Below are 114,460 nucleotides of genomic sequence, written 5' to 3' on the forward strand. Positions count from 1 at the left end.
ACCTTTCCGAGCTCCTCGGGCCTGTCTCCCCCTCCCTCCCCAAGGCCACGCCATGGGCTGAATATTTAGGGGTTTAAGCCAGAAGGGTGGATGGGAAGGGGTCATTCCCGAACATTGGAAATTCTCCTATTGGTGCCTTTGTTCCCTAAGTCCCCGGCCTCATGGCCCAGGCAGACACACACACACCACAGACCACAAATTCTGGACTCAAAATGTCAGTTATAAAGATTTTATTCACTCCCTATTATTCCTCTCACCCCAGCCACTGCCCCCACCCACCGCCAGCCTTAGCTAGCTTCTGGTGTCACTGACTGGTAGAGATTGGGAGGTGGGGGGGGGGGTCCCAAGAACTCGTCCCCTCCCCCAACTAAGCCTAGCCCAAGAGAACGGGAGAAGGGCGGAGGGTCACAAGTTAGAAAATAATAATAAATTAATCTAGGCTGGAAGGAAGGAAGAAGGGAATGGGAAGGGAAATCAGCTTTGACTGGGTCCAGATGCCCTTTGGGTGAGTGTCGAGGGCTGGGAAAGGGAGGAGGACTGGGCCAAAACTCACATGCTGAGCTACACTGGGCTGGGAGTAATGTGGGGTGACTAAAGGGGGAAGGGAGGGGAGGGGAGCAGGAAGCCAAGACCCTCTTCCAGTCCTATCCCAACTCAGACCAACCCCCCCCCCCCATTCACACCTACACATCCCTGAACAGCAGGCACTGGAGAAGAGGGGACCTATGGGGGGATTATTCCTGCAGGTTCAGTAGGGGGACTTTTCCAGACCCAGGGGGGACCGGGTGGCAGAGTGGAGGGGAGCTGTCCTCATGGCCCAGAGGGATGGGAGCCCCAAATCTCTCCCTCTCCTTTATCACTGAGGCTTCTGTGGGCTGTTTGCAGAAAGGGACAACTCCAGCTCCAGGGATTTACAGAGCCGTAAGGTCCATTCCCACCTTTATGGGCAAGGAGCCAGCTTCCCGAGACTCCACAGTGACAGATACCATGGGGGCAGGAGCCGGAGCCAAGGGCCACTCCAGCTCGTCCAGGTAATTCTTCTCCCCAGAGATGCTCAGGGGCTGTGTGTGGGGGGAGGGGTAGGAAAGAAAGACAACAGAATCCTCAGGCTGGGGAGGAGACCAAGTGGCCTCAGGAGATGATGAACTCCCCCCTCCTCAGAGAGCAGAGACGCCCCCCTGCCATGGAGCTTACACTGGGGAGGGGGCTGTTCTCAACTTTCTCAGAGGGAACTTCTAAATCGGGAATCCTAGGGTTCAAGGGGAGAAGAGGAGAAACCCAGGTTGGGGGGGAAAGAATGGGAGAAAAATCCTGGGCATGAGAAAAACCATGATTGGGCTCTTTGGGAGGAGAGAGGAGTACCAGGAAGCCCACTTGGTATCTCCCCTCCCCCTCCCCCCCAAGCCCACATACCTGGTTCCGGATATGCTGGTCCGGTGCAGTCACAAGACTGGCACAGCTGAGCCACAGCATGACAAGCACCGAGAAGAGCAGGCAGGAGGCCAGGATCCACTTGGGCAGTCCAGAGCGCCTGTACCCCAGCCCCCCAAAGATGGCACTGACTCATTCAAGGCTGTGAGCAGAGGGAAGGCCTGGCCCTTTTCTGACAGATCAACAACAAGCTGAGGGTCTGGCATGGCTCGGTCCCCTTAGTGGACTGGGGGGCCCAAGGGTGACTCCTTTGAGCAAAGTATTGATCAAGGTATTTGAATAAAATAGTCTATAAACTTGGGGAAGAGATAACTGTTACTTAAGGGAGAAAGCCTGAAATAAGTCAGTCCCCAATTAATCATGGGGAATATGTGAAGGCAGGTCACAGACCACATCTAAGGAGAGAGTGGGGGCAACATTATAACTCACTTTCCCCCCAACTCCGAGTGACCAGAAGAGCCCTATTTTTTAGATAAGAGATGAGGATCAGAGACGTCAAATTATTTGTCCAAAGTCAGAGATAGAAAATGACAGAGCCAGGATTTGAACCCAGAGCTCTTGGCTTTTTTGAGCTATAACCATGACTGAGGAAGGGGCCTCTGAGGACATCTAGCTCAAGCCCCTTGTTCTGATAGGTGAGTAAACTGAAGCCCAGGAAGAAGGGTCTCCCCCTAAAGCCCTGTACCCACTTAGACATGCAGCCCAGGAAGTTGTGTTCTGGCTGCGGGCCGGCGGAGGTCTCCTGGGACACCTTGTCTTTAATCTTCACTTTTTTCTCTTTAAGACCTAGGACAGCAAAAAGGGTGAGTGCGACTGGAGTCCTGTCTGATGCTCAATCCCATGTGGAGGCTCGGGTTCTAGAACCCAAAGCCTTAGACTCTGGGTGACGAGGCTGGAGGTTCTGGGAAGCGGGACCGGCAGAGCAGGGGCTGCGAGCAAGCAACTGTCCGGACAACGGCTGGATCCCACAGCCTCTCCTCCTTTGCTCTCGGAGGATTGTTGTTTGTCCTTCCTTCCGAGGAGGATCGTGACATCAGGGAGTGATGTCATGACATGCAAGGGACCTGGATTTAAGGGAGGGCTCTGGGAGGGACGAGAGAGAGCCCGGGGAGAGCTGCCCCTGTTTCTCACCTGAATGGAGCTCCTCGGCCCCCTCGGCGTGCTTTTGAGTTCCTTCGGACAAGGGCGCTTCCATCTCAGGCTGTGACTAGCCGGGAGGGAAAAGATGGGCCGGGAATACTAGTCAGAGGGCCGCAGCAGAGCGGGCCTGGGGCTCTAAACGTACCCTCCCATGAACCGGCTGAACACATCCCCAGCCTCCCAGTGAGATCTCTCCCCAAATCACAGGATCCGAGTCAAGAGGGACATTAAAGAGTGGCTAAGCCTGAAACCCCCTTCTCCATCATTCCCACGGGTTTGTCCAGCCATTGTTTGGATACCTCTGAGGATGGGGAGCTCACCACCTATTTTCTCTCCACTCTCACCTGGAAAACTACCATCTTCCCATTATCTGCCTGTAGGTAATAGGTCCATGTAGAAGAGATGAAGCTTTGGGCTGAGCTGATCAATTTATTACACAGATTGGATAAGACCTCCATCACTGAAATGGTGTCAGGTGGAGGTACTGGTCTCTGTCCCTAAATTGTGGGGAGGGAAGGAGGAAAAGGAGACAAAAACCACCAGATCATCACGGTGGCAATTATGCAAGCACCTAAGTAGGACAGGCTTTTTAGAGGAGGAGCTGAGCTGGGCCTTCAGGACATGTAAGATATATAGAGACAGCTATAGACATCTAGATCCTCTCTCTCTCTCTCTCTCTCTGTCTCTCTCTCTCTCCTTCTCTCTCTGTCTCTCTCTCTCTCTGTCTCTCTCTCTCTCACTGTCTCTCTCTCTGTCTCTCTCTCTCTCTCTGTCTCTCTCTCTCTCTCTGTCTCTCTCTCTCTCTCTCTTTGTTTTTCTCTCTCTCTCTGTCTCTCTCTCTCTCTCTCTCTCTCTCTCTCTCTCTCTCTCTCTCTCTCTCTCTCTCTCTCTGTGTGTGTGTGTGTGTGTGTCCCTTTTCCCTTTTCCTTGCCACATATACGGCAAAGAAAAGGGAGAAAATCTTTTTCCTTGGGGGCCAGAGAGGAGCCCCGCGGGGCTGAAACGCCTCCTGAAGTCCGGGAGGAGCCACCGAGAGTGAGCAGGACAGGGCTTGCGACAAGCTTGTGAGCAGCCCCTTTGGTTGGGACGGGAGGCAGGGAGGTCGATTGGAAGCCTGTCACCATAGCGCAGGCCAGAGCTGCGGAGGTCTGGAATAAAGCAGGAATCAGGGGATAAAGCGGGGAATCGAACCTGGGGGGAAGGCAGAAGAAACCCTCCTGCCCGGACTGACTGAAAACTGAAGGGAAGATGGGAGTCAGCTGTTAGAAGCCCAAAGCAAAGCTGGAGAGCCATCCCTCTACAACGCCAGCCATGAAAGCGCTAAGGCTTCCTGTCCCCAGCCCATTTCACAGACGGGGACACTGAGGACAGGGCAGGAGTGGCTTGGCCATTTAGTGGCAGATTCGGACTTCCAGCTGACTCTGCGGTCCCCTCCCCCGGACTCAGGGGCCGGTCTTCCCACCTTGTGGTACTCAGGTGGAGGAGACGGCGAAGGTGTCGGCAGCGGGGGGAATGAAGGCCTCGGGGAGCCGGGCATCTGCCTCAAGCATCCTTCAGTGCACGCCAGCTGCTCGGGAGCCCGGTCATAGGCCTGCAGACAGGCTTCGGGAGTGAACGGGGACGAGTCTCAGTGGCTGCTCAGTCTGCGCCTCCCAGCCTCCCTCCCCGGCCTGGCGCTCCCCGAGAGCGGGAGCTCCCTGGCGGGCTCCCCGGGACTGGAGGGAACTCGGGGCGCCTCTCTCCCACGCCCCTCCTTTGTTCCAGAACCGCGGCGGTCAGAGAGGACTCGAGCTGCCCGAGGGCGCCCATCCCACAGGTAGTGACCTCCCTCCGCCCCGCCCCCCCCCGCCGCAGTCGGGCCGGGAGGCTTCCGCTCCTTTCCTTCCCCGCTCCGGGCACCCCCTCCCCCGGTCTTCATCACCTGCTTTGCACTCGGCCAGGGTGACGTTGGCCTCGGTGCTGCCCGTCACAAAGCGGCAGATGGCGAAGAGGCGGCAGCCCCGGGCGCAGGCGTTCTGCAGCTCCTCCTTTGGGCGACAAGAAGGGTGAAAGGGGCGCCCGAGCCCGCCATGGCCGCGGGGGCCCGGATGGGCCCCGGACCAGCGCTGCCCCCCCCCGCCCGGCTCCGCCCCGCCCTGGGGCCTGACCTCCCACCGCAAACGCGGAGCTGGGGGGATGGGGGAAGGGGACGCGCTCCCGCCCGAGCCGTCAGGGCCTGCAATGGGGCGCGCGGCCGGGGGTGGGGGTGGGGGCCCTTGTCCTTACCCAGCCCCGCGCCTCTCACCTGCACCGCCGCCCCCGCGCGAGGAGTCCAGAGGCTGCACTGCAGCTGGCACGAGCTGGTGGGGCCCAGCTGCTGCGCGAACGGGTCCCCACCGGCGGCCGTGGCCATCGGCAGCAGCCCGGGGTGCAGCAGCAGGAGCAGCAGCAGGACCTCAGCGCCAGCCATGGCGAGCGCGGGGATCGGGGTCCGGGGGCGCGTGGGGTCTGACCGGAGACAGAACCAGCAGCTCAGTGAGGGGCGCGCGGGGGGCTGGGGTGTGACGTCATCGTCCCTGAGCAAGGGAGCCTGGGAGACAGTGGGGGGGGGGGGGATGGGGAGAGATGGAGAACAGGAACCGGGAGGTAAAGAATTTGGAGGAAACGATGAGGCTAGAAAGGAGTTTAGGAGCCCTTCTTGGGCCGCGGGCGTGCCATTTGTGCTCCTTTGGCTTCACTGGTCCCTGCCTGGCTCCCGCATGTGAAGCCGGCGGTTTCCATAGCTGCCTCCAGAAGAACAGCGAAACTCTAGGAGAAAAGGGAGAGGACCAGGGCCCGAGGACGTCTCTTGGCTGTGCCTTGAACCCCCAAGTCAGATGAATGGGTGGGGTAACATGACAAATTGAGAGCAGGGAGAAAGAGGAGCAAGGGACAGGGACATTTCTCCCCAAAGGGATTCTTCTTTTACTGCCACCACTACACCCAACGGTATCTGTACCTTGCAATTTGTCCTGAACTGGCCCTGGACGCTAGGAAGCGGACCGTCTTCCCCGTCCCTAGGACTGAAGAGCCCTTCCCAAAGGAAGCTCCCTTCACGCCTCCTTCCCTCCCTCGGGAAAGAGAAACTCCCGGGCGGTGTAGGGCCGTCTGACATGAGAGCCCCAGAACCGGACTAGGTGGTCCCAAGGTCAGGGCAGAGCTGGACAGAGGCTTTCCAGCCCTTTTCTGAGCTGTTCCCCGGAGCCAAAGGGATTCTCCAGTCAGCCACGTGCGCAGGTGCTGCCCCTTGATCTTGGGGGCAAGACTTCTGACTCTATACTCTAAAAGATGACCAGGTCAGAGGCCTCCAGAGATCCCTCCGCAAGAGGAAAAAGAGAGGAGCAGAGAAAGGGGGGTGGGGGAGAAAAGGGGCAGGCTTCAAGCGGGAGCCCGGGTGTACTACCCCCTCCCCCAGCCCAGCTCCCGCCTTTCATCTCCCCCCGCCCAGTCCCCAGATGGCTTAATCAGCCGCGGCTGTGTCGGGCGCAGCTGGAATGTAACCTGCAAGCCCGCACATCTGGCTTTGGTCTCCTGTCTAGCCCCAAAGCGGCGGGGAGCGGGATCAGGAGCTATATGGCCCTCGGCCTCCCCAGGGCTCGCGGCCTCCCCCTGTTCTTCTCATCATCAGCTCGGAGACCGTGGAGCAACTAAGAACTGGAGGAGCGCCCCCAAACAGCGCTCCCTTTCAGACACCCCCTCCCAGTCCCGGTGATTGGAGTACAGCGTCTGGAGAAGGCATTGAAGAAGCGTTCCCCATGTTGCCCGCCTCAGTTTCTCTGGTTCCCGGACTGGTCAAATGTGGATCGAAAAGTGGGTGGGGAGCAGCGAAAGGGGCCCTAAATTCCGTGGTCCTGGGCTCAGGTGAGCTCTCCTTTCCCCCTGGCAGCCGCAGCAGCTGCCTCCCCTCCGGCCAGCAACCGTCTCCCTTTCCCAAATCATCGCTCCCCAACCCCCACCCCACCCCGAGAGCTAGTCCAGGTGAGGGGGGCAGGGGAGCGCTGCGCGGCCTCGGGGTCGGATTTCAGGAAATCCGCCGACATTCCTCAGGGGCTTAAGAGGGAAAGTTTCTTCTGCGCCGCCCCTTACCCCCCTCCCACTTCCTACCCCCAGGGGCGCCTCGCCCGTTTCTGAGCTGAAGCAGGGTTGGGGGCCACTAGGTCCTTCGGGAGAAGAGGAACCTATCAGCTTTGCGCAAAGACCGTTCCCCGACGGCTCCGGAACTCCAGAACCCAGGCTGTTTTTGGGTCCCTGGCCACTGGGCTCTTTCCGGGGTTATAACCTCGGGGTCGTGCTTCTAGGGGGATATCCGAGGACACGGTTGCACGTGTCCCTGGGGCTGCGTCGGGACGACACAGTCAAGCCATCCGAGAAAAGCCTGGGTGTCTCCTTCCCACCCCTTCCCACCCCGGCCCTAGCCTAAAGTTGATGTCACCCTCTGGGAGAGCAGACTCCAGGATCTGGACAAGACACTCTTTGTCCAGCGTCAGCGTCCGGCCTCCCTCACTCCCTCTCCTCCGGGCTAGAGCGCTGATACCCGGGGGCAGGGGGTGGAGGCCGGGGCCCTAACACCAGAGCGGCGCCACTGACCCACCCCTTGGGCAATCGGCTTAAGGAGTGAAAGGGAATCGTGAGGTCTGAGAGGAGGTAGTGGGCGGGGAGGGCTGGAGGGGAAGCATGGCGGGAGCAGAGACCGCCTGAAGTACTCTTCCACCTCACCTGCCCACTTAGAGCTCCTCTTCTCTCCCGAACTCTAGATGGGGCGAAAGCCCGGGGTGAAGCGAGAGGAACTCAACCTCTACCCCCCCGTGCGGGGCCTCCAACAGTTTTGCGCCTCCCAAACGCACGTAGTCTCCCAACACGTCCCCCCATCCTCCGGCCTCCTGCTTGCACCCTCCTCCACCGCTGGGCCCCCTAGGGCTCTCTCGATCAGCAAGAATAGCTAAAGAACCCAACTCTCTCGGGAACCTAACCTCGGTCCTAATCCCGTAATGGGAAGAGCCTCCACACGAAAGAGCTCATGGCTCCGCGGTATCCGCCGGGTCTAGGAGTCGATTTAAAGGCTAAAGGAGCCTGCCGGGACTTTTCCAAAGAGAGAAGGTGAAGCTGGTGCCCTGCGAGCTGTCCCTGGCCAGCCCTGGAGCGCTGGGCCTTCCCCGGCGCAGAAAAACAAGAATCTCTTAGGGCCAGAGACCTTTCGGTCTAACCACCGGCCTAACTGCCCGGAGGGAGGGGAAACTGGCTTAGGGTCACTGGAACGCGTCTGACTAGCCTCAGGCCTAGCCTCTTTCTCAACCGGCTCAGGGGAATCAAGGAGTTTGCGCTTTTGGAAGACCTAGGACCCTGGCAAAAGGGAGCTGGGCGTTCTGGCCCTTTCCCGAAATCCCGCTGGATCCTGGCTCCTCGGACCAAAGTCTGGAGCTAGATATGACCCCTCTCGGGGGCAAGGCTGGCGAGAAATGGGGAGGGCCTCTGGGTAGGAGACGGGGGAGGCGAATTCCTCCTAACCGGGGCCCAGGCTTCGAGGACTTGGGTCAATATTTGAGGAATTTCTTCCACTCCCTGGGTTCAGTGAGGAGGGAGGAGTTAAACTACAGGCTCGGAGGACGAAATCCCCCACCCACACACACCCCCAGCCCCAGACTGTTCTGGGTCACTAGAGACCTGGCCGAGGACAATCCAGAGCACAACGAAAAGTCATTAACTGCGGCGGGTAGGGGTAAGCCCGCTTTGGGTGAAGAAAAGCAGCAAGACCCTCGTTATTGGGGGCGGGGATTGGCTAAGAGTAATTATCGACTGCTTTATCTAGATGAGTTTAAGTCGTGGGGGAGAGGATTGTTGTTCTTTGGATTCAGAATCTACTCTTCCTGCCTCCATCTGGGGTTTTCTTGGCAAAGATTATTGGAGTGGTTTGCCATTCCCATCTACAATTCCTTTTACAGATAGGGAAACTGAGGGAAACAGGAATAAGTAACTTGGCCAGCTAGTAAGTGTCTGAGTCAAATTCCAATCCAGGTCTGAGCTCCAAGCCCGATGCTCTATTCACTGAGACATCCAGCTCATCTTCAGGAAGATGAAAAACATTTCAGAAACCTTGGTAGTATGTAGCTATCAGATCCTAGAACAAGGCACTGGGTGGATAGAGGGATGCTAGAGTACTTATTACCTAGTGCTGCAGGGGTTTAGCACAGCAAGTAGAAGCCGAGGTGAGAAGAGGCAGGAAAAACTCTTGTTGCCCAGACTGTTTGGGGAAAATTAATGCCTATTTTAAGATACTGAAAAACGGGTTTGCAGAGAGAGGCCTCCAAATTTGAGCTAGTCACCTTCTCTGAGCCTCCTTTTCCTCATCAATCCGTGAATATTTATTATGCACCTACTTACTATGTGCCAAGCACTGTAATGGTAGGTGGGTATACAAAAAAAGAAAGAAAGGAAAGGGAGGAAGGAAGGAAGGAAGGAAGGAAGGAAGGAAGGAAGGAAGGAAGGAAGGAAGGAAGGAAGGAAGGAAGGAAGGAAGGAAGGAAGGAAGAAGGAAGGAAGGAAAAAGGAAGGAAGGGAGGGAAGAAGGAAGAAGGAAGGAAAGGAGGGAGGAAGGGAGAGAAGGAGGGAGGGAGGGAGGGAAGGAGGGAGGAAGGGAAGGAAGGAGGGAGGAAGGGAAAGAAAGAAAGAAATTAAACCTTTCCTGCCCTCAAGATATAAAATGAGAGGATTAGGCTTAAGTGACCCTTAAGGTATCTGCCAGTATATTATCCTATAAAGTTTGAGGCTTATGAACACACAGTCACTAATCCAGCTTCTTCATACCTATAGTGTGATTAATAAATGTATACATTTTAGATGATACATTAAACGTTATCGAATGGTACTCCTTAAAATATTATTTCTCAACAGAGTAGGGAGGACTTTGTGAACATAGAATGTTGAATCCACTTAGGCTCTCAAAATTTGAAATGTCAGACCTGGAAGAGTCTGCTGAACAAATCGTCAAAGTTGGAAGGGGCTGTAAAATAACAGAATGGCAGACCTAACAGGAACTTGAAGAGCACAGACTGTCAGAGCCAGAAGGGGCTTTAGAACACAGAGTGTCAGAGCCTGGAGGACCCTTAGACTACAGAATATCACAACGGGGAAGACCTTGGGAAGTCATTCAATTCAACCCCTTCATTGTATAGAGTACAGTTATCTCAAGCATTTATTAAATGCATTTTCCAGGGTTCAGGGATCACTCCAGTGACCACTTTTGGATGAAATCTAGCCCTCCCTCGCAGTTGTTGATGCCCTCCCCCTTCACTTATCCTGTATTTCTCCTCAGTAGAATGTAAGCTCCTTAATGACAAGGATCTCTTTGGATTTCGTCTTTATATCTTCAGAATCTGTACAAAGTGGTCATTTAATAAATATTTGTTGAAATGAGTGACTTCTTCTTCTTTTCCAGCTTCACTTGCTTTCAAGTTGGGGGGAAGAGGAAGAAACTCATTTTTCTCCTTCCCTTCTCCCTTTCCTGGGATGATCCCGGACCCAAGGAATTTCCCTGATTCCGGTAGAGGGTGCTGTGTTCGTCCCAGTTTGCTGGTGGTCACCGCTGGATGCTGCTGGCAGAGGGATTCACGGAAATCTCGATTTGAGTCGTGGCTCTGCCTTTGATTCAGTGTGACCTCCGGAATACCACTTTTTTCCCTTTAGATCTCAGTTTCCTTCTCTGTAAAATGAAGGAGTTTTTTCTCCCAGATCGCTCCCAGCTTTAGGAATCCAGAGGCAGGGTATTCTCCCCCAAGCTCTGGCCGCGGTTCCTAAACCGAAGCGCTCCTAACCCTCGAACCTGTCGGTCTCCTTCTATATTCCCCCCACCCCCACCCCAGCTTTCGCCTCCTCTGGGACCCCCGGCCGCCTCCATCTTCCGGCTCTTTCACAAGACACGGCTGCAGGGCAAGGTGCCCACGAGTCTTCACGTCAGCACCGCTGACCGGCCGGGACTAACGCGCCCACAGTGCTCCGATCCCGATCCACGAGGCTGGGAGGAAAAGAGGGGGAAGCTTCAGGGTCTGAGCCGGGGAAATGGGGAAAATCTCCAACTGCTGCACCGTGCAGCCGCTTGGCTGGTGGCTGACCGCACTCCGGTCTCCGGCTCCCCGGCTGCATTTAGCTCCCTGCGAACTGAGGAGAAGGAAGGGCTCGAAAGCAAATCTCTCTTCTCCACACCCCCATTCCCACCTGCGCGACCAGTCGGTTTTAAGACTAACTCTGGCTCTGGGTTGTGGCAGGGGGCAGGTGCCCCAAAAGCGCACTCACCAGTCTGCTTGCTCTCCCTCGCTTCCTCTCTCCCTCCCATCCTCCACACCCGGCTGGCTGGGGGTGCGCTCCAGGCGGGGCCCAGCTAGGACCCAGCCCGGGGGGCCGGGGCCGGGAGCAGCCACGTCAAGCGGAGGGAAGCAAGCCTGGGTCGAGAACCTTTCCGGGGAACGGGCTGGATGCAACGGGCGTGTATTCCAGGGGAAGGCGTGGGCAGGCAGCCTTTGCGCCAAGCCTCCCCCGCCCCCCCAACACACACACCCCGGAATGGGAGTAACTGGGCAATTTGAGGGGAAGAACCCAGATGGATCTGTGTCACCATCGCCCCTCGGGGTCATGGCTCCCTGGACCTATGGACAGAGCTGGAGGGGGTGTTATTAAATGGGCTGCAGGAACCCAACTTAAGGCAAGGAGCGGCTGGGAAATCCCCCTCCCCCTTAATGTTTGTTTATTGCAGAGAATTTTGCGTCTGAGCCCGCGTCCCAAGGGCCTGAGGACAAGCTGGGGTGTGGTGCGTGCGTGACAAAGGAGAGAATGGGGGGACTTGGACTCTGAGGAAGAGACCTCGGGCGGAGAGTAAAATCGGGCGGAGGTGGGGGCGGGGAGAAAATAAAAACGAAAACTTTAAAAAATTTTAAGTGAGGGAAAGAAAAACGTTGCTTTGGGCTGGCGGTGCTACCTGCAGTTAGGGTGTGGATGCACCTCCTGACTATTACTCACCTGCGCGCCACCCCCGGTCCGGGCCCTTACCCGGCCCGGCCCTCGAGAACCTTGCTGAGTGGATTTTTCCGAGTGGGGAGAAAGGAGAGCCAGAGTCCAAGCACTGACAGAGAAGAGAGAGAGAAAGAGAGAGGGGAGAAGCTCGGCCCAGATGACATCCTTCCTGCAGGAAACCCCCCCTCCACCCTCATTCCTTGGGCGGGCCCGGGGGGGGGTGTATTGGAGGGTGTGTTTCGGGTCCCCTCCCTGGGGCAGTCCGACCTTGGAGCCTCTAGCTGAGCCGTCTTTCGTCCCCGGCTTGCGTCACGTCGGGGCCGCTTGGGCTGAGGTAACAGGAGAAGGAGCCGCTCAGCTAATGTCACTAAGTGGGTTTGAACTTTTCTCCCTCCCTCTTTTCTTTCCTGAGTTTTGTATCTTTTTCTCTTTCTCCCCCCCCTTTCCAATGAACAGCCTCCCCCCCCCCCATCAGAGCAAGGCGCAGGGGGGAGGGAGGGCGCAGGGGGAGGCTGGGTTGGGGGTTGGGGGGAGGCTGAGGAAGGGGAGGAAGAGAGAAAGGAGGAGGAAAGCGGGAGGGGGCAGTGGAGAGAGGGGGACAGTGAGAGGAGTCTGGAGTCCCAGCAGTGGAGGGCTTGTTAATTTCAGGCCCCCCCGGGGGCGGGGCAGGGCGGGGCCAGAGGAGCATTAGCAGCTTGTCAATTTCGGTTGCTCAGACTTGCCCCGGACTCTCCGAAACTTGTTGCGGCTCCGCGCGCCCGTCTCCTTCTCCCCTGGCCACTCGCCGCCTCCCGCTCCCCCGCTCCCTGCTCCCGACTCCCGGCGGACCTGCTTTTCCCCCGAGCTCCGGGGCCGCCGGATGCTGCGGGCTCCGGGCGGAGGCTGGAGGCAGGGCGCTGCCCTCCCCACGGCGCGGACCATGCTAGCCTTGGCGCTGCTCGCCTTCGGAGCGCTGCGAGCCGGATCTGGAAGCTGTGAGTACCTACCCCAAACCGTCCCTTACCCCAGGCACTCACACTCCCCAGCTCCCGGAGGCGCTGGGGGATGCTCCAGACCAGGCTGGAGTCCAGCTCTCTCCCCTCCGTCCCCCTCCCGGCCTGCGGCACCTGGCTGGCCCGGGAACAAAGAAAGGGGCCCCGGGGAGCCCCCGCTGGGCCCCGGGGCGAGGGGGGGAGGAGGAGGAGGCGCCAGCCCGGGGCGAGGCGGGATGGGCAGGCCCGGAGCGCAGCGCGCCTCGGGCGGGCTCCGGGGGTCGGCTTCTGGCTAGGGTGGGAGGTTGCGCTTAGCCGGGTACCGGCCGGGCACGGCCCTGGGCCTGGGCGCACGAGATAAGAGCCTGTCCCCCGGCATTCTCTCTCTCCGCGGGTCCGCACCACCTGCAAGGCGCGCTAGACTCGGGGAGCACGGGCCGGGCGGGGCCAGGGGTCCCGAATAGGAGAGGGGCAGCGCCTGTGGCCCCTGGGTCTTCACCTGGCCCGGTTTAACTAAGGGGGCGAGTCACCCCGGACTCCGAGAAGCGGGCCTCTTCCCTGGGCAGTCCGCCTTCCCCCGCAAATCACCCCCCTCTTTTCAGCTCGGGGGCAGCCTTGGAGCCTTCCGGGGCTCCCTCTGCTGCTCGCCGCGGGAGTAAGGGGTATTTGAGCACATCGCATCACCCCTCTTTGTAGCCTAGGGTCGCGTTCCGGCCTTGGCCCCCCGGAGCCGGCCCAGACCCTGCATCGCCCCGCCTCGTTGCCTCTCCTTTCCTGGGCTCCGAGTATACCAGCACCTTAGGTCTCCGACACCCATACGGGAGGGATCGGATCGAGTCCTGGGTCTCCCGATCTAGAAGCAAGGAGTGGAAGGGTGGGGGAAGGGGACCCAGAAGTGAACCGCGCCATGTACCGAGAGACTGGAAAGGGGGGGGGGGCGGAGGGAGGGGAGAAGTAAGGTGATGCTCAGCCTGGCCTGCCCCCTCCCGGGCTGATGGGATGAGCTAGGGGAAGGGGTGAGAGGGACAGTGCCGGGGGTCTCTCTGGGTTCCAACTCTTACTCCGCCCGGCTCCGGCCGGGATCCCCGGGGATGAGACTCCCAAGATTGGGGCTGCTTCCCCCCTTTCCTCCTCCGTGCCCCTTTCCCAGGCCGGTCCGTTTTACCGCCCAGACTGGTATTGTCTTGAGCCAGCATTACCCACCCTCCTCCTTTCCTTCATCTTGGGGCTGGAGCAGCTCTGAGAGCGGAGCTTTGGAAAAGTGCCCCGCGAACCTGTGAGACCGAGTCTGGGGCTGGATGGGTACGTGGACCCCGCTCAGTCTCACCTCGGCAAAGGCATCTCTGTCCAGCTTCACAAATGAATATATACACAAACACTCATCCGCACTCACACAAACACAGCCACACCGACTCACATCCCCTCAGTCACACAGTCACCTAATCACATTCAAACACAAACTGCATTTGGCTCCTCCACACTCTGGGGCCAACATAAACTTATACACACACTCCCACAAAATCCTATTCAGATTCAAGCCTTCAGATCAACACACAAACTTGGACGCACAAATTCAGACACATGCAGGCTTGCAAATCGAGACAAAAAAAAACAAAAACAAAATCCATCCCCTCTCTTATAAACACTCTCCATCACCACAAATCTGTTTCCCAGCAGCACCCTGAAGGGCATCAGATATTCATTCATACCCTTCAAAACCTTCTTCACCCCCTGGTCACCCCCCACCGTGGACTTGGCTTGTTCTCAGTGCCCTCCCCCATGGCACTGGTCTACTCTGGGCAGGGTCTCAGTGGGAAGCTGGGAGAAGAATCTGGGGTGGGGGGGGAGGGAGAGGTCGGGGTAGCTCGGCTCCAGTATGGGTCAAAGAAGAAGTAAATGGTGCAGGCAGGAGTGGGGAGGGGGAAGCTTGGCTAGGGTTGGGGCCTCCAGAGAAATCCCCCATAATGCAAGGGACAGTTCAGCCTACCTTTGTTCCCTTCCTTTGTGGAGGACCAGAGGGAGGAGGAGGAGGGGAGTGTGTGTCTGCGCAGAGGGGGTTGTTGTGTGTTTCTTTCTTTAAGAAAAAAAATTAAATAAAAGATCCTCACACCTCTACAATGTGTTTCGACTTTATGATGTGACTTAGCACCTGATCAGCAATCTGGTTTTATAGTCCAGTCGTAAAGTGTCCAGCAGGTATGGACCCAAATTCTGAGCTTGCCCCGTCTGTCCTGGGCCTCGCCAGCCCCCCTCCACCCGCCTCCCTGGCCCCTTCCGCTCCAATCTGAAAACTTCACACTTTTCCCTTTTAAAACACATGTTCTTCCTTTTTAATAACGGGCCAGGCTGTGGATCGGAAAAACATTGTTAAAGTCGCTGGCCCCGGGAGCCAGCAGTCTGCACAGCTCCCTTGCTCCCTCGCTTGCTCAGCTCAGCTCCCATCACTCTGGGTGGAAGGCTGGGGCGGGTGGAGGAGGGGGGAGATGGAGAGAGAGGAGCCCAAGCCCGAGAGGAGGGGAGCTCCCTGCCAAGAGAGGGGGGGCTGCCTCAGCCCCTGGGCCAGAACAGGGCAGAGGGAGGCCGAAGGAGTCATGGGTCCCGCTTCTGGCGGCCTTGAGTTCAGCCAGGTCGGGCAGGCAGTGCCGTGGGCTCTATAAATTTGTGGTTCCCCACCCCACCCCCGGGCTCTCGGCCACCCAGCCTCGTGGAATGTCTCAGCCGCCTCCTTTCCACGTCGGGAAATATAGTTTTTATGCATTGTTTATGCTCGATCTTCCGTTTGTTCTTTCTGGGGGCTGCTCTCTCCCCATTCTCTTCTGCCCCTCTTCCAGCAGCAGGCCAGAGGCCAGCCTGGCCGCTCCCCTTTTGAGGGACCCCCAAGCCAGTGCCGGAAGGGGGTGTGGGACTAGGGAGGGCCCAGGAAGCACTGGGCCTGAAGCCCTCCTTCCTCCCACCAGCTGAAGGAAAACAAGAGACACCCCCCCTTCCTCAGCGGGCTGCTGGCTGGCACTGCCCGCCGGTGCCCACAGATCCACAAGGGGCAGCCAAGACCCCCGACGGCAGCTGTGGCATCTGGGAGAGGCGCCACTCTGGGGTTGGGATAAGACAGAGGAGAGGAGCCAAAGCGGTGCTGGGGAGTGGGCAGGACTAGAGTTAGGGAGGGCTTTGGCACAAATAGGGCCAGAGACACCCCCCCATACACACACACACCTCCCACCAAGAGGGTCTGGACCCCCCAGACAGCCCCCTCTAGTCTGCCTCCAGAAGGCCTCCCTTCTGCACAGGGATGCTCCCTGGGTCCCCTTGACCCTGAGTGGGCCAGGGCAAGAGGGGTCCCCAGGCCATCCCCCTGGGGTGCCCCCGCCCCTGCCCGGGAGGCAGGAAGCGGTGGGTGGGCTGGGCAGAGGCGCCGGCAGGCGGGAGGGCGCGGGGGCTTCCGCGTCAGAGTTTCATGCTGAAGGAATTCCGAATTAGCGAGGAGGCCGGCTCTCTTGGTAACGCTTCTCTCACTGTGACCTCCAAACCAGATTACTGGGGCGGGCTTGGCTGCACACGGCTTCCCAACATGTTTTTCTGTTGCTCTGTCAGAAACCTCCTGTGCAAGCTGCCCCCGGGGTCACAGGGCCCGTAACTGGGAAGCGCACTAGGGCCTCCGGGGCCCGGGGGGGGGGGGCGGCTGCCCGGGGCCCAGGAAGTGAAGCCCCTTGGGAAGGGCCGGCGGCCGGGGGATCCTGCCCTCACTGGCCCTCCTCTCCCCCTGCCCCTCCTCTGCTGCAGCCGCCAGCACATCCATCCGTCGCACCGCTCGCAGGGATGGCTCAGGCTTCAGGCACTCCCTGGACAGAGCCCCAAATTAAATTTATATCTCACGCTCCAAGTAGACAAAGCCCACTGCCAAATCTGCCCATAGAAATCCCAGCCATCTCAGATGTTTTCGGCCGGAGGACTGGAAGGGAGGAGGCGGCCGCATCAGCTGGCTCGTCCCCAGTCCACCCCCTTCCCCAGCCGAGGGAGGATAGGGAAGAGCACAGGATTACTGCCCCCACCCCCCACCAGGAGAATAAACAGGAGGCACTGAGCGAGTGCTTGCTGGGAGAGAGCCCAGTGGCTGGAGCCTGCGGGACGAAGGAAAGAAACCAAATAGAGCTAAGACAGGGTCCCTGCCTGTCCTCATGGAGCGCTCAGTCTAGTGGGCTGCAGGCGCCCCGTGCACATAAGAAAACCGTCCGAGAGGAGGAAATAAGTCAGTTATAAATGAGAACTGAGCAGGGCAAGATTGCATGTGACCCATACAGGTGACTGTAATGCACAATATTAAATAAAACCGTCAAGGAGGCAGAAAATAAGTCAGTTATAAATGAGAACTGAGCAGGGCAAGAAGAGAAGGCTTCCTAAGGAAAAGACTTGAGTTTTAGAGACTGGGTCAGTTCATTGAGTCTGTCTTGCCCCAGAGCATCTGGAAATTAGACTGCTCCTGGGGGTGGGAGGTGTCAGCGCATGAGAGAACCTGCTGGGGTGGAGGGCAGGTGGACGAGGAGAAAACATCCAGCCAGCTAAAGCGTGCTGACCCAAGCTGAGCTGTTAGGGTGGACAAAGGAGGAGCTGGCGGGCGGCGGGGTCCCACTGGGCTGGTGTGTTCCAGGTATATCCCAAGTAGAGACAGAAATGACTGGAGTCAATCAGTCTGTTAGAGATCAACCAGTCCAATGTGCACATTGGATAGATGGAAAAACTAACCCCGAGAGAGAAATGACTTATTGTTAATGGCCCAGCCTCCAGGACATGAACCCACAGCATCAAAGAATTTTGAGCTGGAGAGGACCCTAAAGATCATGCAATCCAATTGTGCAAGTAAGGAAACGGGTCCAGAGAGGAGACATGGCTTCCTCGGGATTTCACAGAAGGTGGCAGAGCTGGAACTCCTACACAAGTGTCCTGACTTCCATCCCAAAGTTCTTTGTGGTGTCCCGAACATCTTCCCCCCACCCTTCTCCCTAAAGCCTGATGAGGTCCCCAGAGGCCCCCAGCCCCCGTGCACTCCCGACAGCAGGTGCCCAGGCCCGAGCCTGATGGGCTGTTGTTTCTCTGACCCCAGACCTGGCCGTGATCGTCCCCCAGGACCCGACGCTGCTCATCGGCTCCTCCCTCCACGCCACCTGTTCAGTGAGCGTGAGCGGCAGTGACGCGCCCACGGCTGAAGGGCTCTACTGGACCCTCAACGGCCGGCGGCTGGCCCCCGAGCTCTCCCAGGTCCTCAACGCCACCACCCTGGGCCTGGCCCTGGCCAACCTCAACGGCTCCAAGCAGCAGTCAGGGGACAACCTAGTGTGCCACGCCCGGGATGGGAGCATCCTCGCGGGCTCCTGCCTCTATGTTGGCTGTATGTGCTCCACCTCTGCCTCTCCCCTAACCATCCTCACCATCATCCCTATCTCCCATTCCCTCAGAGCCAGAGGGGCTCAGAGGGATGCCCCTCAGCACCCCACTAGTCTCTCTCTTTAATTCCTCAGACCAAAGGGGCTTCCATTCCCTCAGACCCAGAGGGGCTCAGGGGACCTCAGATGCCTTTTCCTTGAGGTGGTTTGAAAGGCTCCTGGAGCCAACTTACCCAAACACCCCATTTCTGGGAGCTTCTACGACGGGCGAGGGGTGACTGGGGCCTGATGTGGCCATGCTGGGGTCATGGGGAACCCAGGGTCGGCCAACCAGAATGACATATTTCCTCTTTCTGTCCTCCCACAAGAAGGAATCAGAGCCACATTAAAGACCAGCTCACTCCCTCTTCCTCCCCTGTTCCGTGAGCACTAACACCTCTGGCCGAAGGAAATCCCTGCCCCTGTGCCTTGCTGTGAGAAAGAAAGGGCTTTGCACACTCTCTGAACCCTTAGAGAGGAGGAACCAAGTCTGGGAGGGGGAGGATATCAGTCCCTGGTGAAGTTCCTCAGAGCAGGAACAGGAGGTGCATGGGCTGATGATAAGGGGCCCAGCTGGTAGTCCTCCTCCTCCTCCTCCTCCTCCTCCTCCTCCTCCTCCTCTTCTCCTCCTCCTCCTCCTCCTCCTCCTCCTCCTCCTCCTCCTCCTCCTCCTCCTCCTCTTCCTCCTCCTTCTCCTCCTCTGCCTCTGTTTGGGCCCAGAGCCTCAGACTGGGCTTTGGTTCCCATAGCCCTGGACTAAACTCCTCGGTAACAATAGAGCAGCCCCACAGTTCCTGTCAGCCCCAGTCTACATTCACAAAGAACTTGGGCTCGTTTATATTTGACATGTCCCAGAGTCTTTCAGGGGAACGGGGGGATTTGGGCAGGACCGGACACTCGCCTCTTCCTCTCCCCTCCCAGGGAGCCAGCGCTCCAAGACCCCAGCACAGACCCCGACGCTCCGTAACCGGATCCTAGGCAGGGTCCACGGCTGCAAACACGTTTCCTCGAAATAAAGGAGGAATAAATCAGGAGGCGTCGACTCCCCCAGCCTCAGGCCCAGCTCCTTGGGGAGTCCGGTTCCGGTTTTGCCCAGGCCCCCGCCCCTCCTCTAGTCCTCTGCTCCTAACCGGAGGGCTGGACTGAGGTGGGAGTGGGGGTCTGAGCTCTGGGAGGGTCCCTCCCCACCTTGCTTACCTTCATCTCCCCATCCCCCCAGTGCCCCCTGAGAAGCCTGTTAACATCAGCTGTTGGTCTAAGAACATGAAAGATCTGACCTGCCGCTGGTTCCCAGGCACCCAGGGGGAGACCTTCCTCCATACCAACTATACCCTTAAATACAAACTTCGGTAAGTACGGGTGTGAGGGGCTTGGCGTCCCTCTAGCTCCGAAGGGCAGGGCCGGGGTGGGGAGGAAGGATGGAACCAGGGCCTTGGGGGGGGGCTGCAGAAAGAGGGCCCAGGAATTGGAACTGTGGGGTCCCCCAGGGAGGGTGGGAGAGATCTGGGATTCCCATAGCCTGAGGAGGGGCCATCCAGGAGGAAGGAGTGAGAGAGATGGGCGGCAAATCCCTGGAGGAGGGGAGCGTAGGAAGGGGCCCAGGGAAGGGATTTCCTGGCAAGGGGAAGAGAGGAAGGTGAGGGGATACCCCAGGGGGTAGGACAGCCCGGGCTCCAGGGTGTGTGTGTAGGGGGGTGTCCTTTGTCTCCCTAAACCAGGTGGTACGGGCAGGATAATACATGCCAAGAATACCACACCGTGGGGCCCTATTCCTGCCACATTCCCAAGGACCTGGCACTATTCACGCCCTATGAGATCTGGGTGGAGGCCACTAACCGCCTGGGCTCGGCCAGGTCAGAGGTGGTCACACTGGACATCCTCGATGTGGGTGAGGCTTTTTCCAGGCCCCAGCCCCCTCCAGCCCCCCGACTCTTCACTCCCCTCCTCACTCCTCTAGGACTTTCCCAGCAGGATTCCAGCCCTTCTAGGGATGGAGGTCCAGGACCAAGAGGTCTTTCCTGACCATCTGCTCGGCAGGCCCACTGGCCCACAGATCCGCTCCTTCGGCCTGGACGTCTGCTCCCCTCCTGATCCTCTGTCCCGGTCTCTCTGCCCGTCCCCCATCTGTCAGCTCCCAGCTCAGCCCTGTGTTTTTCTATTGGCTCCGTCCCCCACCTGAATCCCTCCGATTCCCACTCTCCTGCTCTCCCTGGTCCCCATCCATCTGTCTGTGCACTCCCCTAGTCCCTCAGCCTTTCTCCATCTCCACGGCTCTCTGCCTTTCTTCCCTCCCTCTCTGGGAGGCTAAGTTCTTGCTTGGCTGGAGGGGGGGGGGGGGGGGTGGGGGGCTGGGCGGGGCATCCTAGTCTCGATCCCTGTCCTGGGGCCCTGGACACCCCACGGAAAACACCTGGCTCTGGTTTGCCCTCGGGGTGGGGCCCAACTCCTTCCTCTGAAGCCCCAGGTCCCTGCCCTCCCCCTCCCCCCTCCCTCCCAGTTGGGATGGGGCTATGGCTGGGGCTGGGATTGGGCTTGGTCTCTGGGCCCCTCCCCCTCAGCCTGGGCCAGGTGTGGGGGCCCTTTGGGAGCGGGGAGGGGAAGGGGAACAGGAGCCTTCAGGTCAGGGAGGGGCCGGGGAGACCCAGCCCCGGCCCCCTCCTTGGGAAGCAGCCGGACCTGGTCTGAGGGCAGGGGGGAGGACCGGAAGGCAGGAAATAGATGATCTGTGAGCAGAATTGGTCCTAATCTAATTAGGATGTTTCTCAGCCTCCCTTTCCCCCAGGCAGCCCCCAGTCCTTAACCCTTTCAGTACTGGGGCTCCCCCCAGCATACACAAGGGAGCAGGGCTGGCGTCAGCCCAGAGCTCCTGAAAGATGTGTCTGCGGCGGGGGGAAGGGGATGGGGCGATCCCTCAGCCCGGTGCAGACTGCTGACGGGGCACCCCCACCTTGGAACCCCCTGGCTGTGTGACCCAGCCACTCTGAGATGGTTTCCTCGCCTCAAAAGAGCCAATTTGGCCCTCGACTGTCCCTTCAAAGAGCCATGGCAAAGAAAGCCTGGAGAAATCAAGCTTGGGTTTACGCCATTTCCCAAGATGGGAGCAAGGATCTCTCAATCCCCAGGCCCCAGCTCCATCCAAGCTCCCAGGAGACTAGGGTGTCTGAGGGGCAGCAAGGGCCTGACTCGTAACCCCCGGGGCCATCGAAGCCCATTGGGGTACCCCCTACAATACCCGGTCCCAGACGGTCTCTCTCCCCACGTTTTGGTCCCAGTACCATTTGTGTGCAACTGGTTAGAGCGTGGCTAGAGGGAAGATTAACTGACCCAATTCCTCACCAGTCACAACAGACCCCCCGCCAGATGTCCATGTGAGCCGAGTGGGGGGTTTGGAGGACCAACTGAGTGTCCACTGGAACTCCCCACCAGCGCTCAAAGACTTCCTTTTCCAAGCTAAGTATCAGATCCGTTACCGGGTGGAGGACAGCGTGGAGTGGAAGGTAAGATGACATTTCCCCTCTGACCTTCAACCCCATCCCTCGGGGGTCTGATTACCTTTTCCCCTCCTTCCTAGAGGAACAATCTCACTGCTTCTCCCTCCCTCTCCCTTTCCTTCTCCCTCCCTCCTTCCCTCCCCTTCCTTCTCTTTGCGGCTGTCTCTCTCTCCATCTCTCTGTCTCTGTCTAGCTCTCTCTCCTTTCATAGCAAAATATCAGAAGTGGAAGAAATCTCGTGAAAAAAAACCATAGAATTAGAGTTAGTTGGAACCTCAGAGACCATCTAATCCAACTTTCTCATTTTACAGAGGAGGAAACTGAGTACCTGAGAGACTTAGAACGTAGAAAATTGCAGAACCTGAAGAAATCTTTAAAAAAAATAGGATTGAGGGTAGGACCATTTCATCTTTGTCTCTGATTCTGCAGCCCCCACAACAGTACTGCCACATAGTAGGCACTCGATAAATGCTTCCTTATTTATGAATAAGGAAGTCGAAGGGACCTCATAACATGGAATATTAAAGTTATAAAGGGAGATAAACTGCCTACTTCAATCATTGGACCACTTAGATCAATAAACATTTACTAATTATTTACTGTATGTTCAGTACTGGGCTGGATGCTAGGGATTTAATTAAAATTTAATTTAAAAAAATGAATGAAGCAGTTTTGCCCCCCAAAAGTTTACATTTTACAGTCAGGGAAGGGAAGAGAGAGACAAAATGAATATATCTAAGTCCATATAAAATAGACACAGGACAGTAGGGGGAAGCAGGAGCAGCTGAGGGATCAGGAAAAGCTTCCTGTAGAAGGAGGCACTGAGCTGAGCTTTGAAGGGAAACAGAGCCATGGGAGTCAATGCTCGTGCATGGACACTGTCATACAGAAGGCCAGTGGGACTGAATAATGTGGGGTAGGAAAGGGCTTAATGAAGAAGATTAGAAAAGCAGGCTATAAAGGCTTTGGAAGCCAAACAGAGGAGCTCATAATTGATCCTATTTGGAAATAAAGGGAAGCCTGTCAGTAGACAAACAGAGGGGTGAAGTGGGAGCCAAAAGATGATGGAGAGGTCCAGGGATATGGGCAAAGATAAAAAGATGGGCAGATAAGCACTGGAGTTAGTTTTAGGGGATTGGCGTGGCTGGACCTGCTCTATAGAAAATCACCTTGATAGCAGTATGGAAGACAGGTGTGTGGGGAGACCAATGAGAAAGCTGTAGCAATAGCCCTAGTCAAAGGTGAGTCAAGCCCTAAAGTAAGGGTGAGCAGGGAGAAGGGGACAGGGGCAAATATGGATATATGGGACGGAGGAGGAGGAGAAATGGAGGCTGTGACTGGAGGGATGGTATGAAGAGGGATGAAAGGAGGGAGATGATAAAATCTGTTTGGGACTCGTGGTGCCGGAGATGCCGGTGGGATGCTCAGTTCAAAATGGCCAATGGATGGTTGGACTGGAGTTAGGAAAGACTAGTTAGACAGACTACAGTGAAGTGATCGTTGAATCTGTAGTAGCTGATGATAGAGAAGAAGGCACAGGGCAGAGTCTTGGGGAAGGGGCTGCACTGGGATCCGGCTCCCAGTCATCTCTTACTCCGAGCCTGAGGCAAGGGAGGAGAGGAGAGGGGATTGTGTCTAGGACAAATGAGGATGGTGACAAGATGAACGTGTTTTCTCTGTAATCCAAGGCTTTAGGATCCCCGCCGGGAAGAAGGGGGTGGGGGAGGCTTGAGAGAAGAGCAGGCTCGGGGCATCCTTCATCTGGGTGGGAGAAAGCATCATTTAGGCAGGAGTAAAGGGCTGCCCTGAGGGCTCAGTGGGGATGAGATAGCCCGACCCACTTCCATTCAGCTGCAGGTGAGTAGGAGCAGAGAAGGCAGGGATCCAGGGCAAGGCTTTGGCAGGGCATGGGCAGTGAGAGGATAAGGGGGAAGGGATTGGAGAGGAGGGGATGAAATAGCATTGATGTGTGGGGATAAGAATGAGGAAGGGAGAGGAAGTGAAAGCAGAGGTGGTGACCTCAGAAAGGATGGAGAGATTGGAGGTACTGGGAGGAGGGAAGGCGTCCCAGGGAGGTGAGATAAGGCTGTGGGCAACATAATGTAAGGAGAACTGGATGTGGAGTCAGGAAGACCCGACTTCAAATCCTACCTCAGGCATCTGTAGCTGCAAGACGGTCGACATTCCACTTAACTCCTGTTTGCCTCAGTTTCCCCATATGCAAAATGGAGATAATACTAGCATCTTCCTGTGAGGATCAAATGAGTTAATAATAATAATAATAGTTATTATTATTTACTGAGGAAATGGGGGTTAAGTGACTTGCCCAGGGTCACACAGCCAGGAAGTGTTAAGTGTCTGAGGTCGGATTTGAACTCAGGTCCTCCCGACCTCAGGGCTGGGGCTCTGTCCACTGCACCACCTGTGTGCTCCGAGTTAATGATTATAAAGCACATCGCACATAGCTTGGTGCAGTAAGCACTACTTAAAGGTTAACTATCATTATTATAATTCTTATTATGTTCAAATTAGGTATAATTCTAAAGCCTACAGCACACAGTGAGCACCATAGAAATATCAGCTACCATTATTGTTGTTATTCTGCTCAAATGAAGTGATAATGGTAAAGCGCCGGCACAGTGCCTGGTCGGTAGTAAGCCCTAGATATATATCAGTTACTTGGATTATGTCATAAGCAGCCCCTCTCTCGGTCTCAGTTTCTTCACCTGTAAATTGGAGGTGATGAATAGCCCATGGAGTTGCAGAGTCTCCAAAGAGAGAAAGTCTAACGGGATTTGCAAACTCTGAAACCCTTACGTTGCCAGTTACTCTCAGTAGTAGGCGTTTGGGATCCTGACGGTAAGGCGGTTATGAGGGATGTGAAGCCCAGTGGTCTGTGAGCGGTGCCGTGTACAAGCGTCTCTGGACAGGAGCTACCCCGGGTGGAGGTCGAGGGGCTGGGAAGGGAGGAGGCCGAGGAACCGGGAGGTTGGAGTGTTTCAGGGGATGCTGGGGGGGGAGGTGCTCAGCGTGAGAGCAGGGAGTTGGGGGGGGGGGGAACCAAGTACTGAACAGCTTGGGAAGAGAGGGAGAGAGACCCGGGGCTGGTGGGTAACTAACTGCCTCTGGAATTTCTATTAGGTGAGAAATCCTAATTAGAGGGAACTTCAAAGGAGAGTTTTGCTGAGGGATTACAGCAAGCAAAGAGACTGAAAGTGACAATGGGGAGGGAAAAAAGATTCTGACTGCTTCCCCAGGATGTGTGTGTGAGTGTGGTGTGTGTGAGTGTGAATGTGTGTGTGAGAGTGTGTGTGTGTGTGTGAATGTGAGCGTGAGAGTGTGTGTGTGTGTGAGTGTGGTGTGTGTGTGAATGTGTGTGAGTGTGTGCGTGAGAGAGTGTGTGTGTGAGTGTGTGTGAATGTGTGTGTGAGTGAGAATGTGTGTGTGTGAATGTGTGTGTGAGTGTGTGTGCATGAGAGAGAGTGTGTGTGTGCGTGAGTGTGGTGTGTGTATGAGTGTGAGTGTGAATGTGTGTGAGAGAGTGTGTGTGTGAATGTGAGTGTGTGTGAATGTGTGTGAGTGTGAATGTGAGTGTGTGTGAGTGTGAATGTGTGTGTGAATGTGTGTGAGTGTGAGTGATTGTGAGAGTGTGTGAGCGTGTGTGTGTGAGTGTGTGTGTGAGTGAGAGTGTGTGTGTGTGTGTGAATGTGTGTGAGTGTGAGTGTGTGTGAGTGAATGTGTGTGTGAGTGTGAGTGTGTGTGTGTGTGTGAATGTGTGTGTGAGTGAGTGTGTGTGTGTGTGAGAGTGTGTGTGAGTGTGTGTGTGTGTATGTGAATGCAGCAACATCAGAAACTAGGTTTCCCTGCAAGCCAGAAAATAACAGGGACAAGAGAAGGAAGTCTGAGGTGGAGAACATCTTATTAGTTAAGAAACAAGAATTCCCGGAGGCACAGTGAAAGAGCACGCTTAAGGAATAAGGGAGGGCAGTAAAGGTTGAGGCAGGGGATGGCTTAACCACCTTGACTTCCAGACGGGGAAACTGAGGCTCAGAGAGGGGGCCAGACCCTTCCAAGGGCACCGAGGTAGCGGGCAGTCACCACCTTGACTTGTGACCCTAACAAAACCCACGGACGCCACCCGTTTCCTTGTTCTTCGAGAGCCCCTCGCCCCTTTTCACCCGGGCAGGGAGTGCCTGGTTCCCTGACCATGTTTTTCTTCTCCCACCCCGGAGCAGGTGGTGGATGATGTGAGTAATCAGACTTCATGTCGCCTGGCCGGCCTGAAACCAGGCACCGTGTACTTCGTGCAGGTGCGCTGCAATCCCTTCGGCATCTACGGCTCTAAGAAGGCAGGAATTTGGAGCGAGTGGAGCCACCCCACTGCGGCCTCCACGCCCCGAAGTGGTGAGGGGACCCCCCCGCAGACCAGGCCATGGCCACGGAGCCAGGGGGCTTTAAAAAAGGGAGGGCAGAGCTCGAGCTTCGAACAGAAAATGGGAAGGCTGACGGAGTCTTAGAACCCAGGAGGTTGGGGCTGGGAGGGCCCTTAGAACCCGGGAGGTCAGAGTGAGGAGGGCCTTAGAACCCAGGATGTCAGGGCTGGGAAGCCCTTAGAACCCAGGAGGTCGGGGCTGGGAGGGCCCTTAGAACCCGGGAGGTCAGAGTGAGGAGGGCCTTAGAACCCAGGATGTCAGGGCTGGGAAGCCCTTAGAACCCAGGAGGTCGGGGCTGGGAGGGCCCTTAGAACCCGGGAGGTCAGAGCTGGGAAGCCCTTAGAACCCGGGAGGTCAGAGTGAGGAGGGCCTTAGAATAGAATGTCAGAGTTGGGGAGGATGGGGAGCCCTTAGAACCCAGACTGCCAAGAGAAGAGCCTCAGCTCTATCCTTCCTCAACACCTGGGAGGGGGACAGGAGGGAGGGAGGGATGGGAGGTGGATGCACATGGCTGCAACTTCATTTTTCTAACTCTGTTCCTGAAAGGCCCTGGCTGGGTGGGGAGTGCTGGGGAGGGGGCCTGGGGGCTGGGGCCACAGCCTTGGCCCGCCGCGTGCCCAGCACCTGCGTTTCTTGCAAAGGAGCCAGCTGGAGGCTGATTTCCCGCCGGGGAGGGAAGGCCTCGGCCTCCCTCGGCCTCCCTGCTGCAGGCAATGCCAGCACTTGTCAGCAGGTCCCCCCTGTTATTTATGACGTGAGGCTGATGTCCTTATCCGTCCGAGCGGTCCCTGGCCCCGGCTCCCACCGTAGTAACCCATGCGGCCCGGCCCAGCTCGGCTGACTCCGGTCAGGGGGAGGGGACCACCTGCCAACCACACACCGGGCCTTCGCTGCTGGGGGTTGCGGGGGCTGCTGTGAGGGGATCCAGCTGAGTTTGGAGAGCAGTTTTTTAGACCAGAGTTAGGGAAAGGGCCAGATAACTCCTCACTTCCCTAAGTCCCTGGAGATAGCCTCAAAGCCAGGCATGAAGCCACAGGGCCAGCCTGCATGTTGTTTTGGGGGTCTGCTCCCCCATGGGCCCACTCCATTCCTCTCTCAGCCCTTACTCTATCCCCCTTTTCCTTTCTCCCTCCTTTCCTCTTCCTTTGCCTCCTGTTTTTTCCATTCCTCTCTCCTGTATCTCTCTCTCTGTCCAGGATTTCATTCCATTTTTTCCTTTCAAATATCATTATTTCCTATTCCTGTTCTCTCTCTCTGCCTAATTCCATCCATTTCTTCCCCTTCTATCCTGACTCTAACATCCTACCGCTGGGGGCTGTGTCTCTTTCTCTGTGTGTGCCTGTCTGCTTTTTCTCCGGTTGTCCATCTCTGTCCATTTATCTCTGTCTTCCTCTCTCTTATCTCTCTCTGTTTCTCTCCATTTGTCAATCTCTGTCTCTCTCCCTCTGTGTGTGTGTCTCTGTCTGTCTCTCTCCCTGTGTCTCTGTTTCTGTCTCTGTCTCTCTCCCTGTCTCTGTCTCTCTCTTTCTTTCTCTCTCCATTTGTCTCTCTCTCTCTGTCTCTCTCTCCATTTATCTCTGTCTCTGTCTCTCTGTCTGTTTCTGTCTCTTTCTCCATTTGTCTCTGTCTCTCTCCCTGTGTCTCTCTCCATTTGTCTCTGTCTCTCTCTGTTTCTGTCTCTCTCCATTTGTCTCTCTCTCTCTCTCTCTGTCTCTTGTCTCTCTCTCCATTTGTCTCTGTTTCTCTCTCTCTCTCTCTCTGTCTCTCTCTCTCTCTTTCTCTCTCCATTTGTCTCTGTCTCTGTCTCTCTCTCTCTGTCTCTCTCTCTCTGTCTCTCTCCATTTGTCTCTGTTTCTCTCTCTCTCTCTCTCTGTCTCTCTCTCTCTCTTTCTCTCTCCATTTGTCTCTGTCTCTGTCTCTCTCCCTGTGTCTCTCTCTCTCTCTCTCCATTTGTCTCTGTTTCTCTTCCTTCCCCTCCTCCCCCCCTCACACACACACACCTGGGCTCAGCCCAACAGGGACTTCTGTTCTTTCTTTGTGGGAAGCTTAAGAACGAAATCCCTCCAGCTTTTCTCAAGCCCTGATGAGCCACAAAGGGGAGCTTCATCTGCCACGCCCCTTCATTCGCTCAGTGGCCGCACCCCTCGCCAGGGCTGACAGACACCCAGGAGGTCGGACCAATGGGGACCCGCGTGTCCCCGGACACATAGCCTGGCAGTCAGCATCTCTGTGCCTGGTCACGTGTGGCACCCACTGCGCCGCGGGCACGGTTTGCTGACACGATGCTCAGCTGGAGGCGGGCAGCGCCTTAGGCCCTATCTCCCCTCAGGACCCCTAGCCCCTTCTTCTCCCTTTTTGCCGTCCTGTCTCTCCCCCTCCCTCCCCGAGCCGAAGCCCAGAGCCAGGAGTCCAGCTCCCAGACAGCGCCGGCCTCCGGCCCATCCTGCCTCTGGGGCCCGGGGGTCCGGCCGCACAGAGCCCACCACAGCTCTCGCTCCGAAGCCCCGGGTAGCCCAGGACCTGCCGCCTGCTCCTAGACCTGGGACAGTCTCACAGACAGGAGGGCCGAGCTGCCGGCAGGGCTCCCCCAGAGCCCGCTGCCTGCCTCCTTCTGTGCGTGTGACGGCTCCCTCCCTCCCCCAGAGCGGCAGGGCTCCAGCGGGGCCTGCGAGCCTCGAGGGGAGCCCAGCTCCATGCCGGTGAGGCGCGAGCTAAAGCAGTTCCTGGGCTGGCTGAAGAAGCACTCCTACTGCCCCAACCTCAGCTTCCGCCTCTACGACCAGTGGCGAGCCTGGATGCAGAAATCCCACAAGACCCGCAACCAGGTAGGTGTGGCCCCTTCCCCAGAGCGCAGCCCTCCGGGTGGTCCGGGACCCCGCCCCCCCAACGGCAGAGCTGGAAGGGGCTTGGGTGATCGCCCAGCGCACTTCTCCACTTGTGACCCCTCCTCACCCAAGACATCTTTACATGACACTAGTATATAAAACAAATCAGTACATAGAACCGCAGGTATATAAAATAAAACAAAACCAGTTACTGATGCTGTATCATCACTGATAATAAACCACAATTCGTGACCTCCACACTGAGTTACGCAGCCCCCACGGGGCCACAACCCACGGGGGGCTTTGACCCGGCCCACACCCCTCCTTTCAGAAATCAGAGGTCACCAGCCTGAGGTCACACAGCAAGTCCCCGTACGACTGGGACAAGCCCTCGGGTGTCTCGAACCCCTGCTTCTCCCTGTGTACCCACCCTGAGAGCCAGGGCCTCCGAGCTCACTTTTTCTGGGCCCGGGGCCGGCTCTGAGCCCTCCTGCCTTAAGGCAGCCATTTCTGGGAGCCTGGGCCTGGGAGCAGAGCGGCCTTGGAACAGATGCCCTCAAACATCACTCATGTTCTTTCTAAGCACAGGACGAGGGGCTCCTGTCCTCGGGCAGACGGAGCGCGGCGAGAGGTAAGCAGGCTTCTGGATGGGGGAGAGGGCAGGAAGGAGAGTGGGATTCACACATGCCCCCCAAACATGGCCCTCCTCCATGGAACCCAACTTTGCCCATTCCCTCTAAGTCCTGCCGTTAATACAGCTCATCATGGCCCTGAGGCTGGTGCCTGCAGATCGGGAGGGAGTAGGGGGCCATTCTGCCCCGTTTTGCTCCTCTAGAGCTTCTTTCCCACTTTGCCTGTAGGTCCTGCCAGGAGATAAACTGTAGCGATCCTGGGTTCTGGGCCAGGAGGGCATCTGCCTTCCCTAATGCCCCCTCCAAAGAGTCTGCAAAACATGGAGGGAGGACATCTGGAGACCCCTCCCCCAAGTTCTCCCAAGCACTGGAACTGTGGGTTCATCAGGGCACAAGGTGCCCACCTAAGCCGCAGCCCCCACTCCTTGCCCAGCGACCCCTCCCTTGCCTGGGCCGGCTCCCAACACGGGCAGCCCAGGCTTCTGCGGAGCCATCAGCCTCCTCGGCTGTCTGGCAAGGAGCTGTCCTGAAGGACAGGAGCAGTGAGGGAACAGAACAAGGCAGGGCTTGGGGGAGGGGTGGGGAGAGACAAGCCCCTGCCTCTTTCGGTACCCACAGCCCCTCCTGCTTCTGCCCAATTCTCTGTCAAAAGATTCTTATAAATAAACGACTTATTTTTGGTGAAGCTGTTTGTGAGTGACAAGTGGGGGGTGGGAGAAGACGGCATCTGGGCCAGAGCTGCTCTAAAAGGAACTTGGAATGCTAAGCTCTCTGGGCCGGCACTTGTGCGGCAAGCCCCCTGAAGGCCACTTGGCTGGCCAGTGCCGGGGACCTGAACAGGACCCCAGGACCAAACTTGCTCCATTCCTTCTGGCTCTGGGAGCCTCGGGTTCTCCCCAGGTGAGGGAGCCCCCCCCCCACGCAGGTCCAGCCTTACTGCCCACCCCCCTCCCATGTCCCACCATCAGACAATGGCATCTAAAGCCCATTCCTGGGTGACTTTGGGCCGGTCAACTGTCCTGCTGAGATCTACAATTTTCCTTCACTGGGAGATGAAAGGCTTGGCCTCTGGAGCCTCCAAAGTGGAGTCTGTATTCTAAATCCACTCTCCCGCTCCTCTCTGCTGTACTTGGTGGGTAAGCTGAAGACCCCCACCAAGACTTGCAACCAAATCCCAAGGAGGAATAAAGAGGAGAGGGGGAGAAAGGAGAAGGCTTTATTGTGGCAAACAGATGGCACTGGTAGGGGCCCGGTGGGGATGTTGCCCCAAGGGCCACAAAGAGATGGCCTCCTCCCACCGCAGGGCTCGGGCCGGGGGCACTCCCAGGGGCAGGATGCCGACCAGAGGGGGTGAGCAGGCCCTCCCATCCCCCAGCCCGGTGACCCCAGAGGAGGCTGAGGGGCGCCTCTCCTTCTGGCGTTTCCCATCTCCCTCGGGGCCAAACATCACTCAGCCTCTTCCGAATCATACTTCAGGTCCTGGACAATCTCACTGATTACCTCCATGGTTTTAATTATCCTACAAGAGCGGATGGAAACTATAAATAAGATCCAGATGGATCGAATTATCCCGACCGTGCAGCTCAAGAAGGCCTGTTTATGAAACGCTCGGCCCTGGAGAAGGCGATCGAGCCCTCTGCAGGGTGGTAGTGCTAAGCAGGCCTGCCCGCCAGCCCGCCCACACCACTCTGGGGCCTCCTGCGGCCCGAGCGGGGCTCAGGGGGCACAGACGGGCCGTGGGCACGCCGAGGACGGGGCTGGCTTCCCAACTCTGTGGAGGGTGAGGGCCCTGGCCCCAGCACCCGCCCTCCCCGGGCCGAGGGCGTTGCCCAAGCGGTGCCCCGGCCCCCAGCCCACCAAGTCAGTGGCACGTGAGATGCAGGGGGGTGGGGGAGAGAAGAGCCATAGAGGAGGGGGAGCGCTGGAGGTGGAAGCCTGGGACTGGGGAAAGAGCCAGGAGGGAGACCGAGGAGAAGCGAGGGCTGGAGGCGCAGGACACGGCCACAGGGCAGACCCACAGAAAGGGAGGAAGCACCGGGTCAGAGAACCAGGGGTGAGCTGGGGAGGGCGCACCAGCCCCCGGACCCCCGAGAAGGCCGTGCGTGTGTGTGTGTGTGTGTGTGTGTGTGTGTGTGTGCGTGCATGTGCACGTATGTGTGCAAGGTGAAGCCCCGAAGGTTGGAGGGTCTGATGTGATTATGGGGGAGGTTGGGTGCATGGGTGTGTGGGGAGTGTGGACGTTGTCCAAGTTTCTTTGTGTAGGAAGAGCACGCATGAACACAAACATTTGTGTGTTTGTATCGTATGTTGTGTACGTGTTCATAAGGGAGAGATGAAGGGAGGGGAGGAGGGGAGCGCCCCTGACTTAGGGACCCTTGGGGCCTTGTGCTCCCTGGCCTGTTCAGGTTGCCCCCCACCTTCTGGCTTCCCACCTCTGGCGCAGTTCGTGGACCTCCTCTCTGGGGGCTGCAGCCTCGGGCTCCTCTTGGGCCTTCTGCCGGGCCAGCTGGAGAGCGGCTGTCTGGGGGTGGGGGGAAGAGCTCCCTGAGCCGCTGCCCAAGGACACTCTCCCCGCGCACCCCCAGCCGCCTCTCTGGCCCCTTGCCCACCCGGAGCAGTGGAGGGCCAGGAGACTGGGCCTGATTGGGCCGGAGACGGAGAAGGACTAGCTGAAGCAGGAAGGGTGGGAAGGGATGGACCCGGGGCCGGGGCTGGGGGGCCCTGAGAGAAGGCTGACCAGCTCCAGGCGCTGGTGCTCCTGGTCCTGCAGACAGGCCAGGTGCTGGGCCAGGTCAGGCCGCCCGTGGGTGTCCTGGAGCTGCTTCTGGATGGCCAGCACTTCCCGGGAGATGCTGGCGAAGGCCTTGGTCACCTCGTGGACCAGCTGCCGGTAGCGAGGGAAGTCGTAGTGGGGACCGCTGCTCAGGTAGGCCTGGTGACCCCTGCGGGGAAGCGCGAGTGGGCCGCCTCAGGGGGGGGAGCCAGCGGGCGCCCTGCCCAGCCCCTCCCCCAGGACCCCGACCCCCACTAACTGCTCCAGGAGTCCAAAGGCCTCAGAGCGCTCAGCCTGAAGGTCTTGCAGCTGCAGCAGCAGGTCCCGCACGCGGGCTTGGCTCTGTGGGAACGAGAGGAAGTAAGAGGGCTCGGAGCAGCACCAATGGGCCCATTTCACAGACGCCCTTGGGTTCTCGGGGAAAAGGGCTCGGCCTGGGGGGCTGCACACCCCCCTTCCCAAGAAGGCACCGAGGCTTGGCCGGGGCTCCAGCGGCTGCGGGACCTTGGAAAAGGGGGCGGGGCGCGCGGGGCGCCCGCGGGGCCAAGCTCAGAAATCCAGAGAGGGAGGAACTTCGGGGCCTTTACAGACCGGGCCGGAGGCTCAGATTAATAACTGGCTCCAGCTCCATCCTGTCACTGCAAGGCTCGGCGACCCCGGCACAGAGGGGGAGCTGGGAAACCCCCCAGGCAGGAAGGGGAACAGGGGACGGGGAGGAGGGAGGGCAGGTGTGGGGCCCGCAAAACGGAAGCCTGCAACTCTGCAGGCAGCGGAGGCTGAGGGGTGCCCGAGGGAAGGGGTGAGAAGGGGAGCTCGGGCGGTGGCCACTAGGGGGCGCCAGAGTGAGGGAGCGGAGGGCGGAGCTCTCAGGCAGGGGAGTACCAGAAGCAAGACGCGGGGTTGGATCTCAGGCAACGGCCACTGGGGGGCGCCGGAGCCCTGGGGTGGCCGAGAGGGCGCTCGCGCAGGGGAGCCGGGGAGGAAGAGGCCCAGGCACCCATCCCCGCACAGCGCAGGCGCCCCTCCCCCACGCCCTTCAGCGGCGGCGAATCCCCACTCCCACTACCCGTAGGCCCGCTGCCCTGCCCTCTCCTCCCCTTCTCTCCTCTTCGCCCCGGAGGCTCACCCCAGCCCGGGCCGGCTCCTCGGGCCCCGGGCTGCCCGCCCCTCCGCCTGAGGACGCTGGAGCCTCTGCCTCGGCTCTCGCTCCCGGCATCGCAGGCCCCATAGAGGCCGCGCCTCGGCTCGAACCCGCCAGACTCCGCCTGCGCCCTCTACAGGACGGGAGGACTCACGAGAGGCTAGCACTGGGAGGGCCTGAGCCGCCTGCCGGTCACCGAGGGCTCCACCCAGCCCCGCCCCCATAGATTACCTTCTCTACCCACGTGCAATTCTATCTTCACGTGCTTGTTCTCCCACGTGTAAGAGTGGTAACAAGCCAGCATTTACATTACGCTTTTAAGGTGTGCAAAGCTCTGCACATAAATTGCTTATCACAACAAGCCTGGGAGGTGGGAAGAATTATTATCCGTATTTTTCAAACAGGGAAACAGTCAAAGCTTCAATTACTTGTTCAAGGACACCCCGCTTCTGAGGGAGAATTTGAACTCGGGTCTTCACTATTCACCACAATAGGTTGCAGCCCATTCGAATGTGTTCTATCTTCTCCTGGGAGAACATTCTATTGCATATGTGTGCTTTTCTTTGTACCTCCAGATTCTAACACATAAGGGCTATTAAATAAATATTCAACTGATTAATCAAGATATCAAGATACTAGTAAATGAAAAAATTTGGAGGAAATAAGCATTTATTAAAGTGCTCACCATTTGCCTTACTAGGCATTTTGCAATTGTTTCAACTGATATAACAGCCCTATGAGGGAGGTGAGATAAAAAAAAAAAAAAGTTATGTTATTCTCATTACAATTGGAGAAACTGAGGTAGCAGAGGTTAAGTGACTTTACTCAGGGTCATACACCTAGTGTCAAATGGGATTTGAGACTAGAGATTCAACTCTCCCAGTACTCCAGCCAATCAATATTTACTGAACACCTATTATGTGCTAAGTATTTTGTATAAGAGCTGTTATCCCCTGAACTTTCTAGCTGCCTGCAATAGTAAATAGTAAATCTGAAATTCAAAGAAGGTTCTGCACATTTATATCTTCTCTTTCCCCCTGCCTCACACACAATGGTGCTTTTCCTGCTTCTTAGAACACAGTGTTTAGGCCCCTTGCTTTACAGATGAAGAAACTGAGGAACAGATTTGACAGCACCCAACACAATGATTGGGAAATGACCAAAAAAGAAAGAAAGGAAAAATACTAGAGGGGCTGAGGGCAAACAGTAATTTCACTATTTATGAACTGGTCCAGCCATCCTGAAAAGTAATTTGGAACTATACATAGGAAGTTATGAGACTGTGCTCAGTTTAAAAAAAAAAAAATATATATATATATATATATATATATATATATATATATAAAACTTTTGGACAGTACATATGCATGGGTGATTTTTTTTACATTATCCCTTGTACTCACTTCTGTTCCGATTTTTCCCTTTCCTCCCTCCACCCCCCTCCCCTAGATGGCAAGCAGTCTTATACATGTTAAATATGTTACAGTATTTCCTAGATACAAAATATATGTGCAAAACTGAACAGTTCTCTTATTGCACAGGGAGAATTGGATTCAGAAGATAAAAATAACCCGGGAAGAAAAACAAAAATGCAAACAGTTTACATTCATTTCCCAGTGTTCTTTCTTTGGGTGTTGCTGCTTCTGTCCATCATTGATCAGTTGGAACTGAATTAGATCTTCTCTTTGTCAAAGAAATCCACTTCCATCAGAATACATCCTCATACAGTATCATTGTTAAAGTAAATAAATGATCTCCTGGTTCTGCTCATTTCACTCAGCATCAGTTCATGTAAGTCTCGCCAGTCCTCTCTGTATTCATCCTGCTGGTCATTCCTTACAGAACAATAATATTCCATTACATTCATACACCACAATTTACCAACCATTCTCCAATTGATGGGCATCCATTCATTTTCCAGTTTTTAGCCACTACAAAAAGGGCTGCCACAAATATTTTGTGTGCCCACCTTTTGATCCAGTGTTACTACCAGAATTGTGCCCCAAAGAAAAGGAAGTAAATCATCTAATCATACAAAAAGATTTCAAGAAGCTTTTTTTGTGACGACAAAGAACTAGAATCCAAGGAAGTGGCTATCAATAGTGACTGACTGAACGCATTACAGTACATGACTGGGACAGAATTTTGCAGTAAGAAATTATGGAGACAATTTCAGAGAAACTTAGGAAGTTTACTTTGCAAAATAAGCAGAACCAGAAAATATACACTGATTGCAGGTATTTACAATAAACTTGAAAGCTCTGATCAATGAAATAACCCAACTACAATTCCAGAGGATTTATAATGAAATATGACGCCCACTTCCTGACCAAGAGCTAAAGGACTCAGAATGCACTTTTTTGGAGGTGGGGAATATGGTTTATACTGGAATTTGTTTTATGTTTTTATTCAATGTTTTTTACTTTTCAATGACAGGGTAGTAATAGGGTCAATTTTTATTTGAAAAAAATTTTCAATGAAAACATTTTTTAAAAGCTTGATGATTGGTTGATTGATTGCCCAAGTTCAATCATATTTTCAGCTGAGATAGGATAATGTTTCTGTCCTCACCTTGAGGAAAACAGTGGAAGAGGTAGAGATCTGTACTTGGAATTGAGAAACCAGGGGTTTTATTTCCTTGACTTAATGTGTGACCTTGAACAAGCTACTTTTCCCACTTTAAAAATCCAAATTATCCTATTCTTGCCTCCTTCACAGTAGATTAAATCAAATAAATATATATTAATCACCTACTATATACCAGACACCTTACCATGCTGCTACATACTGTGGCTACAAATAAAGGGGAGGTCCCTGTCATCAAGAAATGTACATTTTAGTGGGGGCAACATATAAATGGGTATCTCCAGATTAAAGTGAATAAAATGCAGAATGATAGTGGAATAAATAAGGATCGATGTGGGAATTGCGATACTTGGCTTCAAATTTTGGCTTTAGTATCCACCAGAGCTTTGTGACTAGAGGTAAGCCACATATAAAATGTACCTTTATAAACCTCATCTGCTCAGATCCTTACCTCAGTATAAAGATAGTGAAAGCTGAGTGATTTGCCCAAGATTAGTTATTTGAACCTGCAGAATCTGAACTTGGTTCTTTCTAATCAAACCTAGCCCTTTATTCATTAGGCCAATGGTGTCAAATTCAAAAGGGGGACTACTAAACAGTACAAAAAGTGAAGAATCGCATATTGACTTAGAAAACCACCTCCAGGAACATGGTCTTTGTTGCATTCTTATTTTTATCAAATTTCCCCCATTACACCTTCACCTGGCTTCATCTTGCACTGGGGGAGCAGTGCTGGGCCACTTATCTGACATGCCAGGCCCCGCCACCCACTCTGTAAGAGATAATGAACTCTACAGGCGCACCGGGACCCAACAGGGTCCCTAAAGATCTTGGCACCAAAGGGCTGTGCACATTTCCCTCAGTGTGAGTCAGATCAGTAGAGCTAGAAAGGACCCTCAAGGTCCCATCCAGTGCCTTCATGTCACAGAGGCGGCAGACTGGGGGAACTCCTTCCCCCATCCCTTCAGTGTGCCTGCTGTTATTTCTTTGCAGCATCACTCAGGTTCCAGGTCTGTCACTCAACATGGGACAGAGACTGGATCTCAGCCTGCAACTCTTGAGAACCCAGGTCCCTGGAAGGTTCAGCTGGAAGACACCCCGCACCCCCTTGACCTATTCCAGTGTCCCAGAAGAGGCACACCTGGAGAACAGAACTCCTGGTGCCTTAGTTGGAAGGCACTAAATTGGCCTTTTCATTTTCTAAGAATCAGAGCCTCCCCAAAGGACATGGATCCTCTCAGGGGATGACTTCTCCCCATCAAAGGCATCTTTAAAGAGGGATTCAACAAAGACCACTTACATAAACCTTATAGAAGGACTCCAAGGGTGGGCCTAATATCCAGGGCGTTTACTAACAAGCACCTTTACTTCTGGCATGCTAGGCGCTGCCACAGCCCAACTTATTCTATCTAATGCAGGGTTTGTTTTCAAGCTTAACAGCCAAGTTTTCTGAGGTTTGGGGAGATCTGAGCACACTGGTCTTATGTTGACAGCGTGGCGAGGGGCCATCCAAACCAATCCCACCCAAGAGGAATCCTAGTGTCTCCAGTCTGTTACCCAAGCTCTAAGTTAGAGCTCAAGACGGGCACTCATTCTACCAAAAAGGGTGGGAGGGAATATCTGGCCCTGTTCAGACTAGGTTGTCTCCAATGACATAATCACCAAGCCACATACAGGCCTCCATGGCGTACCTACTTTAAAGAGTTTAACTCCCTTTTGGAGTGAAGGAAACAATTTGGCCAAAGACACCAAGGGGGTCAATGATGGCACACCTGAGATTGTCATTACCTCACAGATCGCTGGTTCTTTCTTCACAAGCTGTATTCCCTTTTACAAAGTAACTCCTCCAGGTGAAACTGTGAAGTCCATTAGAGCCAGGACTGCAAGGGACCAGAGCTCTTCTGGCCACTGGGCTGTTGTGGTCTCTTTCCCAGGCACCTTCCACCCTTCCTCCCAGAAGTTCCCCACCCCATCCTCCACCAAACGCTCCCACCAATATAGAATGAGTTGCACAGACACCAGAGCTACTGCTTCTCAACTAAAAGGGGATTTTATTGATATCACAGCCCCATTAAAACCAGGAATAAGGCCTTGTTACAACAGACTACTCAAGAGCACTTCAGTCAGGGGAGCCAAACCAAAACTGGGTCCCCAGGCTGGTCTTTATTTGACCTTCTTCTTGGGGCGCAGATTATTGGTGTGGCCGCACTTCTTTTTACGGCAGTTTACAGCGCGGGGGTGCAGGCGGGCGTAACACCTACAACAAGGAGAAGGAGATTACGCCAAGGGCTCCCCACACAGGAAGCGGGATGATCCCTCCCAAGCCCTGTCAGGCCCCAGCATACTTGCGGCAGATCATCTTGTCACAGTTGTACTTCTGGGCCAGCTGGCGAAGGGAAGGCTCAATGATGCCTCCTCGAAGACGCAGCACCAAGTGCAGAGTGGACTCTGAGGACAAAAAGAAATAAATGGTCTAAGTACCAATGATAGACATAAGGTGGAAAAAATGCAATTAATCCAATGGGGGGAAGGGAGAAACATGTGCAAATAATTGTAGTCTAAATCAGGAGATTGGCTCCTGAAAGGATCCATGGCCCAGGAGCACAAAAGTAGACTGGGCCTGGATCTGGAGTACAGAAGACCCAAGTTCAGCCTCAGACACTCACTAGTTTTGAGACCCAAGAAGTCACTACATCCGCCTGTTTCAGGCTGTTCAACAGTAAATCAGGGATAATAGAATTCCCTCCCACTCCCCACCCCCATCAGGGTCACTGTGAGGCCCAAATGAGGTATTTGCAAAGTTCAGTACTTGACACATAGTACACATTTAATGTTTCCCTCCTTCCATATATTTAAGGAAAAAAGGATAAGAGATTCACTGTATATTTGAGAGGGATCTCCACTGCCCACGATAATAATAAAGATATACTATCTTTTTCAGAACGCATAATCATTGACCAAATGCCTAATACTATCAGAATTACATTAACAACCCAAATATTGGGATAAGATTTCATTATTTGATAAAAACTGCTGGGATAACTGGAAATTAGTATGGCAGAAATTAGGCAAGGACCCACACTTAACACCACATACCAAGATAAGATCAAAATGGGTCCATGACCTAGGCATAAAGAACGAGATTATAAATAAATTAGAGGAACATAGGATAGTTTACCTCTCAGACTTGTGGAGGAGAAAGAAATTTGTGACCAAAGATGAACTAGAGACCATTACCAATCACAAAATAGAAAATTTTGATTATATCAAATTAAAAAGCCTTTGTACAAACAGAACGAATGCAAACAAGATTAGTAGGGAAGTAACTAACTGGGAAAACATCTTTACAATTAAAGGTTCTGATAAAGGCCTCATTTCCAAAATATATAGAGAACTGACTCAAATTTATAAAAAATCAAGCCATTCTCCAATTGATAAATGGTCAAAGGATATGAACAGACAATTTTCAGATGAAGAAATTGAAACTATTACCACTCACATGAAAGAGTGTTCCAAATCACTATTGATCAGAGAAATGCAAATTAAGACAACTCTGAGATATCACTACACTCCTGTCAGATTGGCTAAGATGACAGGAAAAAACAATGATGAATGTTGGAGGGGATGCGGGAAAACGGGGACATTGATGCATTGTTGGTGGAGTTGTGAACGAATCCAGCCATTCTGGAGAGCGATCTGGAATTATGCCCAAAAAGTTATCAAACTGTGCATACCCTTTGATCCAACAGTGTTTCTATTGGGCTTATACCCCAAAGAGATACTAAAAAAGGGAAGGGGACCTGTATGTGCCAAAATGTTTGTAGCAGCCCTGTTTGTAGTGGCTAGAAACTGGAAAATGAATGGATGCCCATCAATTGGAGAATGGCTGGGGAAATTGTGGTATATGAATGTTATGGAATATTATTGCTCTGTAAGGAATGACCAGCAGGATGAATACAGAGAGGCTTGGAGAGACCTACATGGACTGATGCTAAGTGAGATGAGCAGAACCAGGAGATCATTATACACTTCGACAACGATATTGTATGAGGATGTATTCTGATGGAAGTGGATTTCTCTGACAAAGAGACTTAACTGAGTTTCATTGGAGAAATGATGGACAGAAACAGCTACACCCAAAGAAGGAATACTGGAAAATGAATGTGAACTATTTGCATTTTTGATTTTCTTCCCGAGTTATTTTTACCTTCTGAATCCAACTCTCCCTGTGCAACAAGAGAACTGTTTGGTTCTGCAAATATGTATTGTATCTAGGATATACTGCAACATGTTTAGCATATATAGGACTGCCTGCCATCCTGGGGGGGGGGGGAGGAGGGAGGGAGGGGGAAAAAAACGAAACATAAGTGATTGCAAGGGATAATGTCGTGTAGAAATTATCCTGGCATGGATTCTGTCAATGCGAAGTTATTATTAAATAAAATAAAATTTAAAAAAAAAAAAAAAAAAAAAAAAAAAAAAAAAAAAAAAAAAAAAAAAAAAAACAACCCAAATATTGTCCCATCCAAGTTTAAAATCTACTTGAGAATTAAATAAAGATTTCTAGAAAAATTTTTTTTTAAAAAACATACTCTTTCACAATATTTTAAGATTACTTCCCCAACTATGAAAAATGTGGCTCTTTTTATGTTTTTCTCACAATGCTCAGTCTAAGTGTTAGTGGTCCCATGCTGCTGTCTTATAATTCAAACTGTAATAAAGGACAACCTCCTTCCCCAACCACACCCCTAAGCAAAGACATAGCACAACCTTTCTGGATGTTGTAGTCGGAGAGAGTCCGGCCATCTTCTAGCTGTTTTCCAGCAAAAATCAGACGTTGTTGATCTGGAGGGATACCTAAAATTGACAGCAAAAGCATGTTGAGTAAAATGGACTGGATAGTTTAGCTCAAACTAGAGCAACTCCATTTCAAATGGCCTGTAATGGGTACAATAAGCAACAGGAAGAAGTCGGCCTAGGGACTGTCCAAGGGCCTGATCTTCTCTGGAAGCTGGACAGATAGACTCCCCTGACCCAAAAGCAGGCTCACCTTCCTTGTCCTGGATTTTGGCTTTGACATTCTCGATAGTATCACTGGGTTCGACCTCAAGAGTGATAGTCTTGCCCGTCAGGGTCTTCACAAAGATCTGCATCTCTGCAACGCTGCGCCCACTGGAAAAAAGTTTAGACAGGACTGTGAGTGTCTCATAGCAACTCCTTTTTTCTCTGCCCTGGAATTTCAGCCCCCTCCCAAGTTTCCCCAGGGACCCTACCCCAGCTTCTCTACCTTTGGTTTCCAGCAAAGTCCTGGCCTAACTTAAATCCAGCTCCAACCCCATGAACCAGACACCCCCATGGCCTAGGCCTGCCAGTCCTGGAGTGCAAGACCCACCCACCCAAATTCCTGCTTTCCCCACAGATGTTCCTCAATCTCTCACAGATGGGCCCTGACAAGGTTCTTCCGTTTATTTACATAAGTTTAAGGAAACGAACAGAATGCTATAGTGGAAACTTAAATTTGGAGTCAGACGACTTGAATCCAAATCTTGACGTGGGGCCGTTTTTCTTGGTGTGTGAGTGAGGGACTGGACAAGGTCTAGAGGCTAACTGTTCAAGTCTATTCGTCGCCAAAGCCCCTGTGCTCCCCCACCCCCAGCCGGCACTCGCTCCTCCCTTTCCCCGGGGACACAGAAGGGATTCCCAGGCAGGTGCCCCTGGGTCCTGTCATTCCACCCTTGCTCCAATCCAGCCTGGATGCACAAGCCGTCGTGTTACAGCTGGGGGCCTTTTGCTCTAACCCTTCCCCCAGGCAGGACGAGCCCAGCTTCTCCATCCCGCATTCTACCAGTGGTTCTGGAAGTGCACCAGTGACTCGTCCGTCCTGGCAGCGGGAGTCGAAGCGCGCCCGGAGAAGCTCAGGCCCGAGCGCGGAAGGGGCTGCCTGGGCAGGAAGTGATCTCTTCGTCACCGGAGGGCTCCGAGTGGACAGATGAGATCCACGGGAAGACACCCGGGCCATCGCTGTCCCAGCGCGCCTCCCCTGCCCCCGGGCGCAGAGTCGGCGCCGCCGGCCCGCCCTCAGTCCCACCAGGCCCGGCGAGGCCTGGGCCTCCCCACCCAGGCCCTGCCTCTGCGCTTTTTGGATACGGCCCAACTTCCCCGCGTCGCGCGCCCTAATCCCGGGCCTGGTTCCTAGACCTGGCTTCGTGCTCCTGGCCCCGCTGCCGACCCCGATCCCGGTTAGCAACACGCACCCGCTCGGCCGCCTCGCTGAAGAGAAAGAGGCCACCGGAAGCGGAAACGGCTCCTTCGCTGCCTTTCCACGCCTGCGCACCCAAGCCCCACCCCACCGCAGGGAGCTGCGCGTCACAATCCTGCCAGGCCCCGCCTCCTAGGCCTCATTTCCGCTCCCGCCGTGGCCATATTTGAAAAGGGTGAGAGACGTCAGCCTATGTCCTGGCGGAGAACTTCCGGCCTATTGAGCTTCGGTTACTTGGGCTGATCCTCCCAAAGCAGCGTGAGGTCATAGGATGTTAAGAGTGTAACACCGGATGAAGCCTTATGATCCCCTGGGTCCCCGCTCGTTTTGCAGATAAGAAAATTGAGGCCCAGGGACTGCATGACTTGCCCCAGGCTCCGGTATTAGATTCAAACCCGAGACCAGCGCTCTATTACAACACACTACTTCTAACGAAGGGGCCATTTACTTCGACTTCTCCTTTTACAGACGAAGCCCACGGGAGTCAGTGACTTGCCACACGAGAATCCAGACCCGGCCCCTCTGAATGCCAGTTTTAATGATCAGCGCGTGCTCCCGACTCCGAGATCGCCAATTCTTAGAAGGGGAATCCTTGGGGATTCTTCTTGCTGAGAGTGTGAACAAGCATTTTACTTGTTAAGCTACCAATAGGCACCAAGAGCCGTGTCCAGGAATACAGAGGCAAAAGTGAACTTAGACATCAGTTTACAATCTCATAGTGAGGAGAGAACGCAGAAATAGACAGGACAGTTGGAAAAGCGACATGCTAATTTATGGGAAGAGCGGGAGCTAGCTAGTAATTTTCAGGCTGAGCATTTACATCGGAGAAACAAATACAACTACTACGCGCTCGTTTTGTTGACTGAGTGGTGGAGAACTGCACCCATCCTCTGTACAGCTGATTGTTAAACTAAGTGGAGAACTGCATGCATTCTCTGTAGCGCTGATTGTTAAATACAGCATATCCCTGGAGGGGAAGCACTAGCAAGTGGGGAGCATCAAGTGTAGAAGGAAACGTACAGGCTCGGTTTAAAGAAAACTAGGGACTGCAGCCTGGTACGAGCAAGGCTTGCAAGGAATGGTAGGAGTGGGGGAGGAGATGGCAGTAGCAGTACAAAAACAGGGAGAGGGGAAATGGACTACTCACCGGCCAATTGTCAGCAAGTAAGTTCTTACCAGATAAACCAACATTGTACTAAGTCCTAAGGGGAAAGGATGTGATACAAAGAAAAAAGAATTATAATATTCAAATAATTATATATATGCAAATCAAATCAATAAGTTGTTTGTACTAGGCATTATCCTATCCAAGATATAGATGAAAACTATTTTTTCCCATTGAAAAACTTTTTAAAATTTGGTTTTTATTTGGGGGTTCTCTTCTCTCTCCCACCTTTATTTCCTCCCTCCCCATTGATAAAGAAAAACAAAGCCTCCATTATAAACATGTACCATCCAGCAAAACAAATTCCCACATTGGCCATTTCCCCCAAGATGTCTCAATATGCATTCGCTGAATCTTCCCCCTTTATCAGAAAGTGGGTAATTTGTTTCATCATACATCCTCGGAAGTAGATTATTGAATTAGAGTGCTTGTCTTTCAAAATTGCTTGTCTTTACAATTTTGTTATGGTATAAATTGTTCCCATGAAAAATAATTTTTGAGAGGGAAAGATGGGAAGGAGGAAAAGCATCGTGCATTAAGTGGGATTTCATGTTAGTGCCCCTTTGTGAGACCAGTCAGGTGGCTAGTTTGCCTAAAGTAGTGCCTGTGAAGGGTAGGAATGTCACAGGGACTGGAAAGATTAAAAAAGGACCTTCCGAATAGGGGAATGACTACATGGGAATCAACAGAGTTCATTGCAAGACATATATGCTAGTTAAATCCTAGTTTCCAGGTGGATGGCTATCATGAAACAAGGTTCGGAGCCAGCTGGAACCATGGGCTTAAGAGTTTCACTCATTCACCCACTAATCGGGGAGCTCAGCCCCAGTTTGCTAAACCTGCTCAGTCATAGTGAAGGTCCCAGCAGCCACGAAGCAGGTGGTAAGGTGCCTTTACTGGATACGCAGGCTGGGCTTAGCATGGTTTCCCTACAGACAGCTCAGCAACCTCTGTCTAAGGTAAGGAGGAAGCAATCCCATTGAATCTGTTCTTATACCCTGAACTGTGAGTCACTTAAAATTCCCCTATTCCAAGCCCATTTCCCCACCTATAAAATGAGTTGGGGTTGGACGAGACCCCTTCCAGTGCCCAGATTCTCGATTAAGGACTCCCAATCTTTCTTCCTCCATTCATTCTCTTGCATGGCTCTCACCTCCCCAAGCCGTCTTCCAAAAGCCCTGCTGTGGCCGTGTCCCTTCCCTGCTCAGGACATAATCACCAGTGGATTGGGTGGAGATCCAGACCCTGGAATGCCTTCCCTCACTACTCATTCTTCCCAGACTCCCAGCTCTGCCCCTCTCCAAGGTTCACCTGAGCTGCACCTCCAAGAGGCCTCTAGTATGCCCCAGTCCAAGGACCCCATTTATCTTGTATTCAGAGCTTGGATTTGGTCAGTCATGTGTTGCCTTTCCCACTTCCTCCTCCCTGAGTGTAAGTTCTGAGACTAGGGACTGGCTCGTGTTAGTGACCATCGGTAGTGTCTGCATCCCAGCTATGCAAGCCTAGCCAAGTCACGGCCCCTCGGGGCCCCAGGCTCCCAAGTTCCAGAAGAGGTAGAAAGATGCCTCTGCAGAGGAAGCCTGCTCCTTCAGGAGCGCCTGCAACCGGCGAAATCCCAGGCCCCAGTTCCTCTTCCTTCTCCCTATTCAGAGTCCCCATAGCGCCAGCAATTAATCCATCCCCTGGCCTCAGTTTACCTGTCCAGCCCAATCTCCCACAACATCAGAAAAAGGCCTCTCAAGGCAAAACATTGCACCGGCTGATCACAGGCCTCCTGCCCACACCCACCCACCCTGGCCTGGCCATCGGCGCCTTGGGCAGGCCATGCCAGGCAGCGACAGGGACTAAACAGGCCGTTCCTTCCACTTACCAACTCTCAGGCTCAGGAGGCCCCCCTCCGGTCTTCCATCCAGCTGATATGGCCACTGTCCCCACCGGGCCTGCCCAAAGCCCAGGAACTGCTCCTTTCCCATCTCCCAACCCCATCTGGTCCACTCTCCCTGGGCCCACATAGCAGGAAGGAGGCAGGATACACGGTTTAGACTGACCCTCATAGCAACAGAGAATTTTATTTATTTCCCCCATAGTATGTGTAAACTTAGGGTACAAAAATAGTCAATTAAACTTTTATTTTCAAAGATGTCCCTACCCACTGGGCTGAGGGCCCTGAGGAGGGGAGTGGAAGAGGAGGCAGCGACTTGGGGGTACCTTCTCCTCTCTCAGTGGGGAAACAGGTGGTGGCTGGTCTCTGCTCAAATACTGTCCGTGAAAATAAACCGCTTCCTCTGAATCTCCATCTCAAACATTAATGGTTTCAAAAAAGCCCTAAGGGTGCCAACAGAAGAAAATGCTTGATGCTTCCTGTGCTAAGTATCTGGGGGGCTGGTGGGAATACATCGAAGAGAGTCAGGGTACAAGCTGGGGGAATGTGTGGTACATGCTTGCGTGTGTGTGTGAGAGAGAGAGAGAGAGAGAGAGAGTGAGTGTGTGTGTGTGTGTCTCCTGGGGAGGAGGTTTTGTGTAAGCACAATTATAGGCCCAGGCCTGGCTCTGGGTTTTAAGAGAAACCACTTCCCTGAATCCTTGGAAATGAGTCTGAGCTGGGGCCGGAGAAGGCCAGAAGACAAGGCCGTGAGCCTTCCTCCTCACAGAGCTCAGAACAAACCCGTGGCATCCCAAGAAGTAGAGGCCCCAAAAAAGCCAGGCTTGGCGTTATAATGTGCAGAAGCTGGGGTTGGGACCCAAGGAGGAAAGGGATTTGGCAAGAAAGACACCAGCAGTAAAGCCTTAGCAACAAAAGCTGGGGAAACCCACAAAGTGGCCATCTCCCAGGGCTGGGCTGCCCCCCACCCCTGGCTTCGAACCAGGGTCAGAGCAGAATCCTTTCCGGAGCGGTCTCCCCCAGATCTGTGACCAGCCAGGACCACATTTCCAGGGTGCTGGAAGGCACTGTTCAGTGCCCTGACTCCTTGAGACCTGGGGCAGAGGGGAGGCCCTCCTACTCCTGGGCCCCCTCACCACCACCATCATCGTCATCATCATCACCTGTCAGACTTTCTCCATTCATAGCTGGGGAGTCCAGCCGACCCTGGGATAAATCTTCAAAATCGGGGCTCAGGACGGGGGAGATGATGTCTGGGCTCGTGTCACACGACCCTGTACTCTGCTCTGAGGTAGCGATGGTGGTAGCTGAGCTGGCCAGAACAGGGTCCACATCATCATCTTCCTCCTCCAGGATGGGAGACTCATGGATATCTGTTGAGGGGAGAGACATCAGACAGGGAAGTTGCAGAGAGCTGGGAACCCATTCCTCATGGAAGAACTAGAAGGAGGGGTTCGCAGCAAAACTGCCAAGGCTGAGGTGCCCCAGGAGCTCCTGGCTGAAGTCCCCCTTCCTAAAGCAGGAAAGAAGGCCCAGGCTTCACTACAGAAGCCTTCTAACTCTGGCTCAGACAGGAGGGAGATCTCAGAAAGTACCCAAAGGGGCCACCCAAGAACATTCCCACATGTGGGCCTGCTCTGAGACCTCAGAAAGAAAGAATCAATGAAGGTCTAAGAGAGGGCTGGATGATGGAAAGTCCTACAATTCTACTGTTGGAAATGACCTTTGAAGGCCTCTCTCCCCATTTTACAGATGAGGACCAAAGTACTGAGTAAGCTATGAGTAAGCTGGACTACAAAATATCAGAAGTGGTAGAGCCACAGAATTTCAGAGCAGAGAGAAAATCTAAAACATGGAATGCTAGAGTAGGGAGGGCTCTTAGAACCCAGGGTGTCAGAGCTGGGAGGGCCCTTAGAACCCAGGAGGTTAGAGTTGGGAAGGCCCTTAGAACAGAGAATGTCAGAGGGTCCTTAGAAGCCCTCTGACTTCTGGTCAGGTTTGGAGGCCAGAACTGAGATCATAAAAGGTCAGAGTTGGTGAAGCCTTAAGACACTTACGATTAAAAGCATCTGGGTATTGCTTTGACAGCTTTGTTTTTAGAGTCCTACAAAGAAAAAGAGGAAAAAAAGCAACAAGTTAATTCTCCATCAAAGTCACTCCAGCAACCCCGGGAGGACAGTCTTGGTGGCCTCCTATTTGTCCTGCCTCCACCCTCACAGGTTCCTCGGGTCCTGGCTGGGAGGTGAAGTTCCCAGAGCCAAAGTCCTCCCTCCTCTGTGGGGAGGTAGGAAGCAGAGCCAAGGTAAGACCAACCTAAGCCTGCGGAAGATGCTGTCCAAGTCCTTCTTCATCTCCATCAGCGTCCTGGTGTGGTGTGTGAAACGCTCACTCATCTGCTGCATGCGGACGTTGGAAAGGTTATTAAAATTCAAGAGCATTTCATTGGTTTTCTCAAATCGGTCCAGCCTGGAGGTAGGAAGACCAGGGAAGAAGGGAATCAGATTAGCAGGCCCTGGGTCGATGGAACAGCCTGGATATCCACAGGCAGAAGGGGTCTGGTGCTTGGAATCAGAAAGCCCCCCTTCCCATCCTACCTGGAATAGTTATTTGCTTTAGGACTCAAAGCAAGTCCCTCAAACAAGTCCCTCTGAGCCTCAGTTCCTTCATCTACAAAATGGGCAACTGTTTACATGACCCATCACCCAGGGTTATTGTAAGAATCAAATGAGAGAAATAAAATTTTTGAAGCACTATATAATATTCAATAATATTACTGTTGCTATTATAAATTGTGATTACAAGTATTATTGTTATTACACACACAAGACATAACTTGCCTATCACTCCAGATTGTACACATTTTGTTATTATTGTCCAAGAGGGACTGTTGCCCAGAATGTGTAACACTCAATTGTACTGGAGCCAAACCATTAGAAACTGTTGGTTCTCCAAGTGGTTAGAACACTAGTCCAGGAGTTAGGAAGACGGGAAGATCTGACTCTAAACTCCAAACCCAGCTTCAAACACTTACTAGCTGTGTGACCCTGAGCAAGCTGTTGGCCTTTGTCTGCCTCAGTTCCTAAAATTGTAGTACAGAGATAACGGCACTTACTTCTGGATCAATTTTTTTTCTTTTGCTGAGGCAATTGGGTCTAAGTGACTTGCCCAAGGTCGAACAGCTAAGAAGTGTTAAGTGCCCGAGACCACATTTGAACTCAGGTCCTCCTGACTTTAGGGCTGGTGCTCTATCCATTGCACCACCTAGCTGTCCCACCAATGAAATCTTATTTGTAAAATGTGCTTACCTTCCTGTAAAGCCCTTTACTCAGCTGCTCTATCCTTTCCCTCCCAGATCTACTGGCTAAAATCCTAGCCATTCCTCCCAGCTAATGTCACACCCTGTCCCTTTTCTCTACTTCCTCTCAATCAAAATAATAATATAAGTAGCTGACAAGTTTTATCAGATCTGAAGCTTACAAAATACTTCTTCATTTGGGCCTCCCAACAATCCTGTGAGGTAAATCAGGCCCAATTTACAGGGCAGGAAACTGAGAGCTGAGAGAAGTGACCTTGACTTTTCCTAGAATCTCAAAGCACAGTTCACAATTCTCCTGGGTATATAATCACTCTGCCTAACCTATGGGAGACTGATCTGAGGGCGGGTCTTTTCTCCCCTACTAACAGAAGATCTCTACTTTTATCATTTCGGGATTTGGGGTTGTTTTTGGCAAGGCAACTGGGGTAAAGGGACTCACCCACAGTCACACATCTACTAAGTGTTAAGTGCCTGAGACCAGATTTGAACTCAGGTCCTGACTTCAGGGTGGGCACTCTATCCACTGTACCATCAAGCAGCTCCCCAACCCATACTTTTATCCTCAAATCTGGACCATTCAACTGTGAGCTCCCCCTTCCTCATCTCACGTTTCCTCTATGCCCTACATACTCCCTCCATCCCATCCCTTCCTTTCTCTTCAGCAGGAGGCCACCTCAATCATCCTCATTCTTTCTCTCATCTTCAGTCTCTGGCTATTAGTTCCATCCTTTCTGTTTACAAACAGGTCCACATCTTCACCATTCAGCACAATCATCAATATCAATCATTTAGCATTTTAAAGTTTATAAATTGTTTTACAAAAGTATCTCATTTGATCATCCTCACAATAGTTGTTAGGAAGGCGCTACCATTAGCCCCATTTTACAGGTGAGTAAAGTGAGACAAAGAAGTTAAATGACTTGCCCAGGAAGTACTAGAAAAGGCATGAGTATCAGAACTGAGGGTTTTACTTAAAGAACACTTGCCAGGGAGCAGCTAGTGGGGCTTAGAGTCAGGAAAAGTTCAAATCTAGCATTGATACTCACAAGCTGTGTGATTTTGGGCAAGTCATTTAACCCTGATTGCTCCTCCCCCCAAAAAAAGACCCTAATGTTCTCTTTTCCAGTCAAATTCTTTTAAAAGTTGTACATGCTCACTGCCTCCATGTTCCCTCAATCATTCTTGCCACTTTGTAACCTGACTTCCAATCTCAATGCTCAAGTGAAAGTGATTTCTATAGAGTGAATAATGAAAAAAATTGCCCAATAGAATGGCCTTCTCCCCATCCTCAACCTTCCAGACCTCCTTGCAGCATATGCACTGCTCACCACTCTCTCTTCCTGGACATCATCTCCCTTTCTGGTCTTTTAGATGCTCCTCTCCACCAGTTCACTGCTGACCATTCTCTCTTCCTGGACATCATTTCCCTTTCTGGGTCTTTTAGATGCTCCTCTCCTCCTGTTCACTGCTGACCATTCTCTCTTCCTGGACATCATCTCCCTTTCTGAGTCTTTTAGATGCTCCTCTCCTCCTGTTCACTGCTGACCATTCTCTCTTCCTGGACATCGTCTCCCTTTCTGGGTCTTTTAGATGCTCCTCTCCACCAGTTCACTGCTGACCATTCTCTCTTCCTGGACATCATTTCCCTTTCTGGGTCTTTTAGATGCTCCTCTCCTCCTGTTCACTGCTGACCATTCTCTCTTCCTGGACATCATCTCCCTTTCTGAGTCTTTTAGATGCTCCTCTCTCCTGTTCACTGCTGACCATTCTCTCTTCCTGGACATCATCTCCCTTTCTGAGTCTTTTAGATGCTCCTCTCCTCCTGTTCACTGCTGACCATTCTCTCTTCCTGGACATCGTCTCCCTTTCTGGTCTTTTAGATGCTCCTCTCCACCAGTTCACTGCTGACCATTCTCTCTTCCTGGACATCATTTCCCTTTCTGGGTCTTTTAGATGCTCCTCTCCTCCTGTTCACTGCTGACCATTCTCTCTTCCTGGACATCATCTCCCTTTCTGAGTCTTTTAGATGCTCCTCTCCTCCTGTTCACTGCTGACCATTCTCTCTTCCTGGACATCGTCTCCCTTTCTGAGTCTTTTAGATGCTCCTCTCCTCCTGTTCACTGCTGACCATTCTCTCTTCCTGGACATCGTCTCCCTTTCTGGGTCTTTTAGATGCTCCTCTCCACCAGTTCACTGCTGACCATTCTCTCTTCCTGGACATCATTTCCCTTTCTGGGTCTTTTAGATGCTCCTCTCCTCCTGTTCACTGCTGACCATTCTCTCTTCCTGGACATCGTCTCCCTTTCTGGGTCTTTTAGATGCTCCTCTCCACCAGTTCACTGCTGACCATTCTCTCTTCCTGGACATCATCCCCCTTTTTGGGTCTTTTAGATCCTCCTCTCCTCTAGTTCACTGCTGAGCATCCTTTCTTCCTGGACATCATCTCCCTTTGTGGGAGCAAAATATTTGTTGCTTACATACATTATTGAAATAAATGTTAAATTTCAGTTAAGAGTTGATGAAAACAAAAATGCTTTTAGATGCTCCTTTCCTCTGGTTCATCTAATCTGCCATTGCTCAATCTCCCCATCTCATTTCTCTTCTCTTTTCTCTCTATACTTGACCTTATCAGCTCCAAAAGATGATGCATTCAATAAACATCTCTATGCAGAAGGCCTAGCCTGACCATCTAAACTCAGTCTCACTCCTAAACTCCACCTGGCTAAAGAGCATTTCCAACTAGATAACTTTTTGATATTTCAAATACAATGCATCTAAAACAGAAAGAAATCTTATCTCCCTTGCCCCCACCTGTGGTGATTTTCTTCTTTTAAAATATAATAGTTCTCTCTGGGAGAGAGCAGGTTTCTCAGGGGAGGTTTTCTGGAGGCAGCCTTAGTATCAGTTCAGATCAATAATTACCCCAAATGCAGCCAGGTGATAAAAGTTCAGATCTTTTATTGTGTCCTTCAATATAGCCCGGTTAGTTTTTCTTGGAGGCCTCTCTCTCTCCTTGCCTCCGAAGAGCTCTTGCAGCTTTGTCCTTTGCTTCTGCCTCTGCCTCCAGCCAGCACCAAGGTAAAAGTTGTAATGAATCTTTCTTGCCTCTGAGAGGGGGCTTCTGGCTCTCCCAGAGTGCTCTGTGTCTAGCCCAATGTGCTCCTCTCCAATCTAATTCCACTGAACTTTCCTCACTAAGTCCGCTTCTTATATATCATCTCCCAAAGGTTAACTCCTCCTTCTGGAGGCACACCTAAGGGAGGTGTGAATTCACAAAGTTACAAAGTTTGCTTTGTGAATGTCCCATACTTGTGAACTCCAATGAGTACTGGTGTGAACACAAGCATTTTATCAATTAGTTCTACTTAGTACTTTGTTTCAGGTTCTGGACCAAAACATCTCCTTGTAAGATCAGATCAGTGATACTGACCCATGCTAAATTAGATAATTATTGTGTCTATCAACTCTAATGACTTAACAGTTTGTAAAGATTCCAACACCCACCAACCTACCCTTCTTCTAAATTACCCAGTTACTACTGACAAGAACCCACCATTCTTCCAGTCACCTGGGTACCCAATCTCAACGAATTTTGAAGATAAAGTAACAGTGGAAAAGTCAAAGGTGCCCTAACTTTAGAGTTATTTATGACTTTTTCACTGTTACTACCTTCAAAATTTACTCAATTAGCAAATCTTGTCATTTCTACCACCATATCAAGTACATCTGAAATAAGCTCCTTCTCTTCACTTGTACTGTTATCCTTCAAGTTCAGACCTTCATCAACTCTCACTTGAACAAATGTAATACTGTGTTCTCTTAGTCTTATGTCCATAGATTCTTAACCTTTTCTTAGCATAATTATTTGGTGAAGCCTATGGACCCCTTTTCAAAATATTTGATGCTTACATACATTATTGAAATAAATGTTAAATTTCAGCTAAGAGTTAATGAAAACAAAAATGTAAATTTTTTTTGTACCCAAGTTCATGGATTCCCCTGCAATCTATCTATAATAATGTGAAGAATTTATTTGACTATATATGTTTGTGATGGGTTTTATTTTTCTTGCTTTTTCAATGGGGAAGGAAAAGGTGGTAAAAAGGAGAAAATTCAGAGTAGAAAATAAAACCAAACTGAATTTTTAAAAAAGTATTGACTATCTACTATTAATAGCAGACCCTATTATGTTATATATTATATATATTCTAAAAGTACTTTACGCAATAATCTTCATTGCTCCCTATTGTTATTGTTCAGTTGTGTTTGACTCTTTGTGACCCAATTATAATAATATATGTAAATGTTGTTTTCCCCATTAACATGTTAAGTTTCTTGAGGGCAGGAACTGTTTTTTCTTTTCTTTTCTTTGTATCTCTAGTGTCTGGCAAATTGACTGGCACACAGCAGGTGGGAAAAAGGGGAGAAAAGGGAATAAGCATTACATAGCATCTACAATGTGCCAGCACTGTGCTAAGTGCTTCTTACAAATATTATCTCATTTGATCCTAACAACAGCTTCCTTAGAAAGGTGAAGTTATTATCTCTTTTTCCAGTTAAGGAAACTCGGTTGAACAGAGAGTAAGTGATTTGCCCAGAATCAGTGTCTGAGGCTGGATTTGAACACAGATCTTTAGGTGCTTATTAAGTGCTTCTTGGTGGATGGATGGAGGCATGGAAGGACCAAAATGGATTGATGATTTGACTCACATGTTCTTCTGGGCCTGAATAATGGCATTTACATCCTCTGAATTCACCATGCTGAGAATCCGATTGCAGAACACCCCTGAGGCAGAATTGGGGGATTCCATCTCCTCCTCCTCCTCCTCCTCCTCCTCCTCCTCCTCCTTCTCCTCTATGGCCTGTAGACCAGCCAAAGGCAGAGGTTACTAAGACTGGCAGGGCACAGCTGCATGCTCCTTGCTCCGCATACTCACTCTTTTTCCAGGTTTTCAACCTGGAACTTTCTAGACTAGACTTCTGCTTTATTAGCAGACTGCATCTCCGAGGTTCTGGGGCTTCCCAGCAGGCTGTGGCCCTGATAGGACCAGGTGGTCCCTAATGGGGCTTTTAGTCCTGCCAGTAGGCAGGCTGCTGAGGGGACTCTGAGCAAGGTCCCTAGAAAAACTTCCTTAGGAATTAGTTTTCTCCTCTCTAAAAGAGGAGGATGGGAAGGGAGTTTGTGCTCAAAGAACCTCCAAGACATAACTAGTTCATGAGATGCTGTACCCCAAAGACACTCTTACCTGATTTTTCTAGTCTACCAGCTCAGCCATTCCCAGTTCTAATTACTGTCCCTTCCAGCTCTGCCATTCTTGTGCAAAGCTCCCTCCCAACCCGGACATACTGTGTTCTAAGAACCCCGGGGCCCGACATCCCAGAAGAGTTCTCTTTCAGTTAAGGGCCCTCTTGCCTGACCTCCCCTCAGGGCAGTCCCTTCCCCACAGCCGTCCCGTGCTCTATATCCTGAGATAGTTCGGCCTCGACAAGCTAAGCCCATATTTTAGAACTCGGGGACTCTGCAGAAGCGCGAGGATCCTCACCGGACCAAGCACTTCCCACAGCCTGGGGTTATATGTAGCCTGCCAAGGGCTGGGGCTGGGAACCATCGCCAGATGTGTCGGGACAGAGGTGCACAGCTGGACGCCCCCACCCCCCGCTGGGCCCGGGAAGGTAGCGAGCAATGTCCCCTCCCGGACCGCCTCCTGGCCCCCCAACTCCATCGCCCACTCCACGCCCACCACCCCCGGACTCAGCTGCGAAGGCGGCGGCGGCGGCGACGGCGGCGCTGGTGGCAGCAGCGGCACCTGCACATCTGGGAGCCTCGCACTTCCGGGATGGCGCTATCGCGCAATAGCCTCTGCGCGGCTCCGGTCGACGTCACAACCAGGGAGTTGGGCCCGCCGGGGGGCGGGGCCAAAAGAGGGGGGCTTAAAGGAGAAGTCGGGGTGGAGACAATGAGAGACGGGGCTTGTGGGAGGAGCTAGGGGAGGTGGCTTCAGGAAGGGGGGGCAAAGGAGGAGTCAGAGGGGAGGCGGAGCCAGGCAGGGAAAAGCAATAAAAAACAAGTGGGGGCGGGGCCTAGGGGAGGAGCGAAAGGAGGTGGGTAGGGGAGGGGCCTAGAGCTAGGGAAAAGGGAATGAAGGACCTCGTGGATGGGGTCAGGAGGTCAAAGGGCGGGGAAGTGGTTCCCTAAGGAACCTTTAACCTGTTCCTCCCGAGGCCGTTCATTGGTTCTTAGGCGGCGCGGTGAAGAGAATCCTGAGCCTGGGCTCCAGGGACCCGAGTTCAAATTTATCCTTGTAATCTTGGTCAAGTCACTTAATCTGTTTGCTTCCTTTGAGGAGTATAATTGTTCCGAGGCATAAATGAAATAATATTTACAAAGCTGAGCTACGCGCTACATGAATGCTAGTTGTTATTATTATATCATTTCCCTGTCAGGGGAGAACAGTGGGCTGGGTTTCAGCCGTCCTTAATCCTCCTCGTGTCCTGCACTCCTTTGTCAATCAATCAGTAAACCTTGAGCTCCTACTGTGTGCCGTGCTAAATGCTGAGGTTACAAAAAAGCAAAAGGCGCCCCCTGCCCTCAGGGAGTTTACAATCTAATGGGGATTGCAAATAAATATACTCCAAGGGAGCTGTCTCCGAGTTAAGTAGGCCGTAATTGCTGAGGGAAGGCAAAGGAATTAAAAGGGTTCAGGAAAGTCTTCCTATAGAAGAGGGGACGGGACTTCCGTTGAGACTTGAAGGAGGTTCATGGAAGTGCCAGGAGACCAGAAATTCCTGGAAAGGGAGCAGTCAGGTGAGACTCCCTTCTCAGAATATGTTTTTAGATAATATAAGATGACATTGAGTTGCAAAGGAAGCCAATCATATTCATGTACAATTATAAAAATGTTCAAAGTAAAAAAAATTTTTACTGATCTCTGGTTAAGAATTTCTGGACCCTGACATTTCATATTCTTAGGGGGAAGAGGGGAATAATCATTTATTAAGCTGCTATTATTTGCCAGGCACTGTGCTAAATTAAAAAAAAAATCTCCTCAGACCAAACCCAGGAAGATAGGTGTGCTAGTATTTTCATTTGACAGTTAAGGAAACTGAGATTAAATGACTTGTCCAGTAATCCATATACCTGGAAAGTGTATCTTAGACTAGATTGAAATGCAATTATTATATGGATTGGGCTACCAGCTTAAATGTCTTCTTTGTTCTAAGATCCTTCTGATATTCTGGGTTTTAAATTTTTTTTAAAGCTTTTTCTTTTCTTTTTTAATTTTTGTATTAAAGCTTTTTATTTTCAAAACATGCATGGTTAATTTTTCAATATTGACCCTGGCAAAACCTTGTGTTCCACATTTTTCCCTCCTTCCCTCCACCCCTTCCTTAGATGGCAAGTAATCCAATATATGTTAAACATGGTAAAATATGTTAAATCCAATATATGTATACATATTTATACAATTTCCTTGCTGCACAAGAAAAATCAGATCAAAAAGGGAAGACAATGAGAAAAAGTAAAATGCAAGCAAACAACAAAAAGAGTGAAAATGCTATGCTGTGATCCACACTCAGTTCCCATAGTCCTCTCTCTGGGTGTAGATTGCTCTCATCACAAGATCATTGGAACTGGCATCAATTATCTCATTGTTGAAGAAAGCCAAAGTCCATCAAAATTGATCATCATATGATCAATTCTGATGGACGTGGCCATCTTCAGCAATGAGATGAACCAAATCAGTTCCAATGGAGCAGTAATGAATTGAACCAGCTACAGGACTCTGGGAGATGACCAAGAACCATTACATAGAATTCCAAATCCCTTTATTTTTGTTCGCCTGCATTTTTTATTTTCTTCACAGACTAATAGTACACTATTTCAGAGTCCGATTCTTTTTGTACAGCAAAATAACGGTTTGGACATGTATACTTATATTGTATTTAATTTATACTTGTAACATATTTAACATGTATTGGTCAACCTACCATCTAGGGGAGGGGGTGGGGGGAAGGAGGGGAAAAATTGGAACAAAAGGTTTGGCAATTGTCAATGCTGTAAAATTACCCATGCATGTAATTTGTAAATAAAAAGCTATAATAAATTTTTTTTAAAAAATTGATCATCATATAATCTTGCTGTTGCCATGTATAATAATCATCTGGTCCTGCTCATTTCACTCAGCATCAGTTCATGTAAGCCTCTCTGGGCTTCTCTGAAATCATCCTCCTATTTGTTTCTTTTAGAATAATAATATTCCATAACATTCATATACCATAACTTATTCAGCCATTCTCCAACTGATGGACATCCACTCAGTTTCCAGTTTTTTGTCACTACCAAAAGGAAAGCTTTTTATTTTCAAAACATATGTATAATTTTCAACATTCACCTTTGCAAAACAGTATGTTCCAAATTTTTTTCTCCCTCCTTTTCCCCCACCCCTTCTCTTAGACAGCAAGTAATGTAATATATGTTAAACATATGCATATTTCCACAATTATCATGCTGCACAAGAAAAATCAGATCAAAAAAGGAAAAAAATAAGAAAAAAAGCAAGCAAACAATAACAAAAAAGGTGAAAATACTATGTTGTGATCCACACTCAGTCCCCACAGTCTCTCTCTGGGTGCAGATGGCTCTCTCTATCCCAAGTCCAGTGGAACTGACCACTTCACTGTTGAAAAGATGTTCTGGGTTTTAAGAACCACCTTAGCTGTAAGCTCTTCTGAAATTCATATCTCCTCAGCACCTCCAAAGTTATCAGTAATCTCTTCATGTTAAATCCAATGGCCTTCTCCCTTTCCTTCTCTCTTTCTCTCTGTCTCTGTCTCTCTCTGTCTCTGTCTCTGTCTCTCTCTCTCTCTCTCTCCTTCTCTCTCTCTCTGTCTCTCTGTCTCTCTCTCTCTCCCCCCTTCTCTCTCTCTCTGTCTCTGTCTCTCTGTCTCTCTTTGTCTCTCTCTGTCAGGGGTCAATCAACAACTATTTATCAAGCACTATGGTAAGGGGGGAAATGAAAACTTTTCTTTTAAGTTTGATAAAGTTAAGGGTATAAAGCAGAGATTTTTACAAATCTCAGGTAAAGTGTTATCATAACTGTTAAGGTATTGAGATTTTCAAGCCATTCTCCAATTGATAAATGGTCAAAGGATATGAACAGACAATTTTCAGAGGATGAAATTGAAACTATTACCACTCATATGAAAGAGTGTTCCAAATCATTATTGATCAGAGAAATGCAAATTAAGACAACTCTGAGATATCACTACACACCTGTCAGATTGGCTAAGATGACAGGAAAAAATAATGATGAATGTTGGAGGGGATGCGGGAAAACTGGGACACTGATGCATTGTTGGTGGAGTTGTGAACGAACCCAACCATTCTGGAGAGCAATCTGGAATTATGCCCAAAAAATTATCAAATTGTGCATACCCTTTGATCCAGCAGTGTTTCTATTGGGCTTATATCCCAAAGAAATACTAAAGAAGGGAAAGGGACCTGTATGTGCCAAAATGTTTGTAGCAGCCCTGTTTGTAGTGACTAGAAACTGGAAAATGAATGGATACCCATCAATTGGAGAATGGCTGGGTAAATTGTGGTATATGAATGTTATGGAATATTATTGTTCTGTAAGAAATGACCAGCAGGATGAATACAGAGAGGACTGGCGAGACTTACATGAACTGATGCTGAGTGAAATGAGCAGAACCAGGAGATCATTATACACTTCGACAACGATATTGTATGAGGACATATTTTGATGGAAGTGGATTTCTTTGACAAAGAGACCTAACTGAGTTTCAATTGATAAATGACCGACAAAAGTAGCTACACCCAAAGAAAGAACACTGGGAAACGAATGTGAACTATCTGCATTTTTGTTTTTCTTCCCGGGTTATTTATACCTTCTGAATCCAATTCTCCCTGTGCAACAAGAGAACTGTTCGGTTCTGCAAACATATATTGTATCTAGGATATACTGCAACATATCCAACATATAAAGGACTGCTTGCCATCTAGGGGAGGGGTGGAGGGAGGGAGGGGAAAAAATTGGAACAGAAACGAGTGCAAAGGATAATGTTGTAAAAAAAAAAAAAATTACCCTGGCATGGATTCTGTCAAGATAAAGTAATTATTAAATAAAAATTAAAAAAAAAAGGTATTGAGATTTTATGATCCTTCTTAATAATAACCCAGAGGCAGTCAGGTCTGGTAGCTAGCATTGGGCTTAAAGTTTGAGAGTGATTTCCCTTTAGAGCTAATCATATCACACACATTCCCCCAATTCAAAAAACTCCAGTGCTTTCCTATTGCCTCCAGCAGCAAACATTCAAAACCCTTCATCATCTTGCTCCCTTCTACCTTTCCAGCTTCCTTACACCTGGCTCCTGGCATGTACCCATCAATCCAGTGACTCTAGTCCCCTGCTCATTCCACTGACATGTCTGCGTGCATGTTATTTCCCCCATTAAATTAAAAATTCCTCAAGGGCACTGATTATTTTTTGCAAATTTTAATATTCCTGGTGCTTAGCAAGTTTCTGGCAGGTAGTAGGCACTTAATGTTTGTTGACTGACTGCCTGACTAAAGTCTATCTCAGATGCTGAACTTTTGGGAACAACCAGATGCCAAGTAACAGGCTCAACTTCCTTCACTGATTACTTAACTCTCCCAAGTTCACTGTGGCAAAAAAAAGAAGACAGCAAAGAAGAAGGCAGGCCTTTTTGTTTGTTTGCATTCAATTTTTCCTCAGTTACATGTAAATGGAATTTTAAAAAATTTTAATTTTTAAATTTACATTTTTTTAATTTAAATTTTTTTTAATTTTAAGCTCGATTTTTTTTGTAACTCCCCCCTCAACAAGATAAGCAATTTAATAAAGATTAAACGTGCAATCATGCAAAATATTTCCATATTAGTCATGTTGCAGAAGAACATGCAGAGCTAAAAAACAAACAATAAGAATAAAGTTTTAAAAGTATGCTTCAGGGACAGCTGGGTGGAGCCCTGAAGTCAGGAGGACCTGAGTTCAAATTTGACCTCAGACACTTAACACTTCCTAGCTATGTGATCCTAGGCAAATCACTTAACCCCAATTGCCTCAGTAGTTAAAAAAAAAAAAAAAAAAAAAAAAAAAAAAGTATGCTCCAATTTGATAGGCCTTTTAGATTGACTTTAACCAGCCAAAAAGCCTATCATTCATCAAATGGTTAGCTGTTACAAAAAGTTATAAAATATCTACACGTGCTCCAAGGTGTTTCCCTTACTGGTCATTCCAATTCTCCCAGGGACAGCTCCGTGGCATCTCATACATGGAAATGGCATCTGAGATGCCATGGCATGGACACCAGGGTATGCACCAGTATCCGGTACACCTGAATTTCCTTTGGCTCATTCTATTCAATTTCTGTGACCTACTCTTCCACTCCAGCTCAGTTACACACAGGAATGGTTATACCTCATTCTTCCCATCACCACAGTTGTTCCACTTCCACACACAAGAACTCTGAAATCACCACAGTTGTTCCACTTCCACACACAAGAACTCTGAAATTCATTTATCTGATCATAATTTTAAAAATTGCTCCATCTCTCCCTGTGCCCTATTCATTCTCACTGTGATCTCTAATCCCTCTACCCTCTATACTTTTCAGGACACCGTCTCTGTTGTCTGACTACATATACTCTCTCAATCTCAATTCCTCGGTGAATTAGTTCAAAGCTGTATCACCCGCTACTCTTACATTCCTCTCTCTTGTCTTGTCATCATTCATACTTTGTCCAGTCCCAATCCTGAACTGCTGCCCCCCACACCCACCTGCTTATATCCCACCAAATGTTTCTCTTCCTTTTCTCACACACCTCTTAACTCAGAGAAAGTCACAAGATTGCGCTGTCTGAGTCTACCATGAATTTATGTCTTCTAATCTCAACTGGGCTTACAATGAAACAAGATAATCCTTCTACTCTTCATTAACTGATTTTCTATCCCCTTTACCACAACTATTGTTCCATAACTCTTCTTTCTTTAAATCTCTGACATTACCCATTTCTGTCTCCCTCTCAGTTAAGTAAAGGAGCTGGTCTCATATTTAAATGAGTTGGCTATGAGCTCCCACTTCCCCCCTTTTCATCTTGCATTCCCCTAGCATCCTCCTCCTTAATATCTTCCCTAACTCCAAGCCTTTGATAAAGGCCCTTCTGCTTCCAAATGCCACCAACCCTACCAACATGAATTCTTTTTCCTGTTTTCTCCAGAAAATAGTTTTCCTGTCAACTCACCAATCTTCCTCTCATTTCTCTCCTCCCTTTCTCATCCAAAATCCTTGAAAAGAAGGAAATTATTTGAATAATACAGAGCTGAAATGAAAGTAAAATTCAAGTTCATCAGTTTCACAAAATGTCTCCTATGTTCATGCTTTAAATATAGATTATATTTTTCATGTTTTGTCATGGGATTCACAGGGAAGCATGAATAAATAGAGCTTTCTAGATACCTGCTTCTCTCTCAGGAGAATTTTTTTTTTCCTGGAAGAAAGCAAAATGTGCCAGAAAGCTGGCTACTCTGCTTTTCTCAAAGAGGTGATATCAGATCAGAATTAAATCTGTCTGCCCCCTAAATATTGCTCATTTGGAGAATGGTAATATTTTTAGGTTTATGTTGCTTCCATACTGCCTGGGGGAAGAATGGACACACTTTATCATATCTGTAAGGAAGACTGGGTACACATAGAAATTTACTGGAAGTTGATGGAGCACTGCCCCCAGAGTCAGGAAGCTCTGAGTTCAAATCCAACCTCAAATATTTACTAGCTTTCTAATTCTGGAGTCATTTCACTAGTACTTGCCTTAATTTCCTCATCTGTAAAATTAGAATATAATCACACCTACCTGCCAGACTTATTGTGAGGATCAAATGAAATGATAATTGTAAAGTGTTTAACATAGTGCCTAGAAAATTTGATCCTATATAAATGGTAGCTATTATCATATTATTAAAAAAGAAGGGGAGTGGGGAAGGGACAGAGCTTATACGCAAAACTTTGGTTCCTCCCTTTAAAATGCTAGTTATACACACACACACACACACACACACACACACACTCACAAATGGTGAAAAGCGTATAAAAGCATTTATCTAGGCACATAGCAAAGAATGACTAGAGAAGTTATATGGAAAAAAAATATATAAGAAAACACAGAGTAAGTGAATTGTCCCATTAGGAATTCCTCATTTTATCCAAAAAAAAAAAAATTTTCCCAAAACTCTCTAGGGAGGCAAGCAGGAAACCAGTGACATGAGCTGTTAGCTTCTTCCCATTTGTTCCACTTTACACAAATTTTTCTCTCACTCTCCGTCTCTCGGTCTCTGTCTGTCTCTGTCCCTCTTTCTCTGTCTCTCCATCTCTCTTTGTGCGTCTCTCTTTACATATGTGTGTCTTTCTCTTTGTGCATCTCTCTCTCTCTCTCTCTGTGTCTCTGTCTTTCTGTTTTGATTTCTGTCTTTGACCTTCTGTCTGTTTCTGTCGTTCTCGGTCTCTCTGTGTGTCTTTCTGTTTTGATCTGTCTCAGTCTCTTTGTCTTGATCTCTGTCTCTCTTTGTGTGTCTCTGTCTCTCTGTTTTGATCTCTGTCTTTGACCATTTCTGGATCTGTTTCTCTGTCTTGATATGTCTCTGTCTCTTTGTGTGTCTCTTTCTTGTCTCTGTTTTGATCTGTTTCTGTCTCTGTTTCTCTGTCTTGATCTCTGTGCCTGTCTATCTTTCTGTCTCTAATTCTGTCTCTCTCTCTGTCTCCCTTTTTCTCCCTAGATTCTTGTACATCTCTCAAAAAAAAAAAAAAAAAAAAGAAGGAAGAAGAATATTTATTCTCTTGCAAGCTACCCCATCAATTCTGCTCCTTGTGCAACTAGACAGCGTTGAGTGCTCCTCTCTACCAATCAGAAGTGTTATATAAAATTTCCAGACTTGAGCCCCAGGTTACATAAGTATCAAAGTCTCAGGAGAGTTTATTGCTAGTTATGTAATTACTAAGTTTTTGTCAATGCACTTGTGAATCTTTTGTATTTTCAGAATTTCTTTTTGTGTGAAGGAAATAAATAGCTGTCCTACATTTGATCTGCATCATATATGGAATACCTCTCTTTTCCTTTTTTTTTTTTTTTTTGGAGAAATCCTAGACAGGAGCCAAAACTAAACTTTAGGCAATTTGGGGGCAGGGGGAGGAGAGTAGAGAGCACAAGAACAGAAAGGTTCATAATAAGCCCAGAAAGTGTGAGAAAAAAAAAAAGTCATACCTCACTTTTAATTGGGGAGGAGGGCAAGTATTTATTATATGCCTACTATAGGCTAGACACTGTGCAAGGCAATTTTACAAATATCTTGTTTGATTCTCACAATCGCTCTGGGAGATTCCCATTTCACAGATGAGGAAACTGAGGCAATGAGCTACAGAGTGACTCAGGGTCATATAGTGAGTCTGAGACCAGATTTGGACTAAGGCGTCTTGACCCAGAGGCCCAGGGCTCCTCCAAGAGCCACCCTGGCTGTCACTCAGCTAGTAGCCCTCTTCAGCTGGGAGTTCATGTTCCTAACCTCTCTGGATCAGGTACATCCTGATTATTACTGAATGGGATAAGCTGGGGGAAGACTTCTCATAAGAAGGTGGTCTGGACTTCGGCCCCAGTTACAATTTGTTATTTGTACAGTAGCCCCAAGCCGGAGGTATTTGATTATCTTAGATAAACATACGTTTCCCTCCTGTCCACCCCCTGACCTTTTCATTAGCATTAAGTTCCTAACTTGGCAGTGAATGTGTCCTTGGCTAGTATTCTTCGTCTCTGATTAAATTAGAATGTAAATCTGGACTCCCAGCCAATGGAAAGAAGAAGGGTCAGGAAGGGGCTGGGGACTTCTGAGTTAGGGTCTATATAATCCTGTGCTTGACAGTGTGCCCTTTGCACTCCCCTACTGAGGACACCTTGTCTGTTAGGAGTTGCCCTTTCTCTCACATCATAAATCCTTTTTGCTTTTTTCCTTGAGAGTCTCTGATTTTAATTTGGCTAAGGGTCACTGCCCCACACAGCTTGTTTCTGATCTGTGTTCAGAAAAGGAAACAGAAAGACCAAAAATAAAACATGCAGAAATTAGAGGTATAGAAACTCCCCTCTCAGGCCTGCCTGAGCAAGCCTAAGCTGTTTGCCATATGTTTCTCCTGTAAGCAAACATTTTCAACTCATGTGGTTGTAGCCCATGCATGATATGAACCATCTTAATTTCTGGGATGATTCTCTCACCCTAATTTTAACTTATTCTGGTGTGCTTAAAGTTCCAAAAAAAGTAGTATTCTATGTCTTCAGAGTCCTAGGGATATAAACTTCCCTATTAAATGGAGTGCCTGCAGCTCCTGAACCTCCACCCTCACTCATGTGTTTCCTATTTACACAAAATCAATCACCAAGCTACCATTAACTCTTAAACATAAAAATTTACTAAATAATAAGATAAAAGCAATAACAAGTCTCACATTTACTCAATAATAGGCAAAAGCAAAAATATTTGTAACATATGAAACAAATAATAATAAATATGGTCCATGAACAAACCTGAGTTACTTTCTCCCACCAATGAATCCTGCCTAGGGGACAGTGGATACCCTTTATCATGTCTAAAAAGAAGATTGAACACACACAGAAATGGAAGCATCCAAGTGGTGAAATCCAGGAAAAATCACATCTGGTCTTGATGTTCTTAATCCTTTTAGGAACAATCTGTGCCATACAAATCCAGTTCTCTTCCGGGTATTCCTCTTAGCTCTTACCATCCTATTGGATAAAACTAATCTTCTGCTCTCCAACTAAGGAACTATTGACAAGCTCTTTTCACTCATAGCCACCCTTAATAGGGCGCTGTTCAGGGACATGTAATTCCCTTAAGGAAGAACACAGACAGACTCCTAGGGTCTGAAAATAGTAAGCCATGCTGCTTTGTCCCATCAACTCCAAGACTCCACTTAAAGCAAAAACACAGCTCACAGATGAACAGATGTAATCTTTACTTCTTCTGTTTCTATCTCTGGAACCAAAGAGGGCAAGAGAGGCAACAAGATGCAACACCATTGTCAGCTCTGAGTTCTATTCTTTTCTCTTATATTTAAGGAGTACTGTTCTTTACACAGTGTCAAGATTCAGCTCTCATTCCTTGGGCATTCTGCAGCTAGAATCAGTCAAGCAATTTCTCTTCCAATTAGCAAATTCCCAGCAAAGTGGTTAAAGAGGCAGCTGTCACACTTAGAAGCTTTCTATATTTTCCTAGCTTCCATTGTCTCCTCCCTGAGCTGCTACTGCCTCAAGAAAGAAACTTTCAGTGACTCAACTTTCCCATATGAGATAAAACTCAAGGAGTTCAGTTTTCTGTCAGATCAATAGTCATTATGTACTATCTCCATGTCCCCAATTAATTGATTTTTTTCTATCAGTTGCCAGCTTCAAAACTCTAAACAGGGGTCCTCAAACTTTTTAAATAGGGGGCCAGTTCACTGTCCTTCAGACTGTTGGAGGGCCAGACCATAGTAAAAACAAAAACTTTGTTTTGTGGGCCTTTAAATAAAGAAACTTTATAGCCCTGGGTGAGGGGGATAAACTCCTCAGCTGCTGCATCTGGCCTGCGGCCGTAGTTTGAGGACCCCTAAAAACTGTCTCATGTAAATGATCTAACCTGATGGACCACAATGCCCTAGAATCATCATTTCTGTCATTGTCCAACTTGCAAATATAATACACTCATTTGAGAAGTTTTTCTATCTGTTCCTCTCAATGGTGTGTCTCTCTTCCACAATTTAACTCAGAAATTGGGTTACTTTACATTCGATTGTGAGCTGCTTGAGATCAAGGATTATTTTACCTTTTTAAAAATATTTTTTTAAAATAACAGCTTTTCATTTTTCAAAAATCTTGCAAAGATTTCATTATTCACCCTTATAAAACCTTGTATTCCTTATTTTTCTCCCTCCTTCCCCTCTTCCCTTCTCCCCTAGACACCAAGTAATCCAATATGTTAAACATGTTTTTGCCTTTTTGTATACACTTAACACTTTCCCAGAACTTAGCCCAGTTAAAAAGCTTTGTTAAAGTAATAGCTTTGTTAAAAAAAAAAAAGCTTTGTAAAAAGTAAAAGCTTTGTTAAAAAACCATTTAATTTTTTTTCTCAATTATATATAAACAAAATTTAACATTTATTTTTTAAAGTTTTGAGTTCTTACTAAATATTTAATAAATGTTATTGTCAACTGATTAAAGTTTATTTGTATAATTTTTCTTACACAAATGTTACTTTTCTGCCCCTTACATGAAGGGAAGAATTCAATTCTTCCGTCCTCCCCCAACCTCACTTCCTTACTGGATCATGATCTTGTACATGTCCAAGGAGATACAGGAAAAAAGGGATAAAATAGGTGAGCTCTTTTCATTCTTATAAATCACAGAAGGGGCAGATGCCCCCTATAATTAGTAAATATCTGTCCCTTAATTCTCAATTGCCAAATATCTTGTAGGCAGCCCCAGTCACTAGGAATGATGACTCGGTGCTTTATGCCTGCATGAGAGTCCTCAGTAAAGGACTAGGGTGTATGTAGGTCTACCTCCCGGGGAAGTGTCTGCCCTCACTCTCTCTCTGACTCTCCATATCCAATCACTTGTGGAGTCCAATTTCTTCCTTCATAACATCTCTCCCGTCATTGCTGCCATTGTGAACACCCTCATCTCCTTTGTTTTCAGACATTAACCTTATGGTTACTCTCTGTATTCCAGTCCATCTTTGACTAAGCCATAAAGTGATCCTTATAGAGCACAAATCTAACCACTCCTGATTCAATAGGATGTGTCCCTCCCCTAATTATTCCACTCAGTAAAGCCCAGTGCCTCCCATCACCTTGAGGAACAAATATACTATCTCCTGATTGGCTCTTAAAGCTCTTCTTAACCTTGCTCCTTACTCCCCTTCATGATCTCTGGGATCTAGTGACACATCAGGAGTGGTGACATTGTGCTCCTAGAATAGAGTACTCCATCTCCCTCTTCCAAGCTTTTTTCACTGGTTGTCTCTCAAGCCTAGAATTCTCTCCCTCCTCATCTCTATTTCCTGACTTCCTGCAAGTCTTAGCTGAATTTGGACCTTCTACCAGAAGACTTTGCTTCTCAAGATCTTCCTTCCAAGACCATCCCTAGTTTATCCACCATATACCTTGTTTGTACATAGTTGTTTGCATGCTATCTCACTGTTTTTATAAAACTCTCTTTATTGATGGAAAAAAATGATGACTTGGTGCTTTATGCCTGCATGAGGGGCAGAGCTGCCAAGATCCTGAGAGGAAAACTGTCCTTTTAGTTTTGAGATGGAATAAACATCTAGTCTTAGGTTCTCTTTAGGAAAAAGTCCTAGAGGGGGAGAAGGAAAGAAATAAGCATTTATATAAAGGCTGTTATGTGCTAGTTATTGTGTTAAGAATTTTTTACAAATTATCTCAGAAGACTCCAAGAAAAAGCCTACATAAAGAGAAACTGGTGACTTGAGTACATCACTATTTTTGTGGGTCAGCCATTTTCAGTCATGTCCAACTCTTGGTGACCCCATTTAGGGTATTCTTGGTAAAGATACTGGAGTGCTTTATGACTTAAACATAAAGAGTGATACCATAAGCAAATTAGGAGAATAAGGAATAGTTACCTCTGTGGAAAAGGGAAGAATTTATGGCCAAAGGACTAGAGAATATTATAAAATGCAAAATAGATAATTTTGATTATATTAAACTAAAAAGTTTTTGTATGAACAAAACTAATGCAGCCAAGATTAGAAGGGAAGTAGAAAACTAGGGGGGAGATTTACATCTTAGGGTTTTGATAAGGGCCTCATTTCTAAAATATATAGAGAATTGACTCAAATGTATAAAAACACAAGCCATTCTATATCCCAAAGAAATACTAAAAAAAGAGAAAGGGACCTGTATGTGCCAAAATGTTTGTGGCAGCCCTGTTTATAGTGGCTAAAAACTGGAAAATGAATGAATGCCATCAATTGGGGAATGTTTGGGTAAATTGTGGTATATGAATGTTATGGATATTACTGTTCTGTAAGAAATGACCAGCAGGATGAATACAGAGAGGCTTGGAGAGACTTACATGAACTGATGCTAAGTGAAGTGAGCAGAACCAGGAGATTCATTATATACTTCAACAACGATATTGTATGAGGATGTATTCTGATGGAAGTGGATTTCTTCGACAAAGAGAAGATCTAACTCAGTTCCAATTGAGCAATGATGGACAGAAGCAGCTACACCCAGAGAAAGAACACTGGGAAATGAGTGTAAACTGTTTGCATTTTTGTTTTTCTTCCTGAGTTATTTTTACCTTCTGAATCCAATTCTCCCTGTGCAACAAGAGAACTGTTCAGTTCTGCACACATATGTTGTATCTAGGATATACTGTGACATATTTAACATGTATAGGACTGCTTGCCATCTGGGGGAGGGGGTGGAGGGAGGGAAGGGAAAAGTCGAAGCAGAAATGAGTGCAAGGATTAATATTGTAAAAAATTACCCAGGCATATGTTCTACCAATAAAAAGTTATTAAAAAAAAGAATACAAGCCATTCTCCAATTGATAAATAGATAAAGGATATGAACAGACAATTTTCAGATGAGAAAACTAAAGCCATTTCTAGTCTTATAAAAAACGGCTCTAAATCACTAGTGATTAGAGAAATGTGAATTAAGATAACTCTGAGGTACAGTTACACACCTGTCAAATTGGCTAAGATGATTGGAAAAAAAAATGATAAATGTTGTGGGGAATGTGGGAAAACTGGGACTGATACATTGTTGGTGGAACTGTGAATAGATCCAAATATTCTGGAGTGCAATTTGAAACTATGCTCAAAGGGCTATCAAACTGTGCATACCCTTTGATCTAGCAGTGTCCTCTATTGGGTCTGTCTCCCAAAGAGATCATAAAAAAGCAAAAAGGGCCCACATGTGCAAAAATGTTTGTGGCAGTCCTTTTTGAAGTAGCAAGGAACTAGAAACTAAATGGATGCCCATCAGTTGGAGAATGGCTGAATGAGTTATGGTATTATGAAGGTAATGGAATATTATTGTTCTATAAGAAATGATCAGCAGGATGATTTCAGAAAGGCCTGGAGAGATTTAGATGAAGTGATGCTAAGTGAAAAGAGCGAGAACCAAGAGAATATTATACACAGTAACAACAAGATTATGTGATGATGAATTCTGATCCATGTGGCTCTTTTCAATAATGAAGTAATTCAGACCAGTTCCAATAGATTTGTGAAGAAGAGAGTCATCTGCATCCAGAAAGAAGATTATGGGGACTGAATGTGGATTACAATATAGCATTTTCTTTTTCTTTTTTAATGTTTATATATTTATATTTTGGTTTTTTTAATAATAGCTTTGTATTTTCAAAATACATGCAAAGATAGTTTTCAACATTCACCCTTGCAAAACCATGTGTTGCAAATTTTTCTTCCTTCTTTCTCCTACCCCCTCCCCTAGAAAGCACGTAATTCAGTATATGTTAAACATGTACAATTCTTCTATACTTATTTCCACATTTATCATGTAAAAATCATCAGGTGAAAATGCTATGTTGTGATCCATATTCAGTCCCTATAGTCCTCTTTATGGATGCAGATGGTTCTCTTCATCATAAGTTGATTGGAATTGGCCTGAATCACCTCATTGTTGAAAAGAGCCACATCCCTCAGAATTGATTATGACATAATCTTGTTATTGCACAACATAGTATTTTCACTTTTTTTGTTGTTTGCTTGCTCTTTTTCTCATTTTTTTTCTTTTTTTGATCTGATTTTTTTTGTGTAGCATCATAAACCTGGAAATATGTATAAAAGAATTGCACATGTTTAACACATATTGGATTACTGCTTTGAGGATGGGAGGGAAGGAAGGAAGAAAAATTTGGAACACAAGATTTTGCAAGGATGAATGTTGAAAACTGTTTTTGCATTTGTTTTATAAAATAAAAAGCTATTATTTAAAAAACAAAAAAGAAAATATATAAACATTAAAAAAGAAAAAAAAGCTTTTTTTTAAAAGAGAAAAATATAAAGATACTGGAGTAATTTGCCATTTACTTTTCCAACTCATTTTACAGATGAGGAAACTGAGACAAACAGGGCTAAATGACTTTTCCAGGATCATATAGCTTAATGGATATCTGAGACTAGATTTGAACTCAGGAAGAAGAGGGAGTCTTCTTGACTCCAAGTCCAATCCTCTGTGCACTATGGCACCCTCTCTTGGCTGCAATTATAGTTTGTCACAGTTAGAAACCCCTTTGGGTACAATGGTGGGCTCTCCTGGCTTAGCTGAGCTCTCTCACTCACAGTGGGAGAGTTCATTCATTTTTGTGTATTTCCTGGCATATTCTATTCTGCATAAATGCTCGGATTTCTGTTTGCTATTGTCTCGGAGAAAAAGCTTTACTCATTATTTACTATTTGTAAATTATTTTCTGTAACTAGCATCTGGTGGGAAGTGAGTCAAGCTTCCAGATAGAACTTAGGAGCCGCCTTCCCCATTAAGGGATAGATTTAACTAGGAAAATCTGTTTGAATTTAAAAATCATTTGACCTAGACTAATCCTATTTAATGAGGAAATAGATGTCAAACCAGGTAGTATTTCCTCTCTGAGGAGAACAGAGCAAGTCAGCTTCATCTCCTGGTGGGACTCTGTATCCCTTGGAAGAGGAGGTGGGAGAAACTCTAGTGATATCCATTCAGCCTCCTAACTCCTTGCTTCCTTTAGACAGAAGCATGTGGTCACACACACATATATTTTACTTTTTTTTTTTTTCCAGAGGCAATTGGGGTTAAGTGTACTTGCCCAGGGTCACACAGACAGGTAGTGTTAAGTGTCCGAGATCAGATTTGAACTCGAGTCCTCCTGACTTCAGAGATGGGTACCCTATCCACTGCACCACCTAGCTGCCCTGAAACCATAGATTTTACATTGGCAAATTCCCAAAGAATATGGGAGGGGATAGAATTAAATCTGCAAGTAGAAAGGTGACTTGGCTAAGGAAAAATGGGCATCTTTTCCTCAGAAATGGAAGCAAGTTCAGGGAATTTGAAGTATGGAATTGAAGCAGAAGTGTGAGAGGAGGGTTTCTGTGGAAAGGAAGAGGGGGAAGGAAGCTTGAAGAAAGAAGAGGAGTTTGAGAGCTATGGGGATGTGAGGAAGAGGTGTAATGGCGTAACTTCCCTCCATCTATGGTCAGGTGTAGAAGAGTAAAGAAAGGGGAAAAGAGAGTGATAAGGCAAGGAGACAAATGACTCACAAATTCTGAGGAGGATGGGGAGATTTAGATGAAATGGTGTGAGATGAAGGGAAAACAAAAATTTGGCTCCAGCCTGAGACTGGGAGATCCCTGTGAGATCATTTAGTACAGCCCCTCAGTTCTTCCAGGGAAAGGTAGATCCTCTCAATAACAGGCACAAAGGGCTACGTTAGAGTAAGTGAGAAGCTCAGGAATCCCCAGCGGGAAAGCCCCAGAGAAACCTCCCTAGAGAAATGTTGTGCCTAGCTGCCAAGGCAGTCAGGAACTATAGGAACACAATTACGAAACACTTTCCACACAAATAAAGTCAGATTTAATCTCTTGAGAAAATATCAAGTGCTCATGGGAAGACTGAACTAATATAAGAAAAATGACAATACTATCTAAATTAATCTTCTTATTCAGTGCCATACCAAACTCCCATGAAATTACTTCACAGAGCTAGAAAAAAATAACAAAAATCATCTGGAAGAACAAAAGGTCAAGAATTTCAAGGCAAGGGGCAGATGGATAGAGCAGATGGATAGATGGTGCAGTGGATAGAGCACCAACCCTGAAATCAGGAGGGCCCGAGTTCAAATCTGGTCTAGGAGACTTAACACTTCCTGGCTGTGTGACCCTGGGCAAGCCACTTAACCTCAAATGCCTCAGCAAAAAAAAAAAAAAAAAAAAAAAAAAAAAAAAGAAAGAAAGAAAGAAAAAGAAAAAAGAAAAAGAATTTCAAGGTAATTAATGAGAAATGATGACAAAGTACCAACAATAAATAACCAGATGATAGAGATGAATGGTGGCTTGGTAACATATTGGACTTGGGTTCAAATCCAGTCTCAGACACTAGTGTGAAAAGTCATTTAACTTTCTTGTTTCGAGCAGAACCAGGAGATCATTATATACCTCAACAACGATACTGTTTGAGGATGTATTCTGATGGAAGTGGATCTCTTCGATAAAGAGAGTTAATTCAGATCAAAGATGGACAGAAACAGCTACACCCAAAGAAAGAACACTGGGAAATGAATATAAACTGCTTGCATTTTTGTTTTTCTTCCCGGGTTATTTATACCTTCTGAATCCAATTCTCCCTGTGCAACAAGAGAACTGGTCGGTTCTGCAAACATATATTGTATCTAGGATATACTGTAACCTATTCAACATGTAAAGGACTCCTTGCCATCTAGGGGAGGGGGTGGAGGGAGGGAGGGGAAAAATCAGAACAGAAACGAGTGCAAGGGATAATGCTGTAAAAAATTACCCTGGCATGGGTTCTATCAATAAAAAGTTATTTAAAAAAATAAAAATAACTTTCTTGTTTCAGTTTCCTCATCTGTAAAATGAATTAGAGAAGGAGCAAAAAGAAATACTCCAGTATCTTTACCAAGAAAACACTAAATGAGGTTGAACTGACACTGTGCTAAGTACAAGAGATAAAATTAATAAAGAGAAAGACAGCCTCTGCTTTTTAGAAGCTTACAATCAAAATTGGGATATACTACACAAAAGGAGGCAGGAATGGGGATAGGACAGGACACCAGAGGGTCTCCAGTACTGGACCATTTTGTTCTGGGCACTTGAAACCAAAGAGAGCAGAAGATGCAAAGTGGAGTACTGAAGCTCAAATACAAAAATCCTGTTTGGCTGGCTAAGAAAGGCCCATGTGGCCTATGGACCAGGAACTTCTGGCATGCCTTAACCTTCATGTTTCAGGAAAATACTTCCAACCTTTGTAGAGATTAAGACAGCAAAGCTAGTCATAAACTCTCAACCATCTTCAAAGCTTGTATAGGACTTGGATTATATTTATCAAGCATCAGATATTTGCAGTCAAGGGTATGATTCTTTTTTTATTAAAACTTTTTATCTAGAAAAATATGTATGTAATTTTTCAACACTGACCCTTGCAAAACCTTCTGTTCCAAATGATCTCTTCCTTGCCCCCCAACCCTTCTCCCAGATGGCAAGTAGTCCAATACATTAAATATGTTAAAATATATATTAAATCCAATATATCTGTACATATTTAAACAGTTATCTTGCTGCACAAGAAAAATCAAATCAAGAAGAAAGAAAAAAACTGAAAAAGAAAATAAAATGCAAGCAAATAACAGAGAGTGAGAATGTCATATTGTGGTCCACACTCAGTTCCTCTCTCTGGGTGTAGATGGCTCTCTTTGTCACTAAACAATTGGAACTGGTTTGAATCCTCTCATTGTTGAAGAGAACCACATCCATTAGAATTGATCACCACATCGTCTTGTTGCTGTGTACAATGATCTCCTGGTCCTGCTTATTTCACCTAGCATCAGTTCCTGTGAATCTCTCCAGGCCTTTTTGAAATCATCTAGTTGGTCATTTCTTACAGAACAATAATACTCCAAAACATTCATATACCACAATTTATTCAGTCATTCTCCATGATGGGCATCCACTCAGTTTCCAGTTTCTGGCCACTACAAAGACGGCTGCCCCATTTTTGCACATGTGGGTAAGGGTATGATTCTTTTTAGGGAGGATGTTTAGAAACTTTCCCTGGTTTCTTGTGGAAGCAGGAGGAGACGAATATAGCTCTACCTCAGGTCTGGGGTGGGTATGGGGGGTAACCACAGCTTAATTGAGACAGTTTAGCTTTCCCACCTCATTATACTCTTTATTACACAAAAGATACCTCTGTACAGTGAATCAAAACAAACAGTAAAATATTCCTGGGAAAGCCATGCAGGTTAGTTAGGTGACAGAATATAGAAGAAGGCAGATTCTCTGACCTAGGAGTGAGGTGAAATGTCAGCTCAATTAGGAAGAGAGTGATCTCACTGTAGTAAACTACTCAGTCTCAGGGGATGCAGGTCTAGGAGTGGAGACTTGGGTGGAGGCTTAACAGTTTGCAATCAAAAAGCATTTATTAAGTACCTACAATGTCCCGGGCAAAATTATAGGCAAAATGGTCATCTCTGCTCTCAAGGAGCTCACAGTCTAATGAGAGGGACAGCATGCAAACTACTATGTTTAAACAAGATTCTATCCATCTAAATTGAAGATAATCTTAGAGGAAAGTCACTAAGATTAAGGAAGACCAGGGAAGGCTTCTCACAGAAAGTGAGACTTTATTTTTCTCCCCTAATTTATTTAGTATTTTCTCCAATTATACATAAAAACAATTTTCTCTCAACAATTTTTCTCCCCTGATTTATTTAGTATTTTATTTTCTCCAATTATATGTAAAAACAATTTTCAACATTCATTTAAAAAATTGATTACAGATTGCAAGGGATAATGTCGTGTAAAAATTATCCTGGCATGGATTCTGTCAATACAAAGTTATTATTAAATAAAATAAAATTTAAAAAATTGATTACAAATTTGCTCTCTCCTTTCCTATCCCACTTATTAAGAAGGCAAGCAATTTTATATGTTATACATGTATAATCATGCAAAACATATTTTCATATGACACATATTGTTAAAGAAAACACATACTAAAATTAAAACTCAAGAAAAATAAAGGTAAAAGAAATATACTTCAATCTGTACTCAGATGCCATTAGTTCTTTCTCTGGATAGCATAGCTAGTTTAAGTCAGAAGGTGGTACTTTAGTTTATACTTGAAGAAGGCCAGGGAAGCCAAGAGATAGAGATGAGGTGAGGGAGATTTCCAGGTATGGGGGACAGCTAGAGAAAATGTTTAGATTTAGAGAAGGAGCATTTAGTTAAGAGAATCCTCAGGGAGGTCAGTGTGCCATCATCTTCTCCTCCCTTATGCCTATGAGAGCCTCCAGTGTCACATCCACAGTTCACACCTCACCTTTTCTTCCCCATCTCCTTCCTTTTCATCGTTGCTTCTTTCTCAGAAATCTTTCCTCCAATAAGGAGTGATGTCACCATAACACAGCATCACTAGGCTTCAGGGTACTGCTAGACAAATCTCAGGAGTGGAGACTACACTTATTTTTGAATATCCAAATTTGTCTACACAAGTCAAAATAAATGTAGCAAAGGAATGGGCTCCTCCTGAGATATGTCCTCTGATTCCTTATAAAAGGACATTCACAATCAGAGGCTCCTGATGGTCCCTAGGTTGGGGGGCTGTATCAAAGATGAGCCAGGAAAGGTCACTCCTCAGTAGACCAGCTAAAGGAGAGAAGAGGAAAAGACTCTTTTTTTGGAGACTTTTACATTGTGATATGATCAATTTCATTTTTATTTGGACTTCCCAATTTGGAGAAAGAAAGGATTTTTATTCCTTTCTTATATCCCTAGTAATAATTACTATGACTACAAATACCTGGCAAGGAGAGTATTGTATTTGCCTGGGACTGAACTTTAATTAATTTAATTTAATCAAATATCAGGCTGCTAACTCAGCTCTGCCCTCTTCCCTATAACACAGGGGACTGAATAGCAATCCTGAAAGATGGATGTGCTTCTGCCAGTTCTTTCATGAAAGGTTCATATTTTTTAAATCAGGGGTTGGCTGCCCATTCGGTGTGTTCCCTGAAGCTTTTAAGAGAAGGTCACGTCTGCTAGGAGAATAAGCCATGAGTTCTGGGACCTGATACTCAGATAATTCAGAATACGTATGTCTGTGGCATAGGGAAATGATGGCTTGGATTAAAGTCTTCTCTTTTTGGCCCTCCTATTAATTATTTTGCTGTGGCTTCAAAGCCATCCAAGGGAGTTCCACCAGATTGCTACTCTCCCAAGAACACAAATTCCCATTAGTCAGCCCTTTGCCTACTTTCCAGCCTCACACTTGGTACTGGATGGTACTTCCCAACTTTCTTGGGACTGTGTAATCAAATACAAACCAGGGTTAATATATTAGTTAATATTGGTTATGTAGCACTTAACAGTGGCCAAGAAAAGAAAGGACAAAAATCAAAGAGAGGAAAGGGCACTGTCTTTGTGAGTGTAGCCAGCATAGCCAGGAATCAGGGCTTTCCTGAGTTGACTCCTTTCATTTACAGAGTAGCAGACACATTATATTTATATAGGGTTTTTTTGGTGTGTGTATATTGTCGTAAAAACTGGTCAGACTATGTAATAGAATAAAATGTCGATATTTTAATATTTATTTAATCATTATATTAATGTTTAATGTGTCAACAACAATACTATATGATGATCAATTCTGATGGACCTGGCCATCTTCAGCAATGAGATGAACCAAATCAGTTCCAATAGAGCAGTAAAGAATTGAACCAGCTATACCCAGCGAAAGAACTCTGGGAGATGACTATGAACCACTACATAGAATTCCCAATCCCTTTATCTTTGTCTACCTGCATTTTTTATTTACTTCACAGGACCATTGTACACTATTTCAAAGTCGGATTCTTTTTATACAGCAAAATAACTGTTTGGATATGTATACTTATATTGTATTTAATTTATACTTTAACATATTTAACATGTATTGGTCAACCTGCCATCTGGGGGAGGGGGAGGAAGAAGGAGGGGAAAAGTTGGAACAAAAGGCAATTGTCAATGCTGAAAAATTATCCGTGCATATAACTTGTAAATAAAAAGCTATAATAAAAAATGTTTAATTTGTTATACAGTATTATTGTAGCTTATTGTTTATAGTATTATATTAATATTTATTAAAATTATTTAACATTTCTTTATTTTTAAACATTTAATCTTTTTCTTAATGAGGCACTAATTCTGGAAGAATGTTTCAGCTAAGGGCAGCCAATTTCTGGCTCAGGAAAGTGGAAGAAGAAGTTAATCATCTCACCCATCTTGGTCCAGTAAATGTGCCATTCTCTGGTCATAGTCATTCTCAGTCTTTTTTTTTTTTTTTTTGTTAACAGAGTTGGAACTGTTTAATGCCTGCAAAGATATGGCAAAGATCTAGCCCCTGGGCAAACTGGCAGATGCCAACGGCCCAAATGACACGTGCTCCAGTATACCCCAGGGAAACACAAACACCCCACCTGGACCCCAGCATAATATACCAGTACTTTGGATCTTGGTTGAGCATCAGGTAAGCTGCTAGGCCCCATAATTTAGAGTAGAAAATATCCTGTGAGGTGAATTTAAGGAAGGATATTTTAAGGAAGAAAGAACATTTCTTCATCAGTTTAAAGGATCCTGCTGGAATTAAGGCCTCATATGGGTAGCTGATACCCAGAATTCTTGGTGACAGAATATCTGGACCAGAAACCTCTCCAAAAGTATTAGGATATGTCCTCTGCTCATTTTCCATCGTACATTCAAGCACTAAAAGTTTTTACTAGGGACCTTGAATATAAATTTAACCTAGTGGAAATGTAATTTAACAAATCAGCAAAAAGTAAACTTGTCAGGATCTCCAAGTTGATATTTCTCTTCTCTAAAATTGTGTTCCTATCCAACCACACAACTCTTTTTAAAGCTTCTCTTGAATCTTGAAATTGGGGATCAAATTTTTTATTCAATTCTTGTATTTTCCTTATGAAAGCTTGAAATCTTTCTACTTCTTTGAATAATTATTTTTTCAAAAAAAAAAAAAAGGAAATTGTTATGCCTGGGGAAAAAAAAAAGAATAATTATTTTTTCTTAATTAAGCTTAAATTTGCTGGGTAGGTGATTTTTGATTGTAATCCTAGATCCTTTGCTTTTTGGAATATCACATGTTTCATGATCTCTGATTCTTTATGATTATAGCTATTAAGTCCTGTGTAAATGCTGACTGTGGTTCGCCAATATTTGAATTGTTTCTTTCTGGCTACTTGCAAATATTTTCCCCTTGACCTGATAGTTCTGTAATTTGGTTATAATGTTCTTTGAAGTTTTTATTTTGGAATCTTTCTCCTGAAGCAATCAGATTCCTTCAATGCCTATTTTGCCCTCTCTTCTAAAATATCAAGGCAATTGTCCTTGATAATTTCTTGAAAGATGCTGTCCAGAGCCTCCTTTTGATTATGGCTTTCAGGTAGCCCAATGATTCTGATATTGTCTCTCCTGGATCAATTCTTGAGGTCAGCTGCCCTTCAACATGGTGGTTTACATTCTCTTCCATTTATTTTCTTTTGAATTGGTTTGATTCTTGATGTCTTGTATGTCAGTAGTTTCCACTCTCCCAATTTCAACCTTCAGGTTGTTTTCTTCAGTTAGCTTTTTGTATTTCTACTTCCCAGCAGCCAACTCTACTCCTCAAGCAATTGTTTTCTTTTTCAAGCTGTTGATTCTTTTTTTTATAACTCTTTCACATCACTTTAATTCTTCTTCCCAATCTTTCTTCCACACTGTCTCATATGTTTTGTTTTGGTTTTTTTGGCTGAGCCAATTGGGATTAAGTGACTTGCCCAGGGTCACACTGCTAGGAAGTGTTAAGAGTCTGAGGTCAAATTTGAACTCAGGTCCTCCTAATTTGAGGGATGGTGCTCTATCTACTTTGCCACCTCTCTGGCCTTTTTTCTTTCTTTTAAGTTTGAGCTCTGCTCCCTAGGGTAGAATGAGTACTATCTCAGGCTCCTTGTGCAGGGGCTGCAGGCCCTGGCTGTTTGCCTGGTGCTCTGACACCTGCAGGGAATCCTTGTGTCTTGGGCTGCACTGAGAGGGTGGGGTGGGGGGCCTTCTGGAAGTCATGGGGTCTTTTGGTGCACCTAGTGCTGACCCAGGATCCAAAGTACTGTCCAGGTGGGGTGTGCTTTGCTGAGGCACATGGCAGGCCCTGGTGCCGGCATTTGCCTGCTCCAATGTACCTGCTGGTTGGTTCTAGGCTTGCTTGGGATGCTTCCTGTCCTGGACTGCGCTCTGAGTGAGACAGAGAGACCCAGTCTAAATCCTGGTTCTGAGTGACTTTTTTTTTTTTTTTTTGACTAATTTACCTCTCTTGGCCTTAGTTTCCAAATTTTGACATTTCTTTTTCAGCTCATTTTACAGATAATGAAATTGATGCATACAGTTGTTACTTGCTCAGGCCATACAGCCAGCTGGTATCTGAGACTGAATTTGAACTCAGGTCTTCCTGACTCCAGATTTAGCGCTCTAATCCATTGAACACCCTAGCTGCCCCATTTTTCTTTACTCAGAATGTCTTGCAAGGAAAAAAAAAAGATTGAGGTAACTATAAATTACAGAATAACTGCTAATCAAAATACATTCTTTCCAGTAACATGATGAAACCAAATGTCTTGATTAAACAAACAAAAATTGTTTTTATCTCCCCCTTTTTTCCTTGAGGCAATTGGGAGTTAAGTAACTTGTCAGGGTGACCCAGGCAGCAAGTGTCTAAGGATAGATTTGAAGTTATATTCATGTGATTCTATTTGCTGCACCTCTGGCTGCCCTTTATTATCATTATTATTCATTTCTTGTTACTTTTTTCTAGTATGGCTCAGATAAAAAACATTCATTTGGATCCCCTTCTTCCTTAACGTTTGCTGTCCCATGGACTAATCAAAAATCTTGATCCCAGAGAAAAGAGGCAGAAACATACTTCCTGTCTCTAGGTCAAGAGCAGGGGAATGTTGTATGTCCTTGTCAGCTGGCTTTTGCTCAAAATTCTTTCTTACAGATGAGGAGACTGATGGCAGGGTGGGGTGAGGATGGGGTGAGGATGGGGATGTGGGGGGGCGGGGAAATGGGGTAGAGGCACAGGTGCAGCTTGTTGGGAAATGATTTTGATGTTGAAAAAAAAAAGCATAAATCAACATTTCTATTGGAAGAAGAAAAACAGAAATGGTCCTTGTCCTCTTGATGCACAAACATAGATAACTTCATTACATAAATCCATCGCAACCTTGATCAATTCACTTCATTTCCCTGGGGCTGTAAAAGCAGGAGGCTGGACTAGCTGGAGTCTAAAGGTCCTTTCAGCCTCTAGTGAAAGGGGGGGAGGGGACAGGAAGGGAGGTGACCCCAGCAGGTTAAGCTTTTTCCGTTCTATTTATTCTTGTGTGTCGCTAGAACAATCTGACACTTTTATTTAAAACAAAAAAAATGATCAAAATATATGTCAAATATTTTAATACATTTCAGTGTATAGATTTAATATATGTCAGTATTAATAATTTTATGTGTATATATCACACATGTATACATGTATCATGTACACATAATTAGATATAAGAAATTAAATTGCATATTATACAAATTTTATATAGACTTATGTAATTTCATGTTGATGTCCTCGTCAGCTAAGTTTTGCCGATGAGAAAAATAAGGCACAGAGAAGGTGTCTGTCAAAATCAGGCACAGCTTTGCCTCCAAGGACCCAGAAGTCCCCGATGTTAACCACGCGGGGCCACGGTGCTCGCCTTTCTGACAGTTCAGGAGTTTCACACCGGGTCGGGGATGTGCGGGTGAATGTTTACCCCGCCGCGGGGGTGAAGGGTGGGTAGAGGGAAAGAATTGCGGTCGGACACGCCAAAGTTTGAGTTATTAACGCGTTCTCTAGCACTTTCTAGAATCTGATCAATTACCATAACAATAATTAAGTCCGACCGGAGGCTTCTGCCGGTTTCCGGGGGGTGAACGCTCTCGCAGTAATTTTAATAGCAGGATCTCCCAGCCCAGTCCTGAGAGTCCTGGTCCCGCCCTCCGGGGCCTGGCCTTGGATGTGACCTCCGTATCCGCACGTTTAGCGTCGGTCTCTTTAAGAGCTTGAAAAACCTTGGAAACCAAAGCAGGAAGGAGGCGGGTCCTCGCGTCTAGAGCGATATCCGCACCAACCAATAAGGAAAGTCTTCCTGGCCATCTTAGCCAATAAACGCCTTGGAGGGCGGGTCTAGAGCAGCTGATTCCCGAGGCCGGGCAGCAGCCGCTGCTGCTGGGTAGGGGGGTCCGGAGGACCCCGGGGGACCCGAGCTGGTGCCACGTGTCCCCGGGGGAGCCGGGTTGGGACCTCGGTAACTCCCGGGAGCCGGGTTGACGGGGGAGGCCGGGGCGGGATAGCTGCTTGAGACCGCAGTCGGTCGGGGATTGGAGACGCGGCCTGGGGACGGGGATGGCGGCCGGGGACCCCCTAGCCCCGCCGTTGGGACCCCACCTTGGCCGCGCGAAGGGGGAGTAGTCTAGATTTACCCTAGAGACGCAGGTGTGTCAGCCCTGCTTATCTAGCCCTAGGTGGACGATGGGGAAGGGTCCCAAGGACTGGGGGCTGGGGCTGACCCCTGAGGTAGGTGGGGGCGGGGGAAGGGGGGGCAGAGCCCTCTTCCTGGATAGGGGTCGTATATTTAGAGTGGGGAGAGGCCGCGGAAGTCCCCTCGTCCAAATCCCCCATTTCACAGAGGAGGAGACTGAGGCCCAAAGGCAACTCGACTTGTCCAAGGTCACTTGTGAGTGGTCTGACCGCGGCAGTGCCAGGATTGGAGCTCAGGCCCCGAACTCTACCCCCACACTAGCTGGAGGTTCTGTGGTCAGTGATCAAATCCCCTTCCTCCCCACCCCATAGAGCAGGGGTCTGGCTTGGGGCCTCTCAGCCGAAGGGAAGGGCCCAGGAGCTTCTGGAGTCCTCCCTCTGCCCCCCACCCCCACCCCCACAGCCCAGGCCGAGAGCAGTCTCATCCTGTAAATGTGGGACTTGTCAGATGTTCCACCCCGCCCAGACCCCAGGGATCCCCTCAAAAATGGCAGGGATCTTACTGACCGGCCTTCACTTGGACAAGTGAGGAAACTGGGCCCCAGGCAGGTAGAGGGGGACTTGCCCAAGTCATTACCGGCTCTCTAGCCAGGGAAGAGGCAGGGATGGAGGCGAGTTGAGGTTTTGTTTCCCGAGCCTCGCTTTGCCTGCTGAACCCTGGGCTACCCTGCTCTCTCTCTGTCCCCTCCTCCAGCCTCCAGGACCATGGCGTCCAAAGCTGCACCCGCAGACCCCGGCCCTGTTTCTCCTCCGCCTCCCGGGGCTGCCCAGCTGGATTCGGGTGAGGATTTTGAGGTCCTGGATGGAACTGAAGAGGAAGAGGAAGAAGATGATGACGACTTGAGTGAGCTGCCTCCTTTGGAGGATCTGGGAGCCACCCCAAATGAGGGGCCCACTGAGCCTCAGCCGGCCCCACCTGAAAAGGCAGGGTCTTCGAGTCCCCTCCAGGAGGAGTGGATGGATATTTTGGGTAAGAACAAGTTCTGGCTTGTGGCTCTGGGGTCTGGGCTTAGATCACTTGAACGGACATCTCTTAAGTGTTTCCGGTCAGTCAGTCAACTAGTATTTATTAAATGCCTATTGTATGCCAGGGGTATTACCAAGACAAAAATGCAATGTTCCCTGCCCTAGTAGGGGGGTTTATATTATGTGGAGGACACAGATTGAGGTATTTACTGATGGAGCCAGATACGTGTGGTCCTTTGGTTGAAGGAGGTGAGTAGAAACTGGCTAAATACAACAGTAATAAAAGCAAGAGCTTTTACGTAACACTTTACACACCTCTAATTGAGCATCCTCCATGATGCTTTATCCCTTGGGCCACCGTGGCTTGAGTGAGAGATGGTCCCTATCATCGTAGAGCTTACCACTGACGAATACAAGTTGGAATGGAGTCGGTACAGAATAGCAACTCTTAGCATTAGTTCAATGAGGGAGATTAGGAGGTGGGATTCTGTCCTTGCAGTCTCCTCAAGATCCCTGGTGCCCAGCACAGTGCCTGGCACTTTGTGGATGTTTAATAGATAATGATTTAGAATTGAGAAGACATGGGTTTAAGTCCTCACAGTACTAGTTGTGTGATCACAGGCAAATGATTCAGGCTTCCTGCCTCTCTCTCCTTCGGAATATTTTTTAATATCTTTAAGAAATATATATTTTTTCAATCAGCAAAAATCTGTCTTCATCTCCCTTCCTTCCCAGTTGAAAAAGAAAGGAAAATTAAATTTCCCTTTACAAACATGTGTTGTCGAGCAGAACAAATTTCTGCATTGGCTGTGTCCAAAAATTATGCCTCATTTGGCATTCTGCATCCTTCACCTCTATATTTGGATGTGAGGAGTAAGTTTCATCATGTCTTCTTTGGAATCTGGTTATTGGTCTGTTGATCAGAGTTCCTTAGTCTGTCAAGCTTAGTTGTTTCTCACTGGGTTGGGGATATGCAGGTGAATGTTTAACTACCTCATCTTCATTGTTGTCATTATATATATTGCATTCTGCTCACTTCCCTTTTTATCATCAATTCATGAAGGTCTTTCCAGGGTTCTTTGAAACCTTCATCTTTTCTTTCAGCCCAGTAATATTCTATTACATTTCTATACCAGGAATTATTCAAGCATTTTATAAATTAATAGGCACCCTTCCCTCTCCTCAGTTTTTATTTTTTTCCTCTGCAAAAAAAGAACTTCTGTAAATATTTTTGTATATTTCTAATTAATTTGTTTTACCTTAGGACTAATGCCTTTTCTAAATTATCCTTATTTTCTTTTTCCCTTCATGTGTATTGTATGTGCTTCTCTCCTTTAACCAGTTCAGATAAAAGTGAGATGTAATTGTCACTGGCTTCCTTAATCTCTTGCTTTCTTGTTTGTACATACTTCCACTGGCACACTTTGATCATATGTGAGATAATTTTCTCTTGACATTTCCCTTCAAATGTGCTCTTCCTCTCCCTTTCCATTCTTTGTTTAAGATCATAAGAGAACCACTCCCAGGCCTTCTGTCTAATTAGACTCCCTCTATGCTCCCAGATGATGATAGGGCTCTAAGAGGACATGTGTTTTTTATCCCCATATTAGGATGTCAGCAGTTTTTTTAGTAAAATTGTATGATTGTTTGTTTACATTTTCCTTTTTGTGTTTCTCGATGTCTGTGTTTGCACTTAAGAGTTTCTACATAGCTGTGGTCTTTTCATTAGGAATATTTAGAAGTCATTACAGAGACATTTTTTTTCTCTTAGGTTTATAGTCAATTTTTCTGGCTAAGTTATTTTTGTCTGTAAGCCCATTTCCATGGTTTTCTGGAGTATTATATTCCAAGATCTCTTTCTTTACATAGTGGTTGTTAAAGCCTATATGATGCAGTCATGTTTTGGTTCCTAAGTACTCAAATTCTTTCTTTCTGGTTTCTTGCAATATCTTGAAAATGCAATATTATGAAAGCTCTGGATTTTGACTGTAATGTTTCCAGAAATGTTCATTTTGGGGTTTCCTTCAGGAGGTGATTGGTGGATTCTTTTTCTTCCCACTTTTCCCTCTGGTTCTAAGAGATCTGGACAGTTTTCTTTTATGATTTCTTGAACTCTTTCTAGGCTCTTTTTTCATGGCTTTCAGGTAGTTCATTATCATATTTCTTAGATCAGTTTTTGAAGTCACTTGGTTTTGCTATGAGATATCTTATGGTTTTTTCTATTTCTTTTGATTTTGTTTTAATATTTCTTATTGTTTTCATGAAATTAGCTTCCATTTGGTCCATTGTAATTTTCAGGGAGTTTGTTGCCAAAGACAAGTTTTACATTTTTTGTGCCAATTTCCTAATTATCTCTCTAATTCTTTCTAATATAGCTTTCATTTCTTTTCCAACTTTTTTTCTCTATATCTCTCATTTGATTTGCAGAAGCATTTTTTTAAATGCTTCATTTTTTTTTTTTCAGAAATTCTAGTTGAATTTGTGCTTAAACTGCGTTTTCCTTTGAGGCTTTGTTTATAGATGTTTCGTAGACATGCTTTTCTGGATTTATGCTTCAGTGTCCTTGATATCATGATAGCTACCTAAGGTGGCATTCTTTTTTGTTTGCCCCTTCTTCCAACCTGCTTCCTGACTTCAGATTTGATGTTAGGGCCAAATTCTGCACAATTCTGGAAGGAAAGTCTGGTCTGGTCTTGCTGCTGCTGCATTCTTGGAGTATTGAGTGTTTGTGATTCCAGGATTTTAGGGACAGCTTAGGCTGAGGACTTATACGTTTTCAAGGCTTCCAAAATAATGTATTCTAGGGCAAAGTCTGATCACTGTCCCCTAGTCTAAATTTCCTGACTGGGTCTGAGCAGCAAGCCTGTGGGTTTGTCTCCGCTTGTAGTTCCGTTAGAGGGCTGCTGGGCTCAGTCATTGTCGGTCCAATGGACTTTGGTCTGGGTTGCCTGCCCTGGCTATTCTGGTATCGGTTTCAGAGTGGGCTGGAGGCTGGAACTGGGCCCTCATCCCTCTCCAGGGGTCAAAGTCATAGAGCTGTTGCTTGCTTCTGAACTTGCTCCTCCCTGGTACATGGCCTTGGACAAGCCCTCCCCCTAAAATGCCAGCCCTGGGTGCATTCTCTCAGTCCGGACCCAGATTCCTCACATATGAGGAGCAGAGCTGCCCAGCTGCTGGGCTCCTCTGCCAGAGCTCGGACATCTTGTCCTGGGCTATTGGGCTTTCTACAAGGCCTTTCCTGGCTGAAAACCCAATCCCCAGGGTCCTCAACGGCCTATGCCCTTCTCTGCTTGGATTGATCTGGGATGGAAAAATGGCTTGCTGTGATTTTTTTTTTTTTTTTTTTTTTTGGATTTCTCAATCCAAGGATTGATTCATCATGGCCTGCCTTCCAGGTCTGTTTGGAGAGTTGTTTGTCCTCCTCCGAGGTCTGTGTGTCATCTTTCTCTCCTGAGATCTCCTAGAGCTTAAGGTGGAACCTGAACCTGCTCTTCTCTTCAGCTCCTGTGTCCTCCTATAAATAGTCCACAGGAAATCACTTAAAGCAGGAGCTTTAAGTCTTGTGGTCTTCCTCCACCCCTGGCCCACCTCCTATTCTGGTCATGCATCTGTCTCCTCTACCTTGTATGTTGTTGGCATTTCCTTATTGGTAAAATGTGGCCTCCTACTCAAACCCCTCATGCCCTTCTCCACTGCCCTTAGGGGAACCTGCAGATTTCATTCTGTACAATATCGCCAAAAGACGCTTAATGTGGCAGAGGTGAGCTTTTGTTTGGGGGGAAAACTTGAGGTCACTGAAGTTTCTTTCTTTTTTTTTTTTTTTTTAATAACTTTTTATTGATAGAACTCATGCCAGGGTAATTTTTTACAGCATTATCCCTTGCATTTACTTCTGTTCCGATTTTTCCCCTCCCTCCCTCCACCCCCTCCCCTTCACTGAAGTTTCTTAATGGCAGATCCTCTCTCCTCCCCTCCTCCTCAGCTTTGTGCCCAGCTCATGGGGCATCTTCATTGGAAGCTCACTCTGTACGTACTAATCAACGTGCCTAGTCTGTGCAGTGGCTTCTCCTGCCTTGCAGAGTAATAGTCTCGACCTATGTGATGTTTCTCATGTGTATTGTTACACCAAACTCTTGAAAGATTTTGCATCTCATTTAGGAGACTCTGCAAAGTTCCCTGACATCCTCAAGCAGGAGGACGTTGCTATTTATATTGGGGGTTTTAGGCCTTTTTTGAGTCACAGACCCCTTTGGTGGTCAATCTGGTGAAGCCTATGGAACCTTCTCAGAATAATGCTTGTTCAATGCATAAAAATACAACAGTAGGATTTCAAAATAAATCAATTATATTGAAATATGTCATCAAAATATTTTTAAAAAAATTCATGGATTCCAGTTTAAGAATATCAAGGGAATTCCTTTTTAAATAAAACTATTTTGACTTTCTTCCAAAATAGCAAGTTTAGGATCTTTGACAAATACACATCTTGCTGCTTTATGCCTCCTTTGATATTAATAATCAGAAGTCATTGGACAAAGGTTTTTCTGTTGTGACATCTTTAAAGGAATTATATGTGATTTTTATCTATCCATAGAAGGCTCCTTGTTGGAAGAGAGTCTTTAAGTTTCCATATTGCTCTACTTTTTTGGGGGTAGGGAGTGAGAGCAGGGATTGGGTTAGACCTACAATTTCATTAATTTGGGAACTTTCAGTCAAGGTAGACTTGTATCTGCTCTTTGACCTGTAGTCCTGGGAAATTGCTTGAGGCACTTAGGTACTAAGTGATTTGTTCAGGATCCCATAATCACTATTTCCACTGTAGGATTTCTCATCTTCTTGACTCTGAGGCCTGTCCTCTGTCCATAACATCACACATGCTTCCCTTTTCTTTTTGATTGTCAATAAATCATAAACTCAGGAGAATCTCGTGTTCTCTACACCTTTTAGACAGTTCTGTGATGTTGAAGATATGATCTGCTGTAGAATATCAATTGGTGAAAACCTTTTTCCTTTTAATATCTTCATCTTCATCAATGATTCCTCTCTTTGGGAAGATGGGTCCCCAAGTAAACTTTTTTTTTTGCTGAGGTAAAAGTTGGGGTTAAGTGGGTTAAGCCCAGGTCACACAGCTAGGAAGTGTTAAGTTAAGTCTGAGGTCTGATTTGAACTCAGATCCTCCTGACTTCAGGGCTGGTGCTCTATCTATTGCACCACCTAGCTGCCCCTTTGAGTAAACTTTTTAAAGTAAAAATAAGCCTTGTGATTTCCCTCTCCCCAAACATTCATTAGTTCTCTCATTCATTAACTCTCAGCAGATTGATCCTTCAGTGTCCTCAGAGTCCTGTTGCCTCCAGCATTGACCTTGTCTCCAGGTGCTTGGCCTAGTCCAGTTGTTCTTTTGGTCTCATTTCCTCTTCACAGCTTGTGGAGTATTGTGATAGTAGGTTTTAGAAATGGCTTTCCATTTTTCATCTGTTATCCTGTTTCGTCCTTGAATGATGTAGACACGATCTCTGTCAGATGGTTCTCAAGTCAAGTTTGCTGGAACCTTTTTTTTTTTTCCTCTACTACTTTTCCATGTCTTGTGAAATAATATACTGCTTATAATTTTGTATCATCCTCCTTTTCAAGTTTTTATGAAGAAATTTACATTTTAAAACAATGTGACCCTTTCTCACATATCTATCTATCTAGCAAAGAGATCAACTTACTGCACAGGATCCTTGAGTTTCCTGTTTGTGGTGGTAACCATTTACAGTGGTTAAATTTTCTTAAGAAATGGTGATAATCTATGTCTATGTAGATTCTAACTATTTCTCTCTTTTTCCTTGTGTCAGTAACTTATTTAAATAGGTCAAGTTGAAGTTTTGTGCCATGTTTTCCTACTTTTTCCCTTTTTTCTCTTGATTTGGTACTGATTTTGATTTTTTCTCTTAACAAATCAGTGAGCTGACTCTTGAGACAGCTGATTCAGAAATGGGTTCCAGACCAGTAACTCATTATTTCCAGCCTTTTAATAATAATAATTTATAATGAATTTCATTTTTTATGATGTCATTTGTTTTTTTCCATGTCTAATGCTCCCCAATACCATTTCTGAAAAATCTGTGTGATAAGCATGAGGCTTTTGTGTAGTTTTCAGGCCTTTGGCTTGTTTATTACTCTTAAACTGTATTTTTCCAATTTATTTTTCCCTTGCCTCTCCTATGCATACCTTTGTTGCATTGATGTTGACAAATATTAAGGCACCATTGTTTTTTTAAAGATAGGCTTAGCAAGTTCTGCAAATAATTTCTCTATTACTTTATGCTTTGCACAAATATTGCTATATAAGATATAATTATCCTCATAGTGGTATTTTTGTAAATACTTATCATGAACACTGCAGAATGAAATGATCCTGGGAGATAACTATTTATTTGTCTCTTCAAAGCAAACCTATGAGCTATCCCTCCCATTTAGCTGCGACTTCCTTCTGTCTTCTGATTTTATTTATATCGAGAATGTTCAGATTAACAGGATTTACTATTCCTTGGTTCATAGATAGGGGGCCTCATGTTTATTGTAGTGTTGTCACTCAAGTAGAAGTGAATCTCTGCAGGCTGCCTACTTAAAAGATCATAAATTAGCATTTTGTTGGATTTTTATTTATTTGGTTAAACATTTCCCAATTTCATTCTAATTCTGGTTCAGGTAGGGAGTCTTGCTGAGACTTTACTCAAAGGTTATGGGGGCGGAGTGGGGGGGAACCTACTCAAGGTTTTTTCAGTTTGATAGAATCTTCCATAACTCAGACTCCACAGGCAGAGATTTTTGACCACTCAGGAAGGAGTAGAGGAAATCTGTCTGTGTTTTATTTATTTATTTATTTGTTTGTTTATGGGGGTGTGGGGGGGATGATACCTTTTTTTGCAAATTTATTATCTTCTCCCACTTGCCTTTTTCTTCATTTCAACAATTAAAAAATTAAATCTTTACAATGAATAGGCCAGCAAAATACATTCCCACATTGCCCACATCCAAAAATGTATATCTCATTCTGCATTTTTGAGTCTATCCCTTCACAGGCAGATACTAGACAATATGGGCCATCATCAGTCCTCAGGATTCATGGTTAATCAATTCTTTGACCAGAGTTCTCAGTCCTTTCTTTCCTCCCAAGATTGTTGGGATCAAATGAGATAATAATTGTAAAGTGTCTAGTATAATATATGAGCTATGTAAATAGAAAATATAGAAAATTATAAATAAAACTCAAAATATAGTTTTATTTAAAAAATAATTCCTTATAGTGGTCCTTGAACTTGGGGTCATAGGGTCCACAAAATTTCTTTTTAACATATTGATGACTATATTTCAGTATAATTAATTTATTTTGAAATCCTATTGTTTTATTTTTATGCTATTTTGTCAGCTATATAAATGTTAGTTGTTATCTTTATTATTATTTCAAACTAATTTTACTCTAAGATGTTATTCTTTTTTATTACTATCAAAGCTTTTTATTTTCAAAACATATGCATAGATAATTTTCAGTATTCACCTTTGCAAAACTTTGTGTTCCAAATTGTTTCCTTTCCTTCCCTGCACTCCCTCCCCTACACAATTAATCCAATATATATTAAACATGTATGGTTCTATACATATTTCAACATTTATCATTCTACATAAGAAAAATCAGATCAAAAAAGGGGGAAAAATGAGAAAAAATAAAATTCAAGCAAACAACAAAAAGAGTGAAAATAATATGTTGTGATCCACATTCAGTCCCCATAGTCCTCTCTGGGTATAGATGGCTCTCTCAGATCTATTGAAATTGGCCCGAATCACCTCATTGCTGAAAAGATCCACATCCATCAGAATTGATCATCACATAATCTTGTTGTTGCTACAGTATTCTCCTGATTCTACTCTCTTCACTTAACATCAGTTCATGTCAGTCTCTACAGGCTTCTCTGAAATCATAAGATATTAGTCTATAAATTATTTTCCTAATTCTGCTGAATTGACTGCATCAGTTCATAAAGCTCTTCCCAGTTTCTTTTTGTCATTTTTTGTGACACAATAAAATTTAAAAAATGTTTGCAATACAAAAATATTTTGTGCACATGGGTCCTTTTCTAAAGTTTTTCTTGAATCTTCTTTGAAATATAGGCCTCTGAGTGGCATAGTGGGGTAGAGGGCATGCAGAGTTTAGGGACTTTGGGCAGAGTTCCAAATCACTGTTCAGAAAGGCTAAAGTAGTTGACAGCTCCCCTATGGAGGGGACCTTTGTTTAAGTTCTTGTGCATACTGGCCACAAAAAATACTTGTATTCAGGTAATTAATGTAAAGCACTTTGCAGACTGAAATGCATTCCCTAAATCCAGGTGGTAGTGAGGAGGATGAGGAGGATGGTGATGATATAACACCACTTCTTGGGACATTGGGAAAAAGGAATTAAGAATTTAGTTATTGGTAGGATTACACATCTGCTATGTGCAAGGAAGGCAGCTAGGTGGTAGAATCGAGAGCCAGGCCTGGAATCAGGAAGTCCTGTGTTCAAATCCAGCTTCAGGTACTTACTAGCTGTATGATCCTGGACAAGTCACTTCACCCTGTTTGCCTCAGTTTCCCTATCTGTAAAATGAGAGAAGGAAATGGCCAACTGCTCCAGTATCTTTGCCAAGAAAATCTCAGAGGGAGTTGCAAAGTCAGGCACAGCTTGACTGAAGTTGCTCAGAAATAACTGAATGACAAAATGTGCCGGGCACAATGCCGAGTGTTGGGAGATTTGTGGGCTGAGGAGGCCTGTGGCTCGGCCTATGCCTGAGCAAGGGGACCATGGCCGCCTTGGAAGGGTGGACCTGGCAACAGAGGAAGAAGCTGCAGCTTCTGCGCATCCTGGGAAGGTCTGAGAGGGGGCCTGGACCCCACGGTAGGGCACAGCTGCGAGGCCTCGGGAGGCAGCAGTCCCCCCGCCCTTTGGCCTTGCCAGTCTTGTTTTCTGAGGGGGGAGCCACGTTTTAAGAAGGACGTTGGTGAGCTACCCAGTGTGACACAATAAAATTTAAAAAATGTTTGCAATACAAAAATATTTTGTGCACATGGGTCCTTTTCTAAAGTTTTTCTTGAATCTTCTTTGAAATATAGGCCTCTGAGTGGCATAGTGGGGTAGAGGGCATGCAGAGTTTAGGGACTTTGGGCAGAGTTCCAAATCACTGTTCAGAAAGGCTAAAGCATTCTCCAATTGATAAATGGTCAAAGGATATAAACAGACAATTTTCAGAGGATGAAATTGAAACTATTACCACTCATATGAAAGAGTGTTCCAAATCATTATTGATCAGAGAAATGCAAATTAAGACAACTCTGAATACCACTACACACCTGTCAGATTGGCTAAGATGACAGGAAAAAATAATGATGAATGTTGGAGGGGATGCGGGAAAACTGGGACACTATTGCATTGTTGGTGGAGTTGTGAACGAATCCAACCATTCTGGAGAGCAATCTGGAATTATGCCCAAAAAATTATCAAATTGTGCATACCCTTTGATCCAGCAGTGTTTCTATTGGGCTTATATCCCAAAGAAATACTAAAGAAGGAAAGGAACCTGTATGTGCCAAAATGTTTATAGCAGCCCTGTTTGTAGTGGCTAGAAACTGGAAAATGAATGGATGCCCATCAATTGGAGAATGGCTGGGTAAATTGTGGTATATGAATGTTATGGAATATTATTGTTCTGTAAGAAATGACCAGCAGGATGAATACAGAGAGGACTGGCGAGACTTACATGAACTGATGCTAAGTGAAATGAGCAGAACCAGGAGATCATTATACATTTCGACAACGATATTGTATGAGGACATATTTTGATGGAAGTGGATTTCTTTGACAAAGAGATCTGAGTTTCAATTGATAAATGACGGACAAAAGCAGCTACACCCAAAGAAAGAACACTGGGAAACGAATGTGAATTATCTGCATTTTTGTTTTTCTTCCCGAGTTATTTATACCTTCTGAATCCAATTCTCCCTATGCAACAAGAGAACTGTTCGGTTCTGCAAACATATATTGTATCTAGGATATACTGCAACATATCCAACATATAAAGGACTGCTTGCCATCTAGGGGAGGGGGTGGAGGGAGGGAGGGAAAAAAAATTGGAACAGAAACGAGTGTCAATATAAAGTAATTTTTAAATAAAAATTAAAAAAAAAAAAAAGAAAGGCTAAAGTAGTTGACAGCTCCCCTATGGAGGGGACCTTTGTTTAAGTTCTTATGCATACTGGCCACAAAAAATACTTGTATTCAGGTAATTAATGTAAAGCACTTTGCAGACTGAAATGCATTCCCTAAATCCAGGTGGTAGTGAGGAGGATGAGGAGGATGGTGATGATATAACACCACTTCTTGGGACATTGGGAAAAAGGAATTAAGAATTTAGTTATTGGTAGGATTACACATCTGCTATGTGCAAGGAAGGCAGCTAGGTGGTAGAATCGAGAGCCAGGCCTGGAATCAGGAAGTCCTGTGTTCAAATCCAGCTTCAGGTACTTACTAGCTGTATGATCCTGGACAAGTCACTTCACCCTGTTTGCCTCAGTTTCCCTATCTGTAAAATGAGAGAAGGAAATGGCCAACTGCTCCAGTATCTTTGCCAAGAAAATCTCAGAGGGAGTTGCAAAGTCAGGCACAGCTTGACTGAAGTTGCTCAGAAATAACTGAATGACAAAATGTGCCGGGCACAATGCCGAGTGTTGGGAGATTTGTGGGCTGAGGAGGCCTGTGGCTCGGCCTATGCCTGAGCAAGGGGACCATGGCCGCCTTGGAAGGGTGGACCTGGCAACAGAGGAAGAAGCTGCAGCTTCTGCGCATCCTGGGAAGGTCTGAGAGGGGGCCTGGACCCCACGGTAGGGCACAGCTGCGAGGCCTCGGGAGGCAGCAGTCCCCCCGCCCTTTGGCCTTGCCAGTCTTGTTTTCTGAGGGGGGAGCCACGTTTTAAGAAGGACGTTGGTGAGCTACCCAGTGTCCAGAAGAAGGCGGCCAGGATGGCAGAGGGCCCTGAGTGTTCAGGTCATTGTCAAGGAAGGAGCTCGTGAGGGGAGTGGAGATGTTTGCTAGGAGAAGAGAAGGTCAGGAGGCGGGTGAGGGTGGTTGTCATGGGGAGCAGAGAACAGAGAGGGGAGGGGCTCCTGAAAGAGGCCGATTCAGGGCTCTTCCAGCCTCAGGAGGCAGCGAGCTCCCCATCCTCCCAAGTTTGCACTCGTGGGGATTCCTTTTGGGGACAGGATGGCTGCTCAGACAGCCCCTGCGCCAGCAGCAGAAGTCTGTCCTCTTTCCTCATCCCTTCCTGCTGATGGTGCTCACCCGGTTCCAGTCCAGCTTCCTGCCAGGGTCTCAGGCTCAGACCTCAGGCCTGACGCTCCCCAGCCCAGGCAGAGGCGGCGCTGGCTAATTTAGCCCCCTAGGCCCTGGCCGAACTCCGCTGCCTCCATACTCTTCACTGGTATCAGCAGGGCGTCCAAGCCTGGGCTTTCCCTGGACGAGGAAGGGACTCCCTGATTGTAGAATGGTGCAGGGAGGGTGCCCAAGAGGAGCATTTGGTATTTGGTCTTGGAGGCAACAGGGGCCACCGCAGCTTATGGAGCAGGTCAGGCCCGTACTTTGGGGACACCTCTGCAGAGGGCAAATCAGATTGGAGGGGGAGAAACCCCCAGGCAGGCCATTACAGCAGTCCAGAAGAAAGGTGACGAGAAGGGCTCGGTGAGTGAGGGAACGGGAGATCGTGTGTGCGCGTGTTGTGTGTGTATGTATGTTAGAGGTGTTGTAAAGGTGTAAATGACAAGATTTGTCAGCAGACCATATATGATATTGTATCTAGGATATACTGCAACATATCAAACATATAAAGGACTGCTGGCCATCTAGGGGAGGGGGTGGAGGGAGGGAGTGGAAAAAAAATTGGAACAGAAACGAGTGCAAAGGATAATGTTGTAAAAAAAAAAAAAAAATTACCCTGGCATGGATTCTGTCAATATAAAGTAATTATTAAATAAAAATTTAAAAACAAACCCAAAAAACAAAAAACAGACCATATATGAGGGCTGAGCATGAGAGAGAAATTGAAGTGGCGCCCAGATCGTGTACCTGTGACCAGGACAAAGGCAGCGCGCTTCTCAGAGTTATTTTACCTCGCATTCCTGAAATCAGTTGTGATTTAAAGCATTTTTTCCATAGGGCTATAGATAACTTTGATTTCTTCTGGAAATTGCCTATGTACATCCTTTGACCATTTATCATTTAGGAAATGACTTGTATGCTCAGATATTTGACTCCGTTTTCTATATTTTTGAGAAATGATGCCATTATCAGAGAAACTTGCTGTAAAATTATTTTCATAATTATGATTACTGTGTATTTCCTTCTGTTTATCCTTTTCTCTCCTTTCACCCTGTCTTTTACCCTGTTTTGCTTCTAAACTCGCCCCTTATCTACCCTCCCTTCTCTTATCCCTGTTTCCTCCTAGTTCCCTGTAGGGTAAGATTTCTATACCCAGCTGAGTTCATATGTTATTCCCTCTTTGAGTAGATTCCAATGAGAGTAAGCTTCAAATGATGTCTGCCACCCCCTCCCCCAGCTTTCCCCTCCACTGTAAAAGCTCTTTTGCATTTATTTTATGTGAGTTAATTTACCCCAGTTTACCTTTCTCTAACCTGATCTTCCTTTCTTTTCTCCATAATTCTATTTCACACCCATGCCATCTGTCTATGTATACGCCTTCTAACTGCCCTAATAATGACAAAATTCTTTTTTTTTATTATCATTATAGCTTTTTATTTACAAGATAAATGCATGGGTAATTTTACAGCATTGACAATTGCCAAACCTTTTGTTTCAGTTTTTCCCCTTCTTCTCCCCACCCCCTTCCCCAGATGGCAGGTTGACAATACATGTTAAATATGTTAAAGTATAAATTAAATACAATATAAGTATACATGTCCTAACAGTTATTTTGCTGCACAAGAAGAATTGGACTTTGAAGTAGTGTACTATTAACCTGTGAAGGAAATAAAAAATGCAGGTGGACAAAAATAGAGGGATTGGGAATTCAATGTAGTGGTTCATAGTCCTCTCCCAGAGTTCTTTGGCTGGGTGTAGCTGGTTCACGTCATTCCTGTCCCATTGGAATTGATTTAGTTCATCTCATTGCTGAAGATGGCCACGTCCATCAGAATTGATCATCATATAATATTGTTGTTGAAGTATATAATGATCTCCTGGTCTTGCTCATTTCATTCAGCATCAGTTTAATGACAAAATTCTTACAAGTTACAAGTATCATCTTCTCATATAGGAATATAAATAATTAAATCTTATTGAAATAAGTATCGAAAAAGTATTGAAATACTTTCTTATTTACTTTACTATGCTTCTTTTGTGTGTGAAAATAAAATTTTCCCTTTATATCTGGTGTTTTCATTAGGAATGCTTGAAAGTGCTCCATTTCGTTGGATGTCCATTTTTTCTCCAGAACGATTAAATTTAGTTTTGTTAAGTAATTAATTTTTGCTTGCAGTCCTAGTTCCTTTGTCTTTTCCCTTCAGAATATATTCCAAACTTTCTGATTTTTTTAATGTAGAAACAGCTTAATTTTATGTGATCCTTACTGTAGCTCCATGATATTTGAATTGTTTCTGGCTGCTTTGCAGTATTTTTTCCTTCACCTGGGAGCTCTGGAATTTGGCTCTATTACCTTTTTCAGTGAGCTTTGGTACTTCTTTTTCCATTTGACCAATTCTGCTTTTTACAGAGTTCTCTTCAATGAATTGTTGTTCTTTTACCATTTGGAATATTCTGTTTTTAAGATTTTATTTTCTTCAGTATTTTTTCCTACCTTTCTTACCAAGCTGTTAACTCTCATGATTTTCTTGCATTTCTCTCATTTCAGTTTTCAATTTTTCTTATTTGGTTTTTCAAAATCTTTTTGAACTCTTCCAGAAATTTTTTGGAGGGAGATTAGGAGGGGGCGGTCTGAGACCAATTCACATTTTTCTTTGAGACTTTTGATATAGCAATTTTTACTTTGTTGTCTTCTTCTGAGATTGTGTTTTGATTTTTCCCTGTCACAATAGTAGCCTTTTTTGGTAAGGTTCTTTTTTTTTTTTTTTTGCGCTGTTGTTTGCTAATTTTTTCAGCCAGTTTCTTGATTTTTAACTTTATGTAAAGTTGGGTTCTGCTCCTGAGTGGAGGGGGCACTGTCTCAAGCTCTTTTCTGGGCATCTTCAAGTTTCTGCTTCTTCCAAGATGGTGGAATCTAAGGAGAAGTGTGGTCATTACTTTCCTGGTCAGAGTAACTGAGTACTCTTTTTTCACTCTTTTTCACCCTGACCCACTCTTCTTCGGCTGCACACTCTGCTGTGCTAGTGCTCCTGTTCTCTCTGGAGTTGTGACTGGAACCCAGCAGTAAAGCAGCGTGTCTTGCACTTAGTATCAGCCAAGAGTCCCCTTAAGTCTTCCTCTGATCCCCCTATTGTCTGTGGGCTGAGAACTCCAGAAGCCACAGCCTCTCATTCACTTATCCTTCTTCTTTTTCTTCTTCTTTTCTTCTTCTTCTCTTCTTCTTCTTCTTCTTTTCTTCTTCTTTTCTTCTTCTTCTTCTTCTTCTTCTTTTCTTCTTCTTTTCTTCTTCTTCTTCTTTTCTTCTTCTTCTTTTCTTCTTCTTCTTCTTCTTCTTCTTTTTCGTCTTCTTCTTTTCTTCTTCTTCTTCTTCTTCTTCTTCTTCTTCTTCTTCTTCTTCTTCTTCGTCTTCTTCTTCGTCTTCTTCTTCTTCTTCTTCTATAGCTTTTTTATTTCCAAGATATATGCATGAGTAATTTTTCAGCATTGACATTTGCAAAATCTTTTGTTACAACTTTTCCCCTCCTCTCCCTGCTCCCTCCCTCAGATGGAAGGTAGCCCAATACATGTTAAATATGTTAAAGTATGTGTTAAATACAATATATGTATACATACCCATACACTTATTTTGTTGCACAAGAAGGATTGGACTTTGAAATAATGTACAATTAAGCTGTGAAGGAAATCAAAAATGCAGCTGACAAAAATAGAGGGATTGGGAGTTCTATGTAGTAGTTCACACTCATCAGAACATCCTTCTTGATTACACATAGTATCCACTGGCCTTGTGCTGTTGTGCCTGGTTGGTGTTGGACATTGTGACTCTTAAAACTTTTGAGATCAGAAAGTAGATCAAGTTATGTGTCAGAGAGAAGATTGCTGGATCTGGGACTGTCATATGCTTTCTACCTCTTTAAAGCAGCAGTCAACAGAAAGCCATGTCAATCAATAGAGTGCAGGTGGTGACCATTTATAAAGAAATCTGTAACATCCTCCATAGAATTGGATTCTCTTAGAAGGCAGCTGCTTTAGCAACTGAGTGCCTTCATGTTCTCCCCTGGAAAAGAGGACGTAGCATTTCCAGCCAACGTTCTAATTTCTTATAAATGCACATCACATGTTGACTGGATCAATTCCCAGGTATAGGCAGGCAACTTAATTTATGCAGTCCTGGCTATTGAATTTTAAGTCTCTTGGTGTGGAGTTAGCAGAACAGGTCAAGATGCTCTCTTCACTTGTCTAGATAAGAACAGGATAAACTGTAGCTGGCTCTCTTGATCGCTGCTTGGCTGGAAGACCGATTCCAGCACTGGCCAAAGAGATTGTGTTCTTGGGGCTATTATGAATTATGCTCTTGGCTCCATGTTGTCATATATAAGGGCATCTGGTCCCTGGGAAGCAGCTAATCTAATCCCAAGGAACTACCTTTGTTTAACAACAGCAGTAAATTACCGTAAAGGAGAAGGCTCCTATATACACCAGCTTCCAGGCATCTGAGAGACCCAGCAGAGCAGCTGTTAACAGTTTCCTTGTTAAACATCAGCATCTCCACAGGATCTATGGAGGGGTCATAGAAGAAATGACATGCTAAAACAGATCACTCATGGCCTGCTGAGCCCTGCATCCTAGGTGAGGGCTGACTTTTCCCCTCAGAAGAAACAAAGAGTGATGGGGCTGGTTGGCGCCTGATCTTTCAGCCTTTTCTTTTTATTAAAAACCCGAAAGAGCTGTCATTCATATATTACTAAAAACAATGTCCATTATTTTTGATAGTGTTTTGTTTGTTTTTATTGAAATCTTTCATTTTTTATATCATGACAATCTCTAGATAAATCCCTCTTTCCTATTTCCCTATCTAGCGAGCCTTTTCTTACAATAGACATTTTCTTTTTTCCCTTTTTTCTTTTTTTAAATAATACTTTATTTTTCTAAATACATGAAAAGATAATTTTCAACATTCACCTTTGCAAAGCTTTGTGTGCCAAATTTTTCTTCCTTTCTTCCTCTCTCCTCCTTCCCCAAGACAGCAGACTATCTGATATAGGTTAAACATGTACAATTCTCCTAAACATATTTCCATATTCATCATTTTGCACAAGAAAAATATGATCAAAAGGGGAAAAATGAGAGAAAAAATAAAGCAAACAAACAGCAACCAAAAAAGGTTGAAATGCTATGTTTTGATCCACATTCAGTCTCCATAATTTTCTCTCTAGATGCAGATGGCACTTTCCATCACAAGTCCATTAGAATTGTCTTGGATCACCTCATTGTTGAAAAGAGCCTAGTTCATCATTGTTGATCATTATATAATCTTGTTGCTGTGTACAATATTCTCTTGGGTCTGCTCACTTTACTTAGTATCAGTTCATGTAAATCTTTCCAGGCTTTTCTGAAATCAGCCTGCTCATCATTTCTTAATGAGCAAGCAGAAATAGTCCATTACATTCATATACCATCACTTATTCAGCCATTCTCCAAATAATGGGCATCTACTCAGTTTCCAATTCCTTGCACTCCAAAAGGGCTGTTACAAACATTTTTGCATATGTAGGTTCTTTTCCATTTTTTATGATCTCTTTGGGATGCACCAGTAGAGACCCGGCTAGATCAAAGAGTATGCACAATTTTTACAATAAACATTTTCAAATGAAAAGAAAAAACAGTTCAGCCAAACCAATGCTTAGATTGAGTCAGCTACATTTGGATGGTTTTATACCCATAGTTCCCTACCTTTGCAGGGAATGGAGTGAATTGCTTTTTATCCAACTCTTCTCCAGAGTCCATCTTGACTACCATAATTACAGAAAATTCCATCTGATTTCATTATGGCTTCTATTTACATTGGTGTCATAATGTTGTTCTTCGGCTCACTTCATTCTACATCAGTTGGTATAAATCTTTCCATGTTTCTCTGAATTTTTCAGATTTGTCATGTTTACTGCTTGGTAGTATTCCACTGCCTTCGAGAACCTCAATCTGTTTAGTCATTTAACAGTTGAAGAATATCTATTTTCAGTTCTTTACTGCAGCAAAAACTGTTGCTCTGAATAGTGTGGTGTCTGAGATAATATGAAGATGGGATTTTTTGACAATCTAAGTTGTATTCATTTATAAAATTGAAGCTTCCATGATAGCTATATCTGTTATTCTGTTGGTTCACTTCCTGTCAGTCCTCATTTGAAGACTTCACTTCATCTCCCTACTGTGGAGATTTTAAACCAGAAGATTATTACCCCCTTCTGGTTCTTTACATGGACACAAATGATAGTATCAGAAGGAATTTAATATGAAACATATGTAATTTTAGGGAAGAAACTGTTATTGGGGTTACATGTTGTATTTTTTACCATTGTAAATCCATGGAAACTAAGGGGTTCAGAAAATGAAGGCAGATTAGGGAAGGTGTTGAACAAGTTAATTAGGTGTTATCTGAGAAGAGGATTTGGATTTTTGGACCATGGCTTAAAATATAGAAATAGCAATTCCATTCCTGACCAGAGATGGAAGAAGGTCTGGCAAGAATGTTATTTATCTCTTAAAAAATTCTAACCAAAAGGATTTTTAAATTGGAAAGGGAAAGGAAAGCTTTTTGACAAATTTTGCTGGTAAGATTTGGCAGAAAATAATTTTAGACCACCACTTTAACACCATATACTACAGTACACCCCAAATAGATATATAATATTTCCATATAAACATACAAATTATGTATAGCAAAATAACTATGGACATATATACATATAGTGTATTTAACATGTGGTCAACTTGCCATCTGGGGGAGGGAGAAGGGAAGAAGGGGAAAAATTGGAACAAAAGGTTTTGCAATTGTCAATGCTGAAAAATTACTCATGCACATATCTTGTAAATAAAAAGCTATAATAATAATAATAATAAATATATACAAATTAGAGAAAAGGGGAAGAAGTTTTTTTTACAGCTGGGGAAGCTGTAAGGAAAGAACTTATAATGAAAAAAGGGATGGAATTGATCACAAAAGATAAAATAGATAATTTCTATTATGTAAAAAAGTTTTCACACAATGTAATTATAGTAAAAAAGAAAAACAATTGATTTGGGAAAAATTTTCTCATCAAATTTCTCTGATAAAGGCCTGATGATATCCAAAATATATAAGGAATTTATATAAACACATAACATTGAGTTATTTCAGATTAGATAAGTGGTCAAAAGACATGAACAAATAGTTCTCAAAAGAAGAACTGCAAACTATTACTGACCATTTAAAAGACTACAAATCACCAGTCATTTTAAAAAAAATATAAAATAAAGCAGCTTGTCTGCCATCAAGTTTGCAAAGTTGGATAAAGATTATAATAGGGAGATGGGATCAAGGTGATGGAGTAGCAGGAAGAAATACAGTCAGCCCTATCCCTTTCCCTTTCTCCATTGTCTGTAAGCAGATCCAGAAAATGCAGCAGGCCTTGGTGTGGTCCTGATTAAGAAGTACAAGGGAGAAAAATTGCAGAGTTGTTTTCCTATCCCAGGTTGGAATAGCCCCTGAGGGACCTGTCTAGCCAGGACTGGCCGTGGGGCATCCCAGAGGGGCCGCAGCTCATGAAGGTCCAGGAGAAGGTGGCTCCCACCACTGAGGAGACCTGGGCCCAGGGTTGGCATTTCAGGGTGAGGATGGATCATGGCTCCTAATGCGTGAATCAGGGAGGAGCAAGTTCAGAAGCAAGCAGCGGCATTGTGACCTTGACCCCAGAGGGGGTGAGGGCCCAGGTCCAGTCTCCAGCCCACCCTGAAACCTACACCAGAATAACCAGGGCAGGACTCCCAGACAAAGTCCATTGGACTGACAGTGATTGAATCCAGCAACGGTCTACTGGACTCCAGGCATACCCAAACCCAACAGTATCAAACTTTGCTCGAGAGCCTAAGTTGATGACTTAGAATCACGGACCCTCAGTACTCCAAGAAAGCAGCAACCCACCAGACCAGACATTCCCCCAAGAGATGTACTCCGATTGACCCAGTATCAAATCTGAAGTCAGGAGTAGACTGGAAGAATGAGAAAAAAAAATCCCACCCCAGAAAGTTAGGGTGACAGGGACATAGACCTAGAAGAAGAAAATGAATATGGGAGCTGACCTGGCCAGCGTAGTTTTATTTAACCTGACATGTTTGTGACAGGGTTAGGGGGACGGAGATGGGAAGGAGAGACTTTAATTTTTTTTTGAATAACTTTTTATTGATAGAACCCATGCCAGGGTAATTTTTTACAGCATTATCCCTTGCACTCACTTCTGTTCTGATTTATTCCCTCCCTCCCTCCACCTCCTCCCCCAGATGGCAAACAGTCCTTTACATGTTGAATAGGTTACAGTATATCCTAGATACAATATATGTGTGCAGAACCGAACAGTTTTCTTGTTGCAAAGGAAGAATTGGATTCAGAAGGTAAAAATAACCCAGGAAGAAAAACAAAAATGCAAACAGTTTATATTCATCTCCCAGTGTTCTTTCTTTGGGTGTAGCTGCTTCTGTCCATCCTTGATCAATTGAAACTGAATTAGCTCTCTTTATCGAAGAAATCCACTTCCATCAGAATACATCCTCAAACAGTATCATTGTTGAAGTGTATAATGATCTCCTGGTTCTGCTCCTTTCACTCAGCATCAGTTCATGTAAGTCTCGCCAGTCCTCTCTGTATTCATCCTGCTGGTCATTTCTTACAGAACAATAATATTCCATAGCGTTCATATACCACAATTTACCCAGCCATTCTCCAATTGATGGGCATCCATTCAGTTTCCAGCTTCTAGCCACTACAAACAGGGCTGCCACAAACATTTTGGCACATACAGGTCCCTTTCCCTTCTTTAGTATTTCTTTGGGGTATAAGCCCAGTAGAAACACTGCTGATCAAAGGGTATGCACAGTTTGATAACTTTTTGAGCATAGTTCCAAATTGCTCTCCAGAATGGCTGGATGTGTTCACAACTCCACCAACAATGCATCAGTGTCCCTGTTTTCCCACATCCCCTCCAACATTCCGCATTATCTTTCCCTGGAGAGACTTTAAATTAAAAAGATGCCACTTGGTGTTGCAGAGGTTGAGGGGAATAAGCAAATCAATGTGCTCTGGTTCTGATCTCCCTATTCTAGAAAACAGCTTAAGATGAAGAAAAGCCATTGTTCATGTCCTGTGGTCCCTCCATGTGGGCATATATTACAAGGAAGTCACTGAATAACAAAGTTGCTATATATAACTAAAGTATTCACGTACTTTCTGTGGAAGCAGCGGAACTCAAGTATGTGACTTTCTTCTCATAAGAACACTTTACATTTACCCTCTTAAATCCTGCCTTCTTGCTTCAGCCTTCCTGGCCAGAACTTCGGGTCTTTGACTTTGCCTCTGAGGCTGTGAGCTGTCCCCAGGGACTTGGCAGCATCCATTGTATATATGAATGTAGTAGAGGATGCTTTTGCTATAAAAATGACAAATATAAGGAATTCAGAAAAATCAATCAACAGTTATTAACCACCTATTCCAAATTAAAAAACAAAAAAAAGAAATAGGCCCTACCCTCAAAGTTTGTTGTGAGGATCAAATGAGACAAAATTTGTTTTTTAAAAATCAATTAAACCCTAATTTGTAGAGCTTGCTGACTTCTGAGGTGTAAATGTTCAATCTGAAAATTTCACAACTAAGTCTCAAGCCATCTGGAGCTGGTTCCAGGCCAGCCCTGGCTACATGGATCTGTGCTTGCTCCTGGGCTGCTGTAATTGTTTAATCATTGACTTGGATAAAGGCAGGGGTCTCATCAGAGAATTTGATAGGAATACTGCCCAGTCTATGGGAACAGCTCATATCCTCAGGGGCAAAGTTAGGCGCCAACCTTAGGCTGAAACAGGAAGGCGGGATTTAAGAGGGTAAATGTAAAGTGAGAAGAAAGTCACCTCAAGTGAAGAGGGAAACATAGGTAGATAATCCAGCTAAGAGAATTTGGGATTTTAGTTGCTTGTAGGCTTCTTTTAGGAGTCAGCTACACTGGGAGTTCCCAGGGGTCAGGTAGTTGAGCCTGTGGGACAAGCCTAGTATCCAGGATGGACTTCCAGTTTCTCTGGCACCAAAGCTGCCTCCCAGAGCTGGTGGGCCTTCCTCCTCAGAGGTAGGCTGGGGGAACACACTCTGGGCAAGGGGATTCTGGTTTAGCTGGGTCTGACGAGATGGTTACTAAAGTCCTTTCCAATCCAGCATTCTGGGGAGTCCCATTTTCCTTAGCCTTCTTTATAAAGTGATGCTCTTCCATTACATCCACATGCCAGTTTGTTCAACCAGTCTTGTTATTGCACATGGAATTTGTTGTGTCCCCCCCCCCTTTTTTTTTTTTGACATTATATTTAGTGCTGAGGTGAGTAATTTTCCAGATAGACTTTTTCTTGTTGTTGGAAGGTAATTGGTGGATTGTCTAATTTAATGTCCTTCAGGCCCCCTTCTATTTGATTGATTAAAATAATGAAATCCAGAAAAACAGGGATTTGTCCATAGTTACCCAGTAACTGGGGTTAGATTTGAGATGAAATCTCCCTCCTCCGAGTGTGATTCTAGACTGGAATTTCACTTTTGCCTCACCTTTAGACCCTCAAAAGAAGGCGTTGTACTTGCTCTGCAGATACTAGTTGTCCAGCCTTCAGTCCTGAACCTGTTGCATAGTAGGAGTTTAATCCATGAGGGCCTGATTGCGAGCTCTCGTGTGGGATTCTGGTTTGTGCCTTCTGGTGAATTCATCCTATGGGCTCCTGACATTTGGAGGAGACCAAAGGGACATACTTGAATTGAAAATTGAGGGGGCCTCACTACTCACCCCTGGCATGTCTCCTTGCCCTTTTTCTCCCTCATAGGTAATGGACTGCTTAGAAAGAAGATTGTGGTGGCTGCCCCGCCTGGGGCCGAGCGGCCCAACAAGGGTCAGGATGTGACCGTGCAGTTGAAGGTCTCGCTTGAGGATGATGGGACGCAGGTGGAAGAGCAGCCAAGTCTCACCTTCACCCTGGGAGACTGTGACTTTCTCCAGGTGCTGTGAGGCAAGGGAGGGGGTGATGGTCCTTTGGGCCCTGGTTGTGGAGAGCCAAGTCTGGGCTTTGGGGGTTGGGACTGTCCCTTAGAGGCAGCTTAGAGAGAGCACTGGGGCACGCACATGTGGCCTCAGACACTCACTAGCTGGGTGGCTCTGGGCAAGTCCCCATCCCTCGGTTTGCCTCTATTTCCTTGGTTGGTTAAGGGCCACTTTACAGTGGGGATAGTAATAACCCTTGCCTCTCCCCTGGTTGTGGTGAGGATAAATGAGATAACGGAGTACGTGGCTCAGAGGAGGCGCTGGAGAGGCTTGTTCTCCCTCCCCAGCCCAGTTTGTTCCTCATCCTCTGGGATCTGGGTCTCTTCTCTGTTTCTGAAGGCTTTGGATCTGAGTGTGCAGCTCATGAATGTGGGGGAAACAGCCCTGATCATCGCAGATGCCAAATACTGCTATGGGTCGTGTGGCAGGTAAGATGGAGGAGAGGAGCTTGTGCATTGGCCTGCTTGGGGCAGGAGCTGTTGCCTAGAGAGCAGAACCATGTGGAATCTAAAGAGCTACAAAGGGGTTTTAAACATGGGGCATCAGAGCTGGGGGGTGGGGGGACCTTAGAGTCTAAGATGTCAGACCTGGGAAGGCCCTTAGAACATGGGATGTCAGGGCTGGGGGGGTCCCTTAGAGTCTTAAGATGTCAGAGCTGGGAGGGCCCTTAACCAACATCTCGTCCAACCATTTTCCTTAGCAGGTTGGATAATTAAAATCCAGAGGAGGACAGTGTCTAGTTCATAGAGAGCATTAATGATAGAGGACCTCTCCAATGTCCTGCCTCCTTGTGGGGGCTCTTTCTCCCCCTCCATCCTGACCAGGACCTCCTTAGAAACAGGAGGTTTCCTGCAGATCTCTTAGACAAGTCCCCAGCAGAATGGCACAGATTCTCCCAGCTGATTAACCAGAACCCCTGTTCCCCTCCTTCCTGACAAAAGTGTCCATGGAGCCAGGGGCTCTCCCCTTCCTGCTCTGCTTATGCTTTCTCCCCCTTTCTCCTGGGTGGCAGGCGAACGCTGAGACGGCCTGCCCCTCCTAAGGAGAAGGACTTTGTGCCCTTGAGCACTGCCTTGGTCAGGAAACCTCCTGGTCCCAGCTGGGGGGGACCTTCCAGTGACCTGCTCTGGTCCTCTCCAGATAAGGAGCTTAAGGCCTAGGGAGGGAAAGCGAAGCTGCTGGGCTCAGAGCTGGGATCGGGCAGGAACTGCGCCTCCCCTGCTCCCCAGCTGGGGAGGTGGGATCTTCTGGCCTCTGAGAGTTTCTGGCCCCTGTGCCCACAGGAGTCCTGCCATCCCTCCCAACTCAACCCTTCGCCTCGAGGTGGCTCTGCAGGGTGCCGTGGATGGGCCTGACCTGGAGCTGCTGAGCGGGCGAGAGCGCATCAGCCTGGCCGACCGCAAGCGCGAGTGGGGGAATGCCCACTACCAGAGGGCCGACTTCGTCCTGGCTGCCAACTCCTACGACCTGGCCCTCAAGGCCATCGGGGCCAGTTCCAAAGGTGCCGCGGGGCCTGTCCCTGCTTCCCCGAGGGCGGCGTGTTCGGGGGATTCCCGTCTCCTTGGGGGCCTCCCTGGCATTGAGCCCTTGCAGTGGCCCCGGTGTCCCTCCTGCCTTGCCCAGTCCCCTCCCCCGAGGCCCATCCTGCCTTGGCCAGGGCTGGGCCCGCCACTTAGCCTTCTTTGCTCCCCGTACCAGTCGATGTGAGCCCTGAGGAGGAGGCGGAATTGCTGGAGCTGAAAGTGAAATGCCTGAACAACCTGGCCGCCTCCCAGCTCAAGCTGGACCACTACAGCGCGGCCCTGAGCTCCTGCAGCCTGGCGCTCAGCCACCAGCCAGACAACATCAAGGCCCTCTTTCGGAAGGGCAAGGTGAGCCCCGCCCGAGCCAGCCTCCGGGCGCTCAGTCCTGCCGGGGCTTCGGGGGGCCCGAGAGTCACGGACTCAGGCTGTGGGAGGCAGAGCCGGGGGCGCCTTGGGGAGAGTGCCGTCTCTGAGGACCGCCCCCTGCCCTCCCAGGTGCTGGCGCAGCAAGGTGAGTATGCTGAGGCCATCCCCATCCTGAGAGCCGCCCTCAAACTGGAGCCCTCCAACAAGGTGAGTCCTGGAGCGTTTGGGGGAGAGGCAGGGCGGAGGGGGGACAGGGGAGGGGCTCAGGAGACCTGGAGGTGTCCCAACCCACTTCGGGCCTCAACAGGAAGCGTCTGGGGTGTGATGGAGTGTCAGGACATTTGGCTCATCTTAGTTATTTCTTAGAAAGCTCCCGCAACCCCATTTCCCTCTACTGGCAGACTGAGGTCCAAATGGGGGCTCCCTTACTGCTTCTCTAAGAGTTTCGGGATCAGCCTCCCTCTCCCAACACTTCTTGGGGTGGCCCTCTCTGTCTCTCCTGTGTCCCCCTTGCAGACTATTCATTCAGAGCTCTCAAAGCTGGTGAAAAAGCATGCTGCCCAGAGACACACAGAGACTGCCATGTATAAGAAGATGCTTGGTACTGCTGGTGCCAGTGGAGTGCCCGCCAAGAGTCCTGCCAAGGGCCCACGGGTAAGGGATTTGTCAGGGGGAGGAGTTCAGGCCATTGGTCTGGCTAAGATTTGCCAAAAGGTGAGGAGAGCCTCTTTGTGCTGTTGGTAAACATTGCCAGTATCTTGCAGTGCCAGGGATGGGGGGCTACAGAGGCTGAAATTCAGTAGCTCTGCCAGTTCTCAGAGCCAGGTAACTGGTTGACATCACAGGCCTGGGGTGTTAGGACTTGAAGAGCCTTTAGTATGTCAGCACTAGGAAAATCCAGGAGGTCAGAGCTGGGAGGGCCTTAGAACCCGGGAGGTCAGGGCTGGGAGGGCCCTTAAAACCCGGGAGGTCAGGGCTGGGAGGGCCTTAGAACCCAGGAGGTCAGAGCTGGGAGGGCCCTTAGAACCCAGGAGGTCAGAGCTGGGAGGGCCCTTAGAACCCAGGAGGTCAGAGCTGAGAGGGCCCTTAGAACCCAGGAGGTCAGAGCTGGGAGGGCCCCTAGAACCTAGGAAATTGGTGCTGGATAGAACTTTTAATGTGGAGGGAGTTTTGAGACCAGCTAGTGTAATCATCTCAAATTCGAGCTGGGAATGGAGGCCTGCATTGGGGAAGGGACTATCAGCGGTCATCTTTGAGGTTTGTAGCATAGTTGGGACCAAAGACTCTTGGTCTGGGTGAGGGACCCCCGAGCTCCTTTCTGTTTGTAGTGTTTCTTGCCCTTATTCTTACCCTGGGGTAGACAGGAAAGGCTTGAAGGGGAGGACCTGCCCTGAGAGTCTTGGACAGTCTGTCCCAAGACAGAGGGAAGTCCCGCCCAGGCCCTCCCTGCCCATCAGCAGAGGAAAGAGGGTTCCTCCAGGATGGCTGGACTCTGAAGAAAGGGAGAAACAGAAGAGTTAGCTCTTCTGGCACCCTCAGGGAGCTCTAGTCAAGGAGGCAGGATTACACATAGAGGAAAAAGCCAGAAACGTTATGAGACCCCAAATGGCAATTGCTGAGTGTCCGAGGAGCCAGGGGAGCTTAATGCTCCCTGTGGTCAGAGGTAATTCTGAAAGGCCTCCTGGAAGGGCCGAGCTTTGAGCTGAGCACTCAGGGATAGGGGAAGAATTTGGAGAGGCTTCCAAGTAGGAGGGAGAGAACAAACCCATGGGAGATGGCAGAGGAGGTCCCGGGGGACGGTGGGGGGCAGTCTGGTGGAGAAGCGGGTTGGGGCCTGGCCACGCAGGGCTTTGTTTCCCTCTTGCTCAGAGGGGCATGGCCGGGGCTGATGCCCAGACCAGGACCTGCCCCTCACCTCTTGGCCCAGGGTCCGGAGTGGATGAGCAGCACCTAAACATTGTCCTTTTCCTTTGCTGTCTTCCCTACAGTCTATTCCATGGAAATGGCTCTTTGGGGCAACCGCTGTCGCCCTTGGGGGTGTGGCGCTGTCCGTGGTCATCGCTGCCAGAAATTGAAAGCCTGGACAGAAGGATGCTGCCTACTGCCTGCCTGGGCTCCCCTGTACCTCCCAGCCCCAGGCCTGCATCTTCCCTGTCCCCCTCCTGTCCCAAAGCCTGACGTGCCCCAGCTCGTACACCACCGGGCGGTGACCCAGAATTCGGTCAGTCCCTTTGAATGAGGGAAGAGTGTGGACCACGCCCAGTCGGGGGGCCCCTGCCGCCCTTCCTCTCCGACCTCCCCCCCGAGCTGGGCAGACAGCTGGGGGCCTGATCTGTCCAGCAAGGGGACCGGAGACCCATGGAAGTGGGTCCGAGTCACTCCCGCCCAGCCCAGCTCTCTTGAGAAGGCGCTGATGGAGATAGTGGGGAGGGCCTTAGGGGCGTTTTCACAAGGCCCAGGGGGAAAGGGGACTGCCAGGAAGCTCGGGCCCTGGTCCGCCGGCCAGGCCTGGAGCCCTCAAGCTGGTTCGTGCCCTGAAAGTTCCCTGGCAGGAGCCCGGAGGCCTGGTGCAGCCCTGAAGCACCCCTCTGACCCCCTCTGGGGGATTTCCCATCCTCCCTCCCAAGGCTCAGCCTCAGGATTGCCCGGCATGGCGCTGGGGCGCATCTGTGCCCAGGGAGTTGCTTATATGAAGTGGGAGGAGAGTGTGCCCCCTGCCTAGGCAGAAGCATCTTCCTGTGCCCGCTCCCTTTGCCCAATCTGTGCTGCCCCCACCTTCAGTGAGTGCAGCCCTCCTCTCACCCCCACGTTTGAGTTTACTGGACCCAGGTGTGGAGGCTCCAGTTGTCTGATGGGAAAGCCTAGGAAATAAAGTGCCCAACCTGGTGGATTTGCGGGGGCCCTCAGCTTCTTCTGCCGGTTCTGGGGTGTGTGTGTGCGTGTGCCTGCCAGTCTGCACGTGTGTGTCCGGTCCGTGTGCCCGCCCACCCGCACGCAGGCGCACACATGCCTTTGCATGTGTGCGGCCATGTCTGCACCGTGCATGTTTGCATGTGTCTGCCAGGGGGCATGTCTGTGTGCTCCTCCGTGTGTGTGGTGGAAGGGGCCCGGGAGGCTCGGCCAACTTCCCCTCCTTTTAGGCCCTCTGCCCCCAGCTCCGGGGTTCTCCATCCGGCCTCCTCACCTCAACACTCCCGAGTGTCCCCCTCTTCTCTCCCAGGAAAGCTCATATAAATCCCAGTGACTCGCCCCCGGGCCTGCTGCCTGCTCAGCTCCCGCCCGGACAGATCCCCAAGGGATAGGGATCCCTGATGCACCCTGGCCAGGGGAAAGAGCCCTCCTGGGAACACAAAAGGCTGGATCTGTCAGCCATTTATTTCTTTCACTTGCCTTCCATTAGGTGATTTCTATGGGTCTGACCTGTGATCCAAGGATCCTCCCAACTCTGACTTTCCAGGTTCTAAAATCCTTCCTTGCCTGCTCTGACTTTGTGTTCTAAGGACCATATCTCAGAACTTCTGTATGTAAGGTTCCTTCCAGCTCTGATATTCTGTGTTCAAAAGTCCCTCCCAGTTTTGACCTTCTATTCTCAGCTCTGCTATCCTGGGCTCTAAGGGCCCTCCCAACCCTGACCCTCCTGGGTTCTAAGGGCCCTCCCAGCTCTGACCTCCTGGGTTCTAAGGGCCCTCCCAGCCCTGACCCTCCTGGGTTCTAAGGGCCCTCCCAGCCCTGACCCTCCTGGGTTCTAAGGGCCCTCCCAGCTCTGACCTCCTGGGTTCTAGGGGCCCTCCCAGCCCTGACCCTCCTGGGTTCTAAGGGCCCTCCCAGCTCTGACTTCCTGGGTTCTCAGGGCCCTCCTGGGTTCTAAGGGCCCTCCCGGCCCTGACCTCCTGGGTTCTAAGGGCCCTCCCAGCTCTGACTTCCTGGGTTCTCAGGGCCCTCCTGGGTTCTAAGGGCCCTCCCGGCCCTGACCTCCTGGGTTCTAAGCCCTTCCAGCTCTGACTGTGGCCCTAGGCATGCTATTTCTCTTAGCCTTGATTTTCTCATTTCTAACATGGGCATGATAATAAGCTTCTCTCCCCCCCCCCCCAGTTGATATGAGGAGCAAATAAGACAAATTAACCCTCCGCAGCCCCCACCCTTTTGGCATTCCATGTTCCGAGGAAGATTTTGGGACCAGACGTTCTCACTTCTGGACCTCCCTGCCTGGACGTTGTTTTGTGTTCCTCTCACCATTAATATTCTGAGCTTCTAATGGGTGATGATGGCTCTCACATGGGTTAGTATGTAGCCCAGGCTTGTTTATGAGGCCTTTCCCTCGCCTTCAGCCCTTGTAGGACTTCTTGTTCCCATCTGACAGCTGAGACAGCCAAGCCAGAACTGGAAGAGGTCACCTGGCCCCAGGATCCCCAGAGCTGGGCCCAGGGCCCATGTCTCCTGAAAGCCAAGGCCCCTGCTCCTCCCTTGGCTGCTGAAGGTGCTCTGGGAACTCCCAGGGGAGCAGATGATGGGCTTCGGGGCTGGAAGGAGCCTCCCCAGCACCTTCTGCACCCCCCTCGCTTCTTGGAGAGTGGGTGTTTTCTGGCTCCCTGACAGGCAGGTGTGAGAGGCTTTGGGGGGCGGGTTGGGGGAGGGAAGGAAGGGCCTATCGGTGCCTTCTAAGTTGGCAGTGCTCAGAATCTGGGGATGAGTCACTTCCCTGGGAGTTAATGCCCCCATTCTTACCCAGAGCCAGGGCCTCTCCAGGCCATCCCCTGGACTCCCCCTCCCCCTCGAAGCTGCTCCAGGGGCTGTCCCACATCCTCTTTCTGGTTTGGACCTCAAGGCCATCTGCCATCTATCCTGGGGTGACTTCATGGTACAGGATCTGAGTCTCCCCCCCACTTCTGTTTGCTTTTCAGTCCCCCCTTCCCCCTTTCCATTGCCAAAGCCAGGGCTACCTCTGCCCCTCGTCCCCTCGGTCCTGTTCCAGGCCCCAGAGGCTGCTCCTGTCTACGCAGGGTCCCCCGACTAGCTTCCCCGCCCCCCTCTCTCCCCCTCCCCTTGCTTCCTGTCAGCACCACTTCCCTCCTTCCCTGAAACAGCTCCCTGCGCTGACTTGGCCTGGTGACTAATCTCAGCTCCACCCCAGCTGTGCTGGCCACCAGGAGTTTCCTGGAAGGGACTCTCGGGGCCCAGGGCCCTGGCGGTGGGACCCCAGGGAGGTGCTGGTTCCTTGAAAGCGCCAGATCCCCGGGGGAATCTGTCATCAGCGGCTTATGTCTTCTGTGTCGCTCCAAGCGTTAGAAAGCAATCTTTAAAATTAATTGCTAGTTTGTGGCTGAGGAAACCAAGGCAGGACCGGAAAGCCCATGTTCACCCAGCTCGAGTCCGGGAGCGCTGCCCCCAGGTCTGGCCCAGTGTGTACTTTGTACCCCAAGTCTGGGGTGCATCTGCCTGGGGAATCCTAGAGAGGGGTGGGCACCCTCCGCGGCAGGGCCCAGGGGTGGGCAGCCAGGAAGGGTACTTCCACCCACCCCTCGCCTCGCCCCCCAGCCTTCCACCAGGGTCTGTGTCTCCTGTCAAGTGCACATGGGTCTCCATCCTTGACTCCATCTTCACCCTCTGCTATATGTTCTCATCTTGCTCATGCCAGGGGAGGAGGCGGCTTCCAGAAGCCTTAATCTGCTTTACCCACATGCCCCAGGACCCCAGGAAGGTGCCTCCATTCCGTGTTCCCCCAGATGCTGGGGGGGAACCCGGATCCCCGGGGACTTGGCCAAGAGGAAGGTCCCACTTAGGGTCCGTGGCCCGCTCTTGGTCAAGCGCCAGGGCTGAAAGTTGAAGGGGCTGCCTGTCTTGGGGACTGTCAGTGTGAGCATGACGGGGTGTCGCTGAGGAGCCTGTGCCATCAGACCACCCCGGGGCATCCCTTCAAGGGGGCACCTGATGAGCCCCGTGATCCGACTAGAGGAGGATGCCTCTGGGTAGGGGCCGCTGAGCTGGTGGCCATGGGGGCAACAGTGAAGGACCTACTGATCCCCCAAGTTTCAGAGGCCTTTGGGGCCCGATTACCCTACCTCAGACTTGGTGGTCTGGGCCCATCATTTAATGTGAAATGGGAATAATAAAGCACCTACCTCAAAGGGTGGTTGTAAGAGTCACATGAGAATTTTTGTGCAAAGGGCAGTTCGTATTGCTGGATTTGCATAGTATACATACGTGTGTATGACAGAGAAACGTTTACATATATTGATCATATTTATACATGTAACAAATACATCCTACAAATAATATATGGATAATTATCTGACAGCACATTAATATAGAGACAGTTGTCATGTTTAAAATATAACTACATAAATATAATTTGAGCCTGAGAAATGTCCTTTCACCGGAGCTGGTTTTGGGGCTGAGAGCCCAGGCGGAGTCTGGAGGAGCACCTTAGGAAAGGCATTTCCCAACTTAACCAGCCTCAGTCCCTAACCACCTGCCCAGCCTAGACTGACTTTTGAGAGGGACTGTACAACCAGAATGGGGGGGTCGAGAGATCTGGTTCTACTGGCTTCTCTGTGGGCAAATCGGTTCCTCTCTGGGCCGGTGACTCAGTAAGAGCTAGTCTAGAATGGGGCTGTACGAAGCCGCCTCGGGGATCCAGCCTTCCCACCGCTGCCTCTCATCTGGGGGCACACGTTGGTTGTTGCCACCCATCTGCTCTGGATTCATCCAGGGCTCCCTGGGGCCTGCAACCTTCCTTTCTAGACTTATGTTGTGGGATTTTCCTCACATTCTAGGTTTTAACCGAATTAGATCCAATGAAGTGATAATATATGTAAAGATTAAATGTAAAGCCCTTACATGTAAGTATTATCATTACCCCAGTTGGATGATTCTTTGCTCTTTCCATGGAGTCTTAGGCCTCTGAACAATGAAGTTTGCTATCCACAGGGCCTGCCCTGCCCCTTGGAAGCCTTTCTACCCTGGCTTCTTCAGCCTTTCAGGATCCCCCAGGGGCCACCTGCTTGGAAGCCTTTCTCACACCCCCTCAGATGAGAGAGCTCTCTCCTTCCTTTCCCCTTGCCGCACTCTGCCTAGGGCTTTTTGAATGTCTGTTCCTATATTGCGACGTCTCTTTGTGACTCTGGGCGACAGGATGAAGGCTCCAGTTTGGTTTGGCCCCAGAGACTACCAGAAAGCTCCGAATACAGTGGCATCCCTGGCAACGTGTCGGAGGCAGCAATCCTGGCTCTGCCTTCCCAGGCGCCCCTTTTCCTCATCTGTACAATGAAGGGGGATTAATAAATAATAAATGCTTGTTGAATAACTTGTGTGAATGTGAATCTGAAACCTTGTTAGGAAAGGGAGGCCCTGAGAATTTTGAGACCTAGAGGTTCCCCGGCAGATAATTTGGCCATTACAATCCCTTCCTCCAAGTCACATAAGCTATTCAACCTCTCAGTTTAGTCATCTGTAAAGTAAAGTCTTTGAAAACATAAGTTACCTTAGAAATATTTGCCAAAAATTACTGGGAATACTGGAAAGCAGTTCTGGCAGAAAGATGGATTAGATCAACATCTTACACCATATAACTTCAAGTAACTGCAAAATGGATATGACAAATATTAAAAGTCATTCCATTAAAAAAAAACTTAAAAAAGAAAATCAGATCAGACACATTTCAGCATTGGTAGGGAATGAATTTGTTCAAAACAAAAGATAGGGGCAGTTACAGAAGATCGTTTTTGATTGCATGAGATCAAGAAGCATGCAAGTAGGACAAGAAGGGAAGGAATGGGCCGAGCAATAAGGCCCTGAGAAATATTTAGGCAAATAGCAGAAATATGTTAAGATCCAAAGGGATAAATGATCAAAAGATACGAACAAATACGTCTCAAAAGAACTTGGATGATCACTTTGGAGTTCAGTTGTGTTTCATCATGACATTTGGAGTTTTCTTGGGGAAGACGCTGCTGTGAGTAGTCTGCCAGTTCCTCCGCCCTTGAGGAAAACTGGATTAACTTGACTCGCCTAGGGTCACACAGGTGGTGTCTGAGGTCATGTGAACTCAGATCTCGGCGGCTCCAGGCCCGGTGCTCTATCCATGGCACTTCCCACCAGCCCCAAACTACTGGCCACAGTTCTCAAGTCACTAAAGATAGAAATGTAAATCAAAGCAGGGCTGGAGGGTGGAGCCGTAAACTCTGGAAGTCTTCCTTGGGAGAGGGCTCAGAATTTTCCTG

At 47.6% G+C, this 114,460-nt stretch overlaps 6 protein-coding genes and 1 long non-coding RNA gene across 10 annotated transcripts; 3 read left to right on the forward strand and 4 right to left on the reverse strand.

Annotated features, from left to right (window-relative positions):
- Positions 1 to 215: 215 nt before the first annotated feature.
- TMEM59L (transmembrane protein 59 like) lies at positions 216 to 5,120 on the reverse strand. The gene is made up of 8 exons (XM_051972324.1): positions 4,856 to 5,120; positions 4,493 to 4,598; positions 4,034 to 4,173; positions 2,916 to 3,068; positions 2,563 to 2,638; positions 2,121 to 2,217; positions 1,414 to 1,531; positions 216 to 1,061 (listed from the first exon to the last, which is right to left on the reverse strand). The coding sequence occupies exons 1-8, from the start codon at positions 5,018 to 5,020 to the stop codon at positions 912 to 914; spliced, it is 1,005 nt and encodes a 334-aa protein (XP_051828284.1). The 5' UTR covers positions 5,021 to 5,120; the 3' UTR covers positions 216 to 911.
- A 4,078-nt stretch (positions 5,121 to 9,198) lies between these two features.
- Positions 9,199 to 30,040, forward strand: CRLF1 (cytokine receptor like factor 1). Of its 2 annotated transcripts, none has more exons than XM_051972315.1 (10): positions 9,199 to 11,960; positions 12,306 to 12,563; positions 17,656 to 17,940; positions 19,194 to 19,323; positions 19,693 to 19,862; positions 21,314 to 21,471; positions 25,701 to 25,869; positions 28,542 to 28,723; positions 29,307 to 29,354; positions 29,584 to 30,040. In XM_051972315.1, exons 1-10 carry the CDS (start codon positions 11,747 to 11,749, stop codon positions 29,605 to 29,607), a joined length of 1,638 nt encoding a protein of 545 aa, XP_051828275.1. In that variant the 5' UTR covers positions 9,199 to 11,746; the 3' UTR covers positions 29,608 to 30,040. The 2 variants fall into 2 exon arrangements, with proteins under 2 accessions (XP_051828275.1, XP_051828276.1); XM_051972316.1 differs by having other exon boundaries at positions 9,200 to 11,960; positions 29,312 to 29,354.
- A 515-nt stretch (positions 30,041 to 30,555) lies between these two features.
- On the reverse strand, positions 30,556 to 33,376 carry REX1BD (required for excision 1-B domain containing). The gene is made up of 5 exons (XM_051972327.1): positions 33,255 to 33,376; positions 32,388 to 32,470; positions 32,093 to 32,297; positions 31,788 to 31,876; positions 30,556 to 30,874 (listed from the first exon to the last, which is right to left on the reverse strand). Exons 1-5 carry the CDS (start codon positions 33,354 to 33,356, stop codon positions 30,802 to 30,804), a joined length of 552 nt encoding a protein of 183 aa, XP_051828287.1. The 5' UTR covers positions 33,357 to 33,376; the 3' UTR covers positions 30,556 to 30,801.
- Positions 33,377 to 37,880: 4,504 nt separating this feature from the next.
- UBA52 (ubiquitin A-52 residue ribosomal protein fusion product 1) lies at positions 37,881 to 42,199 on the reverse strand. 2 transcript variants are annotated; one of them, XM_051972329.1, is made up of 5 exons: positions 42,110 to 42,199; positions 40,906 to 41,027; positions 40,626 to 40,712; positions 38,201 to 38,303; positions 37,881 to 38,112 (listed from the first exon to the last, which is right to left on the reverse strand). In XM_051972329.1, exons 2-5 carry the CDS (start codon positions 41,006 to 41,008, stop codon positions 38,019 to 38,021), a joined length of 387 nt encoding a protein of 128 aa, XP_051828289.1. In that variant the 5' UTR covers positions 41,009 to 41,027; positions 42,110 to 42,199; the 3' UTR covers positions 37,881 to 38,018. The 2 variants fall into 2 exon arrangements, with proteins under 2 accessions (XP_051828289.1, XP_051828288.1); XM_051972328.1 differs by having other exon boundaries at positions 42,054 to 42,146.
- Positions 42,200 to 42,298: 99 nt separating this feature from the next.
- LOC127545212 (uncharacterized) lies at positions 42,299 to 45,634 on the forward strand. Its single transcript, XR_007949613.1, has 2 exons — positions 42,299 to 42,494; positions 42,583 to 45,634. It is a non-coding gene; the product is annotated as an uncharacterized LOC127545212 (long non-coding RNA).
- KXD1 (KxDL motif containing 1) lies at positions 45,317 to 53,312 on the reverse strand. 2 transcript variants are annotated; one of them, XM_051972326.1, is made up of 5 exons: positions 53,188 to 53,309; positions 47,475 to 47,627; positions 47,219 to 47,265; positions 46,325 to 46,534; positions 45,317 to 45,604 (listed from the first exon to the last, which is right to left on the reverse strand). In XM_051972326.1, the coding sequence occupies exons 1-5, from the start codon at positions 53,286 to 53,288 to the stop codon at positions 45,594 to 45,596; spliced, it is 522 nt and encodes a 173-aa protein (XP_051828286.1). In that variant the 5' UTR covers positions 53,289 to 53,309; the 3' UTR covers positions 45,317 to 45,593. The 2 variants fall into 2 exon arrangements, with proteins under 2 accessions (XP_051828286.1, XP_051828285.1); XM_051972325.1 differs by having other exon boundaries at positions 45,317 to 46,534; positions 53,188 to 53,312.
- A 27,247-nt stretch (positions 53,313 to 80,559) lies between these two features.
- On the forward strand, positions 80,560 to 109,131 carry FKBP8 (FKBP prolyl isomerase 8). The gene is made up of 9 exons (XM_051972323.1): positions 80,560 to 80,683; positions 81,611 to 81,886; positions 104,138 to 104,310; positions 104,692 to 104,780; positions 105,636 to 105,853; positions 106,051 to 106,223; positions 106,371 to 106,448; positions 106,758 to 106,895; positions 108,230 to 109,131. Exons 2-9 carry the CDS (start codon positions 81,622 to 81,624, stop codon positions 108,314 to 108,316), a joined length of 1,221 nt encoding a protein of 406 aa, XP_051828283.1. The 5' UTR covers positions 80,560 to 80,683; positions 81,611 to 81,621; the 3' UTR covers positions 108,317 to 109,131.
- The last annotated feature ends 5,329 nt before the right edge of the window (positions 109,132 to 114,460 follow it).

This window comes from Antechinus flavipes, chromosome 1 (genome assembly GCF_016432865.1).
Source record: "Antechinus flavipes isolate AdamAnt ecotype Samford, QLD, Australia chromosome 1, AdamAnt_v2, whole genome shotgun sequence".
In the NCBI taxonomy this organism is placed as follows: domain Eukaryota; kingdom Metazoa; phylum Chordata; class Mammalia; order Dasyuromorphia; family Dasyuridae; genus Antechinus; species Antechinus flavipes.

Excerpts from the sequence above, each read along its gene's own strand:
- UBA52 (XM_051972329.1), bottom strand. The coding sequence starts at position 41,008 with ATGCAGATCTTTGTGAAGACCCTGACGGGCAAGACTATCACTCTTGAG. Across the intron at positions 40,713-40,905 it reads CAAAATCCAGGACAAGGAAG|GTATCCCTCCAGATCAACAA; the intron begins GTGAGCCTGCTT and ends TGTCAATTTTAG. Across the intron at positions 38,113-38,200 it reads GACAAGATGATCTGCCGCAA|GTGTTACGCCCGCCTGCACC; the intron begins GTATGCTGGGGC and ends TCCTTGTTGTAG.
- REX1BD (XM_051972327.1), bottom strand. The coding sequence starts at position 33,356 with ATGGGGCCTGCGATGCCGGGAGCGAGAGCCGAGGCAGAGGCTCCAGCG. Across the intron at positions 31,877-32,092 it reads AGCACCAGCGCCTGGAGCTG|ACAGCCGCTCTCCAGCTGGC; the intron begins GTCAGCCTTCTC and ends CCCCACCCCCAG. Across the intron at positions 30,875-31,787 it reads GTCCACGAACTGCGCCAGAG|GATAATTAAAACCATGGAGG; the intron begins GTGGGAAGCCAG and ends CCGCTCTTGTAG.
- KXD1 (XM_051972325.1), bottom strand. The coding sequence starts at position 53,288 with ATGGAATCCCCCAATTCTGCCTCAGGGGTGTTCTGCAATCGGATTCTC. Across the intron at positions 47,266-47,474 it reads AGCATCTTCCGCAGGCTTAG|GACTCTAAAAACAAAGCTGT; the intron begins GTTGGTCTTACC and ends TTTTCTTTGTAG. Across the intron at positions 46,535-47,218 it reads ATACCCAGATGCTTTTAATC|ATATCCATGAGTCTCCCATC; the intron begins GTAAGTGTCTTA and ends TCCCCTCAACAG.
- FKBP8 (XM_051972323.1), top strand. The coding sequence starts at position 81,622 with ATGGCGTCCAAAGCTGCACCCGCAGACCCCGGCCCTGTTTCTCCTCCG. Across the intron at positions 81,887-104,137 it reads GGAGTGGATGGATATTTTGG|GTAATGGACTGCTTAGAAAG; the intron begins GTAAGAACAAGT and ends TCTCCCTCATAG. Across the intron at positions 105,854-106,050 it reads CATCGGGGCCAGTTCCAAAG|TCGATGTGAGCCCTGAGGAG; the intron begins GTGCCGCGGGGC and ends TCCCCGTACCAG.
- CRLF1 (XM_051972315.1), top strand. The coding sequence starts at position 11,747 with ATGACATCCTTCCTGCAGGAAACCCCCCCTCCACCCTCATTCCTTGGG. Across the intron at positions 19,863-21,313 it reads ACTGGACATCCTCGATGTGG|TCACAACAGACCCCCCGCCA; the intron begins GTGAGGCTTTTT and ends ATTCCTCACCAG. Across the intron at positions 28,724-29,306 it reads CCCACAAGACCCGCAACCAG|CACAGGACGAGGGGCTCCTG; the intron begins GTAGGTGTGGCC and ends GTTCTTTCTAAG.
- TMEM59L (XM_051972324.1), bottom strand. The coding sequence starts at position 5,020 with ATGGCTGGCGCTGAGGTCCTGCTGCTGCTCCTGCTGCTGCACCCCGGG. Across the intron at positions 4,174-4,492 it reads CCTGGCCGAGTGCAAAGCAG|CCTGTCTGCAGGCCTATGAC; the intron begins GTGATGAAGACC and ends TCACTCCCGAAG. Across the intron at positions 2,639-2,915 it reads GGAAGATGGTAGTTTTCCAG|TCACAGCCTGAGATGGAAGC; the intron begins GTGAGAGTGGAG and ends CCTCCCGGCTAG.